The sequence below is a fragment of the Myotis daubentonii genome, chromosome 14 (assembly GCF_963259705.1).
Source record: "Myotis daubentonii chromosome 14, mMyoDau2.1, whole genome shotgun sequence".
Taxonomy (NCBI): domain Eukaryota; kingdom Metazoa; phylum Chordata; class Mammalia; order Chiroptera; family Vespertilionidae; genus Myotis; species Myotis daubentonii.
The window spans coordinates 53,749,314-53,890,301 of NC_081853.1; the positions used below are offsets into that span (position 1 = coordinate 53,749,314).

Below are 140,988 nucleotides of genomic sequence, written 5' to 3' on the forward strand. Positions count from 1 at the left end.
GTATCTTTTTTTATCCTCACCTGAGGATTTTTTTTTTTATTAATTTGAGAGAGAGAGAGAGGGAGAGGAGAAACATCCTTTAAAAATATTTTTAAATTGATTTTTAGAGAGAGAGGAAGGGAGAGGGACAGAGAGAAACATTGATGAGTTGCTTCCCGTATGCTCCCTGACTGGGGATTAAACCTGCAGCCTTAGGTATGTGCTCTGACCAGGAATCGGACCCACAACCTTTAGGTGTGTGCGGCCACGCTCCAACCAACTGAGCCACCGCGGCCAGGACTAGACTGTGTGAGCGTCTGTAAGCAGAATGTGACTCACAGAGAGAGCAGCATCCATTCAGACCCAGGTTCACGTCCTGGGCCAGTTCTTTCATCTCCCTGAGCCTCTTTGCTCTCCTGTGAGAAGCAGACAGTGGTCGTATTTATAGGTGGTGAACCCTAAATGAGGCCACGCATGTACCTGGCTGAGCCAAGCGCCAGGCCTGTAGCTCATTTCACAGCTACGGGAGTGCTGGCGGCCTGCACTTGGATATGGCACATGTCTCAGCACCGTCCACGCAGGCAGCAGCGGGCTCAGGCACGCAGCTGGAGGACGGCAAGAAAAAGAAGCGCCCGGCCGGAGAGCGGGAATCCCCAGCGCCCGTCTTACCTGAGTCGGGGTCCTTGGTGAGCAGTGCCTCAAGCAGGCATCGGGGTCCCGGAGTGTTTCCCATGATTCCAAGGGGCTCCTTTCCCTTGGGGCCCACCCACAACCTGCCGTGGCCTGGGGTTGTTCCTAAGATAAAGTGTTGAAAACCTTCTCCCATTGTATGTTCTGTGCTGAATGCTCATGGTCCTTAGAGCACGTCTCAGTTGTTTAACCCTTTGCGGTCGTATTAAATTTGGACATGGGTGTCGTACTGGTCGGAATTAATTTCCATTGAAAGAGCAGTGTTATGTACCATGCAAGATTATGAAGGATCAACAAGATTTATTAATTCTTTTTTGGAACTACGTCACTACTGGTAGAATCACGACAAACGTTACCACTTTCTATGTCAGAGTCAGTATTCAAGGTGCCAAAATAAAACTCTTCATCGTTACTTTCAGATTCGCAGTACACTTCTTTCGGTAACTTTCTTTTTGCCATTTTGGAGGATTATTTTGAAATATCTTAACAAGCGAGAATGCCTAATTACAGTTAAACGTAATTTGTAAAGCTTTATTTGAAATTCTGCGAAGTATCTCCGAAGCTTGTCGATTTCTTCACTCTCAAAAGGCGATGGACTCGCCACGGTGTTTTGCATGGCGAGTGTGGAACGACCGCGTTTGTTTATATTGGGTTTCGACATCTCCGATTTGTCGGGGCCATGTTTTGGTTCGTGACAAGGTCGCTTAGACACTTAAGAGCTTTCAGAGAAATTATGAACTGATACATGAATGAATAGAGTTAAGATTCGTACGGTTCCTTGCTGTGGTGGCTGAGAGCAGACATACGACCTGAACGGTAAAAAAGCTTTGGTGGCTGAGAGTAGACAAATGACCGCAAAGGGTTAAATATATATAATTTTATTGATTTCAGAGAGGAAGGGAGAAGGAGAGAGAATTAGAAACATCAATGATGAGAGAGAATCATTGATTGGCTGCCTCCTGCACGTTCCCTTTTGGGGATCGAGCCCGCAACCCGGGCATGTGCCCTTGACCGGAATTGAATCTGGAACCCTTCAGTCCGCAGGCTGACGCTCTAGCCACTGAGCCAAACCAGCTAGGGCGAGTCTCAGTAGTGTTGATTAGTCTCAGGCCTGCTTCCTGGGCCTGACAGGCCATCTGCGTTCATCATGTCCGCTTCAGCGAGCAACTTGACAACCAGGTGGCGGGACCCGCATTTTATAGAAGAGAGACATCTTGGAACCTGACCAAGAAGCTGCAGTCAGTAGGTGGTGGCTGAGCTGGGACTCAACCCAGGCCTGCCTGGTCCCCAGCGTTCGATCGAAATCATTTCTGCTGAGGCAGAAAGGGGGGCTGGGTGGGCTGTGGGCTGCCCTGGGCTGCCCTCTCCCGGGGTTTGGGGTGACACGGGGGCTCCTGAAGCATTCTGTGTCTGCAGAACCAAAGGCCACGGTGGGAGGCAAACTTCTGAGGTCCTTCCCTCCCGATTCCTGTCCCCTGGTTAACCAGTCAAGCACTGCTCTAGGGACGGCTACAAGGGACTTAAGATGGAATCAAGGTTATTGATTACGAGACTTGAAGATGGGGGATTATCTGGGATTATCTGAGTGTAAGCAGATGAGCCCTTAAAAGCAGAAAAGGAAGGCAGAAGAGGCGGCTGGAAAGCTGTGGCAGGAGGGAGGGTAGGTTCCAAGTGTAAGAAGGATTCAAGGCACAGGTGCTCCAAGATGTGGGGGCACAAGCAGGGACTGGAGAGGGGCCCCAGGAGCTCATGGAAAGTGTGGGAGGGAACATGGGCAGCCTCGGGGAACAAAGACCAGCTCTCCCCCCCCTACTGCCCCACCCCAAGGGAGATCTCAGTCCTGCAACCACAAGAAACCGATTGTTTGCAAACCAAACGGATTGTTTGTGCACATCCTGAATAAGCTTGCATACAGCCTGCTCACCTATAGGGCTGTGAATTGACCAGTGGGCGTGATTTCAAGCCACATGTGTGGCAATTTGTCACAGTAGCAATAGAGGGCTGATAGGATCTGGGTGAACAATACATTCTGTTTTGGAAACTTTTGCTGTAGTGGGACCTGTTTGCCCAGAATTGCTGAACTGTGGCAGGAAGTCACAGTCCATAGGTTTCTTGGATGCCTCTGTCCAGAGATAGGAACCCTTGAGCTCAGGCACCTCGCTGGCCAGGGAGGGCCACTCCCGCTTCCCCTTGTCCCCTGTGGGGCCTGCAGCCTGGAGCTGGGGTCTGGCTTTCTCCTCACGACCTCTGCGCTGGTCCCAGGAGAAGCTCCCTTTGTAGCCCGTGGGAAGGAGGTGATCTGTGTTCGGCTCTGTCTACGCAGTACCACTTCGCTCTCCTTCCTGCCGGAGTCGGTCGCCTGTGGGTGGGTGGGAGAGGGTTCCTGCTAACAGCAGCCGGGACATGGGAGAAGGGCTGACGCAGAAGGCCCCCCGCAGCTCTGCCTTCCCCGATTTTGGGGTGCCTGGCGTGGCTTCGCTGCAAGGCGGCTGGCTTGTTGATGAGACCTCGGAGGTCCCGAGGAGTGGCACCACCTCCCGTGTCACACGGTTCTTTGGGTGTGAGTTTAGTTTCCCAAGCCCCAGACATCCCATCCGGAGGGGTGGGGGGCTTGCACACGTGTGCTCTCAGCACAGTTGAATTCGGCGACGGACTAGAATCAGCCTGAGCAGCCTGCCCCGTCCTCTGACCACCGGGGGCTGGGGGTCATTAGCCAGGGGCTGGGAGAGTGAGGCCGGGATCCCAGGCCCTTCCCCCTTACCCCTCTCCCGCACCAGGCAGGATTCTCAGCTGAATGCAGAGTTGCCCCTGTGTGTACTTTCTCCCACCACTTTCCCGGCCCCTCTCTTTGCTGGGACACGGACCAGGTTGCAGAATTTCTCACTCCTCTGCTAGGAAACAGCCCTCCTGCCTGCGGGCTCCCCGGCAGAATTCAGCTTGTGGAACAGAGGTGCTTTCATTGCTCCAGCCGGCCACCCTCACATTGCTGGAGCCTCCTTTGTGTCATGCCTGGAAGGAGCATGGGCTTGGAGCGCCAGGGTTTGCTGGCGCCAGAGCGCACCGGGCCGCACACGGTGGCTTTGTTCCTGAGCCCCGCGTGGAGCCTCGGAAATGCCTGCGTGGGTGAGAGTGAGGGGAGGCAGGAAGCACGGCAGGCGGCCAGGTGCCCAGATGCCTTTTCCCATTGGGGTGTCACTTGGCTCAATCCAGGCCTGGATTCCCCCTTGTGCTGGCTGTGTGACCTTCAGAAAGTTACTCACCCTCTCTGCGCATTCTTTCCTCAGCTGTAACCGTGCCCAGCTGAGAGGGGGTGGTGGCAGCAGTTACAGCTCCCAAAGCACCGGACGGCTTTCTAGCCTCAGGGAGAGCCTCGTCGTCTTCGCACCAAACCCCTTGTTGCCTTCACGATGCTTATTCTGCAGATTCACTCGGTGCCTGCCAGGTGCCAGGACCAGCCCATGCTCCCAGGAGCTCATACACCACCTGTGAGAGCTGAGTGCTGCACAGGTGCTGAAGGAGGCGTGTGTGTGTGGGGAGAGGGGGTGTCAGATACCGAGGGGCTCTTCCAAGGCGCACCCCGAGAAATAAACGCCACTGGCTAGGTGTCTGCGGAGCAAGGTTTCCCGGCGAAGGAGGCTGGGAAATGCTGGCATAGGGATGTTACATTGGAACCAAGAGAGGGGCCAGACTCTGAGAATCTGGACTTGCTCACGTTGATGGCAGGGGTTGTTCTGAGGAGTTAATATGTACCTGGCACGGAGGTGAGTGCCTTCCGTGGATTCTCTCACTTTGCCATTCTTTGTAACTACTGCTGTCGATGGACATTTAGGTTGTTTCTCTCTTGATTTGGGGGGGCTGAGGGCTGGTCCTTTCACTTCAAGGGGGCTTCTCAGGACAGTGGACTATTACTCAGCCGTAAAAAGGAGTGGCGCTCTGACTCGTGCTGCCAGATGAAGGAACCCTGAGGACCTTCTGCCACGTGAAGTAAGCCAGTCACAGAAGGACAGATGCCATTCAATTCCATTCAAATGAGGCGCTGAGAGTGGTGGATTCATAGAGATAGGAAGTAGGCTGGCCCTCGCCGTTTTGGCTCAGTGGATAGAGTGTCGGCCCACAGACTGAAGGGTCCCAGGTTCGATTCCGGTCAAGGGCACGTACCTCGGTTGCAGGCTCGATCCCCGGCCCTGGTTGGGGTGTGTGCAGGAGGCAAGCAATCGATGTGTCTCTTTCACATCAATGTTTCTCTCTCTGTCTCTCCCCCCTCCCCCTTCCCTCTTCCTCCCTTCCACTCTCTCTAAAAATCAATGGAAAAATATCCTTGAGTGAGGATTAAAGAAAAAAAAAAAGTCAGCTGGTTGGTTGCGTGGGCCTGGCGGAGGGAGGAGGGGGAGTTGCTGAAAGGGGACCGAGTTTCAGTTCAGCAAGATGCAACGCCTTCTGGAGGTGTGAATGTACTTAACACTACCGAGCCGTACCCTTAATGATGCTTAAGACGGCACTTTTTAATGTTACGTTTCAAAAATCATAATAAAACAAAAATGCTACTTTGACAGAAGAAAGTCGTGTGAGAATTAAAACCCACAAATCATGCAGAATAAGGTCTGGAGTTGTCATCATATTCTTAAGGGACTCCCCCAGTTTCTCGCCGTTGCTTAAGGTGGGGGCATCCTTAAAGTTCCCGGAGCGTGGAGCAGGTACCGAAGTGGAAAGGGTTTAAGAGAAGCGTGGCGTTACACGTCAGTCAGTCCTTGAATAACACGTTTGTGCACCCTGTCGCGGTAGATCGATGCGTGTCTTCCACAGGCCGGGCACGCACAACCCAGGGGTCCCCGGTATCTTCCTGCCGGGGGAGGTGTCATCCCGTGAGCTGTGGCCGTGTGTTTATTTGCTCAGCGCCGCTTCCAGGCGGGTTTCAAGACAGGTAGCGAGTGAGACCGGGCGCTGCATCGACCCCTGGTCATTCGGATGGAGCTTCGCCGCAGTCCTGTTCCCGAAACGAGGCATTTGGTGGGCAGGACCCTGGCTCGCAGGACGCAGTGGTCAGAATTTGCAACCTGAATGCACATCATCTCAGGGCTCTTATTTCCTGAGGGTTTTGCCCCTTGTTTCAGACTCTGCGTAACCGTGCTCCTCTCTGCACTGTCCGTAGACGCCCCGTGAGGAAGCCCCGCTGGTGTGCCGGACCCACCGGGGGCCGTCCGCCCGACGGCGCCAGTCTCCGGCAGCGGGACCCCCGATGGCAGTGGGCACCTCCCCGTGAAACCTGCCAAGCTGGACGCCACAGCTTTGCACGCCGACGCTTTGGCCAACCCTGTGCCCTCTCCGGAGGCGTGCCAGCATGCGGTCCTAGCCTGCAGCCCGGGCCTCCCCGAGGAGCAGTATGTGAGCGAGGCTGCGGAAGATGCCCCCAGCTACAGAGGGTACCGGGATGCCTGCACCATCACAGGTAGGGCCCTTTTCCTGCCAGGAGGCAGGCAGGGAGGGGGGAGGACTGGGAAGGGGGCGACCACGGGACTGGGAGAGGAGCGTGGGGGTGGGGAGGGTGGGGAGGGAACCACTAGACTCTGAGCTTCGGGCTGGTGAGACGGGCCATCGGGAACCGGCCTGAGATGGAGACAGCCCTTCAAAGACTTGTCCACAGTGATGCTCGGTGCAGTGTGGCCGTGCCCATCACTGTACTAACCACAGTGCACACGGTGGGTGTCATGGGAAGGAGACACGGTGGCGCTGCCGGGTGCAGGCATGGGGACTGCACGCAGGGCCCTGTGTACACTGGCCAGATTTGCCCCCATCGGTTCTCCCGGGGGCCTGCCAGTCACGCCTTCCAGTGTCCCGGAAACAGGGTAACCCCTCCCCGTGCAGGCGGCGTCGCCGGTCGGCACCTCACGCCAGCGCCCCTAGGGAGGTGCTTGGAGCCCGTGCCCGGGGACCCCAGTGGCCGTGGTGCAGGCTGGTGTGTGGAGGGCAGCCAGGAGTGTAGTTAAGTTAAACCAGTCGCATGCGCACTGCAGTTTGCTTTGTTCCTCAGTTTTGTCTGCAGGGTTTGCTGTCACCCTCCTGTTTGAAATAAAGCCCAATGACAGTTTCACACAAGCAGGTCTGCCTCATTCTGACCGTAGCCTGGCAGCGTCTCAGTGACAGGTGCCCCCGGCCCTGTGACCCGGCTCCTCTGCGCCCGCCCCACTCCGGGCGCACTGGCCTCCTCGCTAGTCCTCGGACCCACGGAGCCTCCCTCCTCAGGGCGTCTGTTCTGGCAGCCCCCCGGCATCTGGGGCGCCCTACCCGTCGCCCCATGTCCCCATGATTCCCTCTTCACTTTCTCCGAACGGCATTTCGCTGGAAATGTGAGCACCCTGCAGAAAAAGCGGTCCCCCGACCTCTTCCCACCTCCCTTTCCACTTTGTCTTTCTCCCCAGACTTAGCCGGGAGCTGCACTCGCAGAATGTAAATAGACTATAAACTAACCTCAGGGCAAGGACCTGTGTGCTGCTGCAACAGTGCCTGCATGTGGCCGGTGCTCAGGAGACATGTTGGGTAGATAAATTGTCATTGAATTATTACTGCATCCCCGTGAAGGGGTGGGCGGGGGGCGTTGTCCCCTTTTTATAGGTAAAGACTAAATCACGAAAGGTTCGGCGTCCTGCCCAAGATCCCTGAGCTCTGAGGGGGTGGGACACGCATCCAGGTCACAACCCTGGGGCATGTGTCCTCTGTCATCCAGGAGTTTAGTCTAGTTGGAGTGGAAACTGGGTGTGCACTGTGGTTAGTACAGTGATGGGCACGGGCACACAGGAGGACACCAAGGAGGGTGCCTGGCCAAGCCTCAGAGGGGAAAAGTTAGAGGAAGACCAGGAGGGCTTCCTGGAGGAGGCGGTGTCCCAGCTGCATCTTCGTTTGCCCAAACATGTGAACTAATCCCTGGGATTCGTGCGGCGTCTGTGCCAGTGAAATCCAGGGAACGCCCAGCCTATTGGGCAGGTTCGCTTTCTCTGAACGTGACAAGCGAGGGCGAAGACATGGCCGAACGCAGAGCTGAAACCTCAAACCGTGCAGGGCATGGGGATGGGTGTGCCTCGCGGGACACCTGTGGCCAGCTCTGCTGTTATGTTTGGCGGCGGCTCGGTAAACAGGAGGGCAGACACGGGCAGTGTTACCTGTTGGAGGTGCGGGCAGCCAGACCCTGCAGATCACGCTCAGGTTCAAGTCTTAGTAGATGCTCGTTGAGAGAAAGACACGAAACGAAAGACATTCCGGGAGCCACGGAAGGATGCCGAGGGCTTGGCCACGGCCGGGCCGGGGAGACCACTTGGCATCTGGCCTCCGCTAAGGACACTCCGCCCCCTGTTCCCAGAGAGCGCTGAGCTGGACAGGAGACTTTTTGTTCCTCTTTGATTTTTCGGCAAAGCCCAGTGCCCATCACCCTTTTAACCCCTACCCGGGGATATCACATTTTCGGGTGCGTCATCTTCTGTGTGGGGCGGTTTTACAAGATGAGCCGATAAGGTGCCCGGGCCGCCGGGAGTTACGTAACCCATTGTGCGTCCGGGGCAGGTCCCGGGCTCAGGATTCGCCCCGACAGGCAGGCTGGGAAAAGCGCGGAGGAGGAGTGGGAGTGGCGGTGCCGAGGCTGCCCCGCTGGGCTCCCGTGGAGAAGAGCCCCTTCCCTCTCGGCATCGCCTGTGGAGCGTCTTTCTGCACATGGCCTTGGTGTTTCCGGACAGGCAGCCCGTGGGGGCCCGGCCTCGGCCAGGCCTGTGCCAGGGCGAGCCGGTGCGGACAGACTCTGGTGGTAAGTGTGTGTGTGTGTGTGTGTGTGTGTGTGTTTGCCTGTTGGGCCGCTGTTTTCGCTGTGATGTGGCCGGAAAGGAGAAAGGACCACAGGGGCCATCGCTTCTCTCCTGCTGTGTGCTGGCCAGGTTGTCCTCGAACATGTGACGGGGAAATGGCCAGGTTGAATCACGGACGTGCAGAGCAGAGGGACCTCAGTGGCTGCTCACCCTCGTCCTCTCATCCAGGCTCAGGAGGCAAGGGATGCGGGGCCAGGGGACCAGGTCTGAATTGGGACCAGGCCTGCCGGACTCCCACTCCGTTCCCTTGGCAGTCTTTGCAACGGCTGAACGGGGGCTCCGAGGTCCCCGCGATTTTCCTAAATCCTGTGTCTTTATCCTGGTTTCTTAGAGCTCTGGTTGGTGTCTGGGGCACCGAGGAAGTTTCCAAAAGGTGAAGAATAGCGTTAGACTGTGCCTTTCTCCTTCCCTCTTTTCCGCCCTCACCTTTAAAAAAAACCAAAAAAAAACACACTACATGTGCTTGGCCCTGGCCCTCTGACCCACCCACCCCCGGTGATGGAGAGCTTGCTAAGCAGTTCTGCTCTGGCTCGTCTCCCGGGGGTGGCGGTGGGGCTGGTGTTCCTCCTCGCCTCCTCGGAGCTGATCAGAGTCTGCTGCTGAGCCATCTGGCGTCCGTCCTGTCTAGATGCCGTCCCCCCAGGCTGTCTGGGCCGCAGAGCAGTGAATCCCCAGGAGGGTGAGCTCTTCTTGTCCCCGTGTAGTAGTTTTCGGTGTCAAGACCTACGAGACCTTGCATGAAAGAAGCTATGGAGATGTTGTGAGTGTGTGTGTGTGTGTGTGTGTGTGTACCCATGGCTTCGGGTGTTTTCTGTGATTCTGTTCAGCCAGCGTCTCTTCAAGGCCAGCTTTTTCTGGGGGCCACGGAGAACTGGTCGGGGTCCCGGAGCCCTGGAGGTGGGCACAGGTGGGAACGACCAGCTGTGACCCGTTGAGAATGGCTCCGAGTGCCTCTGGGGCCAGCCCTGCGTGGGTGTCCTCTTGTTCATGGGGCCACCGTTTAGGATTTGTTCCCTGTCTCTCCTACGTTAAGCCAGGGGTCCTCAAACTTTTTTTTTTTTTTTTTTTTTTTTTAAATATATTTTATTGATTTTTTACAGAGAGAAAGGGAGAGAGATAGAGAGTTAGAAACATCGATGAGAGAGAAACATCAATCAGCTGCCTCCTGCACATCTCCCACTGGGGATATGCCCGCAACCCAAGTACATGCCCTTGACCGGAATCGAACCTGGGACCCTTCAGTCCGCAGGCCGACGCTCTATCCACTGAGCCAAACCGGTTTCGGCGCCTCAAACTTTTTAAACAGGGGACCAGTTCACTGTCCCTCAGACCGTTGGAGGGCCGGACTATAGTTAAAAAAAAACTATGAACAAATTCCTATGCACACTGCACATATCTTATTTTGAAGTAAAAAAACAAAACGGGAACAAATACAATATTTGTATTTGCATGTGGCTTGCGGGCCGTAGTTTGAGGACCCCTGCGTTAAGCTGTCAAACTCGAGGATTTGTTGTCTGCCAACATGCGCAAATAAAATATCACGGACTTCTTTTAAGAGTTAAATTTAAGGTCTTGCTCATCAGTTCCTGTCTAGAACAAAATTCTTAATGTCTTTTCCATTGAAAATTTACCATCTAATTCAGTGGTTCTCAACCTTCTGGCCCTTCAAATACAGTTCCTCATGTTGTGACCCAACCATAAAATTACTTTCGTTGCTACTTCATAACTGTCATGTTGCTACTGTTATGGGTCGTCAAGTAAATATCTGATATGCAGGATGGTCTTAGGCGACCCCTGTGAAAGGGTCGTTCGACCGCCAAAGGGGTCGCGACCCACAGGTTGAGAACCACTGACCTAATTGCTACTTACTTGACTAAATCGGAACAGGAAAGAGTGGACCGTTGAAATGTCCCTTTTTTCACGGCGGGAGAAGATATGAATTAGAGTTTCGGGCGGAAAAACGTCATTCTACATTTGTAACTTAGAAATGTTGCAGATGTAACTGAGAAGTGTGTTTTGGCTGCTTCTCCCCATGGAATGACCCCTGCTTAACAGTTGATTCCTTTCTGCAGTGGCGATGCTGGAGTGGGGGCCCTATTATGTGGGTGTCTAGAGCTCATAATCTTTAGCAAAAACACAAAACACGTCTCTTTAAATGTGTTCTAACTGATTTTGGCATCTACCAGCTTTTTGCCTCCCCTCGGTTCCTCTTCATGAGGTAAGGGAGTGGGACTTTGCCACACTGGGTTTTTGACATAAAATGGAACATTTGGTGAAAATGTGTTAGTGAGATCCTTGACATTTGATGCGGGCGGGGGGCGGGGGTGTACGGGGGGGGGCTACATTTCCAGGTGTTGGATGAATTATCTTCCTCCTCATTGGTTTTTGTTCTGGGTTTGCAACAAGTCTTGAATGTATCTAATGTGTTGGTGTTAACCTTTGCTCCCTTCAAACCACTTTGGGAAGCTGACAACTAATACATTCTAATAGAACATCGAAGAGTAATCTTATTAAAGAACCAATCAGGAGCGCTCTGCAGGCCTTCAGAACATGGGCCCCAGCCACACATACTGGTAGCATTCCCGATGGTGTTCCTTAACATGCCAAGTTTCATAATGGATTGACGTTCATTTGATTTGCAAGTACAGGCGTGAGGGTTACCCCGGAAACACACACGCTGTGTCAAGGGCTCTGTCTCTTCTCAGTGTGACCAGATCGGGGTCCAGAGGCCGTTGCTGGGCAAGGGGCCAGGCACGGGCCCGGGCCTTTATTTAGCCCCCCTGTTCTTCCCACACAACCGAGTTCTGCGGGGCTTCCCGGGGATCCACCGAGGAGGGTGCAGGGGCGCCCCTGCTGGGATCAGGCCTCCCAGGTGGGCCTGGGTGGGCCCCTGGCCACACGGTTCACTGGTGACTCAGACCCATGGCCCCGTGAGGAACTTGGAGTCAGAAACTTGTCGGTGTTCTCTGAACCCTGCTCTCTCGTGTGAACACTGGCAAGTGGGCACGCCAAGCTGAACGGTCATGAACTGAAACTTTATAGCTGTAATTAGACCTGGAATGAATCAGATTTCATAAATCCTTTATTAGGGTTGTCCAGAGAAACAGAACCAACAAGATACACACACACACACACACACACACACATGCATGCACACACACACACGCGCACACTTTTATTATAAGGAATCGGCTCACCTGGTTATGGAGGCTGGCGTTTTGTAACTTCTTTATTAATCTGAAATTAATAGATCCCGAGCCCAGCTAAACACATACTTTCACAAGAACCAGTGCAATGCCTCACTGTGATGTAAAGGAGACGCTAAAGGAGGAGGCTGGAGCCTGGGTTTCCGTTGTAATTGCGAGGACCTGCCCAGGGCCTCATTGGGACGCATACGGAGCAGCCCCTGCAGGCAGAGTTGCTGTGAAGGTGGCAGCCGTCAAGGCAACTAGTTGTACTTGGCTGTTCAGGGTCCAAGAAGCGGCCACTGTTTCCGGCAGTCCCCGCTTGAAGGATGCTCTTAGTGTCTGCTGTTTGCTTGTTGGCAGTGCTCTAAGGCGGTGGTCGCCAACGGTGGTCCGCGGACCACTGGTGCTCCGTGCAGTCCAAAAGGTTGGCGATCGCTGCTCTAAGGGACATGCTTGCGCGTGTACCTCTTGGGTCACGTCTCCTGCGCGTCTGTAAGCTGACAGAGGGGTGGATGTGCATTTAGGATTTGGTGCACATACGTCACAACACGGCCCCGAGGGAGCCTGCCCGGGCGAGTGCCGAGCCCCCGCTGCGAGGCAATGGCAGTATCCGGCAATTTCTTGCCAAATCTGGGTATTATCAATCCTTTTCCTCTTGGTTAATCAGATAGTCACGAGAAATGGTATTTCATCTTATTTCCTACTTTTACATGACGAAGGCGCCTGTGCCTCCATTCTGTTGTGTTTCATTTTCTGCCAACAGCTTGTTTTTGTCTTTGCTCATTTTTTTTTTCTAGTGGGTTGTTGGCCTTTAAGAGGTAGAATTGCATTTCTGTTGTGTGTACAGAGGGTAGGGCGTTGTGCCAGCTTGAGATTCTTTTCTTTGTCAGAAGAGGGAACTGTCTTAAAAATAGTTACATAAATTTCTATTTAAACATGACTCCCTTTGATATTCATAGGAGAAGTGCAGAGTGCGAAGAGATTGTGTAAAGGGGATTTCTGACTTGGCATTTCCGAGGAGGCTTCTCTGGAAAAGCAGCATTTAAGCAGAAGTCCGAAGGACATGTAAGAGTTAGTGGGGTAGGGAGGGAGGGAAAGAGCGTTCGAAACAGTGGAAGCAGCATGAGCAAAGGCCCTGTGGTAGAGAGATACTACCATGATGATAATAGCTGACATTGATAGAGCACTGACTAGATATTGTCCTAAGTGCCTTTTATATGTCTCACTTTGTTTAATTCTCTTATCTTAGTCATCTATGGCTGTGCAACAAATTTCCCCCAAATTTGGCAGCTTTTAAAACAACGCTCGCCTTTGTGGAAAACAGTCTGGCAATTCCGCAAAGGTTACACATAGTTACTGTGTGACCTACCAGTTCTACTCCTTGTTATAGACGCAAGAAATGAAAACATAGGCTCACACCAAACCTTATATGCAAGTGTTCCAAGCAGACTAATTCCCACGAATTGCCAAAAGGTAGAAGCAGCCCGGGTGCCCATCAGTTGAGGAGTTGCTAAATGAAATGTGGAATACGCCTACCGTGGAATACTGACCTACCGTGGAATACTGACCTACCGTGGAATACTGACCTACCGTGGAATACTGACTACTGTGGAATACTGACCGGCAGTTTGCAAAGACAGCGGGCTGCAGGGGATGTCTGTTCCCCCACAGTTGAGCAAATATGTGATGAGCGCACTGTGCGAATTCCTCGCGTCAGGACTTGAGTGGTGATGGATGTTGCCAGAGAAGTCGTACTTTCTGTTTTGTTCAGAAAATGTGGGCGAGCGTCTGGGCCCGCACCCCGGGCGCCCTGGGCATTAGCAAACGTCTTGCTCTTCGCCGGCCGAGATGCAGAAAACAGCCTCGCGCCTGGTCTCTGGTGGGTAGTCCTCCCAGGGTGTGGAGGTTGAGCATCTTGTGGTGTTCCCTCGAGGAATTTTTTTTTGCTGTGACTTGAGATAAATGCCTCTTAATCGTTTCTATTTTTAGTTCATGGACTACTTACCTCCGTAACCCTAAATAAGATGATTACTATTTATACTTCAGTTACCAACTGTAGAGTGGGCTCATGATGGTGCCTCGCTGGATGGCTGCGAAGATTACATGAGTTCCTACTCGCAGAGTCCTCAGCCTGCTGTGGGCATGTAGTAAGTGCTCACTTATCAGTTTTCTTGGTCACTATTGTCTGTCTCTCTCATCAGTCTCTCATCAGTCTATCTGTCTGTCTACCTTCCTCCCTGTCATCTCTCTGCCAGCCTCTGTCTGTCATCCGTCTGGATGGCCTGCAGGGAAATGCTGGGATTCCTGCTGCTGGGCTGTGGGTGGAGGGGGTGGGGAGGGCTGGCCGAGGGGCGGGGACATAACGTCGCCCTTCAGTCTCCCTCCTCCCCACACTCCCCTGCTTCCCGGCCCTTCCCCGTGGGCTGTCTTTCTCATCTCTGAGCCTGGACCCAGGGCCCGCCTGCATGTTCTGGGCCCAGGCGCGTTCTGTTCTTTCTTCCGTCAACACTCCCCACCCGTGTCTCGGAAATGTGCTCACTTTTACTCACCGGTGACTCTTCTCTCCTTCCGCCTTCCCTGCCCATGGGGTTCGTTGGCCGTCCTCTTCATCCTCTTCCTCAGAGGCTGGCTCACCATTGTGAGATGCTGCAGCTCACCCTGGGCTTGGTGGGGCCGAGGCCGAGGGGTGTGGCCTCAAGGAGCACAGGCTGGCAGCTGCTGAACCTGCTGGGGAGGCACAGTTCGCTTCTCTGTTCGTCTAATGCAGCGGTTCTCAACCTTCCTAATGCCGCGACCCTGTAGTACAGTTCCTCATGTTGTGGTGGCCCCCAACCATACAGTTATTTTTGTTGCTACTTCATAAGTGTAATGTTGCTACTGTTATGAATCGTCATGTAAATATCTGATAGGCAGGATGTATTTTCATTGTTACAAGTTGAACATGATTAAAGCATAGTGATTCATCACAAAAACAATATGTAATTATATACGTGTTTTCCGATGGTCTTAGGCGACCCCTGTGAAAGGGTCGTTCGACCCCCCATAGGGGTTGCAACCCACAGGTTGAGAACCGCTGGTCTAATGGGAATCATGGGTTTATATGGGAGAGCAAGGGACCCATTGCCGTGAAAATACTTAGAAAAGCCTGAAGCGCTGTCAGAAGCCCAGCAGACCCTTCTGCAAGGGTGCAGCTCCTCTCGGGTAACACGCCGTCACAGCCTTGTAGCGCTTGTCTCGAAGTTCCCTGATGAACTCTGGCGGTTTGTGCTGGAACTGTTCTCTTTTCTCTAATGTATGCTTTTCGTTAGATGATGAGGCGTGTCGTGTGTGTGTGTGTGTGTGTGTGTCTGTGTTTGTGTGTGTCTCTCTGTGTGTCTGTGTGTGTGTCTGTGTGTGTGTGTCTCTGAGTGGGTGTCTCTGTGTGTGTGTGTCTGTGTTTGTGTGTGTCTCTGTGCGTGTGTGTCTGTGTGTGTCTGTGTGTGTCTCTGTGTCTGTGTGTGTGTCTCTGTGTCTCTGTGTGTCTGTGTGTGTGTGCGTGTGTGTCTGTGTGTGTGTGTGAGTGTGTGTGTGTCTTTTTTGCTTTCGCTTCTAGGAAGCTCGATTGCCTGAGGTTTTCATTGAGGAGCGGTTCTGGTAAAACTCTGTCCTTTGCCAGCTCCCTCCTCCCTCTCTTTCATAAACATACAGGTTGCTCTTTTGTGCTTGTTCTAAAGCAGTGATGGCGAACCTTTTGAGCTCTGCATGTCAGCATTTTGAAAAACCCTAACTTAACTCTGGCGCCGTGTCACATAGAGAAATTTCTTTGACATTTGCAACCATAGTAAAACAAAGACATATTTTTGATATCTATTTTATATATTTAAAGGCCATTTAACAAAGAAAAATCAACAAAAAAATGAGTTCGTGTGTCACCTCTGACACGCGTGTCATAGGTTCGCCATCACTGTTCTAAAGGCTCTGTTGAAATCCTGTTGAGCATGCGTGGGTTTAAGAGGAAATGAATGAATGGTGGCCCACTGCGGTTTCTCAAGGCGCCGTGGGCTTGCTCTTGTGGGCGGCTACCCTACCCCCATAGTTCGGCCCACACGGTCCTGGGCCCCCACGGTTGGGGCCTAGAATGTTGGCTTTGGGGCAGAGAGGTCAGGGCGTGACTCCGGCTGTGGCACTTACGGTGTGGCCTCGGGCAAGCCTTCCAGTCCCAGAACCTGTTTCTGCATCTCTAACATGGGGTGACAGCGGGGACCTGGGGCTGTCCTGGGTCCTCAGTGTGTTCATTCCTGCCGAGTGCCTGGTGCAGTGGGGTGTGGAGGGCGTTCCATCCTCTAAATAACCTTTCTTACTTAGTCTCAGCCTCCCTCCCAGTTTCTGCCGCGCTGCCTCCAGCAGCCAGTGTGTCTTCTTCCTCCCCTCACCGATTCCTTTCACTTCTCTCCTCCTTGGTACCTATTTCCCCTCTTCTTTCTCCCCCTCCTCTCTTCCCCTCTCCTCTCCCTCCACCTCCCCTCCCCCGCCTAATAAGAGAAATAATTTCTTTATCATTTAAAAAAAATATATATATATATATAATTTTTATTGATTTCAGGGAGAGGGAGAGAGAGAAACATCAATGATGAGAGAAAATCATTGATTGGCTACCTCCTGCACACACACAACACACACACACACCCCGCTGGGGATCGAGCCTGCAACCCGGGCATGTGCCCTTGACCGGAATCGAGCCCCAACGTCCTGGTTCATGGGTTGATGCTCAAAATCGGAACTTCAGATGCCCCCCCCCCCCGCCCCGACCACGACCCCCAGCCCCTGATCCCCTCCAGTTTGCCTCCCACAGTATTCAGCCGTCAGACCTCCCCTCGGCTTCCTTCCCCGTTCACTCATTCCCCGTTCACTCATTCCCCGTTCACTCATCTGCGAGCTCCCCCTCGCTGTCTGCTGACCCCTTTCTGGTCTTCCTGCCTCTGGCTCAACCCGTGTGTCCCGAATGGCATGCAGCCCCTCTGTCATCACAGGACGGGTGTCAGCGTGAGAGGGCCTGTCACCCACACACACGGGGAGCGGAGAGGCCCGTTTGCAAGGCCAGCTCCCACCGGCCCAGCTGAACATCCGCCCAGCGCGGCCTGACCCCTCCCGTCTTCACCTGGGGGTTCTGCTTGAATGTGGCAACGCTTCCGAGGTCTGTGCCAGCCTAGCTCTACCTTGGTGCCGACATTTTATTAAAAAGGAACGAGAGCCCAGCCAGTGCTGCTCAGTGTCACTTTGCCTCTGTCCCTAAAGACGTGGGGGTTTGTGGTGAGTAGAAATGGGGAGGGGCCAGCCTGAGTTGGAAGAAGGGCCTGCAAATCTGGTGCCAGCTCTTCCTTTGCCGGGACCAGGAGGGAGGGAGTGGGCTGCCCAGGTGCAGGTGCAGCACCACCTAGTGGGCCCGGGAAGCACTAGCAGCGGGAATGGCAGCCTTAACATTGAGACCCCATACCTGCAGGGTCCTGGCTTTGCCACTTTTGAAAGCGACTGAGAGATTGTCCAGAGAGCCCGACAGGTAAGGCAGGCAACTTGAGTTGTGTGGACGGAACAAAGAAACCCTCCCTTCCCCACCCAACCCCTTCTCCTGTTTGGATCCATCTACCTTTATTTTATTGGACCCTCACCTGCCTTTTGCTGGAGCTAATCCTGGTTGTTTCTAGGAGAGCATGTGACGAGAGCCGAGTGTGGCCATGTCTGTCTTGTGTAGACTTCTCTGGCGATCCCGATGGTGGTGTAATTTCAGTCCCGTGTGGTGAGCTCTATTCTTCTAGTTCTCAGTGATTGTGCCTTGTGTATCAGTCAGGTTTGCTGTAGAAATGCTGGGTAACAAACAGTCCCCAGATCCACCATGGCAACATTTATTCCCTGATCCTGGTTGTAGGTCCCCTGAGGAGGATGGCCTGGCCTTCGCTTCAGGTCTGCCCCACTTGTCACTCATTGGAGGCTTTGGGCTAAAGGGGCAGCAGCTGTGTGAGGCCACACTCTCCCGGCAGAGGACAGGAGCTCAAGGGGACGCGCTCAACCACACAGGCACAGTCAGAGCCTCTGGTTAGACATGCAGTCATTCTGTCCACTCACATGTCACTGGCCTGAGCAAGGTCTGTGGCCTGGCTCACAGTCACAGAGCTGCGAAATGGTATTCCATTCTCGGCGAACCACAGAAAGGCTGGGAGTGAAGGAAGGAAGGGTTGTGAGCAACGTGAACAGCTGGACTTTAGAAGATCCTCGGGTAACTACGGAGCGGCCTTGAATGGCGGAGGTGCACAGGTGGTCTTGAGGGAAGTCCCATGGCGCCAGCGACCTCCAGGCCCTTTGCTGATTCTTAGCTCTGCTGGGCCAGAGGACTGCGGTGGGCGTGGGGAGGGGAGGAGGGGCGTGGGCTCCTGTGGCCTGGAGCAGGGGTTGGCAGACTTTTCCGTGAAGGGCCAGAGTGTCATTATTTTACCAGTAAGTCTGTGGGTCCCCCGTGATCTCGGTCACAGCCATTCATCTCAGCACCTTTCGGGGCAGGTGTAACTGTGTTCCAGGGACATTTCATTTCTAAAAACAGGCAGGGGCTGGGGTCACGGTGGGCCATGCTTGACCTGTATGGGGGCATCAACTTAACAATAGGAGAGAAATAGCCCTTTGTGGTTGGGAAGCCAAAAAAAACCCCCAAGACAAAAGACTTCAAAGGACTGTGGGTGAGTCCAGTAGTGCCCCACCCACTCCGCACTGTTAAGCTGTAAATGGTTGCTCTATAGCAGTGGTTCTCAACCTTCCTAATGCCGAGACCCTTTAATACAGTTCCTCATACTGTGGCGACCCCCAACCATCAAATTATTTTCGTTGCTACTTCATAACTGTAATTTTGCTACTGTTATGAATCGTCATGTAAATATCTGATATGCAGGATGTCTTTTCATTGTTACACATTGAACATGATTAAAGCCTAGTGATTCATCACAAAAACAATATGTAACTGTAGATGTGTTTTCCGATGGTCTTAGGCGACCCCTGTGAAAGGGTCGTTCGATCCCCAAAGGGGTCGCGACCCACAGGTTGAGAACCGCCGCTCTATAGCATTGAATTCCCTCCACAGCCAACACTATTGTTCCTGAGCATGAAATCTCATTTCGCTTAACCCATTTTCAGTAGAAATGCCCGCAAAAGGCATTACGAGCTCCGTGGGCTCTCGGAGCAGTTGCTGTGGGAGGCAGTTTATCTTCCATGAGCAGTGTTTCTGTTTTTGGAGGAGTGGCCGTGGTATTCAGTGAAGTGGGTGCGCTCCGGGACCCTGCCTTCCATTCCTCTGGTCGTGTGAGTGCGTGCGCCTGCTTCCTGGAGATGTAATTCACACACCGTAGAATTCACCCCATAAAGTTTATCACTCGATGGTTTTTAGTATGTTCCTAGGGTTGTACAGTCATCACCACAGTCAATTTTGGAACATGTTCATCATCCCAAAAAGAAACTCTAGACCAGTGATGGCGAACCTTTTGAGCTCGGCGTGTCAGCATTTTGAAAAACCCTAACTTAACTCTGGTGCCGTGTCACATATAGAAATGTTTTTATATTTGCAACCATAGTAAAACAAAGACTTATATTTTTGATATTTATTTTATATATTTAAATACCATTTAACAAAGAAAAATCAACCAAAAAAATGAGTTCACGTGTCACCTCTGACACGCGTGTCATAGGTTTGCCATCACTGCTCTAGATTCTTTAGCTATCACCCCCCCTTGCCTCCATCTGCTTCAGGTCCCCCAGTGTGGCTGCATTTTGAAGTCAGCTCTTGGTTTCTGCTGCCCTTGTTTTCTTGACTCAAGGCTCTTGCGGACAGACCGAGGGACCTCCTTGAGTGACGGTCATGCTATTCAGGCGCACGCCTACAAGACACTCGCATTGCTTCTGACGTTTGTATATTGTAACTGTGTCCATGTCCCCTATATTATGGCTTTATGCTTTTCATTTGTATTCTTTGTTTGTTTGTTTTTGTTAGTCCTCACTCCAGGATATTTTTCCATTGATTTTTAGGGAGAGTGGAAGGCAGAGGGAGAGACAGAGAAAGAGAAACATCCATGTGAGAGACGCACATCATTTGGTTGCCTCCCACACTCGCCGGACCAGGGCCAGGTTTGAGCCTGCAACCGAGGTACGTGCCCTTGACCAGAAATGAGCCTGGGACCCTTCAGTCCACAGGCCGATGGCCACTCGGTCCACTGAGCCAAACCGCTAGGGCTCAGTTGTATTCTTTGTAGGAGGTTGTCCTCTGTAACTTTCCACGTTTTGAATTTAAGTCTGTGTGGCTGTGAAACCTGGCTCAAGTAACACGGACTGTTTCCCTGTCAGGTTTTCCTCGTCCCTGTTGTTTAACTGTTTATTGTCATCTCTCTGTAGTCATCTGGGGAGGATGAGTTTGAAGCCTTTTAATATCCAGATGATCTCACTGGATGTTTTGAAAAAGTAACCATTGTTCACGTATAAGCAGAATTTCCTGTTCAGGAAATCATTTCGATTAACAATAGGACAGCTGACTGCATTGAATGGTGGCGGCACAGTAGGTACTATGGTTGCACAAAATTTTGTTCTATTAATACAATTAAGTTCTCCTGATTGGGCACTTAACTCTTTGTCTCGGAGTTTACCCTTTGATGCTAACTGCCTTCCATTGTCCCCCAGTAAGGACTAACTTGGGGAGAAGAGGACAGATGGAGGGATGTGTGTCCTGAACCCGGCCAGGCAGCTGCTGAGGCCTTAGAGCAGCGGTTCTCAACCTGTGGGTCGTGCCCTTTTGGGGTCGAACGACCCTTTCACAGGGGTCACCTATGACCATCGGAAAACACATATATAATTACATATTGTTTTTGTGATTGATCACGATGCTTTAATGATGTTCAATTTGTAACAATGAAATTGGGGGTCACCACAACATGAGGAACTGTATTAAAGGGTCGCGGCATTGGGAAGGTGGAGAACCGCTGCTCTAGAGGGTCAACTCTGGATTTAGACACACGAACAGGAAAGAGGTGTCGGTGCAGTTCCAGCTGCATGTCTTACGCTTAAGGTCCATCTGCTCTGGACGGGAGCATCGGAGATTCCCACACCAGCCCCCGGGAGCCACCATTTCTGAAAGCCGCTGAACCTGGGGTTGACCGGTGGGGGCCTCCCTGGCAGGGCCCTCCTCCTGGGCGCGCCCCGCCTCTCCTCGCCCCTCCGTTGCACAACACACTGGCCTGCACCAGCGGACACGGCCTCGCCCCGTTGCATAAGCTTGCACTTTAGCCTCTCGCCGAGACCCTGTCGGGAAGGGGCCGCCGGCGGAGTGGCTCCGGGCTCCTGTCCGCTGCTTTCGGGGTGAGTATCCTTGGAGCTGGTGTCACGTGTGATGAGGCGATCGCCCAGAACCTGACACCCAGCCTCCGTGGCGTCGAGCCGGTGTCGTTGATCCGTTTTCTTAGAAAGAGGCGCTTCTGGTGGCAGGTAAGGCCACCGCGATCCCAGAGAGCACCCTGTGTCGGCCTCTGTGTCCGCCTCGGGGGTGCAGTGGGCCTTTGCTTTCCTGTTCGCGCCCTGCGGGTTTCTCTGCTTGGCCTCCCCTCTCCTGGGGGCACCCCCACCCCTTTGCTGCTCACAGCAAGTGACTGTGCCTGGCCCCTCGGGGCTGGGAGGTGGCACTGAGGATCTGAGGGGTGGACGTGGATCAGGAGAGTCGGGGGTCCTAGGTCTGTTTCTGCCGCTGCTTAGCCGCAAGGCTGCGCCCACGTCCCTGACCGCTCAGGCCTCAGTTTCCCCTTCTGTAAGGGGTGGAAGAGGACTGGCTGGACTGTGGGCTCTGTGGGGAGTCCGAGAAGCCTTGTGTGGAAGTCGGGAGAGGGCGGATGTGGGGGGCAGCTGGCCAGGAGACCACCTCACCCTTTCGAACTGTGTAATGTTGATCCACGTGCTTTTTACTTACTGATTTTTAAAAATTAAGCCAATTTAGTTAATTAAAACCTCAAAGGGCAAACTGGCAACTCTCGTGTCAGTGTGCAAGTGCCCCTCAGAGGCCGAATAGGAAAGCCAGTTCCGGTCCCACCACATAGACCAGGGGTGGGCAAACTTTTTGACTCGAGGGCCACAATGCGTTCTTAAACTGGACCGGAGGGCCGGAACAAAAGCATGGATGGAGTGTTTGTGTGAACTAATATAAATTCAAAGTAAACATCATTACATAAAAGGGTATGGTCTTCTTTTTTTTTTGGGTTTTATTCATTTCAAACGGGCCGGATCCGGTCCGCGGGCCGTAGTTTGCCCACGGCTGGCATAGACCCTGGGTCAGGGGTCAGGTGGAGCCACAGGAGCCATCGAAAGAGTGGAGAAGCCGGGGTTTGCACTGCGACGCCCGATGTCACCGTCACCCAGCCCCAATCCCAGCCCCGGAGGGTCCTCCGTTCTGCTGAAATCCCTACAGATTAACGGAGGGCGGAGAAATGCCTCCTGGCAGGTCCCTTCCCTACGCGGTCCCCCGAGGGGGCCAGGGATGGTGGGAGTGAGTCTGCGAGTTAGGGTTGAGAGGATGCGGCAGGTGTGGGGTCTGGCCCAGCCTCAGGTAATCTTCGGGGCCTTGGTTTCCTCGTTTGTGAGATGTGTCCCCAGTCCTCACCCTGCTCTGTTGGCCGGTTCGAGAGATGATGAAACGCAGGAACGGATCCCAGTGTTTGGCGTCGTTTTGCGAGTGTTTGTTGAGCGCTGACTGGGTACCGGGCAGGTGCGGGCTGAGCAGCGAGGAGCCCGTGTCGGGGTGGCCCTGCTGCTTCCCGAGGCCCCTCGGGTGGCGGGCTGAGCGGTGGGCTGAGCAGCGGGCTGCGCACCGGTCCTGGGTCTGCTGCTGGCTGCTCCGGGACCTGTGCCACCTCCCAGCCTCTCCGAGAGCAGTGTCCTCTTCCATCAGATGAGGTGGTTGGGCCAGAATTCTTAGCTCTAATGGTCCCTTTGTGGATTGTGAAACCACAGCTTTTCTAGGGGAGAGAGCATTTACACGGAGTTCCCTGGACATGCTTAGGTAAGACTCTAAACATGGGACTTTACGGTAGGGAGGAATTTTCCAGAAGGACGCCTGTCGGACAACAGTTACAAAGGACTAGAGGCCCGATGCACGAAATGTGTGCAAGGGGCTCGGCCCTCCCAGCTGTGGCTTCGTCCGGAAGGACATCTGGAAGGACACCCAGAAGGTCGTTCGGCTGTCCGGTCTAATTATCATATTTCGCGTTTATTATTATAGATCACTCGTGGCCCTGGCCAGGTGGCTCAGCTGGTTGGAGTGTCGTCCCGTACACCAAAAGGTTGTGGGTTCAGTCCCAGTCGGGGAGCTTGCAGGAGGCAACTGATCTATGTTTCTCTCTCACATCAATGTTTCTCTCTCTCTCTCTCCTGCTCCCTCTGAAATCAATAAAAACATATCCTTGGTGAGGGTTAAACAACAACAACACAACAACACAAAGTATCACGTGTGTTCCCAGCACCAGCGTGGTCTCTGTGTGAGTCTTTGTGCCCTCTCATCTTAATAATTTAATAAAAAAGGAATTGCTTCCAGGTCTGTACAAGGTGGCTGGTGTGTGGCCGAGTAGGAGACGGTTCTTGTCTTGTGAGATCTTGTCTTTAAACCCATGGGTTCGTGGTCACTGCCAAGTAAAGAAATGGGATCGGGTTGGGATGGGGAGGAAGAAAGAGGAGACGGTGGGCTTTGGGAATCTGGCCAGTTTCGATGAGTTAAGGTTTCTAGTGTTGTCCTTTGACTGTCACCTGTAACGGGGTCTAGAACATTCTCCTGAGGCCCAGAGTGAGACCCCAAGATGGGGGAGATCCCAGCATGCACACTGGAGCCCGCCTGTTTACTTCGGGCCTCAGATGTTTACAAAGTCCAGAACTCGTGTCCAACATTTAAAAGCCAGAGAATCTCGTGTAAGAATACAGACCCTGGCCTCTCGGGAGAAGGCACCCAGCTAGGGCCACAGGGCTTCTCGGTGGAGCAGGTGTGCCGAGTGGCGGCTGCCCCCAGACACAGCCCTGGTCTAGCCGCTCACAGACATTTGGGGTGGAAAGAGAGCTTTCCTGCAACCTGACCCTTTGTTCTACGATGAGGAAACTGAGTCCCAGGCAGACCAAGATGTGGCTTGCTGGGGTGACAGGGTGAAGTTGGGTCCCATTCTCCCAAGTCTTGGAGCAGTGCTCTTGCCGCACGCAGGCCTGGCACCTGCCAGCAGGCGGCAGTGTGGTGCTGCCTGGCCTCACACTGTCTCCTCCCTGACTTTCCTGTCTCCTTCTTTCCTGAGCCCTTCTGTTCTCTGTCTTCCTCTGATTTTGCCAGTTTTCTCTCACTAAGTTTTACTCTTAGCATGGCTCTCTCTTTCTCTCTCTTTTTAAAAAATATATTTTATTGATTTTTTACAGAGAGGATGGGCACAGAGGGCTCCTTTCCTCCAGGTTGGTCCTTCCACCTGGGACTCGAGGAAGCTCCCGGAGGGGATGGGGGGTCGGGGCGGGGGGGGGGGGGCGGGGAGCGGGGCTGTGCTGCTCAGGCCCCATCCTTCGTGGTCCTGCAGACACGGCACCTCAGTTCTTGGCTCTGGAAGGGAAATCGTCACGACACCCCCTCCGTCGTCCGTGTGTGGAACTGAACATCCTTACCGTATCCATGGAACTCGCATGTCTAGCAGAGAAACGTCCAGCTCCAAATACCCTGGGAACCCCCCGGCATTTCGGGTCGGCCCACCCAGGAGATGGGCAGCGGGTGGCAGAGGGGAGGACACAGCTTTTCATCTGACAGCTGAGGGTTCTCATACAGGACCTGTCCCCTGTTCAGCTATGTGACCTTGACCAGCAAGGTCCTCCACAGTGCCTGTGAATCCCAGCTTCCTCATCTATGGAGCAGCACAGACACCTGCGTCTCAAGCTGCAGGGAGGGAGGGAGAACGCTCTGTAGGCCCCTGGCCCGGTGTTTGGCGGGGAAAGCAGGATTCTGGAAGGCTTTCATCCCATGTTTACCCGACCTCAGGCTTCGGATGTGTCTTCTCCATGAGCCAATTGTGGCTTCCCCTCTGCAGGAGGTCCTGGTGTTGGCCCTGTGGCCAAGGCCAAGGGCAGCTCCAAGAGGGTCTCCATAACCCTCTCCTATGCCCTAGTTCTCTGGGCCTTCCAGGCAGCTGCAAACTTGCTGCTGTTTATGTGGCTGGTCACGTTATAGAAAAATAAAATATTCAGGGTTTTTAAAAAATATATACATATATATATTATTGATTTTTTTTATAGAGAGGAAGGGAGAGGGTTAGAGAGTTAGAAACATTGATGAGAGAGAAGCACCGATCAGCTGCCTCCTGCACACCCCCTACTAGGGATGTGCCTGCAACCAAGGTACATGCCCTTGACCGGAATCGAACCTGGGACCCTTCAGTCCACAGGCTGACGCTCTATCCACTGAGCCAAACCGGTCAGGGCTATTCAGGGTTTTTTAAAGGCATTTTGGCACAGCCTCACCTTTTGACACTTTATCTCACTGGTCATCATATGCTTTCAGGAAAGCGATATCCCATGGGCACGGGGACCCACACTGTAAATAGGTTGACCTTCAGCCCTGGAGACACGGAAGGGAAGGTCAAGTCTCGGTGTTTGAGCAGCTGCCAGCGTGCTCACAAGTGACATGTTATTCTTAGAAGGGATTGTATTTATTTATTTATTTATTTATTTTGGACACCGTTGCCTTCCCCACCAGCAAGTAGCAGTGACCGCAGAAGGTTCCAGTCTGGTGTGTGGGTGCGTCGTGCAGGAATGAGTGGGCCCGCTCCCCGTTCTAGGACGGACTGGCACCGCCTGCCGGGGAGCAGGTCCGTGTTTATCTCAGAGGTGCCGCCAGTTGGGCATCAGCCTCCCGTGCCCCCGAGTCCCCTCCGTCAGCTGGCAGCCGCCATCTAGCCACGAGGCCTCGCCCCGAGACGAGCTTCCTGGGAACTTTCCCAGGATTGTGAGAGGAAGAAACTAACTATGGGTCCATCTGGAACCTTGCAGATGGTGCTTGATGTTAGTGGGAGATGAGAAGTAGGAGATACCTTCTGTCTTGAGGTGGGGCTGTTGGCTGGGGCCGGGGGAGGACATGAACCTCGCCCAGGGGCAGAGTTGGCCAGGTGTGCCCGCTGTGACATTTCCCACGGGAGGCAGAGAACCCCAAGCGTCCAGCTGTTGTCTTCCTTCCAGGGGTGAAGAGCTTCCCGGAAGCTCCAGCTAAACCTCTGAATGTCTTCACTCTCTACGTCAAGCCCTTCTCCTGGGCTCTTGACAAATCACGGGCTTCCTTGGCTGAGTGTTCTGCAGTGAAGTGTTGCATGTGAATTGAGTGAGACGGTCGTGGGGCGGGGGAGAGCCAAAGGGAGACCATTGGTCTCTCCACCTGTGATCCCGTATATTTTTTGCCTGCTCTGTGGCTCTTTTTTTTTTAACTTAATATGTCTTTATTGATTTTTATTTGCGAGAAAGAGGAAGGGAGAGGGAGAGAGATAGAAGCACCAATGATGAGAGAGAATCATTGATCGGCTGCCTCCTGCACCCCCCCTACTGAGGATCGAGCCCTCAATCCTGGCATGCACCTTTACCAGGAATCGAACCACGACCTCCTGGTTCATAGGTTGATGCTCAACCACTGACCCACACCGGCCGGCTGTGCGGCTGTCTTATTGAACAGGAAAGAGATGGGGACTTGGGGAAGCCTTTGGATAGCTGTTCTTCTGGGCACAGGTGTCTCCACAGTCTACCTGAGCGTGAGCGGCCCTGCGGTCACTGCTCTGCTGCCTTCGTTGCCTGGGTTCGAGCCAGGAGAGGAGCACAGGGACTGGGCCTCCCTGCTGTGCTGCTGTGGTGCCAGGCCCTTCCTGCTCCCTCTCTCGGCTCCCTCGGCCTGGAGCTCCCAGGACTTACCCAGCCTTTGCGTGTCATTTCCTCCGTGCGTTTCCTTAGAGCTGGTCCTTTCTCCTTTAGTTTGATGCCAACGTCCATCTTTTAGCAATTCCCCATAATTTTGACCTCTTGTCGGCACCCCCTCTTTATTTTCCCCTGCTGTTGGGTTTTATTTCTCTCGAGAGTGTTTTTGTTTGTTTATTTGTTTTTGTTTTTCCCATCCTGTCATACAAGTTCAAGAGGAATGGGAGACTGAACTGGTCTCCACCCGGATCCACCACCTTCGATTTCTGCTTCAAGGCAGGAACTTGGCGCAACCACCTTCTTAAGAATTGACTCCGTTGTATGCTTCTCTTGTGAATGGTTTTTCTCACTGAAGGCTCGTTTCTAGCCCAGTTAGCCCATCTCTCTGGTCCAGCTGTGTGCACCGCGGGCGCCTTCATTTTTATGGGTTGACAGAACCACCGCTGCTCACATGAGTCATTTACCGTCATGGCTCCCAAATACTTCCTGTGAAATGGGCCGACACAGTGATTGATGCCAGAATCAGTTGATAGCTACCCATTAGCATTTATTTAATTCATTCCTCCTGGGGGTAGGAAGTCGTGTAGGGCTGGTCCTGGGAACATCTGGAGGTTCTTGCCCCATTTCTGATTTATTTAAATTTCTGCATTCATATGCTTTGTATGGATTGAACCACTGTCACAGGCAGTATCAGCCACTGAGCACAGTCTGGGCCAGGAAAGTGGGGTGGGTTGAGGACAACCCTGTATGGAGTGTGATGATGTGAGACGTTGTGTGTGATGGTGGTGCGATGAACGTGAGATGTTTGCCATCTCACAGGGAGATGAGTCAGATACTAAAATACCTAGAAGGAGGCAGAACCTCATAAGTGCAGTGATGGACGTTCTGACAAAACGCTGTGAATGCAGTGGTCCCTTGGTATCCATGGGAGATTGATTCCAGAACCCCCTCAGATACCAAAGCCCAGAGATGCTCACTTCCCTTATAGGAAATGGCGTAGTACTTGCAGATGACCTACGCACATCCTCCCTTATACTTTAAATCATCCCTAGATGACTTATAATACCTAATACAGTATAAATGCCATGAGATGTTTGTTATGCTCTGCTGTTTAGGGAATAATGACAAGGGGAAAAAGTCCACGCCTGTTCGGTACAGATGCAACCTTTGTCGGCCTAACCACAGAGTACACATCAGCAATAGTGTAACTACCCCCTCCCCCTCAAATAGTTTCCATTGTGGTTGGCCGAATCCACAGATGCAGAACCTGTGGCTGTGGAGGGCTGATTGTACAGAAGCGGGAAGACAGGTGAATTCTGCCCCGAGTGCTCCGAGCACCAGTGTGTCGGAGGGGAGGTGGCATTCGAGCCGTGCCTTGATGGAGAGCCACCTGGTGCTCTTCTGGTGGGAAGGCCGTGAGCACCCAAGCTTTGCAAGGCCAGGCCCATGGCTGTTGCACGTACCATGGTGTCTCCTGTGTCTCGTACCCAGGACATGTTTGGATGGATGCATGGAAGGAAATGTAGGTGAGTGAACAGATGAATGAATGAATGAAGTGAAAGCAAGACCCTATGTGGAAGGGACAGCTTGAATGGTCAGAGAGCGGCAGATAGAAGGTAGGCATCTTGGTGAAATTATAACTGGTTTGGCTTAAGCTAGGAGTGATGATGGAGGGAGAGTGGCCAATGGAAGGCTGGGAAAGAAAGACTTGGCCCAGACGCTGAAGGCACAGGATTTTGCCTTTTCTTCGCAGGAAGTGGGCAGCTAAGGGGCAGGAACTGTTGCAGGCAGTGCTTGGCACTAAGCGTGCATAATTCTAAGTCGTGAGAGTGGAATTGAGAGTTGATAAAGACCCTTGTCTGGCCACTCTGTGCTGGGGGGAAACAGCCAGAGACACCTGCCCTCAGCCACAAGGTTAGTTAAGTAGCAGCAGCGAGGACACCACCGGGTCTGGGCTCATTTCTCCGTCTTCCCTGCAGACGTGTGCAACAGCACCGACCTTCCGGAAGTCGAGATCATCAGCCTGCTGGAGGAGCAGCTGCCCCATTACAAGCTGAGAGCTGACACCATCTACGGCTATGACCACGACGACTGGCTCCACACCCCGCTCCTCTCTCCAGATGCCAACATTGACCTCACCACCGAGCAAATCGAAGAGACGCTGAAGTACTTCCGTAAGTCCATCTGCTCGCGGGGCACCGTGGCGACCAGTTCTTCTTAGCCAGCCTCACCTGAGGTCGTCCTGGTTACAAGGCCTGTGCCGGCCGGCCAGGAAAGGTGCTCAGGAAGCATGGCTGTGAGGTTTAGTAGCTTAAAAGGCCTGGGGTTTGAGTGTTCTGATGAGAAATTTTAGAGTCATGGAGGACAAGTACGAATTTCCTTTTTTTTTTTTTTTTTTTTTTTTTTTTTTTTTTAATCCTCATGCAAGGATATTTTTCAATTCATTTTTAGAGAGAGTGGTAGGGAGGGGGAGAGACAGAGAGAGAAAAACATGGATGTGAGAGAGACACATCAACTGGTTGCCTTCCGCATGTACCCTGACCTGGGTCGGGGAATGAGTCTGCGACTGAGGTGCTTGCCCTTGACTGGAATCGAACCCAGGACCCTTCAGTCTGTGGGCCCACGCTCTATCCACTGAGCCAAACCGGCCAGGGCCAAATTTCCATTTGAACTGACTTTCCCTTTTTTTTTCTTTTTTTAAAAATATATTTTATTGATTTTTTACAGAGAGGAAGGGAGAGAGATAGAGAGTTAGAAACATCGATGAGAGAGAAACATCGATCAGCCGCCTCCTGCACATCTCCTACTGGGGATGTGCCCGCAACCCAGGTACATGCCCTTGACCAGAATCGAACCTGGGACCTTTCAGTCCGCAGGCCGACGCTCTATCCACTGAGCCAAACCGGTTTTGGCATGAACTGACTTTCTCGTAACGGTACAGAAGAATTTGAAAATTCTCCTTTATCCCTCCAAACCAAAAGTACCCCGTGAGTTCTTACTGGGAAGGCATGTGTCAAAATTTAAACCCAGGATATGGGGAACATCCTGGCCACTCATTACTTATATGACATAGCAAGACCAAGGCGATGGTTTCTGTGTCAAAAGCTAGTCCTTTCAGGAGAGACCCACAATGGCCCTGGGGCAGCGAGCCAGGCCTGCGGGGGCCCCAGAGCCCCGCCTGGGAGGGTGGGCAGTACACTAGGTGGGTTTTCAGTGTGTTTGTGATAACAAGGGCGTGGAGCCTGACTTTGCGGGCTTGAAAAAAACGTAATGATTTAGAAACACCTACCAGTGCCCTTTCCGACGTTCATTCACGAGGTGCCTTTGTAGAAACATGCCACTCTGGAGAGAGTCGCGGCAGCCCTCTGACATTGCTAGCACAGACCAGTCTCCTTTCAAAGTGACATCATTACCTACCCGTGTGTCATTGTGTCACCTTAAAAAAGGAGCACGGCGATCCTGCGTCTACTTGGAGATAACTTGGTTCAGAACAGGCTTACCCGGCACCTGTAAAGTCTCCTGCCGTTTTCTCCATGGACGGGTCTTCCGTTTTCGTGAATTGTGAAATCATTTATCATCAAGTCAGAACGACCAGTTTCTCCATTAGTGTCTCCCGGGCTGTTTTCACATTCTCTCTATCAGAGGCTAATAGGAAAGGAGTTCTACTTAAACTGCCCTGTGTTTTCATATCAGCACACTCCCCACGGTCTGTCTGTGGGCGCCGCGGATCGTCAGTTTCAATGGGAATAAAAAGAGACAAGTCCACAGCCAGGCAGCTGGGAAGCGAGCTGGGCTTGTGCTCATGTTCAAGTTGGCGCGGTGGGCCTTCTGGTGTGTCTCGTAGATGCCGGCGTCTCTTTGCGAGTTACTCCCAGTGTCTGTGCTGACAGGGACCTGGGGGACGAGAGCAGCCTCCACGGTAGGCTCCGGGTTTGGTTCCTTCCGACTGCCTCACAGGAGAATTCACAGCAGGATTGTTTTTCTGCAGATTTCTGCGTGTTACTTTCTCTACCGTGAGATTCTGCCGGAGCCTCATGGCTGTGTCTGCCTCAGGAGGCTCCCGAGTCCCTCCTCAGACGTGCCGATCGGCCGTCGGGTTCATGGTGTCATTGGAGCACCGCCGTGCGCGCGATCTCACTGTTTCCGGAGAACTTTCCCCCGAATTGCCTGATGTCATCCTGTAAAGTGTCGACCGTTTGGGCGGGGCTGGTTTTATTCTAGGAGGGGGTGCAAGCATGGGGGACTGGCGGTATCTATCCACGCAGCTTCTAAAATCCCTGAGCAGCAGACTTGACCAGACCCTGTGGCTTATTTTGGGTTGGTTGGCTTTGCTTTTAGTTATCTATCTTTAAGAGAGAACAATAAAAGAAATCTTAATAGATTTGGAAGTGGGACAACACGGATTCTAGTAAAACCGGAGGAACCAGGATAAGCATTGAGCAGAGACTCTGAAAGTTCTTGGAGTATGGTTACACCCAAGTCTCACCTTCATCCTGCATTCTCCTCTGTGGTGCCCGTGGTTAGAGCAAAGGAGGGATGTTCTAGAATCTACTGATTACATGAGTGATCAGGTGTTACCTTAACCACGGCGTCCCCGAGAGCGAGGCTTTCGAAGCAAGTTCTGGGACCCTCAGAGGATCTAGAGAGACAGAGGAGGGGTTCTGCCAACTTGTAAAGGGAAAGGGTACATCTTTAGTCCCATTAGCTTCTAATTGAAAGGCAGTGTTTCCTTTCATTATGAACGTAGAAAACGGCACCAGGGTATGAGCAGAATCCGTGACTTTGCCGCCGATAGAAATCACGGATATTTTCACGTCGTGCTAAAGGAGAAGCTGATACATTGAACCGTCACCTTGCTCCTCATTGCTTCGACAGTATATCTGTTGTTAGATGTTGGTCTTTCTTGGGCTGACAGGGAAGCACTGCATTCACAGGCTTTCTTCCGGCCTCAGTGCCTGCCCACACGCAGCTGGTTTCCTTGCGGTCCTCGGCATTTCGTCTTCACACCTCTCTCCTGAGGAGTGGCCTGGGAGCCCTGCCAACCTGGCCGAGGGTCGCTGGAAGGCACAGGCTAGCCATGCTCTGTCTGTGGCGGCTGGGGTTTGTTTGTTTACACGTGTGTCACCCAGGAGATGCCGTGACCCACAGCCCTGTGACTCACAGGTGTGTTAAGTCATGGGTGGGGTGTGTGAGAAGATAGCAGCACCCTTCCTTCAATTTAGATTTTTTTCTGCACTGATTGGGGCAGGGGTTCTGTGTGGGGGGTGTGAGTGGGGATGAGGGGCCTCCCGTAGCTTCCCCAGGTCCGGACCACTGTTGAACAAGTCACCTATGCTGTTTCTACACAGATCAGAGCAGGGTGAAAACTCAACTCCCTTCCCTACCTGTCCTCCCCTAGAGAGGAGAAACGACGCGTTGCCTTTGAAATCTGGCCCTCACCTGGAGAAGAGAGAGGCAAGAAGCTTCGGGTGTACGCCTGACCACAGGGTAGAATGGCCTTTTTAGAAAAAATTTCAACACTTCCACAGTCAGGAGGATTTTTTGGCTCCTGGTGAGTCTGAGACACACAGAAGGTGAACATGACCCACAGCACCGTGTGCCCACAGAGATGGGGCGGTGAGGGTTAGATGGGCCAGCAGGAAGTAAGAAGAGTGAACGTTTAGTGCTTACTTGGGCCGGGCGCGGTTTTTAATGCTGTACGTGCCGCTCGTTTAACCCTCACAGCGACCTTGATTTTAATAGTCTCGCTGTCCCCATGCTACATATGGGGACACTGGGGCTCCTGCTCAGTCACACAGCAAGGTGGGTGCTGAGCTTCACACCTAGGCTGACTGGTTTGACTCCGTATCTTAACCACTCTCGAAGCAGCTAAAGGAGAAAAAAATTCTAGTTTAAGCATAGAGCTCATTTGGAAAAATTGGGAAAAAAAAACACCCTCAGTTTCTGAATATGTCAGTAGCTTCTTAATTTATGAAATATATATCCAACGTAGTCAACATTTATTTGTTAAGTATGTTTTTATTGATTTTTGAGATAGAGGGAGGGAGAGAGACAGAGAGAAACATCGATGAGAGAGAAACATCAATCGGCCCCTACTGGCGATCGAGGGCATGTGCCCTGGCCGGGAATCAAACCCGTGACCTCTTGGTTCATAGGTCAACGCTCAACCACTGAGCGGCACAGGCCGGGCCAAAATTTATTTATTTATTTATTTTTTAAAAAATATATTTTATTGATTTTTTACAGAGAGGAAGGGAGGGGGATAGAGAGTTAGAAACATCCATGAGAGGGAAACATCGATCAGCTGCCTCCTGCACACCCCCTACTGGGGATGTGCCCGCAACCAAGGTACATGCCCTTGACCGGACTCGAACCTGGGACTCTTCAGTCCACAGGCCGACACTCTAGCCACTGAGCCAAACTGGTCAGGGCCGAAATTTATTTTTTATTCAAGGTCACTGTTCCAAGGGGAGCTCGGCCTGATGTAGCTGGCATTCACGGGGTGGTTTCCTTCTTCCCTGTGAATTTTGCCACCTTCCTGTGGTCTGCAGGTCACGCTCCCCTGACCTCAGGTGGGCACGACACTGTGCTGTAGATCTCCGGACACGTAACATTCAGCAGACAGCAGACATGAAGGTCGCCGTGTTGATGTATAGGTGGCTGCGGCTCTTCTGGTTCCTCTTTCCATGGGCCGTGCTATGTAACTTTTGTTTGAGGAACATTGATCAAGAAAAGAAATTCCTCTGTGTCTCAGGTGTGTATGATCCGCTGGCCACTCACCTCTGAGGGCACCCAGACAGTTTCTTTCCCAAGGAGAGGAGAAGGTTGTGAAGCAAAGAAGGGTTTTGAGACATCATTGTGTTGTTTGCTTTTGCTGGAATGAATCAGCCAAGTATTTATCGAGTGCCTGGTATGCACCCGCAATCTTTTGTGAACTTGATTTGTTTGAGTTCCAGCTGAGGTTTTCTGGCGGAGGAAGCGAAATTGTCTCCTGGACTATTGACTTTCTTTTCTTTCCTAACCAGGGACTTTGCACTGGGTTGGGTCAATGCAGGCAGGTCTCCAGGCCCTTGGCTAGAAGTTTGTACCTTAGCACCACCTTCCTCCAATTCGCCCTCTCTGCCCTCTGCCTCTGATAACCATGGGTCTTATTTCTTTTTCTATGAGTTTGGATTTGGGTTTTAATTTTTCCCCCCCAAAATATAAATGAGATCATAGCAGTATTTGTCTTTCTCTCTCTGACTTATTTCACTTAGCGCAGTGGTCGGCAAACTGTGGCTCCTTGAGTGTGGCTCTTCCACAAAATACCACATGCGGGCGCGCACGTACAGTGCGATTGAAACTTCGTGGCCACACTCAAGGAGCCAAAGAGCCACGTGTGGCTCGCGACCACTGACTTAGCATAATGCCCTCAGGGTCCAGCTGTGTTGTTGGAAATGGTGGGACTGCATAATTTTTTATGGCTGAATAATATTCCATTACACACCACACACACAAAACACACACACACACACACACACACACACACACACACACACACACACACCTTCACGCATTCATCCGTCAGTGTCTGTTTCTGATTTTCAGAGTCAGAAACCGGGGTGTTTGGTCCTACTTTATGGATTTCTGGGGCCTACCCCATATCTCAGCCTTGGTGCTTGGCCTGTTAACGAACATGGTTTTTGAAAGAGTTAGGTTTTAAGAGGGCACCCCAAAGCCAGCACGCGCGGCTCAGAGTGCAGGCCTGGCCCAAGACCAGGCGGAAGGAGTGTTGTTGTTTTTTTTAATGAACTTTTCAGAGTTTCAAAGGTTTCTACTGGATCCCTTGTCAAGATGCACCCTTTCCGGGGAGAAGGGGACGCGAGCAGCTTCCCTCACGGTCATGTCTTGAAGAAACACGGCTGCTTCGTGGGGGCCCCAGCCTGTCCCTGTGTGGATGGGGGGCGCTTGGATTTTCCTGACTTAAACATTCAACCCCTGGGTGTAACAGGGCGTGGAAAGCTAAGTCAACACTGTGTAGCATTGGGGAAAACAGAGTTAGGTTTTAAAAATAACGTATCTTCTGGTCATAACAGCACACTAACTGTAGATAACTTGGAAAATAAAGACAAAAAGATGACTAATTTAGCAACCACAACTTACCTTTTTTTGAGATATTTTTTATTGCTTTTTCCTCTCTAACAAACATGTTACATGTTTGGGAACATAAGGCTTTTTTACCTAACGGTGCATTTTGGCCATTTTCCCATGGCATTTAAATTCTTGAAAATCCGTATCGCTTACTGCTCCATCGTTTATATCTAACCGTTTGGTCTGTTATAAGGAACCTCAGTTGCTTCTCATTTTTTGTCAGTAACACGTAAGTGAACATCCTCCTGCATATGCATTTGTCCACCCAACTCATGATGTCTTTAAGGCGTATTTCTAGAATTGGCTTACTGGGATTGAAGAGGTGACGATTTCTAAGTCTCTTTGATCTGTATTATTAATAAATAACTTATGCAGTGATCACCCACCCGGTACCATACGTAGTTATTACAATATTATTGACTGTGTCCCCAACGCTGTACTTGACATCCCCATGACATGAAATTAAACACAAATTGTCACCATGGCTATGACCTTGAAGGACAAGAACAAAGGGAGGGGAGCTGTTGAAGGGCCTGCTTCACTGAGGGCAACGAGACTAACAGAAATTTGAGAAGAGGCCACATCAGACATCAAGAAACTGCTGGTGAGCTGGACTGAAGACCAGTCATAGAAGTGCATCCCTCTTAGCACCAGCACCATCACAGCCAAAGCATACTGTCTGTGCGATGCTAGGGAAAGGGCTGGCCCGACTGCAGTGTTGAATTGACTGCTTTTAGCTGCACAGATGTCTGCAGAGCCGAAGGCGGGAGCAAAGAAGCCCTGACTGCACAGTCATTTCCCACATGGGAGCCACACGTGGTCACAGTGCCACATGTGGTCACGGTGCCTCATGAGGTCATGGTGCCACATGTGGCCCTGGTGCCTCACGTGGTCACGGTGCCACATGAGGTCATGGAGCCACATATAGTCATGATGCCACATGTGGTCATGATGCCTCATGAGGCCATGGTGCCTCATGTAGTCACGGTACCACCTATGGTCCTAGCGTCTCATGTGGTCATGGTGCCTCACGTGGTCATGGTGCCAGATTTATCCACCCACGTGGTCCCTAGGCTTCCTTCATCACCTGCCACCTGGCAGCTTTCATTCTTTCTCATCAAACCCGATTCCAACATTATTTTTTTCTCTTTCTTTTAAAAACAAAAATGCTTGGCAAGTGATTCCGTACAGATTGACCGTTTTCCTTTTCATGTTCATCCAGCATCTTTAAGACAAAGCTGGAACGGGCCCAGCTGGGAAATTGACATGACAGCTCAGCTTGCACCCCGTCCACTACTCCTGGGCACTGGGCTCAGGCCACGGCCGTTTTTAGAGTCACAGCAGGTGCACGATCGGGGACCCTTGGAGTTGGTGTTTGGAAGCCTGTGACATCTGCTCCGTGACCTGCGGGTCCCAGGAGTGAGGTGCCCAAGCGGCCCTCCCAGGCTGCAGGCGGCGGACTTGGGTGTGCGGCACGTCCGGACCCTGTTCCTTCTCTGCCCCTTCTCCGACACACAGCGATTTTAGCAATCACCCTGAGGCCAGGGGCGCTTGGCTGTGCGGTGCTCCACCGAATGCTCTGTCCCTGCTTTGGGGTGTCTTCTCTGAAAGCCAGGCTTTGTCCTCCCCAGCACCCCCTCCCCCCCCCGAGGTGGGACCAGTGCCTGAAATGAGGTGGAGACCGTTTGGGAGGGTGGTTGACAGCAAGCTGTTCGTTAGCAGCCTGCCTTCTGCCGCGGGAGCTCCGTGACTGGCAGCCGCAATGTTTTTAAAAATCAGAAGAATGCTGCACAAGCATCCTGTTAGGGAATCTTCTGTAGCGAGTGGAGGGAAGGCCTGCCTGGAAGGCCGTGTTTCATGAGGGCCCCGCCGCCCCCCTGGAACGGAGGGTCAGGGCCCTTTGGGGCTTCCCCTCTGCCTTCGGCTCCTGGCTGTCTGTCCTCTGCTGCGGACAGAAGACCAGCAGTACTGTTTCCTGGAGGGGGAAAGCTCTGGGGACTGGGAGCATGTTCCAGAGGGGGTTGCGGCCTGAGAGGCTCAGCTTCAAGCAGGAGGGAGAGGCCCAGGGAGCCGGCCTGGCACCACCCGCTGTTCACTGGGCAGCCAGGGCCTCGGTGTGGCCTGTGCTGATCACCAGGGGGCACGGAGGAAGTGGCCTGCGGCAGGATCTGTCGCGCCTGGGACCCTTTGGGGCAAACTCATAATTCAAAGCTTTGATCCTCAATTGGGCGCGTCTGCTCACCTTTCCGCTGTATTGAATAACGAACTATTGAAAATTGTCCCATGCAGACATACGAGTATATGTATAACATTGGACATACTTATATGACTTCAATGCAGATGCTTACACAACTAATCATTAGAAACTTGAAAAGTTTATTGAAGACTTTTAAACATTTAAATTCGATGACAAACGTATTTATTTAGTTAGATTCCCCTTACGATGGCAGACAGGCTCTATCAGAGTCTCTGACAAAAGGGAACATAGACTTTACCAGGCTGCACGGCAGGGCCAGGCCCTCCTCCTACCTGGTGTGGTTGTGACCACAGCGTCAGGCTCTCTGTTCTCTTACCTGCCTCCTCGTTCCCTACCCGGCAGCCTCCCCGGGCACAGAAATGCCAGACGGTGCTGTGTCAAACAGACACACGCCCACCCTCCCCTGCTTCTTAAAGTGGATTTAAAAATATCTTCTCTTCTATTCCCTTTCCCTCTCTATGTCACTTGCCCTTTCCGTTTTGATGTTCACTGACATTCGCGGCCTTTACAGACTCGGCTCGTTTCCTTTAACAATTATTAACTATTTTCTTTTCGATGTTCAAATTGTCACCACCTGGCCCTTGGCTGGCCTTGGAAGCTGGCTTCTGTGCTTCTCTCTTCTCCCCCAGGCCCGTGGGGAGCAAGCGGTCTTTGCCTCCTTGCCAGGCGGTGTTGCAGGCCCGCCTTGATTTTTCCCGCCCCGCCGTGAGCATGGCATCAACAGTAATCCGAGGACCCTGTTAAGGTTTAACTCAAAGCCCGGGCACTACAGTGTTGAGTGCAGTGATGGGGGGAGTGGCTTCCTTGTTGGGCTACTTTCTTGACGGAGCTGAAAGTCACATTTCTTTTTAAAACCACAAAGCCACATCGATATTTTCTTTTTTTAAAATGTGTTTTTATTTATTCAGACAGAGAAGGGAGAGGGAGAGAGACAGAAACATCTCTGAGAGAGAAACATCCTCAGCTGCCCCCTGCACGCTCCCTACTGGGGCGTGTGCCCGACCGGGAATCAACCAGTGACCTCCTGTCCCCTCTGTACTTATGCATACTCTCTCTGCTTTCCCTCTTTCTCTTTTTCTTAAAAAGTCAATGGGATCTGTGTAGTCGCTGGACTCGATGTAAGTTTTGTTCTGTAGCACATTACTGTTGAGAAAGGTCACCCCTCCCCACCCCACCGTCACTCCTGCTCGTCACTGTGAACTCAGGGCCTTTGAATTAATTATGCTGGGAAAATCTAATAAATGAGGTTTCTACTTCATTTCCCTAATTATAGCTTAGAAAATGGCACTCTCTCTTTAATAGCTCGCACTGGCTTGTTTCCTATTTGAAATAATTAGTGATGAAGATGATCGCAAACTCGCTCTGTCCCGGGCACTGTGCTAAACGCTGTGCCGCGCATTCATTCACGGGAGCCTCGCCCGGGTGCTGCGGGCACTGTGGCCACCCCATTCAGCAGACAAGACTCGGGGTCTAAGAAGGTCACAGGGAAGGTGAACGAGGAGCCTGGACCAAACAGGTCATCTCGACTCCAAAAGCCCACGCTCTTAACTATGACGTTAAATCGCCTGCCATTAGCCTGTCCATCTGTCCTTCAGTCAGTCCTTCCACCTGTCCGTCTGTCCATCTATCCATTATTTTTTGTTCTTATGGTGATACAGTATGACTAGAACATTTCCTTTTAACACACTTACACACACACTCACACACAATCACTATCGCTATCACTATATCCCTCCCTCTTCCTCTCCCACTCCCTCCCCCCTCCCCCCTCTCCCTTCTCCCCTCCCCCTCCCCATTCATTCAGCCTACCAGCCTTTGAAGAGCCTTGCCATTCACAGCAGGGCCTGGAGACCAGCAGCAGTGCCTTCCCGTGGGGCCTAGTTGGAATGCCCTAGCAGTGGTTCTCAACCTTCCGGCCCTTTAAATACAGCTCCTCATGGTGTGACCCAACCATAAAATTATTTTCGTTGCTACTTCATCACTGTCATGTTGCTACTGTTATGAATCGTCATGTAAATATCTGATATGCAGGATGGTCTTAGGCGACCCCTGTGAAAGGGTCTTTCGACCGCCAAAGGGGTCACGACCCAGAGGTTGAGAACCGCTGGCCTAGAGGGCTGTCTCTCCCTAGAAGTTTATTCCTCCAGGCGCTCAGTGCCTGGGGAAGAGCAGGGGGAGGTGGCCCATGGGTCGCTGTGGGAGAAAAGCACCCCTCCCGGGCGTGGTGTCGGGACCTGTCCTACGGCTCCTCTGCACGTTACACAGTCCGTAGCGGGGAGTTAAGAGGGAACCGGCACCAGGGCCACACCGCTGTCATGGGCCTCGGTACTTGGCCAACAGGCCACGGGGTCTGTGGCAGTTTTGCTTTAGAGCAACAGCTTTCAACCCGGACGCTTTCGCCCCGGGGGACGTTTGGCAGCAGCTGGAGACGTTTTGGGTGTCACATCTTTTTTTTTTTTTTTTTTAATATATTTTTTTATTGATGTTTTACAGAGAGGAAGGGAGAAGGAGAGGGATAGAGAGTTAGAAACATTGATGAGAGAGAAACATCGATTCAGCTGCCTCCTGCACACCCCCCACTGGGGATGTGCCCACAACCCAGGTACATGCCCTTGACCGGAATCGAACCCGGGACCCTTCAGTCTGCAGGCCGATGCTCTACCCACGGAGCAAAACCGGTCAGGGGGGGTGTCACATCTTGGAGGAGCAAGGATGGTGCTCCTTGGTATCTAAGTGGGTACAGCGGGGCTGCTGTTAAACACCCTACGATGCCCAGGACAGCGTCCTCGCACGCGTGCGCGCACACACACACACACACACACACACACCCGGGCACAGAACGATCCGACCCTAAACCTGAGTGGTGCTGAGCTTCAGAGATCCTGCTTCCGGGGGGATTTGACCTGCAGTGGCTCTGAGGTCTCTGTATCAGCAGCTCATTTTAATGAGATATTTCAAATATGCCAAACACCAAGAACTAATAACTGCTAACTCCATTTTTTTTAAAGGAAGTAAAACATTACAGGTGTGTTTATAAGGACAGTTTCAAAGCCCCATTCTCTCCCTCCCTCCCTCCCTGGGGGCAACCACCTTTCTGAAGGCGGACCATCCCCTCCGGGTGTGTGTTTCTGTATGAGTGCCTGTGACATCGGTACGACGGGCCCTTTCCGTGGCAGGCTGGGTTTCCTGAAGTTTGAGCAAAGGCGTGAGCAGAGAGCAGGACTGTGTCCAGATGAAAAGGCCTCCCTTTTCCAAGAGATTGACGTTTCCTCAGTGGCAGGCCAACATCTGGAGAGATGCTTCCCCTTTGAGTTCAGATCGAGGAAAGAAAGCGCGAAGGAACGGCCGCAGATTTTCGAAGGTGGCCTTTTGCAAACGCAGCCTCTGTGGTGGCCCAGAATCGAGCACCTAAACTTGTCCTGGCGTTGATGGCGGTGAAGCCCCGACCCCCACTCCCCCCCCCCCACCTCGCCTGTACCCTCCCTTCTCCCCGAGTGGCACTTCTCAGCATCCCAGCATCCTTGGGAGACATTGCCTCCATCTCGACACCATTTTTCAGAGCCGGCCAGTTTCTATGGCAACGGAGAGATGGAAAGATGAGCGGGCGCGAGCTGGAGTGAGCTCTCCGGGTGGTGGTGTGTGTCCCTGACGTCACCCTCCATGCGCCTGGATAGGATGACTCGGGCTGCTCCCATTCAGGGCTGCCGGCCGGGCTGCCAGGGTCTCGGCCAGCTCGGCACAGCTCCTCCGCCCCCCCTCCCCCGGAGTTCCCTTTCCCTCGCCCCTCTTCTGGAGGGGCTGCAGGCCGGCACTGAGCATGCACAGATTACCCCGGGCGCGTTCCCGGGCGCTCTCCCGCCCCGGGCTCTGGGAGGGCAGGGCGGCCGGGCAGCGCTCTCCTTGACGTGGATGGCGCGGTGAAGCCCACCCTTGTCTGGGCAAGAACCCCGACTATGCAGAAATTCATCGAAGCGGATTATTACGAGCTAGACTGGTACTATGAAGAATGCTCGGACGGTAATGCCGGCCCCTGCACAGCACAGCGCAGCAGGGATGTGGAGGGCATTGTCTCCCGGGAGGGGGGAGGGAGTCGGGCAGAGGGAGGGGGCCCTGGGAGCAGCGCCGCCAGCAGACATGCGTGGCTCTGACCGGTTCCCAGTGCCGTGGGGGATGGCAGGTGGGCAGGGCTCACGCCCCCGGGAGGCTCCTCTGCGGCGGCCGGTCTTGGCTCGGAAGGGGAGATGGTGTTGGGGAGCTGGGCTCGCGAGCACTGTAAGTTGCATTGGATCCTCTCCGGGGTGAGGTGTGAGTGTGGCATTGGTGCGTGTGTGCGCTGGCGGAGCTGTGTTTGCTGTGCTCGCGCTGTCGGAGGGGCGAGGGGACTGTGTGTGTGAGAGGTGGCTCTCTGGACCGGCAGCGGCAGCAGCAGGCCCGGAGGGACCGCCCTTTCCTGAGCTCAGACCTGCCGCCCGGGAGACCCGAGGGGGATGCGGCAGCAGCTCCCAGGTAGCAGGTGGTTCAGAGGAATTTGCTTATGGGATCCACAGAGATGGGTGGGGGAGGGGATGGTGTTGGGAGGGGCAGGGAGAGATCACATCCTTCCCCCAGGTCTCAGTTTGTGCCCAGAGGGCGTGGCACATTCCAGAGGACGCTGGGTGGAGCTTGTGTGGCCCCACCGGCCTCTGCAGGGTTCAGGCCACAGGGGAGGGATCCCCGTGGTGCCGGGGGAATAAAATCGTGTCTGTCAAAACTCATCCGTCGTCTTTAAAATGACCCTCAAACCACATGCCTTCACATGCACACGCAGCACACAGAAGCTCACGGTGAGGGTCTGTCTCCCAGGGAGGACCTGTTCCCAGCCCCACGTGAGTCCTGCATAGGTAAGGCGACGGCTGTTGAATGGAAGAGGGAGGTGCAGGTGGCTCGCACGATGGTACCTTCGGTTAACCTGGATGATGTAAGAGGCTGGGAGCTGGCCTCATTAGGGAGCTGAGCAGTTGCATAATTATCTCTGATCTGCGGATGTCTGCCCCGACCATGGGCTCAGAAGAGGGGCCCCGAGGCTCCCCTGGGTTGCTGGGGGGGATTGAAAGGTGCCGAGCAGCCTCCCCAGTTGAGCCCCACCGGCCCCCAGCATTCTACGAAGACAGTGTCGTGTCGAGTCTGTGTCTGTCTTTAAGTATCTTGAGTCATGATGGTGGTGGGCAGCTCTCGAGGTCTCGGGGGACAAGCTGACCGGCTTCGTGTTTTCTTTTGCGTCTATTATTCTGGAAGCCAGTTCCCATCCCGCCCCCTATAGGGTGCCTCTTTCCGGAAAGCATCGTTGAGCTCTTGTTTCCTTGGTGATTTGTGACTCAGTGAAGCCTCCATAACTTTTAAAAAAATATGTTTTTATTCATTTCAGAGAGGAAGAGAGAGGGAAAGGGAGAGAGAGAAGCATCAATGATGAGAGCGAATCATTGATCGGCTGCCTCCTGCACGCCCCCTACTGGGGATCGAGCCCACAACCTGGGCATGTGCCCGGACCGGGAATTGAACCGTGACCTCCTGGTTCATAGGTCGAGGCTCAGTCGCTGAACCACACTGGCGGGGCTCCATACCTCTTTGAAGTGTGGGCCGTTGGCTACAGCAGAGCACCTGTCCCTGGGCCTGTGGGTGAGCTGGGTGTGGCCATGGCTCATACCGATCCATCCTAGAAGCAGGGGAGGAAGGCTCCTTACAGTCTTGACCCAGTTGCTATGCCGTCCGGCTCTCTTTACACCCTCGTCTGCGGAGATAAGGCCGGTCCCCGGAGCCGGTCGATCTGGAGGGTGAGCGGAGGCTGCTTTATCTGCGCGGCTGTCAGAAGGATTTTCTTACCCAGTAGTTTCTCCATTGAGTCTTTTGGCCTCGAGGCAGCCGGGTCTCTCTTCTTGCAACAGGAAAGGAAAATGGAAGAAGAGGTGGCTCATCTGTTGACGGGTAACTACATGTTGCTTGTAGTGACCGTGTGGATGTGTGTTGAGCAAAATGCATGGCCTTTACCCTCACCCTCCGTTTGGATGAAGGGAGAGAGCCATGGGGACGGGATTTCCTGGGACAACTGGCATTTCCACAGTCCCGTTGTACAGAGAGTTAGCCCAGAGAGTTTGCTGGGCACCGAAGGGTTGCTGGGCACCGAAGGGTTGCTGGTTTGATTCTCGGTCAGGACACACGCCAGGGCTGTGGGCTTGATCTCTGGTAGGGGGTTTGCAGGAGGCAGGCGATTGCTGTTTCTCTCTCTCCCTCTCCCTTCGTCTCTCTCTAAGAATCAATTTTTAAAAAAATAGCAAATGGGGATGGAAGGAGAACAAAAGCCCAGAAATACGTAGTTCAGGAAACCCACCAAAAATGGGGTGGCTTTCAAGGACACACTAACGTTGTCATCGTTCCCATGGCTCTAACCCAGCGGTTCTCAACCTGTGGGTCGCGACCCCTTTGACGGTCGATCGACCCTTTCACAGGGGTCGCCTAAGACCATCCTGCATATCAGATATTTACATGACGATTCATAACAGTAGCAACATGACAGTTATGAAGTAGCAACGAAAATAATTATTCTATGGTTGGGTCACACCATGAGGAGCTGTATTTAAAGGGCCAGAAGGTTGAGAACCGCTGCTCTAGGGCAGGTTAGTCTGGAAATGCCGTTTGCCTCTGTATCTGTCGCTTCTTTGAAATTGCAGACCAGCCTTCACCTCCCAGTCCCGACCTTCCGGGGAGGCGGCCGGGGGTGGGAGCAGACACACAGTTTGGTGGAGCCTCCGGTGTCCTTTGGCATTGGAGTCCTTAACGAGGAAGACTTCTAGGGAACTTCCCATTCGAATACCAAAAGCTGAGTCAGATATGTAGAAAGAGATTCGAAATCATCGTCTGTGTCCCAGTTACTGACTGGTACTTACCTCGCAGGGTCAGCCCTGAAAAAGGTGGTGGTGGGACAGAGAACCGCAGGGCAGTTAGGGCCCCTCCTTGAACGGTGAAATGAGAAGTGGCTGCCGTTTTTTACCGCTGAGCTTTAGGGGAGATTTGCTCCGTGTGGGATGGCTGCAGGCTCCTCCCTGCCCAGTGTTGGCTGTGGCATCTTACGCCCCATCCCCCACCTGTCAAACACACAGGAAGACCCCAGAGGGACACGAAGGGCCGGGACTCAGGATTTTAAGAAATCGGAGGGGTTGGCTGCCCGGCACCTTAGGCGATTTTTAGAGATTTGAATTAGCCAGCCGTCACAGAATGTCCACTGTGTGCAGTGGACCTGTCTGGTGCCAAACAGGGTCATGGTTCTGGACACTGCACGTGCCCCATCTCTGTTGGCAGAACCTCGAAAGCCTGGCAGATCATGAAAAGCACCCGCGCATTAATACAGCAGGAGACCCACGCCAGAGCAGGAGAGGCTCTGAGAATTCTGAATTTTTAGCACCTGCTTTCGGGGATGCTGACATCCGGCGTGTGGAGGAAACTTGGGGCCGTTGTCAGTGGCGACCAGCCCCAGGCACGGGGGTCTGGAAATAATGCCTCAGGTCTGCTGCAGAATCTTATGTTGTTTCTTGGCTATGCTGGCCACTTAAAAAAAAAAAAGTATTCTTATAAAGAGGAGGGCTTTTTAATTTTTCGAAAAGGCTTGGGTTTAAGCATGTGCTCTTAAAGAAACAAGGCGTACTTCTGCCGCTATTTGAGAAAGAGATGGGATAGCAGAGCACTGGCCTGGCGTTTCATTTGAGGTGTGTTTTGTGCTCTCCGTGGCTGCAGGGAGCCTCTGTCAACCCGGATTCTCCGTCTGGAAACCGGGGATAAGAATTCTGTGGTTGTCGCGAAGAGGGTAAAGCGTGTCCATGAAGCAAGAGTTCTTTGTAAGCAGTGGCGTGCTGGGCCAGTGCGTCATGGTATTTCCTCAGAAATGTACTAGCTATTAAGTTCCTTTAAAAAATCCCTTTGAGCCCTAACCGGTTTGGCTCAGCGTCAGCCTGCGGACTCAAAGGTCCCAGGTTCGATTCCGGTCAAGGGCATGTACCTTGGTTGCGGGCACATCCCCATGGGGAGTGTGCAGGAGGCAGCTGGTCGATGTTTCTCTCTCATTGATGTTTCTGACTCTCTATCCCTCTCCCTTCCTCTCTGTAAAACATCAATAAAATACATTTTTAAAAAAATCCCTTTGAAAAGGTAAAGGGTCGATGGAACAAGGTATAGGATTTTGACTACCTGTTCCTTGCTGCAGTTATTTTAACCTTTTAAATGGATTTTTAGAGGAAGAGGAAGGGAGAGAGAGAGAAGCATTGATATGACAGAGAAAATGTGGTGGGCCGCCTCCTGCATGCCCCCCACCAGGGATCGAGCCTGCAGCCCGGGCACGTGCCCTGACCGGGACTCGAACAGCAACCTTTCGGGGCGCAGGACGATGTCCCACCCACTGAGCCACGCGGGCCGGGGGGCAGTTATTTTTGCCATCATCCAGCCTCCTTTCCTCCTTTTACATGTTATAGCTTTGAAGGTCGGGGCAGGGGATGGTGTAGCTAATAGCGATTTTCTAAATGGGGAGACTCAGATAGGTGGCTGGAGCTGGTCCTGTGACCTCTGGCTTTACGGTGAAACTCCACGGCAGTGCGCCAGGGCAGCCAGGCGTGCCGTTGCTCACTGGATGGCAGTGACCTCTAACACGCCACCCCAAGGTCAGGGTGGCTGGCGTGTGAGGGAAGCTTCGTCAGATGTATTGTCAGCGTGAATTGAGAAGCTGTTACGGGGTCTTTGAGATGATGTTTCTAATTTCCCTGCACTCTGTGACCAGCAGTGTCAGCAGGCCTCACCCCCTTTTTCCGTCTTGTGTGCCGTGGAGGTACCTTTGGAGGTAGGGGCTCATGTCTCCCTTCCCAGACAGCACTCTTCTGATGGCTGTTAAGGTAATTTTTTTTTTTTTTAAAAAAAGGGAATGAAATGTAACTGTAAAATGTGAGTTTTTCATCACTAGCTCTGCTAAAAGGGAAGGGGTGTTTTCCCACAGATGTAGAAACGGAGGGCTAGAGCAGGGGTGGGCAACCCCTGGCACGCGTGCCAAACATGGCACACCAGTAACTTTCTGGCACACGAAACCCTCTCTTATAATCTTCCATTTACAGTTTTTTTCTTAATATCGACTCTTTTATTTTTCAGATAAATTCAGTGTAGGTGCATCTTAGATGAGTAAATAATTTTACATAACAAGTTCTCTTAAAGACCATAGACATGGATTGACGAGAGAGGGGAAGAGCAATTTCTATGCCTTTGCCTTAACTCTCCCTGCCTTCCTAGATCCGACCAGTGTTTTGGTTTCATCCACATACGCTTGGGAATCTTTGTTCTCAGTGACGAATTTTGTTAAGTCTCGTAATAGGAGTAGCCTGACGGATGAAAGTAGTAGCTCGTGTATATCTCTGAAGGTCACGACATATAAACCTGATGTAAAATCTCTGTCATCAGTGATGCAGCAGCAAAAGTCCCACTGATAAATATCAAACGGAGTCATAAAGTTTTCTGTCGGACTATCAGTGTACATGTATACATTAAAAAATAAATGTATTTTTCATCATCATATACTGTGTTTTTGTCGCTCGGATGAATTTTATTATTCAAGGTTCTTCACATACGTATACCTTAAGCTATATCAGGTAGGCGTAACATGTTCTCCAAAAATTAGGGTTGGCACGCAGAAGGATTTTGAGTCAGAGATTTTGCTGGTTTTGGCACGCACTCACAAAAAGGTTGCCCACCCCTGGTCTAAAGTGAAGCCACAGTTTTAGAGCTGTGTTTCTGTAGAGGACAGGTGTGTGTGTGTGGGGGGGCGGGCGGTGTCAGGTGGGAGCAGAGGCCGAGGGGAGACCCAGGCAGGGAGGCCAAGGAGTGTAGACCTCACCTCCCGAGAGGAAGGGACCTCTTTGTGAAGATAGACAGTTCTCCCCTGTGCTGTTCAGAGTGGCTGTGGAGCGCTTGGAATGTAGCTGGTGTGGCTGCATTTTGAGTTTTATTTACATTGAAACACGAATGGCCCCAGTGGCTTATGGCCCCTCTTTGGTCAGTGCAGGGTGGAGGGGATCTGGAGAGGGACATGCACGGAGGGACATCCCTCTGCCCTGCAGGAGGCGGGTGGCACCTTCCTCCTGGGCCCTCCCCATGGGAGCCGGTCAGGAACTCACTCCCCGCCTCCCTGCTCTGGGCCCCAGGGCTGGTCCTCGCCTCTGGGGCAACAGTCACACCGGCTGCTGGACTCTCCCAGGGCTGGGCCGGGCCGGGCCACCCAGGCTCCCACGTCCTGTCCTGGTCTCTCCCTGGCACGGAGCCCCAGGCGTTCTCACTGGTCCTCAGGGGTCATGTTTGCCTTTGGCTTTCGGACAAACTGCTCCATCAGAGAGGACGCTCTCTGGCCCCTCCCTGCCTCTGACCGTGGAGTGAATGCAGTTAGAGATGCGGTTTGAGAGTTCCCTCACACCCCACAGGGAGCGGGGGAGGGGAGGAGGGGAGGTTTGGGTGGTGGGGGGGATGGATAGCCTGAAAAATGATGAAACCTAGAGAAATGGGGTGACGTGGAGAGTCTTGTGTTCAAAGTGCCACATCCCAAATGTGTTTTTTTTCTAAATGTGATATATTTAATCTATATTAAGTAATAATATATGGAGGCTTGGACACCATTTGTTCAGGGTAGCCTGGATTTCAGTTAAAGGGTAAATAAAACCAACTTGGTTATGACTAAAATCAGTTAACACCGATAGGAAACCAGCCCTTGTTTTCATTAACCCACAGGAGGCCCAGCCCAGTATCCTGTGCGTCTTACCGCCAGCCAGCGCGTGAATGAGTAATGCGCGCGGCGAAACCCTCCCTCCTCCCCTCCCAGGGCTCCAGCCCCACCCCTGTTGGAATTGATTGAATGAACAAGTCCAATCTGATAGCATTTATTGAGATGAAGGAGAGATCATTTTTCCTGAACGTGTATCTTTATAAACATTGTGCCTAAAACGTACACAGGTGTTTCCTAATGTGATGGCTGAATTTCCACTAAACCTCCTTTCTTTTCCCCACAAAGAATGTGTCTTCAGTGTGATAAAACGTAGCAGTTGTGTTCAGGTTCCAAAATATTAAGCGGGCGTGCCGCCGTCTCTGGGCTTTCATTTTTAAATAAAACCTGTCTTACGTTCTGGCTCTCCACGTAGAGGCCTCGTCTGTGGTCCCCCGTTCATTCGTATGGAGGCAGCGAGGCGATTTAGCAGGCGTGTTCAGCTGCCTGGGCAGGCTCCTGGGCCGCGAGGACTCCTGGGTGAGAGAGACCTAGTTGCTGAACTGGCGCAGAGAATTCCTCAGGGTGAGGGAGGTGAGTGGGCAGAGAGCCGGATAGGTGTCTCCGTGTGGCTGTCAGGAGCAGGGAGACCTGCCACCCTGCAGCCGGGAGGCGGCAGAAAGCCCCAAATCGCAGACTGTGCAGTGATGCTCTGAGACAGGAGCGCCCTTGGGCCGCGTTTTAGCGGGTTTGATGGAGGAACCTGCCATCCTCGCTGCCACAGACAAAGCCGAACGGTGCTGAGGAATCGGCAGTGAGATGCGCGCTTAAACTGCGGCTTCCTCTTGCAAGCCGATAGGCTATAGATTTTTGTTTTTGTTTTTCCTTATCCCAGCAATTAAAGCGCTGTGCATACACCAGTTGAGGGTGAGATTTATAGAAGGCACTTTAAAAAAGAGCACATGCAATGTATTATTACCAAAGGAAGACGGGGATGAATTACGCTTGGCACGGGCAGTGGTTTAAGTGCCGTTTCTTTTTCCTTCTGCCGGAATTCAGAAAGATCGCTTCCTTCTCCGTTCTGCACTGAGCCAGGTTTATGTCTGCTTCTGAAGCAGCCCTCGGGGAAGCCCTCATCCGAGCGCGTGGGGCAGTCCCCCACTGGCACCTCCTCGCCAGAGCCCCACTTGGTACGCGTGTACCCGCCTGCGGCCGGCGTGGTGTTGGCCTGAGCAGTTGCTCTGAGACTTCCTGGAGGCTGCTGTTGTTCCTGTGTCTGGCTGGGGAGGAGGGGGTGAGGATAAGCCTCAAGGCAGAGAGATTGCTCTGAGATCCTCACCTGCCTGCCCGCCTCCCCTCTGAAAACACAGCACCTGGCAGGGTCGCCCCAGGGCCCGGCAGGGCATTTCCATTCCAGGCAGGTGCTCTGCCCCACCCTGCCTCGCCCCTCCTCCCAGCGCAGGGGAGCCACCCCCTTCCGGGTCTGTCTCCAGCGATGCTGGGCCAAGGGCCCTGTGCACACCCTCCCCTCCAGCCGAGCCGGGGCACATCCCAGGCCCCGGCCAGGGCCCAGCGAGAGCCCCGGGGACCTGCCCCGGGGACCCGGATGGCCCAGCTGGGCGGGCAGCCAGGAGCTCCCTCAACCACAGCCCCTTAGGGCGATGTGTTGGCTTTGGGGCGACTTTGGCAATGTCCCTGAGAGACGAGGGAGGGGAAGAAGAATGTTTTGAGTATGACGGCCAAGATGAAGAGAGGGAGCTGGCCCCGGCGCAGCAGGACACCCTGGATCTGGCGGAAGAGGGTAAATTCTTGCTTTGCACCCATCGGGTGCTTTCGCTGTCAGTGTCGAGGTGGGCTGGCTGCTTCGCTGAGCTCACAGCGCTCTTTCCTTTTCTTATTGAGCTGTAACGTCAAGCACAGGGAGCTCCCGTGGAAAGGGGCTCAGTGACGCTCATGTGAAGCCACCATGGGAGACGCACATGCCTGGCCCCCGGGGAAGTCCCCTGGCTCACACCTGCCTCCTGGGAGACCATTCGCACTGGGTCACCTGAGGTTTGTTCTGCCAGTTTGGGGATCCATGTAAATGGAATCAGACCGTGTGTGTTACTTTATCAGGCTGCTGTGGCTTAACCAAGGTCTTTGAAATTCATACGTGTTGTTGCAAATCTCAGTGGTTGCCTCTCCCCCCTCCCCCCCCGCCCTTTGTGGCATTCCAATACTCCATTTTAAGAGTTTTAATTGTTTTCTTGGGACTGAATGAGTTTTCGTAAATTAATGGGCAAGAGACTGAGTCATTATAAATAAAGCATGTTTTTGTGCTGGTGTTATTTTAAAAAATTATTAATGACTGATTTGAAATAGGGATTAAAAAAAAATTTAGAAATATTTCAGATAGAAAAGTCCAAGGGCTGACACTGATGTCACCTGGGAGCCCACCACCAGGCTGTATTGGGGTGCTGTTCTGTATTAGGGTGCTGTGCTGTTCTGTATTGGGGTGCTGTGCTGTGCTATATTGGGGTGCTGCTTTTGGCGAAGAGGGAGGGTGTTAGTTAAATAAAGGCGTGCCCATGTGCTGGGTGTCAGTTTACTAATTGGGTTTGTGGGGCTTTAACCTACAGCCCAGAGAAAGGGATTTGGGGGGTAAAACAGGACATTGTAACAGTGACTGCATGGATGTTCTTTAGGTCTTGAGCAGAAACAGTTGGAATACCCTTTCAGAATTCTGCACCGTGGTGGCCTATTTTCATGTCTCAGCACAACTTTTACTTTTGAGATTATTTGTAATTGGCCACATACAAAAAGTATATATTTTGAAAATATTACTAATGCTTCAGGACAGTTAAACGGATTGAATTGGTAAAAGGGGGGGAAGTGGGGACAACAGCCAGAGGTGAGCAAGGGGGCTCCGTGCTGAGGGCTGGCACCCGGCCTGGCCTCTTCATGAAAGAGATGGAGACGGGGAAGGAGGGAGGGGTGACAGACTGAGGGGGACTGTGCATTTGCCGGGTTCCTGGAAGCGCTCAAGGGAAAGGCACCCATCTGCTCCTGCGGAACCAGGGCCAGCCGTGGCGCGGATCAGCTTCTGCCCCTCAAAGCTGCCTCACAGGCCGCCCGTGTACCCGCATCACCCGAGAGCTTGCTAGAAATGCAGACTCCCGGGCCCCACCCGGCCCCCTGCGTGTTAACAGGACCTTGAGCGGGTCCTTGTGTACGTGAAAGCATGAGATGATGCACAGTTGCCTTAAAATATAACTGAGATGATTTGTAAAACACCAGTCGTTGGACCTGACGGTCCTACACTGAAGGCTGTGGTTCTGAAGTGTTAATAATATTTTCAGCACAGTCACCTTTAAAAAAAAAGACACTTTGGTGCCAACCTGCTTAGCTTTCTTTGTAAAATGAAATTCGCCAGGCTTCCTCCTGGCCGGAGGGACGTGTGTGGCGTGGACCGGGAAGGTGGAGTTTGGTGTGGAAGGATCCGTTTCTGTGGCCAGTGTTCCTGGGAACCGGAGCAACCCGTTTTTCTCTGACACCGTCACACCCCCCTTGGTTGAGTTCACGGGAAGCAAGTCCCATGTGTGGGAGAGAAGTGCTCTGTGAACAGTGAAAACGTGTGTGGGGTGTGGACATGCCGTGTTTTCTACCCTAACTGGTTGAAAAGAGGTGCTTTTGGTTGAACACCAAAGAGCAAAATGAGTGTTTGGGTTGCTCTGATAGCTACGGGTTCAGGAGACACCCGTCCTCTCCCGGTCACCTTGTGGGGTGATAGGCACTATTTTTTTAAAAATATATTTTATTGATTTTTTACAGAGAGGAAGGGAGAAGGATAGAGAATTAGAAACATCGATGAGAGAGAAACATCGATCAGCTGCCTCCTATACACCTCCTACTGGGGATGTGCCCGCAACCAAGGTACATGCCCTTGACCGGAATCAAACCTGGGACCTTTCAGTCCGCAGGCCGACGCTCTATCCACTGAGCCAAACCGGTTAGGGCGATAGGCACTTTTTAATGTCAAAGCAACGGAGGTTTGGTAGGTCGTCCCTGTCTCGAGTCCCAGAGCTGCAGGCACAGAGCAGGCCCTCACCCTGCCTCCTGCCACCCCCAGGCCCTAGGCGAATGGAGTCCCTTTCCTGCCCACATCTCGGTCTTCAGGGAGAGAGAACATCCCGTCTCGTGTCTTCTCCGGAGACTAGCAGGTGCAGAACCGGAATTGACCTCAGGCGGGTTCCTGCGGAGTGGCGCCCAGGAGGGCGGCCTTTGCTTCGCTTCCCCAGGCCCCGGGCTCAGGGGAGCTCCAGCCGGGCGGCCGCTGGGAGTGAAACTGCAGGTCACACCCCTGGGTCCCAGCCCCACCCCTGGCGCCAGCAAAACACTGGCGGAGAGTGAATGTTGCCCTCAGTGCCTGTGGTTTGCGCGTGGCAGATTCCCAGGTCTTCCTTAAGGAAGTGCTTAAAGAAGCAGCTTGGTGATCTTTCCTCACCTGGACGCGTCTGAGGCTGCTACCCGGTGGCCAGAGCAGTCACTCGGTTCCTGGCAGGACTGGGGCAGAGCCCGCGGATGGTCTGCGTTTCCCAAGTGCCCCGATCGCAGGTTTAGGTTTTCTGAGCCGCTGGCTGCAGGAGGAGAGAGTGGGCCCGGCCCTTAGAGGTGACGGAGAACGGGGCAGGGTGGGCGGGGGGGGGGGGGGGGGGAATCAGCCCTTTGCACAAAGGGTAGCTCTCAGGTGTTGAGTACTAGCCAGTCATTGTCAAGAGAAGCAGAGATGAAAAAATGCCAGTTGGCACCCAGAGCCCGAGGGCGGGCCTCGGTCCAGGCCCACCAGCCTCTGTCCACAGCCGCACCTGCTGGGCCATCCACGTTCTCCAGTGGGTTCCAAGGCCAAGCCTGAGAATCGGCACACACGGAGCCCACGCTCCTGTTTGGAGGGCAGCCCTGGCCTCACTGATGGGGCTGCATGCCGGTGTGTTGAGTCCCAGAGGTGACGCCTCCGGGCCTGTGGAGTGGGAATCCACCCCAGAGAAAGGCCATCGGCCGCCCTGGTGGCTGTGTTGACAGTGTGGCCAGCGGCACATGCGGGTGCCCTGCAGGACTCTCTCCCCTGGGGCCACAGATGAGGAGAGAGCTGACCCCGCTTATCAGTTCTGCCCTCAGCACTGTTCCAAAGGTCTCTCTGCTGATGGTGTTTATCACCTGGGTCCAGCCTGGGGTTTCGTTGTTAGTATCCATGGCAACTCCACGCAGGGCATGGAAAATTGGAAAATGATGTCAGTTGCTCAGGGCGGTCCTCTTCCTGGAGTGCGGGTACCAGCGTTACCCCACGGCTGGCCATGAGCAAAGCTCACCCCAGGTCTGTGTATGCTGGTCCTCTTGCTGCTCTGCCCACGTCTGGCACCTGCCCCTGCCCCCCCCTCCCCCCATTCCCAGCTTTCTCTGAAACTGCCCTCACCATGCACTTCCTGCTGGTGCCTCTTAATTATGCTAATTTATGCATGTTTACCCTCTCAAGGAGGCCAAGAACTCCTTGAGGGTAGGATTCATTTATTTACTCAGCAGTTTAGAGCGTCACCTTGGGGGTCAGACAGATCAGGGCCCTTCCCTAACAGCTCTGTGACCTTGGGCACTTTCCTCAAGTCTCAAATGTGGACAATAGTAACACTTTCCTCCCAGGATGAATGTAAACAAGAGCCCTTTGTTATCATAGGCAGGCCCAGGCCGGCCCTCGTTACCTACCCTGGTGGTGAATGGCCACCTTAGATCAACACTGAGTGTTCCAGCCTGGGCGCGGAGACAGGATTGGGGGGCATCTAATAGACAAGGTTCAAGTCCATGGCTCTATCCTGCCTGGCCTTGGACAAGCCATTTGGCCTCCCTCTCTGTCTGGTGTGTTCAGTGGGGATCATATTTGTATAATGGGGTTGTCCTGGGTTTTAAGTAAAATAATATTTGTAAAATGCCCAGGGTGGCAGTTGGCATGTTGTAGATACGCAATAGTCATTTCGTTTCTTCTCCCTGCTTCTTCAAGGACTTGCTTTGGGGCCCTGGCACGCAGGCTGCCGTGGCCTCTGCTAGCGCCTGTGAATTATGCTAATTCTTGCATGTGTCTTACCTTCTCAATGAAATCCTCACACTGAGATTTCAGCCAATGCTGCTCATGAGCAGGAAAATGTAGCCAGGGCTGTATTGTCAGGTCGCTTCCTCTGGCATGTGAGGCCTCTCTCCTGCCTCCCAGGGCCCAGACCAGGCCCCGTGAGGGCCCAGCAGACTGCTGTTGGTAGTGGGCCGGCCTCGGGGCTGGCTCTGCCACCTGGGCATCCCAGAGGCTGCCGTGATAAACGGGCACCTGCCCTCGGCCTGTGGGCTTCCGGCTTCAGACCACAGGTGCGCATCCGTTGATGCCTTTCTCGTTGATGCAGCTTCTTTCTCTCTTTCTTTTTTTATTGATTAAGTTATTACATATGTGTCCTTATCCCCACATTACCCCCTATCCCCCCCACTCATGCCCTCACCCCCCTGTTGTCTGTGACCATTGGTTGCAGCGTCTTTCTTAGCAACTGTCTCCCCGTCTCTCCGTGTCACCTTGGACCTGAGGTTGCCCCTTGGTTTTTTTCTCAGGACTGTCCTGGACACGTGCTTATCTCGGGGTGATAAGAAACACACCCCTCTCGGGGGTTGGTTGGAAGTGAGCCTTTCCTTGCAAAAACTGGTCTGAGAGCAAAACAAAATCTTCCCCCCTTTTTTGAAGTATCAGGTGGGAAGGGACACGGGACACTAGTTATATTTTGTTTGTTTTCTAAACCAAATAACGTAGTTTTTATGGGTCTTAGTAGGTTACTTGGGCTATTGGGTCAAGCCTACATTATTTTGATATGGGAGGACAACAGCTAAGCGAGGGATCGGCTGAACCTCCCAGGGGTGGCCCTGACTTGGGAGAAGGCAGGAGAGTGTTGTGCCTGAGAAGAGAGTCCAAAGTCAGACTCTTCTCAAAAACCGGAGAGAGTCGGCCCTTGGTTTCCTTCTGGATCTGAAATTGTTCTGCCATCTGAGCACATTTTGATGACAGTTGTCTAATTAACAATAGCCCGGTGTCTGTGGGGCAGACCAGTAACTTATGTGTGTCTCATTGGGTGATTGGCTATTCCTAGCAGTTACCTGCGAACACCGCTGAGGAGGGCTCGGTCGGGCTTGAGATAATAAAGAACGCTTTCACACTGTTGTGTAATAGGGAAGGGGTTGGGATATGCAGCTCAGGGTGGCTTGTTTGTGTATTATTTGATAACTTAAAATATCGAGGCACATGCCCTAACTGGTTTGGCTCAGTGGATAGAGCATCAGCCTGCAGACTCAAGGGTCCCAGGTTCGATTCCGGTCAAGGGCATGTACCTGGTTGCAGGCACATCCCCAGTGGGGGGTGTGCAGGAGGCAGCTGATCGATGTTTCTCTCTCATCGATGTTTCTAACTCTCTATTCCTCTCCCTTCCTCTCTGTAAAATATCAATAAAATATATATATTTTTAAATTGAGGCACAATGTACATACCATAAAAGTCACCCATTTTGAAGGGGACAGGTTGATGATTTTTAATAAATTCACTGAGTTGTGCCACCATCACCACTTTATTCCGTTTTAGGGCATTTGTTTCCCCCTCCTCCTAGCACAGTGATGGCGAACCTTTTGAGCTCGGCGTGTCAGCATTTTGAAAAACCCTAACTTCACTCTGGTGCCGTGTCACATATAGAAATTTTTTGATATTTGCAACCATAGTAAAACAAAGACTTATATTTTTTATATGTATTTTATATATTTAAATGCCATTTAACAAAGAAAAATCAACCAAAAAAAATGAGTTCGTGTGTCACCTCTGACACGCGTGTCATAGGTTCGCCATCACTGTCCTATGAGATCCCTCGTGCCTGTTTATAGTCCATCCCGTTCCCACCCCCAATCTAGGCAACCATGGATCCTCCTTCTGTCCCTCTAATTTGCCTGGACTGGCTACCTTATGCAACATACAGTCCTTTGTGTCTGGCTTACGAGCAGGAGGTATCTGAGGTTCCCCCAAACTGTCGTGTGTATGGGCACCTCATCCTTTTTGTGGCCGAGTACTATTCCACTGTGTGGATATACCGGATTTGTTTATTCACTCAGCGCTTGGGGGTCATGTGGGTGGGTTCCACTTTCTGGCTATAATGAGTCATGCTGCTGTGACATTCGTGTGCGGGTTTTTGTGTGGACATGTTTTTGTTTCTCTAGGGTAGGCGCCCAGGAGACTTCTAAAATTTTTGGAACCTTAGGTGAGTCATCTGACCTCTTAGAGCCCGAGTTTCCCTGCCATCAAGGGTGGGAGACACATGTCCCACCCACCAGCACGGGTCTGGCGGGATACGCAGGCCTGGCTGCTGTGCGGTTGGGTGATGGCCCCTCCAAAGCACTTTGCCAGTTCGGCCCCGCCCAGATGTCTGCAGATGGCTCCCAAGGGCCCAAGGGGCCTGTAAACGGCACGGGTTTCACCATAGTGGACCCCAGAGGTGAGACTAGGATAGGGGTCGGCTACCCTCTTCCTGCTGGGCCGTGGGGAAGGGCAGGAAGTCCCCGGATGGAGACGTGGGAGAAAGTCCCCACAGAAGGAAATAGCAGTGCCAGACCAGACACCTGAGTGGCATCATGGGGGGTAGATGAGCTGGGGTGGAAAATGGGCACAGGTGGCCAGTGAGGAGGCGAGAAGGCTAGACCGGGGCCAGGGAAGGGTGGTCCCCGTGTCTTGGGCGTTGAGGCTGCCGCTTGTAGGCGGCGGCAGAGCCGGAGAAGGTCTGTAAGCGGAGCATTGACACATGCGGTTCAAGAGCGTGGAGGCAGCTTTGAAGGACAGCTCGTAACGCCCGGAAACTTGGCATCGGGGCGGGCTCATGGAGAATTTATGGGCAGCTCTCTAGCTGTGGCTCTCGGGTTGGGAGCCTTCCACCCCTTGTTCCTTTGAACAGGGCAGACGGGTTTTACGAGGTGCGTTTCCTGCGGGATCAGGGGCCACATTTAGGGGAGCTTTTTCTCCTGACACCTGCTGCTGCTGGTCAGAGTGAGAAGGGATAGGTCACTGATCTGTGGACCCTGCTTTGCTCTGACACCCAGGTCCCAGCTCCTGTCTCGAGCAGACTCGTCAGAATTTCTAGGGCAGTGGTTCTCAACCTTCCTAATGGCACAACCCTTTAATACAGTTCCTCATGTTGTGGTGACCCCCAATTTCATTGTTACAAATTGAACATAATGAAAGCATAGTGATTCATCACAAAAACAATATGTAATTATATATGTGTTTTCCGATGGTCTTAGGTGACCCCTGTGAAAGGGTCGTTCGACCCCCAAAGGGGTCGCGACCCACAGGTTGAGAACCGCTGTTCTAGGGGGTACACGACTATTTTGAAAGTTATTCAACATGGCTATACTCTTTTTTTTACAACAAAGAGTGTAGAAAATAAAATGTACTTTAAAAACAAAACAAAACACGGATGCTGAGGCACAGAAGATAGGCCGAGAAATAATTGGGGAGGGGAAACTGGAGGTCGGGTTCTAAAAAGTGGAAAAACAATGTTCTAATCAATATAAAATGACCTATCCGTAAAGTAGGGGCTGCTGAGTTGTGGGGATCAGTCGAGAAAGCACCTTAAATTCCAGGGCCGTCAGGGACTTCATAAATGATGTCTCTGCCCCTGCTGGGAGGCCCTTCTTATGTTGAAATTCACCATTTGCTAGCTGTGTGGCTTTGGATGCGTTGTTTAACCTCTCTGGGCCTTTGGTGACTGCTGTGGTCCGTTCGCATGCTGCTGCCCACCGCCAGCTGGCTGGAGGGCTCCGTGTACCTTATCTGCTCCGGGCAGAGCATGGCAGCCCTACATCTTGAAAATTAACCATTGTCGGCGGCCTAGGAGTCCTCACTTGAAGATTTCTCAGGACCTCAAACTGATGAACTTTTTACAGCAGTTTGAGCTGGACTCCACCTCCATCAAGTTCAGTTCTGGTTTAAACCAACCCTTACGCATTCTCCTTGCCTTTTCCAACCTGGCAGCTCCAAGGGAGGTGAGGGGAAGGAAAGGGCCTGAGGCCGGGGGTGCGGGGGGAGAGGCTGCGTGGGGGACAGACGGGGAAGGGGAGCCCCCGCCCCTGGCTGCCAGGGCTCTGTGTTGCTTGGGTTTCAGATTTGGAACCAGATTTTAGGTCACCTTCTGAAAGCTGGAAAATCATGCCAGCGGGTCAGATTTCTCTGAGCACCTTCCCTGAGATGATCTCTACTTGGGTTTAATAAAATATTTAGAGGCCGATTGCATTTCACTTGCAGCTGCTCCTGAGGTTGGCAGGTCGTACAGTCCCCAGATGCCTCGCGTGGGCTGTCACAAAGCCGAACTCTCTAGCATCTTAGTTGAGAAGCGTTAACGAAGAAGTTATTATTTAGCCCGAAAGAGGCAGGTTTCAAAAGAGCTCATACTTTGGCCTAAATCCGTTTGCGTTCACTCCTTCCTCCACCGACTAAAACCCACGCTACCTTCTTGGTGTTTGTCGAACTGCAAATCAGTTCCTTGCCATGGACTTAAAATAGAACAACCCTGAGATTTTTCATCAGAATAAAGTCCTCTTTCATTGCATGAGCCTTTTTCTCCAGTGGAAGGGAGAACAAAGCCACACCGTCCCAAAGTGGCCTGCACGGAGCCTCCTATGAGCCCAGTAAATTATACATGTTAGGAAACATTGCTCTGTGTGTGTGTGTGTGTGTGTGTGTGTGTGTGTGTGTGTGTGTGTGTGTGAGAGAGAGATTCTGATTCAAGGATCATGTGCCTGGCCTTTCATAAAGGCCAATATTCACAACATCAGAGTTTGGAGTTAGGAAAAGTTTGTTGATCAAGAAGGCTCCAGCTTGAGAAGATGGGAGGGAGTTGCCGTAAAGTGTCTGCAAATCCATCTTAAGAGAGCCCAGGATTCAGGCTTCTTTTATGTCAAGGGAAGGGAGCATGGGCAGGGCAAGAGTGTGTGACACCTTAGCACCAACAGGGATCCTGGGAAGAGTGTGAAATTTGTAAATCTCCTAGTTCCCTGGTCCCTTGACCCCTGTTGATCTGTGTCTCCTCTTGAGTCTCCTGCAAATCTTTGCCGAAAGCTCAGCCTCAAGCAGAATTCCTCTGTAATTAGCACATCCATAGCAGGAGCTTCTTCCCCTGAAGGCCCTGGGAGAAATGCAGGCTGGAATTAAGATGGAAGCAGCGAGAGGGAGCCTTTCACTCGGTTACATGTGCCGCAGTAATAGTAGAGGTCTTTGGGGCGTGGATTAAAAACCTGTCACCCTAGTTTTCATGGTATGGAAACTGGTTGCAAAGCCTTAGAATTTAGGCCATTTGGGGAGGGGGAGGGCTGTGCCATCATGAAATGACCAGCTAAGACTGTTGCTTAATGATTGTACCAATAGCTGCTTTCTGAAGGGTCCCTCTCTGTCCCCGGGGTTGGGTCTCTATGGTTTGTGAGGTCTAGATTCCTCTTGGTCTTGGTGATCATTTTGGTGGCTGTGCTGCTGACCCATTTTAGTTTGCTCCGTTTGCAGGAGGCCAGATCCCTGTCCACCTAGTGCCGTATCCCCAGCACCACCTCTCAGTATATCACACACCATGTCAAGGCCTTGCAGAAATTTGAGGCCACCCCCACACCCTCACCCCCTTAGAGCTTCGGGCTCTTCCCTGGAACTGGGAACTGAAACCGGGTGGTACTGAGTGCTGAGTGGGTTGAACTTGGCAAAACCAACATCCCTTTGTGCCTGATATACAGGCACAGTTTGAAACTGCTTTTTTTAGATGGGTCCTTGGTAGTTTTCATGGTCATTTGTTTTCTTTTTAAAAATTAAATGTAGCCGTACCCGGTTTGGCTCAGTGGATAGAGCATCGGCCTGCAGACTGAAAGGTCCCAGGTTTGATTCCGGTCAAGGGCATGTACCTTGGTTGCGGGCACATCCCCAGTAGGGGGTGTGCAGGAGGCAGCTGATTGATGTTTTTCTCTCATCGATGTTTCTAACTCTCTATCCCTCTCCCTTCCTCTCTGTAAAAAAAATAAATAAAATATATATTTTTAAAAATTAAATGTATTGGGGTAACTTTGGTCAATAACATTATATAAATTTCAGGTGAACAGCTTTATAACACAATGTCTGTATATTCCATTATGTGCTCATCACCCGAAGTCCAGTCTCATGTCGCTATGTATTTGACCCCCTTCACGCTCTGCACCCTCCCCTCACTCCCTTTCCCCTCTGGTAGCCACCATTCTGTTGTCTGTATCTGTGAGTTTGTTTGTTCATTTGTTGCTTTTTGTTTTGTATTTCACATGAGAGTGAAATCATATGGTTCTTGTCCTTTTCTGTCTGACTTAATCCACTTCGAGTGACACTCCGAAGATCCACCCATCCTGTCACCAGTGGCGGCATTTCATCTTTTCCCTGGCCGAGTCGTATTCCATTGTGTATCTGTACCACAGCTTCTTTATCCAATCATCTGTCAAAGGACATTTAGGGGTTTTTTTTTGCCATGTCTTGGCTACTGTACATAATGAACAGAGGGTACATATATCTTTACAAAGAAGTGTTATCAGATATTTCAGGGAGATGATACTCAGAAGAGGGATTGCTAAGTCATATGGTAACTGGAGTCTTCATTCTTTAAGGAACCTGCATTTCTGTCATGGCTGCACCAACTTACATTCCCACCCGGGTTCCCTTTTCTTGACATCCTCACGAACACTTGTTATTTCTTGTCTGACCGTTGTCCTTTTTATTTCTTGCAGTTTTATGTGCTGAAAGAGTTGGCCAGATGACTAAGACATATAATGACATCGATGCTGTCACTCGGCTTCTTGAGGAGGTAAGTGTTTCGGGGGAAGGGAAAGGGTCGCTCAGAATTGACCGATTGTAGCCGAACCGGTTTGGCTCAGTGGATAGAGCGTCGGCCTGCAGACTCAAGGGTCCCGGGTTCGATTCCGGTCAAGGGCGTGTACCTTGGTTGCGGGCACATCCCCAGTAGGGGGCGTGCAGGAGGCAGCTGATCGATCTCTCTCATCGATGTTTCTAACTCTCTATCCCTCTCCCTTCTTCTCTGTAAAAAATCAATAAAATATATTTTTTAAAAAGCCAGTAAATACTGTGGATCAAATTAAAAAAAAAAAAAAAAAGAATTGACCAATTGTAATTTGTATTGATTAAAGCATGCATTACCGTGCGTCTCAGGGGATCACTTAGTGCAGCGGTTCTCAACCTGTGGGTTGCGACCCCTTTGGCTGTCGAACGACCCTTTCACAGGGGTCGCCTAAGACCATCCTGCATATCAGATATTTACATGATGACTCATAACAGTAGCAACATTACAGTTATGAAGTAGCAACGAAAATAATTTTATGCATGGGTCACAACATGAGGAACTGTATTTAAGGGCCAGAAGGTTGAGAACCACTGACTTAATGGCTTAATTTTTTGTACCGATAGCTTTGTAGTTCTTTGTAGTGGTAAGTTTGTTTATGGTATTTTAGGTTTTACAATGAATGTATGAATGATACAGAATTGGGTAAGCACGGAAAGACTTGATAGAATACCCAGTTTCAAGATTTTTAAAAACCCTTAAAATATATTCCCACAATATATTTTCAGTGCATCCAAAAGATATCAGAAAAAAATATATCATTACCCATATCTTTGCAATGTATTCTTTTTTGCTTACAGCAGGTTAAGGGGATTTTATTATGTAGTGTCACGTGGAGACAACCAAAATAAGCACAGCAGGAAGAACTTAGGAAACTTGCGTAGGTTCCCATGTTAGAGACATGGTCTTGTCAGTTTCTTCTCGGCATTCTGTTGGCATTCGAGAATTGTGGAGCCATGAAGGGATGCCTCTAGAAACAGATGAGTATAATGTGTGTATTCCCATGCCTAGAGCAGCCCAGAACATGGCAGGTTCTTAGAATGTATTTGTTGAATAAGCGCCAGTCTTTAAACATTATCATCCCAACCCCCAACCCCAAATCAGGCCTTTAAGGCACTTGTAGATCCTTGTTTCTGCTCTGGAATCAAGAATGAGTTGGGGTCACGTGACCGTTCATTAGCCCTTCTCCAGGAAAAGAATAGAAGGATGTGGGAGACACAGGAGTCTTCGTTGGCATTTTCAACCACTAGCAGGACAGGGTTGAGACACAAGACCAAGTGGCAATAGTGAGAACCAGAGTTGGTTTTTTTTTTTTTTAGGGGAGGCATCTTTTTACCCCAGTTTTTGTCTCTCCTTTCCTGTGTTTTTCCCTTCTGCACATCCAGCAACTCCTATCTGCTCTGAGGGTCTGAGATTGATTCCCTCTGGGTTCCTGGGGGCTCACCTGCCCTGCGACCCTCCCCCCCATTTTCCTGAGGGCCACCCACTAACAGGCCCCGGTGAGTGGTGGGGGCAGGAGCTGAGACCCGCTTGACCACCTGCACGGCAGAGAAGATCCAAACTCAGCCCCAAATGAGTGATACTAGGTGTTTTGGCTTTGACAGGGCTGGCGGTGGGGCATTGTAGGGGACAGGCCTACTGGGGGCGCTCCAGTCACTGCCATCTTGGTGGCCGGTGTTGGCCAAGTGGGAGGCTAGGGTGGCACCACTACCGACTTTGGAAAATGGTTTGTTCCGGACGCCTCTCTGCTGTGTCCATTTCCCCAAGAATGCCAGCACCCTGGGGTCCTCTCCAGGTCCGGGGTGTTTCCAGCCACTGCTCCTCGCCCCATTCCCGGTGAGTTCCCAAGTCTGTTCAGTTAGGAACCTGCCTCTGAGGGAGCAGAGGTGCCCTGGCTGGCACGGCTGCTTTCCTGCCCAGGCCCCTCGCTGCAGGGGGGGTGGGGGGGGGGGCGCGTGACTCTGTTGCTTTGGCCATCAGGTTCAATGCTCTGCGGATTTAGTTTTGGGGAACATGGTTCGTTGAATGTCACTGGAACATTTTTACTTTAAAAGCGGGAGCCGAGGAGTGTGTTTTAGGGGGTGCCCCCGCCCGCATGCTTGGCTCTGGCGGAGTTTGAGCTGGCAGTGCTGGGGCCTCCATAGGCCACACGCGCTCCGCTCTGACCAGTGACCAGAGAGGATCTCTTCCCAAGGACCTGGGGCTCCAGCCCTTTATGCAGATGCTGGTTAGAAATAGTCCACTTCCCCCTGCGAATTTCCTGTGTGCCAGCGCATAAGGAGCACGCTGTTGTCCTAACAACCGAGGCACTGGAGAGAGCACCGTGGGGCCGTTTGCAGGTGGCTGTGTGGTGCCGCATTGGTTTACTAGTCATTGCCAGTGGCTCTTCGCCCACGGACGTGTGTATCGGGGTGTTTGGTCTCTGCCACTCTTCCCCTTGTCCTGATAAGAATCACAGCTGAGTCGCTGCCTTTCTTTGGAAGAAGCCAGTTTCCTGGTGAACGCCTCACTGCTCCAGGCGTGTGACCTTGTACTGCGTGTGCTTGTCTTGGCTTTGGTTCCGTTCCCTCCCACCGTGATCGTTTGCTTTGGTTTGCACGCCTGCCGCATGCAGATGGGGTGCTGGGAGGTGGGGGGGGGGGCAGGGGAGGGCGCACAGGGCCCCAAAGCACGGCCAGTGTGGAGGTTTGGGTCTGGGTGTGCGGGGACAGGATTCGCAGCTTGCCCTAGCTCAGTGCTGCTCCGAATTTACCTCTGGGCAAGGCTTGCCTCCTCCCCGGTTACCGAGAGGGTATTCCGAGGGCTCGCTAGTCACGCTTTTTATCCTAAAATTGGTGAATGGGATGAGTTAGCTGCCTGTGTGGGCGACAGGGTGCTCTCCAGCTCCAGGTTGTGTTCTTTGGTTAAAGGGGCTGAGCCGCAAGTCACCCTGTGTTTTAAACAAAGCCTGTCTGGGAAGAGGGAGTGAGCAGTGAGAATGAGTCCACCCAGCTACCTTTCCCGGGCACTAAAAGAACCCATTCTTTAATGGCCTATCTCCAAGGGCCTAAGTTATTTAGTTGTCGTCTTGTCTTCTCGCCATATTTGAATCCAGTGGTCCTTTCCTAGCTGCTTCCCTGCATTCAGAAGTAAACGTTGTTGGCTGGTGGTAAGAAATGGGAGTTTTTTCGTTCTTATAATTCTCCAAGAGACACTCGGCCAGCCTGCCACCTTAGAAAAGAGAAGCCAGAGACACTACCTACAGGAACGTTTTTGTGGTTGTTTTCATTTCATCCGTAACTATTTATACTAGAATGTCTTGCCCTTTTATTCCCCCCCCCCCCCCAGCAGAGTTTTCTTTATGTTCCTATAAGGATTAGGTTTTTGGTGCCGAGGAGGTGAGAGCTCGGGTCAGTGGGGCAGGGCCGGGTGGGGACGGGGTGCAGTGAGGAGGGCGAAGGGCGTGGTTGCTGAGCTCCCGCCCACTCGCTCTTCTTCCCCTTCCTGTTTCCTGGTCCTCCTGGGCTCTGGCCTCCCCCTGCTCTCGCACTGCCTTTCCCAGCCGGTCTTCCTTGTTATCGTTTCTGCTTGACTTGTTTGCGTGGAATGTGTGTACAAAATGTGGCTGAGGCTTAGCCAGTGTGGCTGAGGCTGTGCTTGTTGGAACTGCAGCTCGGAGGTGTGGAGAAGGCACAAACTTTCCTCCACCCTCAGGGTTCTTCTGGCTGGCCTAGTAACCAAGTAGACGTGAGACCAATCAGCAAGAGAAATAACCCAAGCGAATACCGACATATGCATGGGAACCCCACATACACGAGAGAGTCCAGGACCCCACCTGCAGGAGAGTACGGGAGACAGGAAGGGACCATGGACATACAAGACAGCCTGAGCTAGGACGAGCCTGGGTGCTTCAAAGGGTCAGTGTCGGATGAGAAGAGCAGGTGCTTGGTAAATAGAAGTTTGTCCCGCACTTAGTTATGTCAAAAGAGGCTACCTCTCATAATCTTTTCCTGTGGGCAATGCCCCTAATGTAAGTTCTAGATAGTTAAGGGAGGGGCAGGAGTTGCCTTTAGCGCAAAACAATCTGCATACTGCAAAGGCACGTCTTGGGGTGACTCGTTCTGAACCCCTACGGTTGCATGCTGGAGATGCAGAACAGTGAGGCAGCGAGACAATGGGCATGAAGCCCCTGTTGGGTACACGTCTGAGGACTTGCTCTAGTAGTGAAATCGAGTAGACTTGAGTGGACTTGGTGGAGACCACACTTCTAAGGGACATGGACTTGGTGTTGCAGTTTTAGCTGAGTGTCCTCCGGCGGAAACCACTTGGACTACAGCCTCTAGACAGGCAGGCGTGCAAGTTCCCTCACACAATCCTTTTGGGTCCTTTCCTCCAGGTGCCAAACAGGCACCACTGTTGAGTCTGAGAAGTGATCCAGGGCCGTTGAGCGAGGACCCTCCTTGGTAGACACTGTAACTGGCGTGGATGCCTACACAGAGATGAGCATCTCGGCTGAGTGGGCAGACTCACTGGCCACCTTTGTCCCATGGGAGGGAGTGCTGGAGAGACACAAATTGTGGGAATGAGCTGGGGTATTTACTGCTCACTTCACGTGACACCCAGCTGGCTACTGGGACAGTGGAGACAGCAGTTACGGGCCTTAGCACCGTCGAGGACCTGGGGCAGGGGTGCAAATCCCTATCAATCCAGAGTCTTCCAAAATTACACTCTGACCTCCAGTCATTCCGTGGAACGCCTGTGATAAGCCAAGGGAAGGCGTGCTGCTGTTGCACGGAGGAGTTCAGTGGATGTGTAAGCAGTTAGAAATAAAAGCTACTGATTTTTACTTATTTACTAGAGGCCCGGTGCACGGATTCATGTACCAGTGGGTCCCTTGGCCTGGCCTGCAGGGATCAGGCTGAAACCGGCTGTCCAACATCCCCCAAGGGGTCCCGGATTGTGAGAGGGCGCAGGCCAGGCTGAGGGACCCCACTGGTACATGAATCCGTGCACCGGGCCTCTAGTATTCATATAAGATCTTTGGTTACTCTCTTCCCACCCTCCTCTCTACCCTCTTCCCCGCTTTCCTCTGAGATTCATCAGTCTGTTCCATGTTTCCATGCCTGTGGTTTCCGCTCCTGCGTTGAGCGTCTGCCCCCTGGTGGTCAGTGTGCATCATAGCTACCGGCCAGTCAGCCGGTCACTTAGGCTTTTATATAGAGAGATTTTTTTAATGATACAAGTCAATGAATCATTAAGCTGGAAGATTTTTTTCAAGGGTATCTCAGCTAGTCTGCCCCTCTGCCCTCCTCCATCTGACAGACAACCAGGCCCAGGGATGTTCCATCAGAGCCCGAACTCTCACAGTTTCAGAGTTGAACAGTTCACCTGCAGCAGGTAAACTGTGGACCTGTACCCGCTGTAAGAAATGCACCTTAGGTTGTGGCCCAGGACTCACATAAGTACATACATGACAAGCAAAAGCTTATGTGTGAAATCGTACCCTTATTATGTGGAAGGCACTTTGGTATTTCATTTCTGCGCTGTTGAATTTCTCTAAACCGAATCGTCAGCTGCCACTACTACAGTGATTCTCAACCTGCTCAAGGGTTATTGCCTGTCTTTGGAGAAAGCTAACCTGGAGTGTGCCTGATCCTCACGGAGCGGGGACCTTGACCTGAGGCCGCGTAGTTAGTTAATAGCCGATCAGAAGCTACGACCGACTCCTGCCCAGCTTTTTTTTTTTTTTTTTTTCCTGATCTTAACTACATGAACCTAAAAATAAAAGGCTTTTCAAAGTGAGAGGCAACAAGCATTTATTTGAGATTTTAAAAAACAGACAAAGCAGAATAGCTATTCAGGAAGCACTGATTTAGGCAGAAACCGAAATTATGTTCCAGTTTAGGGGTAGTTATGAGAAATGGGGACAGTTCCATCAGTAGAAGGAAGACACTCTTATTGGTGCAGAAAAGCTCACATGGGGATGTTTATTCTAAAGAAGGGTTTGAGTTTCCAGTCCAGTCGTCCGTCAGTCCTGTTGTCATAATATCTGCTTGCTTGTTATCCTGTAAACAGTTCTTTGGGACACGAGGTTACCTAGGCTCATTCTAAAGGGGATTTTGCCCTGTTTTAACGTCTCAGAGGTTTGAGGCACGAGACGTGCAAGGCAGTGCCCCTGGAGCTCGGGCTCCATTTTAGAGTGGCTCCGTTTACCTTGTGTTTCTTAACAACTACCCGCTCCCATTCCTCTGCCCTTCACGCCAGGTGAGCAGAATAATTAGCACAGGCTTCTGAAATCATTTCGTTCCCAGAGGTCTCCTCCCCTTGCCAACTGCCACCTAAACGTGAGCAAGTTGAGTCTGACCCCGTGGCCAACAGCCCCTCTGGCGGGCTCAGGGAGTCTGCTTCTGGCGATGGCGGCCACCCACTGTCTCCACTGTCGGGACCTTTGACAGGCCCCGCAAGGCTTTCCTCGGCGTCCTGCTCTGAGAGATGTCACCAGCTGAACCAACAGATACTTCTGTGTCAGGACACACCTCTGATTCTGAAGTAGGGCAACTTTTATGCCTTGTTGCTCCAATTGGAAAGTATTTTAGAAAAATAAAGCCTCGCCCGGCCAGCGTGGCTCAGTGGTGGTTGAGCATCGACCTGTGATTCAGGAAGTCATGGTTCAATACTCGGGTTTCCGGCTCCATCCCCAGTAGATGTGCAGGAGGCAGCCGATCAGTGATTGTCTCTCATCGTTGATGTTTCTCTCTCTCTCTCCCTCTCCCTTCCTCTCTGAAATTATATATATTTAAAAATAAATAAGTAAAACAAAGCCTAAGTAGATTCCCATTATGTAAAAGAAACATGTTGCTGCATTTCAGAGTATCCAGGAACATTTTTGTTTCATAGGAGGCAAGTACAAGGAACCGGGTCAATTCCAGCTTAACGTGTGTCGAAGAGGCTGCCTCCCTGCTTCCTTCTATACTTGGCTTTCTCACAGAAACAGTCTGGAATGTCTGGGTCCATTCATTCATCCAGCAGCTGGCCACTGGGTGTTTCCATGTGCTGGTACCTGGCAGTACAGGTAGCCCAGCCGCAGGCCTACCGGAGAGATGGCTATCAGATGACTACACGAATACCAAAAGCAGCTGCAGAGAAACGTTCTGGAAGCAGGTTTTTCCTGCTGGAACAGAGACTTGTTTTCATCCGATGTCAAGGTTTCCTTCCAGGGCCAGGGCCTGCGTAGCTCCTGCAGGTTACGTGGGCAGAGTGGACACCCCTTTGAACGGGTGTCCGGTGCTGGTGAATGGATGGGGAATTATTAATCCCTTTGTCATTTCTAAATGCCCTTGTTTTCCTCCATGGGCTCCTTCAGGATGTCTGAGTTTTTTGTTTTTTTTTAAATCTCTGCTCTCCCTCTGCCTTTCACAGAAAGAGCGGGATTTAGAGTTGGCTGCTCGGATTGGCCAGTCGTTGTTGAAGAAGAACAAGACGCTCACCGAGAGGAACGAGCTGCTGGAGGAGCAGGTGGAGCACATCCGGGAGGAGGTGAGGAGCCGGCGCCGGGGCCACAGGCGCGGTCCAGGGTGAGGGAAAGGGTCCCATTCGGAGAGGCCCCCGAGGGCTCGCCCCAGCCCTGAGCCCAGAGCCGCCTGCTCTCGCCTGGCCACCTGGACACAGCACGCTGCCTGCCTGCAGCTCCTGTTCACTGTGTCTCCTGCCCACAGTGGGGCCTCGTCTCCCATTTGGTAAGATGACCCATGTCTCTGGGCATTTGCCCAGCTACTGACTGGCTAAGCTATCTGCCCCCAGACATCATTCTAGAAACTTCTAGTCCCCTCTCACCTCTTCTCCATACCAAAGTAAAAATTGTAAATTGAGGCAGAGGGATTTTTTGGGCGAAGAGTCATTCATTGTATTTTTCTCAAAGAGGATGAAACGTAACTGTTTGTTTTCTTTGAATAGAACAAAAATCATTTAAAGGCCTTCACTTTTAAGGAGGATCAATGTATTATTTTTTTTATTATTGATTTCAGAGAGGAAAGGAGAGGGAGAGAGAGATAGAAACATCAATAATGAGGGAGAATCATTGATGGGCTGCCTCCGGCACGGCCTCTACTGGGGATCGAGCCCGCAACCCGGGCATGTGCCCTGACCAGGAATCAAACCGTGACCTTCTGGTTCAGGTCTACGCTCAACCACTGAGCCACGCCGGCAAGGCTAAGGAGGAATTTTTAAAACGCTGTCACTGAGCAGCAGGTGTTTGAGCACGAGTGGGGACGTGGTCCTGTGTGGGGCGTGAACGACGGCCCGGCTGTTTGTGCAGGTGTCTCAACTCCGGCATGAGCTGTCCATGAAGGATGAGCTACTCCAGTTCTACACCAGCGCCGCGGAGGAGAGCGAGCCCGAGTCCGTGTGCTCAACCCCGTGAGTCCCTGGGGCCCGGGGTCACAGCACAGGCTGGCTGCCGCCCATGTCCTTGGAGCTGCCTGGGCAGGGTCGGTCCCCTTCTCCAGCAACAGGTCAGCCGCTCCGGCCTCCTCCGACCAGGCACCTCCCAGTGCCTGGCACAGACCGTGTCACCATTTCAGTGGGACGTGGAGGGACAGGTTTTTTGTTTTCCTCTGACTGGGCCTTCTTGTTCATTTGTCAGTTCAGACTGACATGGCCTGGCATGTTGGTAGGTGACAGGGTGGGCTCTGCTATTAGGGTTCTGAAGCCTGAGGTGCTGTGGGGGGATCTGGGGAACAGGAGGTGTGGGGGCTTCTCTGAGAGTCTGCAGAGCCTCATGTTAGCGGCATGGACTCAAAGGCCGGATGGTCTGAGTTCAGTTCTTGACGCTGTGGCTTCTTAGCTGTGTGTTCTTGGCTAAGTTACTTAACCTCTCTGTGCTTGTTTCCTTATTTGTAAAATGGGGATAATAAGACTAGCACTTAGTTCATAGGGTTATGCGCATTAAGTGACTTAATACCTGTATTTGAAACAGCAGTTGGCACCCAGAAGTGCATTATACATATTAAACTCCCAGGCATTCAGAATTGTGTGGGCTTCAGATAGAGCCAGTTTCCCTGAATTCTGAGGCAACGTGACAACTGCGAATTGTGGGCAAGGGTTGGGTTGTAAGTCTGAAGTGGGAGCGAGCCTGTGTGTCCTGGGGGTGCGGGAGCAGCCGGATGGGCCATTGTCACGCCTGCACGTGTCCTGACGCCCCTGGAGACGGGCTGTGTGCCTCCCCGTGGTGCACCGGGCGGCGGGGGGAGTGTGTCTCTCCCTAGAACGCGATCTTACCTTCTCCCCAGGTTGAAGAGGAATGAGTCATCGTCCTCAGTCCAGAATTACTTCCATCTGGATTCGCTTCAGAAGAAGCTGAAGGACCTGGAAGAGGAGAACGTTGTACTTCGATCCGAGGTGGCGCCCGCACCCTGCTCTTGTCCGCTCGGGGGGGGGGGGGGGGGGGGGTGGCGGCCCTGTTCCCCTTATCTGCCCTTCGCAAAGGTTCTCTGTCAGAACCACCTGAACCTTGGCTCATTCCTGTGCTGGGTGTTGCCTCCCAGGGCTGGGGCGGACCCGCTGGTGAATTATGCAGCGTGTGGAGGGGCAGGGGTGGGTGGCAACCCGCCCGCCTTTGCAGGGTAGAAGGGGATCTTTCCAGGGTGTTCTCCAGCTCTACGGGCATGACGTGGAGGCCTAGTGGGAAGGCCTCGTTTTCCTGTCCCCCCAGGTGACACCAAACAGTACCCGAGGAAATAGTGCCTGAGAACTCAGAGACACATTTCTTAGTTGAGACTGAGCAGACACACACTGGGAACTCCTGCTTCTGAGGGTCCCTAATTGGCTGGGTTTTGTGCTCGGTACTTTGCCTGCATTATTTTTTACTTTATTTATTTGTTTTTAAAAATATTTTTAATTGATTTTTTTTTTAGACAGAGAGGAAGGGAGAGGGAGAGAGAGAAACATCGATGTGAGAGCAAAACATTGATTGGCTGCCTTCTGCACGCCCCCTGCCAGGGATAGAGCCTAAAACCCCCTGGGCATGTGCCCTGTTCGGGAATGGGACTGGCAACCGTTCCGGGCACGAGACAGTGCCCAGCCAGCTGAACCACGCTGGCCAGAGCTGCCTTGCTTTTTTAAAATCTCCACAGCAAGGCTGGGAGCTGGTGACTTTGAGTCTCATTTTCGTTGGGAAGGCAGGACCCCGGCTGCCGGGAGTTTTGATTTCCCAAGGCCGTGCAAGTCAGTGGATGACAGGCCCCGGATTTGCAAGTCTCCGTGACTCCAGACCCCACACTGCTTCCCCTCACCCCCCCCCACCCCCCCGTCTCTATCTAGAAACGCTGCAAATTCAGTACTTTTTGTCTTAAGTATCAGTGCGTCTTTGCTCTCTAGCCAGAGGGGTGGTGCAGCCTGTCCATCAGGCCCTTGTTTGTCAAGTCGGGGCTGATTCCCACCTGAGCTGGCTCAGCCCTCTCCCCACCCCACCCCCAAAGCTCATCCAATAGGGCAGACCACCCGTCACCTTGAACTTGCCCACACGTTGGAAACAACCTCATGTCTGGGTTGAACAGGACACTGAGGCATGAGGAAAGGGTCACGCTGTCTCAGAAGTCACCTCTTCCAGCCCCTCGTTTACTCAGCGGTTGTCTTAACCCTCTGCCAGCCAGTGGCCCAGCCAAGACTCACCCAGTGCTCCCCATTCTGAGTCTGGTGCTGCCCCTCCCAGTGTCATCTGCCCCAGGTAGACACTCTAGTCCTGGGCACACAGCAATGGCCCCTCCGTCAGAGTCTTCACCTAAAGCAGTGGTTCTCAACCTTCTGGCCCTTTAAATACAGTTCCTCATGTTGTGACCCAACCATAAAATTATTTTCGTTGCTACTTCATAACTGTAATGTTGCTACTGTTATGAATCGTAATGTAAATATCTGATATGCAAGATGGCCTTAGGCAACCCCTGTGAAAGGGTTGTTCGACCGCCAAAGGGGTCGCGACCCACAGGTTGAGAAACGCTGACCTAAAGCAACCAGGGAACCTGATCCCAGCCAGAGTCCGCTGCCCCTCCTCGGCTTTCAGGAGGGTGGTGTCTCTGTGGGGACAGGACCTTCTGTCTAACTGGCGTGTCCAGATCTCTAGCCTCCCACCTTGTTAGCCGGGAGCAAGCTACACAGAGTCCTGGGGTAGCTCCTGGGCCTCTGCTTTCATCTCGTACCTTGTTTTTGCTCAGCAGAATGCAAGAGCTTTAACTCCAACTTAGTAGAACCTCATAGGACAGTGCCCAGCACATAGTAGGTGAATGTGTTAGCCATTCTCCTTGTGGCTAGCCTTAGAACGCCCATGGTAGGCAGAGCTGTGTCCTAGGCACTTTTTGAGTCACAAAGGGGTTCAGGCTGTGAGCCAGGACAGACACAAATGAATAGACAGACAGACTGGACCCAAGGATGGCTCGTAGAGTTTTGGTGGAAGCGGGTGTACAGCTCCTGTGCGCATGGCTTTGGGGGGCACCCTCTCGTGGTACGTTTTCCAGCTTTGAGAATCTGAGATGCACTCACTAAGGAGGGGATTCAGATGGACTTTCTGTATTTGAGGGTGCAGCAGGTGACAGGTGGGGAAATGCCGAAGGGTGACTTCCCAGACCCAGGTGAGCCCTTGCTCCAGGGCCCAACCTCGCCTGCCCCAGCCGTGCAGGTGTGAATATGGGGCCTCTCACCTGAGCCTTGTCCACACACAGGCCTGCCAGCTGAAGACGGAGACCATCACCTACGAAGAGAAGGAGCAGCAGCTGGTCAACGACTGCGTGAAGGAGCTGAGTATGTCCCTGGCCCTCGCCCCACTCCTGTTCCCTCTTTTTTCTTTCTGCACCTGCCCGTGTTATGAGCACACAGGTTCACATCCCCTGACCAAGTCCCGTCTCCCTGCCAGCTGGGGCTCAGTGGTGTTTTCCTTAAAATTAGAGGTCCCCCAGATCTTCTGTGGCACCCTCAGGAGTCACCCTACTTGTGAGAAATTGGGGGCTAGGTTGTCAGTCATACGTTGTCTTAATTTCTCGCTGGTATTTAATTTTGTTTTCTACTGGAATTATTTTATTGGTCAGTTAGGTATAGCTTCAGAGTCCTATGTTGGAGATATGGAAAAACTGCTTTCTAGTCATCTGATTTGTGAAAGTTGAGGCGAGAGTTCTTTTCACCCTCCCCATAGTGAGTTAAAATTAGAACGGTAAACAGAATATTTTGAGTTTCGGCAGCATACTAAGTAAATGAAACACACCCTCTGTTCAAACCGAGTAAAATGAGTTCTGGCTCTGATGGTGGGCGGAAAACACCCCAGGGGTTGCGTTGGGCACGTATTTCCTTTCCAGAGCAGGGTTGACGGGAGTTCCTGGGAATATAGGGACTTGTTCACGGGTGGAGAGTGAGTTTTGGCCAGACACACCTGGGTATGGGTGTGGCACCTCCTGGCTGGCTCCAGGAGCCACCTGATTTCCCCTGGGGAGGCAGCCTTGGTCAGCGGGTCAGGCCCTCACGGTGAGCCCGGGAGCCACAGCTGGGAGCCAGGCTCCCCCTCATGGTGGAAGGAGCCAGGGGGAGCCGCTCTGCGCTGCTTCACCATCGAGCAAAACGGGCACTCTCAGTCCCTTCTTCATATGCCCTCTTTGTTCCCCACCTCCCCCGCCCCACCCCCATCTCAGAATAGAGGGGCTTTCCCTTGTACAAGCCACCAAGCAACCATTCTCTCTCGGTCTGCACGTGGGGTTTTCTGACTTCACCTTGTGCTGGTTGCTTCTGGGTCGAAGGGGACGCCAACGTGCAGATCGCCAGCATCTCGGAGGAATTGGCCAAGAAGACGGAAGACGCCGCCCGCCAGCAGGAGGAGATCACGCACCTGCTGTCTCAGATCGTGGACCTGCAGAAGAAGGCCAAAGCGGTAAGCCGCCGCTCCTCTGGCCGGCTCCGGGGCCGCTGGCCCGGAGGCAGTGCCCTTCCTTTCATCTCTTAGGAGTGGCTGCCTTTTGGAGAAAGAGCTTAGCGCATCGGTTCTCACCCTGTGGGTCGCGAGCCCTTTGGGGGTCGAACGACCCTTTCACAGGGGTCGCTGAAGACCATCGGCAAACACATATATAATTACATAGTGTTTACAGTAGCAAAATTACAGTTATGCAGTAGCAACGAAAATAATTTTATGGTTGGGGGTCACCACAACATGAGGAACTGTATTAAAGGGTCGCGGCATGAGGAAGGTTGAGAACCACTGGCTTAGCGGCTTCAGTAGCATACTCCTCATCACCACTTTCCTCCTCGAATATCTTCAAATTGATAGGATCCACCACGAAAGCTGCTGTAGATACGGCGTTTGGGAATCGAATCATCTAGTCTCGTAGTTGTTGTTCCACCCGCACCAGTGTGCTCTGCAGCAGCCAGTGTCCCCTTAGGTTGGAGATGAAGCAGCCAGAAGGCAGTCTGGTTTCCTGTGTTTGGCCTTTGCTGGACGCGTGGGGTGAAGCGCTTCCGGAGAACAGCTGTCTGTGGGGGAGGGGTGGGGAGGGGCAGGAGTGGGGTGGGCCGCAGAGAATGAGCGTGCATGTAGGAAAGACGGCCTTCAAAGTGGTAACAGATGGCATGTCCTCGGTGTAAGATGAGGGTCCCTGTGGGAGGGCCCAGGTCCTAACGGAGCGGGTTGCTGGGGGAGCGGGACGTTTCGGAGCCGCCTGCGGGAGCCGCCTGCGGGACAGGAGCGGCTGACTGCCTGTGCGTTTCAGTGCGCAGTGGAAAATGAAGAGCTCGTGCAGCACCTGGGAGCCGCCAAGGATGCCCAGCGGCAGCTCACGGCCGAGGTAAGCCGCTCCCCCTCATTTCATCGGGGCCCCCGGTGCCAGGTCGGGGGCATCACCCTCTCCCCCTGACGGGCTGGGGGTTGTGTTCCCCTCAACAACCATTTTTATATTCAATGGAAGGTTGTTTTGACTCCTAAGCTGATTCCCGCTGAGGCACTTACCAGTTGCGAGCGTCTGCGAGGCCAGGCTCTATACCTGCTCGCTCAACCGTCCAGTAAGAGCCGACACAGAGCACCCCCGTGAAGGGAGCCCATTCAAAGGCACCCTTGAGACCGGGGTGTCTCGATGAGCTCTCCCATTCGGATGTGGATGTTGCTCATCTCAGTTGCCCCTGGTTAGAGGTTTAGGAGATTTCGGAGCCGGAAAGCGTGCTCCCCGTGAGGACTCGGGCGTTTGGCTTCCGGGGCCTCCCCGAGTGCACGTGTCTGGCTGGCTGTGCATGTCTGGCTGGCTGTGCCGGTGGGCAGGCAGGTGCCCGGTGCTCACGAGCTGCCTCCCTCGTCCCCCGCAGCTGCGTGAACTGGAGGACAAGTACGCCGAGTGCATGGAGATGCTCCACGAGGCGCAGGAGGAGCTCAAGAACCTCCGGAACAAGACGGTGCCCAACACCACGTCCCGGCGCTACCACTCGCTGGGCCTGTTCCCCATGGTACGCGCCTCTGTGCCTCCGCGCTGCTGCCGGGACACCCCGGGCCCACCCAGAGGCGGGCTGGGGTGGAGCCTGGGGGGGCGGCCTCTCACTTTGCAGCGTGGGTCGGGTTCGAGCTGCGGGCTCCTGAGCCCAGCCGGCGGCCTCTTAGCCACGTAAGACAGACGGGGTCTTCCCTTTCCATCCCTCTCACGCTCACCCTTTCTCCGCCTGCTTTGACGAGAGAGATTTTAGTAGGAACTAGATGGAGTAGGAACCTCGGCTGTTGGGAAGGTGTTATTTATCCATGATTTTTTCTGATCTGATGAGGGTATGGGCTACTTCGGCTGCGCCAGTGCATCCCAGAATTCCCGCGTGGTGCTGCTGGCTCTCTGTCGGCCGGTTAATCGTTATGCCGGTGGCATCAGTATCTGTAATCTAAAAAGATCTTTCTCTCAGTTCCGGGGGGGTGGAGGGGGGGGTCATGTTGTCCATATTTCCCCGCCGTCTCATTGTTCAGCCCTGGCCTGACTTGTTCGCTGTTGGCCTGTAGGGAGCAGGGCTGGGAAGGGGCTGGCAGGAGGTCAGCTCTCCCTCTGGTGCTGGGGCAGTCGCCCTGGCTGGTCACGTCCCTGTGACATGTGGTGAGCGCCCTCACTCTGTCCCCTCTCCGCCGCGGCCCTGGGAGGCGAGCAGCTTGTCTCTTTGCCGTTTCCCTCCTCCCCTCTCTCTACCACCCTGCACCTAGAGCTGCAGGTGCTTAATAGATTCGGGTGGTGGGCGGACAGACTGGAGAACAGCGGCCCAGAACCTTTGTATCTGGGCTCCGTTTCCATGGTTTGATGAAATACCCGGTTCCGAGGAGAGAACGTCTGAGAGAAACTCCCCTGAACGGGGTGGGAGTGGACGGCCGGCCGTGGAAGTGCTTGTGGAACTCGGTCCTTTCTGAGTTTTCCTTGGGGCTCTTTCCCTTCACCCACCCCTTGTTGTCTGGTCCACTCTTCCTAAATCAGGGGCGGGGAACCTTTTTCCTGCCAAGGGCCACTTGGATATTTATAACTCATTCGCTTAATATCATTCACTTAATATAAACTTATGTTGCTGTGGAAAAAAAGAAAAAAAGCTCCTAAATTTATTGAATTTCAAGCCCTGCTTGCAGTTGCCTGGGCAGGGCCAGACCAAATGATTTCGAGGGCCTTCTACGGCCCGCAGGCCGGACAGTCCCCACCCCTGTCCGAGATCATGACCTCTTTTTCCTTGTTGCTCTCATACATCCAAGTCAGGCTAGAGCTCTCTCTTTCTCTTCTTCTCTCGACCTGATTGAAATCTACTGCGACCAGAAAGGCACACAACGTGGTCAGCTCCCCAAGGAGCAGGCCGGCCGGCGATCCAGGATTCCAGGGATCCCCGTGAAGAGCGTTCTGTCCCCCAGTTCCTCAACTAGAGCTGACCACACCGGCTCCCAGACTCGCCTGTGTAGCTTTACGCACTTCTCGCCTCGGTTTCCCTCCTTCCTGGCTTCTCACCGGGGCACAGTGGTCTCCAGGCCCTAGGACTCTCCCCATTGCATTCCCCACCCTCCGGGACAGACCTGTGTTTTTTCAGATCGAAACCATTGCCCGAGGAAAGTGGGGTTGGAAATCTGTGGCCGGGTTTCCTCTGCAGAGAGCCTCAGCGTTCCTGTTCGCTGAGATGAAGCTTTTGTTTGTCTCTTTCTGTAGCTGATGGCACAGCTCTGTGCTTGAAGATGTCTGTCTTTAAAGTGCATGATGCATTAAAGGTACTTAAATCAAACTAACGCCAATCCATTGGAGTTAAATGCAATCAAGAATTCAGTTCCTCAGGCACAGGGGCCCCATTGCCAGGGCTCAGCAGCCCCGGGGGGCTGGTGGCCCCTCGCTGGACAGAAAGGGAGCATTCCCGGCATCGCGGGGACGCTGGTGGTCAGCGCGGCTTTAGCCCTTACGTTGACCACCTCTGAGGCCTTCGCAGGTGCTTTTCTGCCTGCACCTGGTTCTGTGGGTGTCTCCCTGTATCCGTGTGTGGGATTGTCCGTAGGGCTCTACCTCACACAGTGAGAAGTGAGCGGCTCAGAACCTGTGTGAGCTGAGCAGTTACCAGCCCCCAGACGGGGCGGGCAATAGCTTAGTGCAGCCCCTGTGGGCATGACCTCACCTGGCTGCTCAGAAGCGGGGCGGTCCATGGGAACTTGCCCATCAGTGTCATTCGGAACAGGCCTCTCTCCCTCCCTAAGTTCCCCGCCTCTCCTGTGGCCACAGTTGGGGTTCCGTGGTTTGGCCAAGGGAGCGTGGGATTTGCTTTCAGACCCTCAGCCGCATGGAAGCAAAGGGGCTTTCGTACACTCGGTGCCGTTCGGTGCCTGCCGTGTTCAGAACCCGCCTGGGGATGGCTCAGCCGGGGCCTCTGACCATGGCAAATGCTCTCAGCCTTGCATTGTGGGACGTTTGTGGTCTCTGAGGCCTCAGTTTACCCTTCTGTGGCCAGCCCGAGCATGAGCCTCTTTTAGAGATAGAGTGTTGGAGTTGCAGCTCACACGGGTGTCTTCTGTCTTTTCCCAGGACTCCCTGGCAGCCGAGATCGAGGGGACGATGCGGAAGGAGCTGCAGTTGGAAGAGCCCGAGTCACCAGACATCGCGTAAGGCCTTACCTCTGAGCTTCCCTAAGGGACCACCTGGCGCCCGGTGATGGTCAAAACGAGCCATGTTTGGGCCTCAGGCACCAACAGTGATCACTGCGGTCCCTCCACAGACTAAGGGAAATGAGAGGACACAGCTGACATCCCCCCCAGCTATTAAAGATAGATTATGATCTTCCAGGAGGTTGGGACCGGAGAGATGTACTTAACATCTCCACACAAGTGCCGTCTTGACACCTCCACTCATTTTCATCTTCCCTCTCAGTGAAAACCATTATTTTTAAAATGTTAACATCTTTTAGGAAGAGGAAAAGCAGGATGCGAGATACGCCTTCAGGGGGGTGAGCAAGGCGTCCACTCCTTCTGGATCCGTTTAGGGGTGTGGGCCTCCGCCGTCTCTCTCCCTAACTCGCGACCTCGTGCTGAGGTGCGAGGAGGAACCCGTGGGTCCGATTTCATCGTGTTTTCTCTGTACCGAAACCCCAGAGGCAGAACCGCAAAAGGATGATGGGTCCTGAGCGTGGCTCGTATCCAGAGCCTCGGCCCCATCCCAGAAAGATGCGTCCGTTATGGAAACGTGCCCTTTTCTCCTTAAAAGGGAACAAATGGGCATCAAAATGTGTGGCTCTGCTCTTAGAAATAGTTTCTAAAAACAGACTGATCTGATGGTCATCATCTCAGAAGTTTGACTGACTTGAAGTCTTGCTTTTTTTATACAGTCACGTGCCACCTAATAATGACTTTCAGTCCATGACGGACCACACATACGACGGGGCCCCCATACGGTTAAAAAGGAGCTGAAAACTCCTGCCACCTAGTGACACCAAAGCTGTCACAGCGTCACAACACAACGCGTCACGATCGTGGCGGTGCTGGTGTAAACAGACCGACGGCGCTGCCACGCGTATAAAAGCATCACATACAGTTGTGCACAGTATTGAATGCTGGACAATGACAATAGAGGACTCGGTTACGGGTTTATGGATTTATTATACTTTTTATCATTTTTAGAGGGTACCCTCTCTACTTAAAAAAAGTAAGTTTGCTGTTAGTGTGCCGTGTGACGCCGGCAGCAGCCTCACATACCCCCGTTTCACCGCGTCTCTTGATTGCATTGTTCGCTTGTGTTTGCTTTAATCTCCGGTGGTTTTGCACAGCAGCAGGCGGGACAGGTTTGCGGCCTCGGGGCCCTGGGCTCCGCCACCTAGGCGTGTGCCAGTGCCCGCCGCGGCGTTCGCGCAGCGACCAAACTGCGTAACGAAGCATTTCTCAAACCGTGGCCCTGTCATGGAGCGGCACGTGACCGTGTGTGAATGGTCAGGACGTGCTCCTTCTACAGATCCTTGCTGGGCCCTGTTAGGTGCAGAGCAGTACACACGGCCTCCTGGGGTTTGCCTTCGGGCGACGCTCATGAAGAAGGAGAACTAGCCGGGAGACAGCGCGACTTGAGTATTTTTATTTGGAGGCCAAGCCGGAGGGGGGCGGGAAGCAGGATCGCTCCTGCCAGCATCCCCGTTAGGACACAAGCACGTGTGAGAGCCCCGACGTCAGTGGGTGTCACGTGAGTCTCCTGCACTCCAGCCAGCGCCCTGAGAAACACGCGCAAGGCCCAGGAGGGCAGGTTGTTGGGCGCTCACGTGGGCCGGCTGCCTTCCTGGCTTCCCCGCGGATCCTTTCGGGAGGGTTTAGCGCCAGGGTCGCTCCTACACTTGCTCACTCGCGGGTGGTGTTGTGCATCCTCCCCAGTCACCAGAAGCGAGTCTTCGAGACCGTGAGGAACATCAACCAGGTGGTCAAGCAGAGGTCCCTGACGCCCTCCCCCATGAACATCCCCGGCTCCAACCAGTCCTCGGCCATGAACTCCCTCCTGTCCAGCTGCGTCAGCACCCCCCGGTCCAGCTTCTACGGCAGCGACGTCAGCAACGTCGTCCTGGACAACAAGACCAACAGCATCATCCTGGAGGCAGAGGCGGCCAGCCTGGGGTGAGCGGCGGGCGCTGGTGCTTTTGTGTGCGGGAGACGGATGGGTGTGGAGTGAACGCGGGGTCAGTCCTCAGAGGAGGGAGATGGATAGGAATCGCCTGGAAGATACAGGCCCTTCAGTTCTCAGATGCGTTTCGCCGACCCGCTGAGCCCAGGCTTAGCCCTGACGCCGATCTTGTCACCGGTCGGAAGGGTGTGACAGGACGCGGCGGGGAGTCTGCCGCTCTGTGAAGTGCTGAGGGGCGGGATACGTGAACGTGTGTCTGTTCATCTTCTTGGTGACGGCTACAGTGTAGACGTTTGTTTCACGGACCCTTTTGGTGGCTGGGGTGTTCGGGAGGTTGAGGAGCACCCAGGCTCTATCTCATGAATCTGGTTTGCTTCGGAAGGTGGGGTGCGGGGCGCCCCACGAGTGCCCGCCACACCGAGTGTCCCCGGGTGGCCCTTCCTCCACAGGGGTCGCCCCTCTCCAGCCTGAAGCCCTGCAGAACCCCGCCCCCCGCACACTGTCTACTGCGTGCACACGAATCCTGTGACTGCTTAACATTGTTTTTTCTGACCAGTTGGGTCAGACCGTTGGGAAACTGCTTGGTCAGAACAGCTTGGAGCTTTCAGCTCCCTAAATTTAAGAAGAAAGAGGGGAGTTCCTTGAGCCTGCGGCCCTTCCTCTAACTAGGAGCCGCAGCTGAGAAGGCCTCTTCCCCAGGGAGGTGTTGAGAGGACTGGATTTTACGTCGTGTGTGCAAGTTTTCATTCTGCCCGAGCGCCTTCTTCCTCCGTTCTCCCTAACCACCCCCCAAAAAAACCAATAGAGCAGTGGTTCTCAACCTTCCTAATGCCGCGACCCTTTAATACAGTTCCTCATGTTGTGGTGACCCCCAATTTCATTGTGACAAATGGAACATAATTAAAGCGTAGTGATTCATCACAAAAACAATATGTAATTATATATGTGTTTTCCGATGGTCTTAGGCGACCCCTGTGAAAGGGTCGTTCGACCCCCAAAGGGGTCGCGACCCACAGGTTGAGAACCGCTGCAATAGAGGGAATTAGTTCTTCAGGTTAAGCATCGTTTCTCTTTTTTTGGGTTAATCCTCACCAGAGAATCTTTTTTCCGTTGCCAGAGAGTGGAAGGGAGGGAGTGGGGGGAGAGAGAGAAACATCTGTGTGAGAGAGAGACACTGATTGGTTGCCTCCTGCTCGTGCCCGGTAGGGGCTGGGGAACCAACCCGCAATCCAGGTACGTGCCCTTGACTGGGAATCGAACCCAAGATCCTTCCGTTCCCAGGCCGACGCTCTAACCACTGAGCACACCGGCCAGGGCTGTTTCCCCATTTTTGCCTCCATCTCAGCAGCCTGCTGTGGCTTCCTTAGAATACCCAGTCACCCTTGCACATTCAGCAGGAAGGCCTCATTGTGTGTGGTGCAGCGCCCCCTGCTGGGCGTGCCACGCTCACCCGTCTCCCCCTCCTTCCAGAAACGACGAGCAGAGCAAGAAGCCGGGGACACCGGGCACCCCAGGCTCCCACGACCTGGAGACCGCGCTGAGGCGGCTGTCCCTCCGCCGGGAGAACTACCTGTCGGAGAGGAGGTTCTTCGAGGAGGAGCAGGAGAGGAAGCTCCGGGAGCTGGCGGAGAAGGGCGAGCTGCTCAGCGGCTCCCTCACGCCCACCGAGAGCATCATGTCCCTGGGCACGCACTCCCGCTTCTCCGAGTTCACCGGCTTCTCGGGCATGTCCTTCAGCAGCCGCTCCTACCTGCCCGAGAAACTCCAGATCGTCAAGCCGCTGGAAGGTGATCACCCGGGCCCCCGGCCCCTCTCTGTCCTGCTCGGGGACTCCCTGTGGTCTCTGATCCACCACCGGCCCGCGGGGAGCGTCTGTCACGCCTACTCCTTCTTCTTCCGGGACAGCCACCCGCGCTGCTGGTTTGAGTTCCTCTGAGGGACCCTGGCCCAGGCCCCCAGCTCTGTCAATCCCGTGCGGGTTGGGGTAAACACACACAGGCGCCCGCGTCTAACCTCGGCCAGGAAGCCAGCGAAAAGGACATGCCCATGTTGGCTCTCTAGTTCTCTTCGCTTTTGCATTTAGATCCTTAGCGATACAGATATTTTGCATTTAGATCCTTAGCAACACAGATACTGTTGAGAGCCAGAGGCACTGCTCATGGGCCTGCCCGCCAGGTCTGAGCAGCGTAGAGAATTCATGCTTTGGCTTCTCAGAAATGTTGCTGTCAGGGAGGGGGTGCAAAGCTAACGCCCTCAGTTTTCTCAGTAACCACAGGAAAGCGATTTGCAGTTTGTCTTTGCAGTTTGTCGGCTCCTGTTCCGCTTCGACCTTCGAACAGGGTGGCTTTCTTCCTGTGCCCTGTTCTGAGCAAGGCCCCCAGACCACCACTGTCTGGGGGCCAGGACGGGGTGGCTGTGGAGGCCTGTGAGTTCCGTGCCTTCTTGACCCTGCCTTTTCCTGGGGCAATTCCCTTTTTTGCTACCAGGGACACCCCAGGTGATTAAACTCCTGGAAAAACGCACCTGTTTTTCTTTTTCCTCTAAGCATTATAAAACGTCTGCCCTTTCCCCACCACTACCCGGCCACATCTTTGTATTTCTCATTTTTTACCCCTGTAGTTTGGGAACCCAGGTGAGTTTGAGAAGGTGTCTTAGAATTCTGGATTACATTTCTGGTGAAAAGCCAAATCAGAATTTCTGTGAGGCAGTATTTCTCAACTTTTAAAAAAATTCCCCCCTTTAAGGAGCTGATTTAGATATCTATTTCCCCGGAAAATGTAATACCACACGTATACTGTTCATGTACTGTATGTATATCTGGGCTCTGTGCCTAAGAAGAGTAGCTACTTTTCACCCCACAAGAACCCATTTTCAGCCCCTTGAGGATAGTATCTTCCCTGTTGGGAATTCCTGCCATAAGATGAGGTTCTGCTTATTAAAGACCCAAGACAACTGGGGTTCCATATTCTCCAAAGGAAGGAGGAGCGTGGGTTATGTTCTTCTTTTCATGATTATTTTTTAATTGTATAAGTGAGGTCCTTCTTAGATTTCAAAAAAGGGACGGCTTTTTCTTTTTTCTTTTCATGTTTATTCAGTTGTAAGCTTGGTGATTGTTTTCTGATCCACGATTATGTCTGTTTTTCTTTCAATAAAATCTTCCATTTCTGCAATTTTGCTTTCTGCCTATCTTTTATTTATTTTTTTCTCTTTTGTCTCTCAAAGATCATTGGCGTTTATCATCTCTATCTTGTCTGCTTTCTATATTTGACTTTGTGTTTCATTAGTTCATCGAAGAATATGTTTTTGGATCCATTTTCCAAGCATTATTGCAGGAAGAGATTTTTTTTTTAAATGCATTTTGACCAATGCGTCTTTTTTTTTTTTTTCTTTTAGTCTTGTGACTTAGGCAGCAGTATTTTTGTGATAAGTTAAAGGAATAAGAGGAAATCCCTTTAGACTTGCAAGATAAGTTTCATCTATAGTACCCTGCTTACCCGAACGCTAAAACCACTACCATTAAGAAGTCATCTCTTATCGCTATGGCCTGTAACACATCCGCACGATAGAAGTCCCTCTGGCTCCATTTGGTAGCTCTCGGTCTTTTTTGTTGTTGTTTAAAATACAACCAATATTTTATTTCTTCCTCCCCTCCACAATTATTTTTTGTGTTACTAAGCTTACTTTGCTCAGGTGTACGGCTGGCATGGGAATCTGCCCGACCCTGAATTCAGCGCCGCTGTAACCGTGACCTTGGATAAGCCACCTCACCTTTCTGAGCCCCCTTCCCCTTATCTGTGAAGTAGGGCTCCCGTCTCCCACACGATATTGTAATGAAGAGTAAGTGTGATGTGTTTTGTATTACGCTCAGCACCCTAATTGGTGCTAATGAAAACTTAGGCTCCCCAAACTTAGCCCTGTTCGAGCAGCTCAGGTCTAACGGTGGCCTTACCGGTGTTGAGACCTGGACCTGCGTCGTGTTGGGTCCGTGCTCTTACATCACCTCTTTCCACTGGCCCACTAAGAAGCTGGTAGGATTCCCGTCCCCTCCAGTGACCCCGGTAACTGTACCTGCGGTGAGGCCCCTGGAGATGGGTGGCTGGGATCACAGCAGATAGCCAATCTGCATCTTCCATCGGCATCTCCCTGCCTGCTTCATCAATCTTGCCGTCTGCTTGTTGGAGCCGGCCAAGATCGCCGGCTCGGTGTTGAAGCCCGCGGGCACTCTTGTTTCCTCCGCTGACCTTACGTGTGTTAAGCAGGTGACAGACAAAACAATCAGACTAGGAGAGATCTGTGTTACACAGGTGAGTCGGGCAGTGTATTTCCCTCCCTGGATTTTGCTCTTCCTTTCGGATTAGTTATAACCAAGATAGCATTTCCAAATAAACAAGATAATATGTAATTAGGGGAAAGCGCACACTTGTAAGCTGTACGTTACCCAGCAGGTTTAGTTCTAACTTTTAGGCCCTGGGTGCTCCTCTGACATAAATGGATTTGCTTTTTTCTTCTTCGAGGACGTGAATACTTTTTAGTTTGGACAGTGGGGTATGAAAGGAAGGCGAACAGGGGAAGGGGCGGTGACCATATCTGTGTTCTCTGTACTGCCCATGCCCGTGTTTCATAGAATTGCACCTTGGTGCCAACTAGAAGCACGACGGTTCCTCTCTCCACCTGCCCCGTTGTCTGACCGCAGCCTCATTCTCATGGGGCAGGAGGAGGAGGTAGTGGTGGGAAGCAGCTGATAGTGCAGTCAGTCCTCACTTCACGTCCTCCGTAGTTTCTTGGGATTGCCGTGCCGGTGTGTCGTTGACCTGACTCCCGAGACTCGCCTCTGGGAGGCCGAGAGGCAGTCTGTGTGGTTCAGAGGGTGGGCCCTGGAGCCAGCCTGGGTTTGAATCCCAGATTGGCCATTGGCCAGCTCTGCAGCCTCTGGCAAGTTACTTTACCTCCCTGTGCTCGGTTTCCTCCTCTGTAAACGGGACAACAGGGTTATCGTGACGATGAAGTGAGCTCATAAATGTAGACCTCTAAGGAGAGCGCCTGGCACTTCGTACAAGTTAGCTGCTTGATGAGTAAGGGAGGCCTGAGTCTTGGGGTACAAATCCAAGGCCATGATCATCTTGCAGCATAATCTTTGATTTGTCATCTCACTACCTTTCCTTGGTTGTGCGTTGTCGGGGAATGCAGATAACCCCCCGCACTTCCGTAGCCTCTTTAACGCCCAAAGCAGACCCGTTGCAGCCTCATTTCCCTCGGTAGCCCTTACAGAGGGGGGAGATGGGGGCAGTCTGTTGAAATGGAAGATCGAGGCCCATGGACTCTGGGCCCATCCTCCAGCCTCACCGAGTTCTTCCCCAGAACATTGCAAACGTCTCAAGCCCCTTCCTTGACACAGTGTCGACTTGCCCGTTTTTCCACTTCCAGAAGTAGAGGTGACACAGCCACGCTGCTCCTGGGGGCTTCTCATCATCCTTCTAAGACCCATACGTGCAGTCCGAGCTGGAGGCCATATTCCCCATGTGCTTTTGCTGCAGGAAAGTGTCTGTGCCTCCAGCAAACACATAAGCAGGGGACCATTGTGGGTGATGAATGGGGGTCCTGGGGTGGGTGGGGCATGAGAAATCCCATCAGCAGAAGTGTGTGTGTCTCCTGGCGGGCACTTGGGTACCCACCTGGCAGTTTTACTGCCCACCATGCATGCTTCTCCCTGGCTGGAGCGCTGATGTCCTTGCTTGTTTGCAGACCTGTGGATTGGGGTATTGGGGGAGGGGGCAGAGATTGCTGAAAGAACCTGGCCTTGAGCACTGAACCCTAGCTGTGCCACCCCTGGTTCAGTGACTTGGCAAAGTCACGTCACTTCCTTGAGCCTCAGTGGGTAATAATACTCACCTCGTAGGGCAGGGCAGCTTTGAGGAGTGAGTTGATGTAACACCTCTAAAGCTAGCTGTCACACAGGCGTGCCTCAGGACAGGGGAGCTCTTTGTAAATGTGCTGCTGCGGCCCCTGGGACTCAGGATCCCACCAACGGTCTCAGCGGGTGTGCAAAGCCCTGGCCGTGTGCACACAGCGGCGCTTCTAGGTGAGATGCCTTTGGGGAGAGGGTTCATGGCTCCCTCCAGGGTCCCAAAGGATCTGAGAATAAGGGCCACGGGCCGAGGCCAGGGTTCCCCATCGGCACTGCTGGCGTTGGGGGCCAGGTCATCCTTTGTCGCGGGGGCTGTCCTGCGTGTGTGCGATGGACATCAGCGTCCCCGGCTTTGCCCACTGGATGCCATGAGCATGTTCCTCCACGGTTGCGGCAACAACAGTGCCTCCGGACAGTTCCAGATGTCCCCGTGGAGAACCACTGCTCTAAGGGAGAGAACAGCTGTGTGGTGCCCTGGGTCACGCTAGGCATCTCTTTCTTACGATACTACTTCTCGTTTTTGCATTTGGAATATTTTCTACTTAGGACCAATAGATGCCGGGTAAGTAGGCTGCTGCTGTTCTTATGCAAATGAGGCAGACCTCAAAGCGGGGTCCAGGGAGTCTCCTAAACATGTGCAGGCTGTGCGGGCCAGTTTTTCCCTCTCTTAACGTGGATCTGAAATGGCCCATTGACGAAATTCTTTAACGGCTCCTTGGCTAAGATTGCCCCCCCCCCCCCGGGAAGTTACTTTCCAGCTGTGATGAGAGATGGGGCCCTCACTGAGCACCCCGCCCCCAGATCTGGAGCTCCTGATCGATGAGCTAGGGTTCTCTGCTTTTTGGTCACATTCCTGGTTGGCTTTCTGACCTCACCGCCCGCCTGTCCCTTCTGTTCCATCCTGACTTCCTGAGCTGCTGGCTCCTGCGTCCTCCGCTCCCCTTCCTGACCAGGCAGCCTGGTGGCCTGGAGGGGTTCTTGCCCACCCAACAGAGGACACCATTGGTGACCCAGCAGTGACCGTTTCGGAGGCCATGTGCGCAGACGGCTCTTGCTTACCCGGGCCCGAGACCCTCTCACAGTCTGCCTGGCGCGTAGAACATGTATTTGTGTGGTTAACTTCATCAGGAGAACGGGGCTGGACCGCCCAGCCTCCCGGGCCGTGCACCCGGCGTACCAGGGCCACACCAGGTGTAGCACGTGTTCCCAGGGGGGCAGAATCGCGGCCCAGAGCAACGTACGAAAGGTTCTGGGATGAGCCTCCGTAGATGCACACCTGGTCTTGGCACGCTTCTCCCTGTGAGCACCTGTGACGCCGCCAGGTCCTTAGGGACACGCGCTGGTGTCATTACAGACCGTGCACGGTGTCATCTGAGTCCCAGGCTCCGGTGTCACTGAGGAGATCGGCTCCTCGGCCTCAGGCCTCGGTGAGGACTGGCCAAGGGCTTCCATCACAACCCCTTAGGCCGGACCCCATCCCTAAACCGGAGGTCGCTGGCAGACACAGAACAACTAAGTAAAGGAGGCCATGGCGGTGTCCTCCACCCCCCATTGTGCGCCGCTTCCGTTTCTTTCTGCCTCCCTCTCCTTGGGTTTGTCCCAAACACAGTATGGCATGAGTTTCACTTAAAAAAAATTTTTTTTTAATTCCTTAAATCGGTGCCCCTTCCGGGCGTGGTGGGTCTTAGCTACTGTTACAGAGGGAGGGGGAGGCAGCGCCCCCGTGTCCCTCCCAGGGCCCACCTGCTGCGGGGCTCGCGTCCTGCTGGGGCTCCGAGGGTGGCGAGCGGCCGTCGGCTTAGACTTGCATCCTAACCCTCTCTTCTCCCTGCCTCTGTTGTCTGTCTTCTCTCCTGCAAGGTTCTGCCACCCTTCACCACTGGCAGCAGTTGGCCCAGCCTCACCTCGGGGGCATCCTGGACCCCCGGCCGGGTGTGGTCACCAAGGGCTTCCGGACGCTGGACGTAGACGTGGACGAAGTGTACTGCCTTAACGACTTTGAAGAAGATGACACAGGTGACCACATTTCCCCCCGGGGCCTAGCTACCTCCACGCCAGTGCAGCACCCAGAGACCTCAGGTGAGAGGTCCCGAGCGCACGTGACTGTCGCAGGCGGCAGAAGCTCCCCGAGCCGGCCTCAGGCTTTCCCAGAAGAGATGCAGGAGCCAGCGGCCGCAGAGGAGCAGGAGGAGGAGGAGGAGGGGTCTGGTGAGGGCACCGAGATAAGTCCTGTACACCCGGCACCTTCACCGGAGGCAGAGTTCTGGGCCATTCTCACCTCTGTTCCGAGCTCCATCCGTAGTGGCTCTCTGTCTGTAGCTTCCGCGCGTCCGTGTGGGTGATGATGGAAGCATTCCCATTGCGCAGCTCTGTTTCTAACACACAGTCTGATGCCTCCTTTCGTAACACGTGGGCACAGCTCCCTGCCCATCTTGGAGGCACACTCCCAGCGGGGCTCTGGACACGGGAGCAGGAAAGGCTGCTAAAAAGAAGTGGATTCTTGTCCCCACCCACCCTCCCCAGAACACCACTCCTCTCGCCCTGCTATGGGTCTCTCCCTGTGTCTGAGGGACAGATCCTGAGTCTCCTGGCCATTTCCACACTGAGCTGAGCTGAGCTGGGCAGTTTCAGGGGAAATGAGTTCCGGATCGTTCCGAAGGTGAATGAGGCCCCGTTACCTGCATGCTGCATTGGAGCAGGAGAGAGCCCAGAAAGTGTGCGGGATTTTAGACGCCCCTCGGCCAGCCTTTGTCCTTTTCTAACTTGGATGCAGGTATCTGTGCCCCTGCCCGGCGTGTTTGTTCGGAGTGGGTTTTTAAGAAGTGTTGTAGCCATGCTCCCGAACCACACCAAGACCGAATGACGGCAGGAAGCTGTCCCAGAGAGAGGCGCAGGATGAATCTGGAAAGCTCATGGCTCGTCTCCCCTCTAATCCGCCCCCACACTGTCCCAACAAGCATGAACGCCATGGCCGAGAGTTGATAGAACTGCCCACGTCCCAGGCGCACTGGCTTGAAAAGCTTCGTGCCCGGGGCCTGGGACCCAGGGGCCATGGGGTTAGGATTTGCCAGACCTCCAGGACCGCCTGGCTGCTTGGCTAGGAAGGCAGGGAAGCTTGTATGGGATAAGGGGAGAGGCCCAGAAAAGGAAGGATCAGCCAATGTCTTCCTCCGCATGACAGCCCCGGGAGACCAAGCCTGAAAAGAGGATGTTCGCTCATCTTGGTGGGTCTTGACTTTCATTCGTGAAGGCCGCCACATCCCCTGTGCAGTGCAGGCGGACAGGGCCGGGGTTCCTGGCGGCATCTGCCAGCCCCTGGCTGAGTTCAGAGGCCTACGGCCAAGGGACGTTAGGGGGGCCAACTTTTTTTTTCTCTCTAACATAAACTTTAGAGGCCTCATCGAGTTCAAAGGATTTGTTTAGCAAACAGGTTTATTTGTGGTTTATTTTCTTTTCCGTAGCAATTAAGTTACCAGATTAAGCTTGGAGGGGATGACCATGCTTGTTGTGTAGTATCTTCACACCTAAGAGGGGGAACCCAGCGCTGTTGGTACCTCCCTTTGTTAGGGGCACCAGGAAGGCAGACAACAGTTCAGGAAACAGCGTCGGCTGATCCTTGTGGCTGACGTGGGAGGGAATCCTGTCGCGTGTGAGGGCCGCTCCCTGCAGCCCTACACCTGGAACGGGTGTGTCTGGAAGTGGAAAGAAGCACCTTTAAGTTGTACAGAAGGAGTACAGCTCAACAATTCAGCTGAGAACTGCTCTCGGAAGGTGGAGGGGAGAGAGGGGCCAAGGAGGAGGGCCTGAGTCCTGACTGCTTTTCTTACTGAAACGGAGGCGTAGTTCTTGCTTCCTTCCTCCAAACTCAAACCCAGCAGCAGATCCACCCCAGCCCCTCAGGGCGGTTGGAAGTGAGCGTCCAACAGAAGTGTGTGGATTGCTGAAGGGGATTTAGGAAAGGTCTGATTGTTTAGACCAGAGTTTTCAGGGCTTGTTTTCTGGGTGAGCCCCGTGAAAAGCTCAGTGCAGAAAGGAAAGGCACAGACAATGGTTTGGCTCTTTGTTTTTTCCTATTATCGGGAAGGACAAGACCCTTTCAATTCCTGGAATGAAAGAAGGACTTCACTCTGAATACTGACCCCAGAGGCCCCGAGCGGCACTAGGCACACAGTCTTGGAGTCAAGGGTGGGCACTGAGCATCAGCAGGAAGGCCTGGGCATCTTCCATCTTGGCGTTTGTATCCAGGCTGGTCTGGTCCCCACCCTAGTCCACCCTCCATGCTCCGGCCCTTGTGTCCCAGGAGATGCCACCTGCCTGGGAAGACTGAGTAGGGAGAAACTTAGAAGTGATTCACCTTTTTTTCTTGCAACTGATGATGGAAGGAAATTGGGAAATCTTTACATCAGGCACTTTTGTCTAGAGTCTGCTGTCTCATGGAGAAAAAGTTTTGAGTGCATATTGAAAAAAAAAATTAACATATTTTCATGTATTATTTTTATATCATTATTTGCTGTTTTTTTTTATAATCCCATGTCTTGAAAACGATGAGTCCTTGTTTTCATATTTGTAAACAATTTAGATAATTAAAGTGGATTGTTTAAAACAATTTTAGATTATAGTTTTACTTTATTTCAGTGACATTTTATGATTTAATTCATCTAGAAAGGGCACTTTATCAGAAGAAGGAGTTTGCTTGTCTTGTTTGTGCTCTGAATTTTATGTAGTCATGAGCAGGGAAGAGCCTGTGAGTGGTAAAGGATTAGATCAGGGTTTTTAAAATACGCAGCTATGATGGTAGATGTTTGGACAGACAATTTAGTTGAATTTTCTTGGATGCCTTGATCTTTAAAGGGGAGAAGGAGGTGAGATAGAAGAAAGTGAAGATCAGTTTATTTTAATACTCAGACATGTGGAGCCCATTTCAAGGGGAAGGGGGTATCCTAAAATAGGCTCCTACAGGTATACAGATCACGGCAGCCTTCGGACAGCGGTCGTAGGGGGCTGTGCCTCATCTCTGGTTGCATTTTCTATCTGGCAGCTGTGTGGGCTCACGTGAGGGGTCCTTTAAGGACCAGATGCCACAGTGGACTTTAGAGAGGAAAGTTTCTGCTGTCCCAGCACCTTACCAGCCTGTCCTCCCTGTGGGTGAGGGAGGACGGGCACCATTCAAAAGGACTGATGTGCATGAGCCGGTGTGTACACATCTGACCTCGTGGCTGGCCAGACTGAAGAGTTCCAGGCGTCCTCAGTTCCCCACCAGAGTGTACTTGGCTTGTCCCGTCTTCCTCTTCTCACCATTAGTGCCATGGGCCATGGGGAGAAGGTGGGCTTTCCTGCCCGTGCCCCCTGGAAGCCCGAGTTCCATCAGCAGCATCACCAGGTCTCTGCGTTAGTCACCAGGTCTACGTAGCAATCATCGAATCCATAGCAATCACCAGGTCTACGTAGCAATCACCGAGTCTATAGCAATCACCAGGTCTACTAGAAACCACCAGGTCTAGTAGCAATCACCAGGTCTAGTAGAAACCACCAGGTCTACTAGAAACCACCAGGTCTACTAGAAACCACCAGGTCTAGCAGCAATCACCAGGTCTACTAGCAATCAGCAGGTCTAGTAGAAACCACCGGGTCTACTAGAAACCACCGGGTCTACTAGAAACCACCAGGTCTACTAGAAACCACCGGGTCTACTAGAAACCACCGGGTCTAGCAGCAATCACCAGATCTACTAGCAATCAGCAGGTCTACTAGCAATCACCGAGTCTATAGCAATCACCAGGTTTACTAGAAACCACCAGGTCTACTAGAAACCACCAGGTCTAGCAGCAATCACCAGGTCTACCAGCAATCAGCAGGTCTAGTAGAAACCACCGGGTCTACTAGAAACCACCGGGTCTACTAGAAACCACCGGGTCTACTAGAAACCACCAGGTCTAGCAGCAATCACCAGGTCTACTAGCAATCAGCAGGTTCAGTAGAAACCACCAGGTCTACTAGCAATCACCAGGTCTACTAGCAATCACCAGGTCTAGCAGCAATCACCAGGTCTAGCAGCAATCACCAGGTCTAGCAGCAATCGCCAGGTCTAGTAGCAATCGCCAGGTCTAGTAGCAATCGCCAGGTCTACTAGCAATCGCCAGGTCTACTAGCAATCGCCAGGTCTAGCAGCAATCGCCAGGTCTACTAGCAATCACCAGGTCTACTAGCAATCGCCAGGTCTACTAGCAATCGCCAGGTCTAGCAGCAATCGCCAGGTCTACTAGCAATCGCCAGGTCTAGCAGCAATCGCCAGGTCTACTAGCAATCGCCAGGTCTACTAGCAATCGCCAGGTCTAGCAGCAATCGCCAGGTCTACTAGCAATCACCGAGTCTATAGCAATCACCAGGTTTACTAGAAACCACCAGGTCTACTAGAAACCACCAGGTCTACTAGAAACCACCAGGTCTAGCAGCAATCACCAGGTCTACTAGCAATCGCCAGGTCTAGTAGCAATCACCAGGTCTAGCAGCAATCGCCAGGTCTAGCAGCAATCACCAGGTCTACTAGCAATCGCCAGGTCTACTAGCAATCGCCAGGTCTAGCAGCAATCGCCAGGTCTACTAGCAATCGCCAGGTCTAGCAGCAATAGCCAGGTCTAGCAGCAATCACCAGGTCTACTAGCAATCGCCAGGTCTAACAGCAATCACCAGGTCTACTAGCAATCGCCAGGTCTAGCAGCAATCGCCAGGTCTATTAGCAATCGCCAGGTCTACTAGCAGTCGCCAGGTCTAGCAGCAATCACCAGGTCTATTAGCAATCGCCAGGTCTAGCAGCAATCGCCAGGTCTAGCAGCAATCGCCAGGTCTATTAGCAATCGCCAGGTCTACTAGCAATCGCCAGGTCTACTAGCAATCACCAGGTCTACTAGCAATCACCAGGTCTACTAGCAATCACCAGGTCTACTAGCAATCACCAGGTCTACGTAGTGTACTTGCAGATAACCTCCAGCACAGTCTGCAGGGGCCTCTGGGCCATCGCTGGAGATGGGATGGGGTAGGGTGCCAGGCACCCCCATGACTGGTGCAGCAGCAGGATCCCAAGCACCCAGTTTTCCAGTTGGTACCAGGTTTCACAGGCCCCCAGAGGAGTCTAGCACTCCGAACCCTTTCCCTAGTGCACCTCTCCAGGCAGAAAGAGACACGTTGGATGGATCAGAGAGTGGTGAGCAGGGTGCCTGTCGCCCGTACAAGCCCTCCAGCGCCCACTGCAGCTGCCTGAAGGGCATGTGCTTGCGCGTGCCAGGCTTTCAGAACAGAAATCTGCACACGCACCACTGGTAGGTAGTTCACCAGGGTAGACCTTGAATGATCCAGTTCTCATTAAGTGTAAAGGTGATCTCCGATCGATGAGGATTTTGTGCCAGTGTCAGGACCTGGGGAAGGAGGAACACACCAAACTAATGGAGGACTAGGGCGTTTACTGGGCAGTGTCCCTTCCTTCCTGAATAAAATCCCGATGAAGCCGGTTTACTCTCTCCGCACAGCTCTGAGGAAAAGTCAGGCTGAGAAGAAGAAGGAGGGCTTAAGTAGGAAGTCCGAGCACTGAGCCCAAGAACCCGTGTCCTCGGAACCCCGAGTGAGCAGCACCGCGGGCAGGGCCCCGTGCGGTGGGGACAGGGGACTTCAGCAGTGAGCCGCCCTGCCCCTGCCCTGTGTCTTTCCTACGAGGACAGCTCTCTCCTGCTCGCAGGGTGGTAGGAACCGACCCGGAGCTGTTCCGTGGCTGCACCAGGAGCCCTGGGCGACTCACTCACTGTCCCTGTGTTGTGTCCCAAGGAAGGGAGGTGCTGCAGCGGCCGGGCAGGCGGTGGTGACACATGCGGAGAGAGCTGACGGGCCCCGGTGTCCCAGCGGTATTTCCAAGGGGTCGAACCTCTGGCTTTGGCACTTTTGATGCGGGTTGATCTTCCTTGGTCTTCTCAAGCCATCTCTTACTTCTGGGGGACAATGACTTCCGAATTTTAGCAGCCTTTTCCTCTCCGCAAAATCCATTTGCATTCGATGGGTTTTGCTTCTGCTGATGCAACTGTGTCTCTGAAATGTCCATCTTATACCCGCTGTTGCAATCGAAGGTCCAGATGTGATGGGGGAGGAGGAACTGGGCATCGAGTCCCTTTGATTTGGTGTTCTGGCCATGCGTTTAAATGGGGCGCGCTTCTGGTTTCAAATCCAGCCTTGCTTTTGTTTGCCATCTTTTTCAAATGTTATCTGTCTCTCACTTCTTTCGTCTTAGTAACTTCCGTGTACCGCCTTTTCCTCCCCTCCCTCCCGCCTGGATAACCCCTTGCGTTATTTGGGTGCCTTTCTCAGCTGTTCTGTTGCTTTTGTTTCTAGACCTTGTGGCAGGCAAAGACTCGTGATTGTTCGGTTGCCTTTTTCCGTAGCTTATTCCATTTTTGTTTTGCTCGCAGCAGTTTCTCGGTTATCCGAGTCCCTAAGCCATTCCATCTATTGGTTGAGCAGCACAGATTCACAAAGGCTATTTTTATGTGCCTCCCCCCTCGCCCCCCACCTTGGCCTGGAGCTCCCTGTGGTTGAGATTTTGCTTCCGTGGCCGTGGCGCTGGCTGCCACGCCAGGGGCCACGGAAGCCTCCCTTGACCCAGAGAGGTGGGTCGGACCATAATAATCAGGACGAACCAGTCCCGTGTTGCTCCTTGAGTCACCACCGCCATTTTTGTGCTCTGGCTCTGTCCTGCCTGCCTTCAATTTGCGTGTCTCCAACATTTTTTGTTTATTTGTTTCATCGGGTTTCCAGTTGGGGTTTTTTTGTTTTTGTTTTCGTGTTTGTGTTTTTAAAGACACAATCACTCGTGTGGATCTGGGTCTGGAGCACCAATTTCTTCTGTTTTGGACAAATCCAAGAGAAAACTTGCCATAAAGAGCTGGAAGATTCTCATTCGCTGCCTTTTGAATCTTCAGGGTGCTCATGGCCTCTGATACTCGAATCCGTTTTCTCCCAGGAGGTCTCTGGGGGCTGAGCTGCTGCAGGGGGTGGGGGGCGGGGCGGGCAGGGGGTCCCTCGGTCCTTCATCATGCATGCTAGTTGGAGCAGCATTTTTTCCTTTTTTATTTTATTATTTTTAATGTTTGAGTTATGAACGAGGATGACCTCTACAATCATGATGTCTCCTGTAGACCTCACTACCCATCACTCACCAGCCTGCTGCTGCATGGTCCCTTCGCTTCTGTGATCCACTCTGCTCCAGCTCACAGCCTCCAGCCGCCTTAGCAATAACTCTGGGGACCTTCAAAAGGAAGTCCATGGGAGGAAGCTTGTGGCCGTCTCATTTTCGTTAAAATCAGGCATCCTGGAGACGCAGGAAAGCGGCCCGGGGTGGGGCTGGTGCTGCCGGCATCGCCATGTCAGGCAGCACCGCACGCGGCCCCCGGGCTGGTCTCAGCCGCGTTGTTGCTGAGGCAGCTGAGCTCTCATGTCCCCGCTGCAGACCACACACAGGCAGTAGTGGAACCAGCCTGCCCAGGCCGCGCCCCTTTTGTGTCAGCAGAAAAGGGAGCCCCGTGAGCCTTGCCCTATTTCCAGGGGGCAAGCGCCTCTCCCCACCCACCCCGCGCCCCTCCCCTCCGTTTGGCAGAGTTTGGCACCCGTTTGCCAGTGGAAAGCAAAGCAAAGCCACAAAGACAGAAGCCGATTCTGACCTCTGAAGAGGGAAACCAAATTGACCCCCGCGGGCCTCTTAGCCCCTCGCACTGGATCCACTACTGACCCGAGGACGCGATGCGCGGCCCTGTCCGGACTGGGTCGGGAGCTGGGGTCCAGTGCCCCGCACGCCAGTGCTCAGAAGTGTGGCTGCTTTTGAGGGACCACCTTCGAGCCAGAACATTTGCGTTGCACCTTCCTGGCCCAGATCCGGTTACCAAGGTAGCGCATCGCTTCTTGCACCTGTTGAGGGCCGAGCTGGAGCTCTCCTTTTCTCCTGGGTGTACTTGGATGCGAGAAATATGTTTTGTCCCTCCCCCCTCCTCCAATCTAGCACACCACCCTGGGAAGTGCATGTCGCAGACCAACTCCACCTTCACCTTCACCACCTGTCGCATCCTGCATCCTTCAGACGAGCTCACGCGAGTCACGCCAAGGTAAGGGACCCCAGGCCTGGGGGGGAGCGGGGGTGGGGTGAGGTGGGGGCTCTCCCTGCGAGACGTAATGCCGAGGAAAGCCCAAGTAGAGAGGCTCATTCAACACTGCCTTGTCCAGCTGGCGCCATCTCGTAAGTTCCTGCAGGCTCCTGTTTGGGGTCCCGTGTTTCCGTTTGTCCTGAGGTCCCTGTTAATTCAGATCCAGGCAGATAGAGGCTGGACCACCTTCTGTTGCCCTTTTCGTTGGTCATGGAGGATTCCCAGGCCCGAAGCCCACATCTACTGGCATTTTACCCCAAAGTTTGCCGGTAGAACCCGCAGTTTCTTCCCTGAGCCCCCCAAACCCTTGTGCCCCTGCAGTAGACCACAGGAACCATGCCCACAGCTCCACTGATGGAAATGATCACATTTAAAGACTGGACCACGTGCCCAGCATGGTCCATTTCCCTCTGGTGCCTCTGAGAAGCAGTAGAAATTGGCACCTTCTGGCAAGGGGACTTGTATGGCACGGGGTGGTCTGCGTGGCTTGATTTCAGGCCTTCCACAGCTTCCAGTGAAAGGGAGTGACCCATTTTCTCTGTGGTGCAAGATGCCAGGGGGGTGAAGGTAAAGCCGAGAAGGAGGGAGGCGAGCAGGGCCAGCGTGGAGGGAGCAGCCGCCCCGAGGCGCACCCTCAACTCTGAATAACTCTCCGCAGGTCATGTGAGGAGGACGGCGAAGCAGCCCCATGCCCCGTTGAGCTGAGAGGAGATGTAGGGCAGACAGTGAGCCCACGGGCGAGGCAGGGGGTGAGCACACGCCAGCCGTGCCTGCCCCGGCAGGGCCACGTGGAAAGGGCTGTGTGTGCACGCGTGGCCGCCACTAACCCGGGACTTAGGCGTGGGTGTGCCTCTGTGGTTGCGCCTGGCTAACTCGGCTTTGACGGTGGATACCCCTAACCATCTAAACCCCCCAGTCGAGCCGAGCGCCAGCACTAATACAGGCCTAACCGAAGTTCTCACCGGAAGGGATCTCCACATGGTAGCTTATCTTCCCCATCTCCCTTCCTTGCCTCCGGACAACCTGGCTTTCCCCATCCTCTTAGGATGGGATTGTGTTTCAAACCGTGGGACAGGGCTTCCTCCGGGGGGAGGCTGGCACCTGGCCTGCACGCCGGCCTGCATCCCCAGGGCCTGGGGACTCAGGAGCAAGAGAAGGCTCCTGCCTGGGTTTGAAAGAATGGCAGCTCAGCACAGAAGGAGACACCCCCTAGGAATGGCCCTGGAAACAAGATGTCCGGTCCAGAGCCTCTTCGCCCTCCGTTGCTTGCAGATCAGTATTTTGTAGAATCCCACCTGCACCCTTTGAAGAGGCCACCGTTTAACCTTAGGAATCGCTGTGGTTTCTAATCTCATGTCCCCGAGTGCTGCCCGACCACCAGCATCCTTATCTGAGCTTGGGGGGGGGGGGGGGGGCGGGGGGCAGCTCGGTGTGCCTCTCCCTGTGCTGACCAGTCAGCAGCGAGGTCACCTGAGTGAGGAGCCGGATGATGCTGCAGCTTGGACCTGCCTGTGATGGTGCTGCCCGAGGGGGCGCCCCCCCCCCCCCCAGCTGTGGTCATTCCGGGAACCGGCTCCGGAGCGTGTCCCCTTCCTTCCCTTTCCCTACGTTGGTGCTTTGCCCAAGGTATCTGGTCCTTCCCCCGTCGGGCTGAGGAGAGAGGGCCCTGCCCCCAGCTCCCAGGCCACCCAGCTGGCCTGCTCCCCGGGGGCACCTGCAGTCACAGCCACATGCGTGGGCAGCACCGGGAAGGTCTCGTGAGACTGTTGGGGTGCTGCTTGGCCCCTTGGCTGTTCCTGTAGCAGCCGCACACGGCTCCCGTGCCCGAGTGGCCTCACCCCTCCGTCGCAGCTGCTAGAGGAGGCCCCTCCTGTCCTGGAAGCAGGCAGCTAGGCCTCCCTCTGCTGGGCCTCTACACTGTCCTCATTCCTGGCCCCAGCTTCTGGAACATGGTGGGTCCTTAGTCAGCATGACACGAGTGGACGTAGGAACCTCTGCTGTCCTTCAGTAATAGGTCTAGACACCCACTGGGCCTTTGTCTCTGTGGCTCCATAGATGCAGATCTGCTAACATAGCATGGCTTCCCCCGACCCCGTCACTTCTCTCGTCGAGTTATGGATTTGGGCGACCGCGGGGAGGACTAGGTGCCGCTCCGTGCAGAGGAAAGAGCACTGTCCTGGGAGTCAAGGGGCGGGGTCTGCCGCTGACTTGATATGCACCTTTGGCCTCTGTCTCCCGTCGCCCAGGGGCCCCCTACCTGGATGTCCCGCCTGCTCTGGCCATTCCGAGATAAACTCATAGCCCGTAGTCTTGGGTAACTTCTGCCCTCAGGGCAGTGGGTAGTGGGAAGGAACTCTGGAGTTTGAGTCAATTTGGGGGGGAAAGAAAACCTCTCTGTCAAAGAGCTTCCTCCCCCATTTGAGGGTCACGATACTTGGGTTCCATCCAGGGCCTTCCCCTTCCTAGCTGAGTGACCTTGAGTGAGCCACCCGACCTTGAGCCTGTTTCCTCACCGGCAAAGGGGACAGTTATGTGCACCCTGTGCAGCTTCCTGTGAACTGAAACTGTGCCCCGCCCCCCGCCACACACACACACACAGGGGAATCCGAGCCCTCTGGGTGAGCGGGGTGCAGACATGGAAGGAAAGGGCCATCCAGGAGCCTGGACTGGGCGGGGGGGGAGGGGGGCATCCTCTCATCATGTCCTAGGCCCGCCCTGCGCCCCTGCAGGAAACTGCCCCTTTCCCTGGAGCTCGCGGCATTTTCTGATGGATGACCGCTTGTCTCTTCCTATCAGCCTTAACTCAGCCCCGACTCCAGCTTCTGGCAGCGCCAGCCACTTAAAGTCCACGCCGGTGGCCACGCCCTGCACACCCAGGAGACTGAGCCTGGCCGAGTCCTTCACCAACGCCCGCGAGTCCACGACCACCATGAGCACGTCGCTGGGGCTGGTGTGGCTGCTGAAGGAGCGGGGCATCTCGGCGGCCGTGTACGATCCCCAGAGCTGGGACCGGGCCGGGCGGGGCTCCCTCCTGCACGCCTACACCCCCAGGATGGCCGTGATCCCCTCCACCCCGCCCAACTCGCCCCTGCAGACGCCCACGTCTTCCCCACCCTCTTTTGAGTTCAAGTGCACGAGCCCGCCCTACGACAACTTCCTGGCTTCCAAGCCGGCCAGCTCCATCCTGCGGGAGGTGAGGGAGAAGAAGCCAGTCCGGAGCAGCGAGAGTCAGACGGACGTGTCTGTCTCCAACCTCAACCTCGTGGACAAAGTCAGGAGGTTTGGCGTGGCCAAGGTGGTGAACTCGGGGCGAGCCCACGTCCCCATCTTGACTGAGGACCAGGGGCCTCTCCTCTGTGGGCCTCCGGGCCCCGCACAGGCCCTTGTCCCTGGAGGCCTGGGACCCGAGGGCTTGCCTCTCGGATGCTCCACCGTCACGAGTGCCATCGGCGGGCTGCAGCTCAGCGGTGGCATCCGGCGGAACCGCAGCTTCCCCGCCATGGTGGGGTCCAGCATGCAGATGAAGGCCCCCGGGACCCTCACCTCGGGCATCTTGATGGGTGCTAAGCTCCCCAAACAAACCAGCTTGCGGTGAGGGTGGCAGCGGGGCCCTTCCTCGGAGGAGGCCAATCTTGCCCTTCCTCCCTCGCTCTCCCCGCCCCCCTGCACTGCGCTCTCTCCCTCTTCCCTCCTTGCCCATCCCCTCCTGAGCTTGACAAATCAACCTCGTGCCTAATGGGGGAAGAGTGGAGACTTTGTAAAATGTGTACATAGGACTTGGAGACCAGTATCCGACCTGCCCTTCCTTCAGATCCCGCGGCCAGTGCCCCTGCACTGTCATTGCTCTCGTGAGGACTTCACCTGTGCTGGCCTGGGGGCTGGGCAGGCCCGTGTCTTTTCCTCCTTCTGTCCTTGAGAAGCACTGAAACTCCCCAGGGCATTCTTATCCCATGGATAGGAAACCAGGGAACTCGGGGCTGGCTGCCAGTGTGCCCGTCATGAGCTGTCACACGGCACAGGGCACAGTGGGCCTGCCCCGCCCACCCCCCCACCCCGTGTCGTTGGGCGCCTGCCCCGCTCACCCTGTAAGAGCGTAAGGAACCTCCGTCCACAGCCACATGCAGCTGGCGTGGCTTTCAGGACCGGAGGGAGAGCTGTTCTTTCTTTTCTGGGTGATCCAGCTCCTTCGAGACCTTCATACTCTGCCTCAGTGGACGGCCGCTTCCTTTTTGAGGTGTGACTTTTGCTTTCCACGCCTTCAACCTGAAGTCATCCTTCAATGTCTTGTGATCAGCTGTCAGGCCAGACACCTGACCCGAAAGAGAATGTGTTTACACTCCGCTGTGCGTGTCCGGTTCCATTTTTCTACGCTTTATAGGCAGGGACGGCGTGGTCCCAGGTGGGAAGTCCCAGGGTACGTTCTCTCTGTGGCTCTGTGACACCGAAGCACAAGTGGCGGACGCACCAAGCCGCTCAGGAGATAGCTTCTTTCTGGGACCCAAGTGCACAACCCAATTGAGTAAGACCAGACCCAAGACAACCTCAACGATAGCATGACAGGGAAAGGGGACGGGGAAAAGGTTATGAATGAAATACGTCAGCGAAGGGAAAAGAACCAGAAGCAAACGTCATACCAGACTGGTTCACGGGAGAAACGAGGCTTCGGCCTGGGGCTCGGTCCGCTCCTTACTCTGAAACCCGAGTCTGGTCCGGGCGCATACCCTTCCGTGGTCTTTTGTGGCAGCCATTCGAGGCCCACACATTCTGCCCCCCGAAAGCCCTCTGTCTCCCGGTGCCACTTTTTATCCTTAGGAAAAGATAAAGGTGCTCCTGACACAAACATAAGCGAGCAAGGGGGCCCCGTCCCGCTGCTGTCGCCGACTGGGTCTTGAACTCGTATTTATTATTTATGTGTGCTGTGTTTTAGACAAGTGCCCCCTCTCCTGCTCCAGTCACAGAGTGTCTGGCACTCTCGTCTAAGCAGGTCATTTATTTATTCTGATCTGAAGACTACAGTGTACCTCATGTTGTCCCGTGGCCATTTGTCCCTGACATTTATGCAAGGGTAACGTCACATGCAAATGAAATTGCCATTTTGCACCCCCCCCCACTCCCCTCCCCACTTGGCAAAGGATGTGTCGTTCAATTGAAGGAGTGTAACCTTATGTCCACCGGAGATACTGTAAGGAAGTCCCCAGGAGCAGCAAACCCCAGTCCCACGATTTCAGACTATTTATTCTGTGAACACGAAGGTGTTGGTCAGTTGTTTTCAACACTCCTCGTGGCTGTATGCGTGCACTCAATGCAAGGAACGTATATCTTTTTATCTGAATGTATTTTAAAGCAGTAGGTAGATTAACAAAGGAACATGAAAACCATGGATTGAATGGACCACTTTATGTATTCAGAGAGAGGAACCACCCATCATCACAAAGGAAAAATCAGCAATTCAGAGGTTGCAGTATTTAGTGTAGTAAATAAAGGATCAACATCGGGCAACCACTCTCAAAAAGTGTGTTGTAATGCATCAAAAATAAATAATAAAATTTTATTTGCTAAATGAATATCAATAAAATAAGTTCAAATGATGGAAACCACAATGGTATTTTGATTTGCATTTTTTGATCTTTCTCATTGGTAGATGATGACCTCTTTATGTAAGACTTGAAGTTTTTCAGCTGTTTGGGGAAATTAAAAGCCATGCAGTTCTTTACATACTATTATACCTGCCCTTTATCTATATATATATAAAAGCTCAGTGACCAAATGGCAGAATGACCAGTCAACCAGTTGCTACACAGGAGCTGCCCCCTGGTGGTCAGTGTGCTCCCACAGTGGGAGAGCCGCTTGGCTGACTGGGATGAGCGGTGCTCCCACAGCAGGCTGGTCCCCGCAGGCCACAACCCCCCACCAGGGCATGAATCCATGCACCGGGCCTCTAGTTTTAACATAATACAATATCTTAAACTTTCCAATCAGAACCTGAAGCTCTTCCCTACTTTTCAGGGCTGCATACTAGTACACCGTGTGCACATACCCAATATGACCAGTATAGACCAGTATTCTATGGCTGGGCATTGAGTTAACTTTGCTACCACAGCACTATCATGAAAAAAACCTTGCATATACGTAATTTTACACATATGTGAGCACATCTGCAAGATAAATTCCTTGATATTACCAAATTGCTGTAGAGTTGTGTTAAGAGACTTTTAAAAACCTAACACCATGGAGGATCACCAAATGGAGAATTGTGAGACAAGGATAAAATAGAACTTATTCTGCCACCTCCAAGTTGGCAAGCAGTGAAATTATGCCAGCAGACAGTGGGTGGCGGCAGTGTGGATTTTATGCCAGGTGCACCCATTTAGTAGTGGTGTGGCCTTGGACAAGCCACTTCTTTGGGCCCTCCATTTGTTAACCTGGAAAATGGGCACAGGAATCCTTAGGATGAATTGGCCGAGTAAGAACATTTTGAACATCTACCATGTGCCAGGTTGTTGGTCGGGGGATCTGGTGATAATCCAGCGAGCGGCTTCTCTCGTGGAGTGTGCCTGCCATCAGGTCACGGGAGAGAGGCAGCACTAGACACGGAAGCGTGGCATGATGAGGGCGAGCAGGGAATGACAATAGGGTGGTGTGAGGGAGTGGGTGGCTACCTTGGGATATCAGGGAAGGCCTCTTAGGGAGGTGGCATTTGGGCCAACCCTGTGAGACCTAGCACAAGAGTATTTGCGCAGAGAACAGTTGGTGCCAAGGCGCAAAGGTAGGAAAGCCCTTGGTGTGTTTGGAAAGCAGAGAGAAGGGCGCCGGTAGAGAAATGAATCACGGTTGTGGCTGGGAAAACATGGTGTTCACCCAACGGGCCATCTGGTCTACATGTTTCCCAGCCATGCAGTGGGCAAGGGTACATGAGTGTTCTGGCCAGTGGGCTGTGAGCAGAGAAGAATCCATGCCGCTTCCTGCCCCTGAAGCCACGTGTTGAAATGGTGGTGACACAAGTTGGCGGAGACCCATCATCCTGGGTCGACTCCCTGCCAAGCCGCATTTGACGTGATCTGAAGGAGAAACAAGCAAGTGCGGGCCCTGGGACGTAGATGCCACCTGGGGAGAAGTTGGTGGCAGTGGGAAGTTATTCTGAATTATCTGAATGGACTGGCTGCTCATAAGAGGGATTCAGTCAAGATTTAGAAAAATATAAAAGTCATGTTTTGCACATTTGGGCTCATGATGCTGGAAAACATCATATCCTGGGAGAATGTCTTTTCTGTGGCCAGTAGAGGGCGCTTGGAGACAGCAGAAAACTGGAAGGAATGGCCCTGAGCATCCAAGCCGGCAGTCAGGTGTGTTGGCTTTTCCCTGGGAAGCAATTCGGGCAGGTGGCTGTGCCTAACCGAGGCGCTGAGGGAAGTCATGAGGCCTGAGCCAAGTTTGCCTTGATGAAGGCACTCCAGGCCAAGGGGCAGCATACGCACAGGCTTGGGGTATAAGTGAAGAAATTGAGCACAAAATGGGGAGGAAACAGAGGAAAGCAAAACATAGTTTACAAAACATATTCTATACGAGGGTGTCCTCCCCTTCGGAAATCAATCCACCCCATCTTAATGCCTCTTCCTTGCAAAAATAACTTTCCTCTTTGCTTTTCCCAGAGACATTTGAAAGTGGGTTGTAGACAGCATGGCGCCTCACTCTTTAATACTTTAGCCCGTACTCCCAAGCTCCACACGGCCGCAGCACACTGAGGGAGCCCAGGGTCATGGGTACTTAGCCAGTCACCCTAAGAAATACCCAAGGTTTTGGCTAACCCTGCTCTGAAGTCTCAGGGGAAATTAGCGAGGCAATGTTTTTTCTCTCTTTTGGCTTGACTTCTGGTTTACTTATCTTCAGGACTAGCAATAATTTGAAGATGCTGATAAAAAGCACCAATATGCTAATGGGGCTCAATCTGGAAATCTAGCTAAGAGGTCAAGATTCTTTCCTTTATCGCTTAAACCCCGAGACAAGAAAAACAATGGTGTTTCTGTGTTGCTGTTTGTTAAAAGGATAAACACAGATTTCTCCCACCCTCCCTTCCCTTTTGCCTGTGACTGACAACCTGAGCACAAAGGTTCTGCTGGGGGCCAGATGTTGGGGTGCATTGTGTAAAGATCCCCTCGCTTTAGTGTTACAGTCGGGTTAGGAAAAAGCAAGTCTTGGGAAAGAGTTCTGTCTTCCCTCTGGCTGCTGACCACGTTGAGACTTGTGTGGTCACCGGTCAGGGCAGGCTGGGCCTCCCAGAGCTGAGGTTCAGAGCCATCCACAGGTGCAGGGACCACCGGCAACTGTATGCCTCAGCCAGGCAGGAGCTGACTCCCCAGAGGGCTGCAGGCTCCATCTTCAATGCATTGCGTGGTCTTAGGCAAGTTTGTTCCCTATAACACAGGAGTGGGGGTAGGGAAAGGGTGTGATAGCTGTTGTTTTTTTCAACTTGTACATCTCAGTGGGTCAGCAAAAAGGAGCCCGCAGAGCTGCCCTAATGGGCAGAGCTGGGGGTGCAAAGGGCCAGAACAGCTGGAGGAGGAGTGGCCTGGGGTGGAGGCCCTGCCAGCTGGAGGGATTCAAGTGGGGCAGCTGGCAGAGGGGGTGGGGGGAGAGGAGTGAGCCGGTAAGGGTGGGAGAGAGGAGGAAGAGGGGGAGGCAGGGGAATCGTGGGGGTCCCCAGGCTCCCTGAAAGCAGAGCTCACGAGCTGCTGTGAGACTCACTAGCTTAGCTGCAGAACTGCGACCAGAATCCTGAGACAAGGCCGAGGGAGAGCCAGGCCACATGCCCCGGTTCCTGGCAGAGACCAGAGCAAGGCGGGGCAGTTAGGAGGGGCCGTCCTGAATTCCCCGGGTGGCGTTGAGTGAGGGTTAGGGGACCAGGGCTTCAGGCTCCCTTCCCCCCCTGCCCAGTAAGCTCCACCAGGTCCCCTCAAAGCCACCTCAAATTCCACATACGCTACTGTGGCTCCGCTTCCAGCTGCCACTCTGGGCTCTACCCAGACATGTGGGGGCTCGATCCAAGAAGGGAGGGTTGTCTGTCTGCAGTGGTGCCCAGTTGGGGCCCAGGAACCAGGGTGCAGCTGTCACACATGTCCTTACACACACACACACACACACACACACACACACACACACACACGTCCTCCCACCCCCCACCTGCAGCATTGAAGTCAGCTCTCTGCCCTCCCCCCAACCCCCTCATTTCTCTTGCCCTGCCTGGGACCATCTGCAGCAGGACTTCATCCCTGGGCACGGGAATCAGGCTTCTCTTTTCCCACCTTCTGGGGGGCCCTCTGCCCTCGGGAGACACGGGTGCAAGGGCACAGAATGAAATCACTTTAATAGCATAGCGACATGGGGAGGGAGACATTCGCCTTCCCGTTTGTACGATTCTGCTGAGGTGCGTGGCTGCGCCAGACAATCTCTACAGGGTTTTCACATTGAGAACTTAATAATAGGCATTTAAAATGCCAGACTTCAGAGACAATGAGCTGTGAGTGTGAGTGTTTTGTTATTCTGCCTCCTGGGGGCCAGGAGGGAGCTCCCGGTGGCCCTGGCGAGGGCTGGGGCCCTAGGAGGGGTACTCGTACTCCTCAGCGCTGCGCCGGCCGAAGTCCATCCAGCCCATGTAGTCCCGGTCACTGATCCGGTGGCTGGGATCCCGGCTCTGCAGGTTCTTGATCATGGACATGCGGCCAGAGGGAGCTATAGGGGCAGGGAGGGAGGAAACAGGACCGTTACACCTAGAACATCGCTAGTTCCGTTTGCAAAGGAGAACAATGGAGTGAGCCCGGCAACAGGCGTGTGCACCCTCTTAAAGGTATCAAAGAGCTGTGGGGGGCGGGGCGGGGGGAGGATCGCTGGGCTAGAATCTACGAGAAGAGAAGGACCCAGGTCTGTGTAACTGGATGGAGGGCAGAATGTACTAGTCGTGGGCGAGGTTGGCCCTGCAGCTGGCCCTCAGCAGAGGCCCACCGAGCCTCCCCCAGTCCCCCCCCCCCCATGTCTGTCCTTCACTCCTTTCTATCCCTGAGCACCCCTGGCTCTTGTCAAGGTAAAGCGCTGACAGTATTTTGTTGTTGGAATGGTGAGAAAGAAGGGAGTCAGGTCCTGTTGCTAGATAAAGACTGTTTAAAAATCATTCATTTGAAAGCTTCCTTCTTTTTTAAAAAAAGAGCTATTAAGAAAAAGGCACCGTCAGACCTCAGAACTCAGCACATCAGTAGCATCGGAGGAGGGTGGGCAGAGAGAGAGGCAATAAAGAGGTGATTTAATTCAGCCATTTTGACCAAAATGCAATCACTGAGTCTGAAATGGGCCCTTTGGGATGGCAAGTAAGTCCTTAGGAACAGAACGAGTCTCTGTGTGTCTCAGCGCAGCGAGGGAGCGGGGACGTGAAGAGGTGCTTTCTTCGGGTGCGTGTGACACAGACCCAGCCCAGAGATCACACACAGGGCCTCCTGGGAGGAAATCAGCACAAAGCTTCCTCTTGTGCAAACTCAGGGGCCTCCATGGGCAAAGCCAAGGTGGCTTCAAGGGTAGACGGACAAAGGCCCACTCAGTGGTCCCACTGTACTGGGAACACTGTCCCCACTCTTTGTAGCACCGGGGCCTTGCTGGGCTTGGGGCAGGTGTCCGTTACACCCCTCATTCCCCAAGGGACCCGCTTCTCCTCAGGACTTTGAAACCTCCGCAGACAAGTCCTAACGCCAAACTTCTCAGTGCTGCCCAAAGAGTGCATTCCCTCTTTAGACTCTTTAAGCATAACATATCCCACAGTTGAGTAAAAAATCTGCTTCGATCTCAAAATATGTCAAATCATCCAAGAAACGGTATAGTATTTATGTTAGTAAATATTTGTTCTTTGTTCATATTCTTCAGGTAGAAGAGCATGACTCCAGGCTAAGATGTGTGGGGGAAAGTCAAGGTCAGTTCTAGGGAAGTGGTTTGGTGACTAACTCCCTTCCCAGAACTGTTTCTTGGGCATCTTTCCTGCAAGTGGGGAGGAGAGTCCAGATTATGGCTCAGTGAAAAGCCAAGGACATACCAGACTGGCCCGGCTGAAATGCAACCCACATCTAAGGACAGATAGTTCAATACCTTTCAGACAGACAATCACTAGGCGCCTCAAAAGTTTTCAGGCTTTCTGACTGCTGATTGGTAGTCCACCTCCTTCAATTTAATTAGCAGGGAAGTAAAACAGAAGATGGTTGTTGGGCCCAGCCGGTGTGGCTCAGTGGTTGAGTGTCGACCCATGAACCAAGAGGTCCCTGGTTCAATTCCCAGTCGGGGCACATGCCCCATCTGTAGGCTCATCCTTAGTAGGGGGCATGCAGGAGGCAGCCAATCAGTGACGTTTCTCTAGCCTTGATGTTTCTATCACTCTCTCCCTCTCCGTTCTTCTCCCTCTAAAAATCAATAAAAACATATATATATATTTTTAAAAAAAGAAGATGGTAGTTGAGACAATTTGCCAAAGAGAGGAAGAAATATAACAAATCATCTGTTCCTTCCTTCTGAAATCGCCTGCTCTAAAAGGTCCTGGTCTCACCTTCGCAGGAAACCATAGGAGACTCTGGAGAGAGAAGCCCTCAGGAGACCGGAGTGAGGGTTCAAACCGAGGCCCGGCACACCAGTAGGGTAAGTGAGCCTCCTGAGAAGGAGCCACCCTGTCCCTCCCAGCAGTGTCTGCCGTGGTTTTATTGTCCAGACCGCCCCACCCATCGCTGTGTTCACCATCCGCGTGGATAAAGTTGATAGAAAAAACCTGCCTCAATCGCAGTCACGATCCCTTAGGAGCCTAGATGTGGACAAGCTTCCCTCTGAAACACACCCAAAGTGGCTCTCTCACCTCCTCCCTCTTTAAAGATGAGACGGGTCCAGGAAACGGACGGGTTGCGGGTTGCGGGTGGGTTGGCGGGGAGGGAGGAGGGTCCTGTAAGCCACTCAGCTGGGGAGCCCCTGGGCCACCTTATTCCTGGAGAAGGACTTTGCTGAGGCTGCACTTGGGGACATCGCTCCAAAGCAAAATCACAAGCGGGGATCTTGTTGGGCAATGATGCTACATCACTGCCAAGAGCTCAAACCTGCTACTGGCCCTCTCCTCCAGTTACAGACGTTGGCGGAAACGGACACATTGTCACTCCTTTCTGCAGTGGGCACTCAAGTGTGCGTAGCAAGGACCACTTCCTGCTAGAGGGTTTCGGAGTGCCAGGAGCTGGGCGCCGGTCCCTCTGCACTTACAGAAGAGGCTATTGGATGGATCTGCGAGCCCTTTGCGGGGAAGCCGTTTGCTCAGGAATTCTCTTTTCATGTCTCCAGAATATGGTGCAGCACTGTATCAGCAACACCATGCCAAACATTAGTTTAAAGAAAGCTCTTTAAAAAAAGTTTCCCAAATTACTAATAACTCTCCGTTTGCTGCAAAGGGCGTCCAGGAAACTGCACTGCCGGGCACAGTTTACCGAGAGAGAGAGAGAGAGAGAGAGAGAGAGAGAGAGAGAGAGAGAGAGAGAGAGAGAGAGACCTTTCCTCTGGAAGGTTTGCCCGCCTCGATCAGGCAGCCGCTAGAGAGGAGGGTCCGCATGGGGAGTCCCGCAGGGGCGCAGGTGAGGAGGGCAGGGGAGGCAGCCTACCTTTCCGGGCATGTTGGATGTATCTGGCCAGCAGCGCGCCCAGGTGCGCTGGGGGCTCGCCGTCCACCCTCTGCACCGCCCTCAGCTGTCTCCGGGGCGCCTCCTCGTCCCGCTGCGCCCCAGGGCCCTCGGGGTCCGGGGGAGGCACGGGCTGCGCCAGGGTGCCCGCCGCCAGCGCCGCCACCAGCACGCACAGACACACGCCGCTTTTCATGGTTGCAGAGCAAAGGGGAGCTGTGAACGAAGAGAGGAGGCGGCTTGTGCTTTCGCGGAGGGTCGGGGCACCCCGGGAACGGAGAAGAGGGCTCAGTCCACAGACTCGCGGGCGGGTACCAGCACCAGGGCTCCCCGAGCGCACGGAGCCCAGCGGCCCCGGGACGCGCGTTGGGGCGCATGCGGCTTATCTTTTGGGTGAACGACACCGCCGTCTGGGGGCGGACAGAGACCCTGCCGTCTGCCCTGTTTAGCAGAAGGAACCTCCTGTTGTCTTTAACTTTGGGGACGTGTTTGCAGCGGTCTCTCTTCTAACGGCCAAAGCAAGAGATGAAAGACAGCGGGCCGGGGGGGGGGGGGGAACCTCCTACAGGGAAGCCGGGATGGGAGATCCCGGACCCCGGAAGAAGGTAGCACCTTCCCAGGCAGCTAAGAAGCCTTAGGTAGGGGAGTACATGGTGGGGGGGAAGAGAAGCACCGTTTAAAATGTGGGGGTGATAAGTAAAAGCCATCTTTACAAAGTTTCTTCAAGGTGGACTAGGGGACGGGCACAGGCAGGGTTTGAACAAGAGTCAGGACCATGGGCTCGGTTCCGGTGGCTGGCGAGGCTCCGCTGTGTGTTAGATCCGCGGGCAAATAGAACACACGCCTCCCCCGAGGAACCGCGCCGCAATGTTCAGCGAGATGAACTTCGGTCTTAGGCGCTCTCCGCGGTGTGTCCGAAAAAGACTGTAACCACTGCTCCATCCAGCAAACCAGCCCCAAGGCGCCCGCTAATCCCAGCAGACAGACGTCCCCGCGCCTGGCCCGCATAAGGACGCAGCGGCTCAAACCCCCACCCCCACTCCCCCGACCCCCCTACAGCCCTCACTGTCAGACCCGTCTTTCCAGATGCAGGAGAGACGGCACAGAAACAGGAACATAGAACGGAAGGGGCTCTTCGGGGGCTCGCCACTCGGCTCCCCTGGGAGAGGGGAGCGGGGACCTACCTGCTGAGCAGGAGTCGCCGGCTTCGCGGTTCTGCGCGGGAGCGGCGGGCAGCGGCCAAGTTCAGGGGCCGAGCGCGGCGGCCGCTTAAATAGCCCCGCCCGGCGCCGCCGGCCAGTCAGCTCCGCGCCCAGCGCTGACGCAGCCCCGCGGCGGCACGTGCTCGGGGGCGGCTGCTGGGGCGACAGCCCGGGGAAGTGGCTCCTGCCAGAGAGGGGGCCGTGGCCCCGTGAAATCGGGTGAACCCCTCCCCGCGGGTGTCCGGTGCCCAGCCCCCGCGCTGCCTCCCCCGGCTGGGTCCTGCTCCCTCTCCCCTGCCCCGTCCAGCAACCGGGCGCTCCAAGGTGGGGAGCCGAAGACTCGGATCTCCTCCCGGATGAGAAGCTGCCCGCGTTTAGACGCGAGGGGCCGGACAGGAAAGTGGGGGGGACACTGGCCAGGGCTGGTGTCAGCCAAGTGCAACGCTGAGCGCGAGGGGGTGTCGGCCCCTCTGAGCAGCCCAGGCTGCGGCTGGTCTCTGGACCAAGGAACTGCCTCCTGGGGGCAGGGAGGAAGGTCTTTACTTTCTTCTCAGCCCTAGGAAAGACCCTCGCAGGCCTCCAAGGCCCTGAGAGTGCGCACGCTGGGTCAGTGGGCCGGGCCATCTGGTCGATCCCGCTCCGCCACCCGGGCCTCTGGTTCCCGCAGTTGTAGAAGGAGGGCGCGCCTTCGGGCTTTGCTCAGAGTTGGGGAAAGGGCTGGGTTCTCTTCGGGACCCAGGTACCTCCTGGCCTGGGGCGCCCGCAGCGCTCGCGGCTTCTGGTCGCCAAGCGGCGCCAGCGAGCGTCCCGGAGAGCCCCCCTCTCCCGGTCTCCCGCTGCCGTCGGCATCTACCCTGCCCTTCTTCCCCAGGACCCGAGCACTCGCACCCGGCCCAGGCTCGCCAGACTCAGGTTGCTCCGCTTTGAGATGAGACCTCACCCGTCCTCACTGGCCCGGCCCCCAATGGGAAGGGGAGACCCCCAGGCACTGGTGTGACCTTCCCTGCGCATCGCGCCCCTGGCTCGGAAGCGGGCGATCCCAGCCAGCCAGCCGAGGGGGCCCACACCCATCTCCCCTTTGACATCTGCTACCTGGTGCCAGAGTTCAGCGACCCTGCAAGGGCTCTGCCAACCCCATTTCTCCAGTGGCACACAGTCCCAGCCTGGGACCTGAGGGTCGCTACCCATCCGCAATCCATCCGATCCATCAGGGGCCCTCAGCTCCTTCCTGCCCTTCCTTTGCCTCCTGGAGAAAGATTTAGAGAATTTCTTTCAAAATGGGAATCTGTATTCAGCCTCGGGTCGGGTCCGGCATGGAGGGACTGTGGGGATGCTCTCCTGGGGTCTTGGGGTGGGGGTGGGGGGCAGAAGCTTGGTGGGGAGAAGGTGGAGCAGGGAAAGGGTCTGGGAGCCTGGGCATGGGGTTGGCATGAACCCATGCCAGCCCCTGCCAGAGGCCCCCGTTAGGCTGTTTGCTATGTAGACCTCACTACTAAGAAAAATGAGTTTGCTTTTCAGTGCAAATGAAGACAAGGGGAGTTACCAAGGGCTTTTACCTGGCTTGGAGGTTTTGTATGTCACCAAGTGTGAGATGGTAATTCAGTTTTACCCTACGCCATCCTCTTGTCTCAGAAAAAGGACTAGTGAGTCGTGCTGGCTGGGGCCCTGATGTGGAGGGTCCCTGCCTTCACCCAGGGGGCTGTCAACATGGGAACCATGTCCACATGCGGCATTTGAGAGACAGTAGCAGTGAGAGGAAACTTGTGACTGTTGACTGGCTTTGGAATCTAGAAATTTCCATCTGATTGTGGGTGAAAAGAACTCCCCATTTGTTGAAAACTGAGTGGAATTTCCAGAGCCTCCTAATTTATTATTCATAGGATTTAAACTTGTTACAAGTGATCCCCATTTAAAGGAGGTCAGGAGACTGTTTGCTGTCATTAGAGACGTGTTAGTTTGAGAACTTCTATTTTGGGTCTGGAGTTTTTTTCTCTTGGACACGTATTAGAAATGCCATTATTTGTCTTAGAAGTTTTCGAAGGCCCACGTAGCCAGTGCCATCTGCCAATATAGGGAACGATCGACGGAAAGAAAGCAGTCACTGTGGTTGTCGTGAACAGCATTTCCTTTTCGCAAGGATGAGTTCCTTTAGCGTCTCTTGTCTTAGTTTGTGTGCTCACAAAAGCAGGGCTGAGACGGGCATGTGGCTGCAGGAACTGCCTTTGGGAGTGATGTCATGGAGCAGGGGCGAGGGTGCAGGGGAGAGAGGAGACAACCAAGTGCATGTTGGTGGCAGGTCACTGCTGTGGCCTCAATCCCATGGGGACTCTGTGAGGCACCTCTTGGAATTTGCCCCATAACAAGCCCACCTGAGGCCGGTAGAGAGCCTGGGGCATCTACCCACCAACTCCCATGCACGTTGACTGGCTGACTGGCTGCTGCGAAAGGGGTGTTAGCTCTCCCTTCACTTCCAGATATGCCCCCCTGTTCCTGCGGTGCCACAAAAAGCCCCGACCAAGATGGGAGGAGGGGTGCACAGTCAGGTCCTGGTGAGATCTCTCTTCCTGGCTTACAGATGCCTGTCTTCTCGCTGTGTCCTCACATGGTGGAGAGAGAAAGCAAGCTCCTTGCTTTTCTTCTTACAAGAGCTCTGGTTCCATCACCAGGACCCCACCCTCCTGGATCTTAGCCAACCCTAGTTACCAGCCAAAGGTCACACCTCCTTTGGGGTTAGGGCTTCAGCATATGAATTTTGGGAGGTCATGAACATTTAGTCCATGACAGACTGCACCCTGCCTGGGTTTGGAAGAGCGCCTCATTCTTTCACTGGTGTTTCTATAAGGTGGGTGGACTCAAGGAATCTTAAATCTGGGGAGGACCTTGGAGACTGTCATTCCAGGGTCACAAATCCCAACGCCACCAGGAGGAGTGAAGCAGGCTGGCTTAAGAAAGGCAATAGCAACATCACAATGACAAATGTCCAGTGACACGGGTGGGTGGTACTTAATCCCACTGGGGAACACACGGGGCCGGTGTGGAACATATTCGTCAGAGTTATGTCACCTTCAGGGCCAAGGGAGCTGAGGCATGTGTACATCAGCTCCGGTCCATGGCTGATTGAGGGCAGTTCCGGGGAGGGGTCATTAATTCCCTAGCACCTCAGGCCTGCTGCTAATGCTTTGTAGGTACTCAGTGTTAGAGCTACCATATTTTACCTTCATTTCCTTGGTACATAGCAGTTGCCCAATAAATATTTGTTGACTGAACCCTTCAGTTATATGAACATATCTGCCAATGTGGCAGATGACAGGCACTGTGACTTATTCACTCGGGGCAAGGATTATGCTGGACACATGTTTGAAAAATAGTAGTATTAATAATATAAACCATAATAATGATAAACAACTCCTGGTTCAGTTGACTGCATTGACAAGGCATCCAGTGGTGAATAAAAAGCCATTTGCTGGCCTTCCTCTGGGTCACTGACTCCCAAAGAGCCACCCAGTAAATTGTTTTTAGCACCATTTCTTACAGCCAGGGATGTAAGAGCCATCAGAAATGAGAAGTCCCCTTATGAATAGGTGACAGGAGTGGGAAGAGGTCAGCTCCCAGCCAATCGATCTCCATGCAGAACGAGCCTTCGCTTTTCAAACTAATGCTGGAAAGCCCTCCAACGGTGGTTGCCAGGGTAACGGGCAGCCAGAGTCCGCAGACCCGTTTTCTGGCTCACTTTCCTTGGTAGAAGTTTTAGGGGAAGCCCCCTGGTCGTACTTGGGGAAAGAGAATGGAGAGGGTGCAATTCCTTGAGGGGCAGTCTGGGTATTTGTGGCCTGTGGTTGCAGCTTCTCCTGAGAGCTGACTCCTTGCAGCAGGGGACAGGGGTGTGTTGCTGCCCTGCGCCAGCTGCCAGCAGAGACACGTCCCACCTACCTGCCCACCGGGTGCTGGATGGCCGCCATTTCCTCTCCTTTGCGTTAAGGCTTGAGGACACAACTGTTCCAAGACAGCCTTATCAGGAAGACTCTTTGTCTTCACAATGAACTTAAAATGGCTTGAATTGGTAGTAAATGCAAATAATTCAAAATTTAAAGGGTAGGAATGGTATAGAGTGAAAACTAAGTCTCCCTCTCATCCCTGCCCTTCCACCATCCAGTTTCTCCTCCCTCGAGGCCAGGGGTGCCTCTAGTTTCTGGTAAATTCTTCCAAAGAGAGTCCATGCACATACAAGCAAATCAAAGAAGTCTCTCTCTCTCTCTCTCTCTCTCTCTCACACACACACACACACACACACACACACACACACACACACATACCATATATAATCTCCACATGGAAGCACAGAACACGTGGTCTCTGCTTTGCTTTTTTCACTTAAAATATGCAATTGAGGTCATCCTGCATTATTGGCATCACTCTGCCTCAATATCTGTAGAATACTCCATTGACTGGATGTGCCTTCATTCATCTAGCCATTTGCCTATTGATAAAAATTGAAATCGTTTCCAATACTTTTCAATAATAACGAAGGCTCTTTGACTATCCATCATTCTGCACAAGCACAGTTTACCTATGGGATGAATTCCTAGAAGTGGACTTGCTTGGTTGAAGGGTGGGAACATTTAGAATGTTGGTAACTGTTGCCATGCTGCCCTCGGAGGCAGCTGTTCCCAGCTGTCAAGGTCAGCATGTTTATCCTTTCTTACTTTTAATGCTTCAGCTCCAGCACCTTGGCCAGCTCCTCGGCCAAGCTCAAGGCTGGAGAGCATTAGCTCTGGGGTTGGAGAGCTGGCCTCACTGAGCCGCTGGGGTTTCACCTTTGAGCCACAGTTCTGTTTTCCAAGACTTACCCATGGTATTTTAGGCCAGTAAAGTAAGAATGCGAAACATCTCTCATCCAAAGCAGGCGTTGAATCAGATGGTCTTGGGGATCCAGCCTGAAGAGCATGGACATTTCAGGCCTCATCCTTCTCTACCTGTTTCTTGCTATCCTGGCTCAATCCAGGAGAGCTGGAGGCAAAAGCTGGGAGCAGGGCTTGAAGGCAGGGGCTCCAGAATGCGGTGGAGTGTGTGTGCGCGGAGGGAAGGGGGCAGCATGTGGGGCCCAGAGATAGAAGTGGTGCAGAGTATCAGGGAGCTGCCATGCCTTCTTCACCACACTGCTGACCGCCCGCCTGGCCACACCATCGGGGCCGCACTGGCTTCCCCTGGCCAAGCCCGAGACCCGAGTGAGCGGGGACAGGGACCTCCCCGTGGTGCCCGGAACCTACTGAGCTTCTCCAGAGGTTGGGGATTTCCGAGCAGCCAGTTTGGGGCTCCCTCGCATGGGGGTAATGCTGAGCAACGCCCAAAGGGCATGCTGGTGGGAAGGTAGCCAGAAGAAAAGAGAAAGCCATTGCGTGCCGAAAGGCAGTAGTATCCGGACGGCAGGGACTTTACCGTGAAAGTAAAAGTTCTGTTTAGATTTTCATGACTTCTGTTCCTTCAGGAATAGCACAAACCTGCAGCAAGCGCAATGAAGTGCTAAAAACCGGCAGCCTGGAAACGAGGGATCTGGGCACATATTTTCCCAGCCCCCGGGATGATGAGCGAGGGAAGGCGCTTGTTTACCAGCTGCCCAGACTTCCCCGGAGATGGCCAGGGAGCTGCCAGCTGGGCCCAGGGGCTGCGGGGACTTGCAGAGGAGTGAGGATATGGTCATATCCGCCAGCTTGCGTTGCTTATGTAAGTTTCTGGAGTGTGGAGAGGGGAGGAACAAGAGACTCAGTCTTGAAGCAAGAATATTGCTTCTAGTTGTCTTAGCTATTTGTCCCTGTCTTAGCTTGGGTCCCCCCCAAAACAGACCCTGAGACAAAAACCTGGATGCAGGAGGTGCTTGGGGAGGGGCCTCTCAGAGAGCTGAACTGAGAAGGTAGGAAGTAGGGGAGAGAAACGCCGATGCCGTGTGTGGGGGTCCATAAACAGGCCACTGCAGCCGGGGGGCACCTGGGGCTCGGTCTTGCTGGGGCCTGTCTGGGAAGCTGGGAACACCTCGAATTGTCCCACTGGAGCGTTTACCCATGACTCCTCCGTGTTACTGTGGGAGGGTCCCTGTGGCAGGTGGAGAAGGGGAGCAGGTGCTTGGTGCGGGCAGCCCTGGCCATGAACAGGAACCGCCCCGGCAGCTGCAGGTGGATTCAGGTGGGCTGAGGGGACATCGTGAAGGAGCCACAGTGACTCACCCACTCGACGTGGGAACCTCAGGAAAGCTCCCATTACATCACAAACTGCCGGAACATGCATCACCCTAATTTGTTCTTGTTCTGGGGGCAGACATGTAAACCAGGGAGTGCACATACTTTGACGTGGAGAAATGTTCAGACACACGTCCTTTTCTCAAGCGGGGCACGTTTCTCTTTCTCCTCTGGCCCTGGGAAGCCCATCGTGAAAACGGTGCTCGCTTTAAGTCCTAGGCTTCCTCCCACCCACGGGATGAGCAGGCCGCTCTGGTTTCCTGGCCGTGCCTGGCTGCCAAACGAAGGGGTAGGTGGGGGGTGTGCATGTCCTGGAATGCGGTCAGCTGTCAGAAGGGAAACCTTCCCCGTGTGCGGTGAGGCCCCGGGGACAAGGACACCTGCATTGTCAGCGCCTTCCCACATTCAGCTCCTCTCGGCACAGAAAGACTGAGCTCAGGATGAGAGGCTGAGGAGAGAGGCACCTTGGGATGCTCATTACTCGGCTCCGTGCCAGGGCTCCCCAGGGTCACCCCTCCCTCCCTCCTCTGGGAACAGTGGCTCCATTGAAGTCAAGCTGGAGGAAGAAAAGCCCTAAAAGTTCAAGTCTACGAAAACCGTCCAGTTTTAGGAGGTCTCTCCTGGGCTCCCCGTGGACGACCCCTTGTATAACAAGAAGCTAATTTTAAAGTGAAATCCTGGGTGCAGGAACGGGCGTGAAAGTGAGGCAACCCTAATCCCCCGCAGGCGTTGCCAGGCTGCTAAAGGCCTGCGCCTGTGCTGTACACACAGCTGGGAAGATGAGAAGCGAGGAGCTGGGTTTGTTTCCAGCCAGGATCCTGGCGCTCACCACGCAATCTGCTTCCCTTGGGAGATCCAGATGGACTCGTCTGGGGACATGCTGCTGGTTTCGGGGCTGTGGTTGCGGTTTTCTTTTCCTCCACCCATAGCGGTTTTCTTTCTAGCTGTAAAGAGGATCAGGCAGTGGGCCTGGGGTGGGAAGGAACGTGCCTTCCCGGAGGAGGCCCTCGCAGAGCCGAGATGCTCCATCAGGGGCCAGGGGGGCCTCGCCTGCATCTACTCAGCACCCACCTTCCTGACTTGCAGCTCCCAGCCCCTGAGACTCTTGGTGGAGTGTCCTTTCTGGGAGGGGGAGCCTGCTGCCAGTTCTGTGAGTGAATGCCCGGCCCTGGGAGCACAGCCCCACTCTCTCACCCTGAGCTGTGTCCCACGCTGGCTTCCATGGCTCCCCGGAAGGGGTCTGCCCCCATGGCCCTTGGTGACACCATGCTCAGGAAGACTACCAGTTCAAGAACAGGGTCCTTTCCCTTCATTCTTGGGACGGAGACATCACAGGAATCACCAACCCTGAGAAGGCAACCCGCAGCTGAAGTCAGCGGCAGTCCCTGCAGCAGAGTTGCTTTGGGATGATTTATACTCTCCCAGCCGGGGTAGGGGGCGGGTGAGAGCGAGGGGTGTCCTTCAGCGTGCTCACACTGTAATCACTTTCAAATCCTGCACAGTGTCCTTAAATTGTAGTCCAGTTTGCAAAACTAGGCCAGCGAACAGGTCAATGGCAATGCAACTCTGAAGTGCACTTGACGTTGTCCACATGGGAACAGCATTTAGGAGGCCTTTTGTGAGCAAAGCATTTCCGGTACGGTTTTGTCATCCAGGTGTGTGTATGTGCATGTGTACATGTAATTTATGGCACCATATATTATCCGTTCTAAGATGTGGCTATTTTTCACATTGGGAAACAGGCCATGTGTTACACTCGATGGCATCTGACCGTCGCGGCAGGGCTATGGTTGTCACTGCGCACCGATGCATGCATTTGGCCTTGGTAATGCACACGGATGTCACTTCAACTAAGTAATGAGGATCGTTGCTTGTTGACTTTATTTTATTTTTTCTTTTTTTAAAAAATTATTTTATTGATTTTTTACAGAGAGGAAGGGAGAGAGATAGAGAGCCAGAAACATCGATGAGAGAAACATCGATCGGCTGCCTCTTGCACATCTCCCACTGGGGATGTGCTCACAACCCAGGTACATGCCCTTGACCGGAATCGAACCTGGGACCCTTCAGTCCGCAGGCTGACGCTCCATCCACTGAGCCAAACCGGTTTCGGCTGCTTGTTGACTTTAAACGCTATTTAAAATGTCTTTGGGGCGGTTACACCACAATTCGGCATCGTGTGCATAAAAGGACCCAGAAACTTCGGTGACACCTAGAGATACTGTCAGTAGAGCAGATACTCATTGTTGGAGAAATAATTGCAATTCTATATTTTCTCAACAAACAACAGTCAAGAACTTGATATAGGTCACAAAAGGGAAGAGGAAGCTGGAGTGTATTTTGCATCAAGATACTTGCAAAGGATTGCTCAGTGCCCCCAGGCCATGCAACCAAGGCAGGAGGGATGGTCAAGCTTCTTAGGACAGACGAAAGAAACGCAAAGCAACAAGAGGCAGGTGTGACTGGTACACGCAGCATGCAGGATGATTATGAAGGAATGGTGTTTAATCAACAGCATGTTTTTGCTTCGGTGTTTTTAAAATAGCAGCGCATCTTCCAATCGAAGAGCCTTAGAGTCCCTGAGAAATGGTATATTGGAAACAACCTACCCAGTTCATTAGCAGCAAATGTTGATGCTACCCAGAAAATATGTTCAGTATATTACAACGCTTAGCAAATTATAGGCACTCCCCTCACCCCCAAGAAAAACCCCACAACATACATCCTTTGTTTGAACCCTCCTGTAAGTAATTCTAAAACTATGAGGCAGCTGGTTTTAGCACAAGATAGCAAGCAGTGCAAGATTTTGATTCTTGAGAGAAGAAAAACTGGCATTTGAGTTTGGGATTCTGTTTGTGGACTGTCACCTCTCACTCATGGGCTTAGACTATAATCTGACAAACAGTAGATTCAGGTACCTTACTGTTGTATGGATTGAACCAGGAAAAGTAAAAACAATGACCAAATGCCCATGGAAAATTTGTCCAGAGGGTTTAAATTTGTTCCACTTCTCATTTTCCTCCATGGGGAGAGATGAGGGTAGGGATTAGTGGGAAGTGGTCGTGAGAGAAAAGAAGGAAAAACCCACTAACAAAATCTGAGTCTACCCCTTTGGTTAGTTTTAAATTAAAAAACACTTAAAATCAGCTTCCATGTGTGTGGACTTACTATTTAAACTATCGATCCAAATGCTTCTCTCTCTTTCCAGGTGTCCGGGCCTGTGGCTATTATTTTTTTCCAGGTGAACGTTTCAATTTCACTGACATCCTTATCTTGTGACCTTGGGTGACAGGGAAGTTCCTTGAAATTAAAGTTGGTCCCATTGTTTATGCTATTCATCACTTGAAGATGTAACCTGAGACTGTGCTCTGGCTTTAGGCTGAATAAAAACAATATTAGGCCACCTTATCACACCTTAATAAAATTACTGACCGTTGAGCCAGGCAGAAATATTAGTTTACTGGAGCAACAGTGGTGATGTAGTATTTCTCAACCGAGGGGGAGGTTTGCCAATGGGAATAATGAAATAAACTGTGCAGGTAGGTGTGGAGGTGCCATTGTCCTAAAACGTCTGCTTAACTTCCACCAACTCTGTGCAGCTTTCCTAATCACCCCAGCCTATCATGCACTTATCCTGGTTTTCTCTTTAGCGATCTTTTCATGTATGGCTATTGTATGTCTTTTAAAATGAAGGCACTGTCTGTCCAGCTGCTGAGAGTAGGGACCATGTTCTATGTCCTTTTCTATTCCAGCATCTAAGTGCCTGACATCCAAACATTAGCGCTACCGATGAGCTTAATCTCTTTATGAATATTATCATTATTAAGTCTAATTACTGTTATTTATTCACGATATGAATGTGAGAGATCACCTGCAAAGAGACTTATTATGGCAATTTAGATGTTCAACTGAGTAATTTTATAAATAATTAAGAAGTTCATCTTTGTTTAGGTGGTTATAGAAGAACAACCATATTTTTTCAAAGCAAGAAAGGGGCGATTGTGATGGCGTGGCTCCAGCATCCACTTTGGAGTCAGACAGATGGGGTCTGACCTTCGGAGGTCAACACTTGGCTGTGCTTCTTAGGTTTGTGATCTTGGAGGAATCTGTTCCCTCTTTTGCAGACGTGTACTTCCTCTCCAAAGAGTAATAGATAAAATGTGAAGAGTGCACACTAAAAATAGCTTCAATTAAAAACAAAATCTACATATCCATGGACTGGGGCTAAGGGTTCAGCCCTGATGTCCCCAGGTGCAGAGACAAACAACAGCAAAAGGGACTGGAGGTTCAAAGTGTGTCATGCAAGAGGCAAGGCACCCGATCCAGGCTCCCCAGTGGGAGCCACAGCCTGGGCTGGGGTTCCCTCACCCCAAAAAGGTAAAGAAAAACATTCACATCCTACCACTTCCTGGAGCCAAGGCTTGCTCAATCTACAGAGCTTCCTAGGCAGGAGTGGCCAAGCCTACGTAAACCAATATGTGACATCTCATATCATCAGCGAGCTGGGTGTCCTGGGAGGCTGAGTGGGGCTACAGAAAAGCAGTTCATAGGCAGTCAAGCACTTAAGGGGTGGAGAGAGAAGGAGAAAGGAGAAAGGACCCAGCAATTCAAGGTAAGCTGACAGATCAATTTGAAAACACATGAGGAAAAGCGAATTCTAAGAAAGGCAGCCAGTAAAATTAACAATCAAGAGATGAGTTCATACCAGATAAAATGAAAATAATAGAGAAATCTTAAAAAACACTTTAGGCTAAGAATTCTTAGGAGATGAAGAAATAGTCATTAAAAAAATGAGAAATATCTGAATAAAAACAAACCAAAACAAAACAAGGCCAGTTAGATAGGCGAAGGAGCCAATTAGAAATCTTAGACATAAAAAAATAATTTATGATCATTGAAGTAAAAGCTCAATAGACAAGACAAACTCTAGTATTAATATATGGGAAGTGTGTCATACAGGACGAACCCAGAAGGTGGCCCAGAAAGAGGGAAGAATAAAACTCAAGGAGAGGCCAGGCCAGTGTGGCTCAATGGTTGAGCATCAACCTATGAACCAGGAGGTCACCATTTAATTCCTGGTCAGGTCACATGGCTGGGTTGTGGGCTCAATCCCCAGTGTGGGACATGCAGGAGGCAGCCTATCAATGATTCTCTTATTATTGATGTTTCTCTCTCTCTCTCTCTCTCTCTCTCTCTCTCTCTGAAATCAATGAAAATATATTAAAAACACCCACCCACAAGAAGAGAGGTTAGATTGAGGGTCTTTAATGAACACCTGAAAGGACTCCTAGAAGAAGTGAACTAGGAAGGGGAAGAAGATGCTGAGGATTTTCTAGAATTAAAGAAAATCTTAAGCCATTGGACTGACAGTAGGTACCAAAAACCATGCAGGATAAAGATAAAGTCACATGTAGACACAGTTGAGGAGAACTTCAGAATATTAAGGGTAAGGAGAGGATCCTTATTAATGAATTCCAGGAAACAATGGGTTACTCTCTTCAAGGTGCGGAGGAAGAATAAGTGTCAGCATAGAATTCTATCTATAGCTGAGTCCCTGATCCTAACAAAGCTCTCCAGGGAAGGGTCAAGCCACCCCCCCACTCCCCAGTCCACACCAAGCAAACATCCAAAGATACAGCTGTGGGTCTAGGGACCCCCTCACCCCAGCCCAAGAAAAGATATCTGCCTCTGCCTAAGCCCAGGGTGGTAGAGCCCCCTCCCCGATCTTGTCGAGAGAGAGAGAGAGAGAGAGAGAGAGAGAGAGAGAGAGAGAGAGAGAGAGATGATCCTGGTGCTAGCACCACGGAGGGGAGAGAGGGCTTCTCAAGTTCAGTGCTCACCCTGCCCTCAAACACCAAAGCTTGGGATCCACCAGTAAAACCAGTTCACGGCCATCTTTCCAGAACTCTTTCCACTTTAAGTTCTTCTCACGTGTGATTTCTTCCAACGTTGGCCCCTGTGACTGCTGACCTGTAGAAATACAAGTAGGATAACCAACTTGCCCCGTTAAACCCTTTGAGACTGTGGTCTGTTTCCTGCTGGGACCTGGTGGATCTTCTCCAAGCCAAGGAGAAGGTGGGAATGGGCCTCGACTGAAGCGGGAGCCTGGATACCACCAGGCCTCGGTCTTGGCCGGCGCCTGTTTCCACCTCATACATCTCATTCAAACGGATCGTTTAAACTGGCTTCCTTTGGCCGGCTCCCCAACCAGAAAGGCTGTTGTCTGAGGGAAAAAGCCCCTCCCACTCGCTGCCACCTGGAGGGTCACAGAGCTTGCCTTCTCTCAGGTGAACCTCTGTGGTCCTCCTACGTCTGGGGTGACAGAGTCTGCAGTTCTGGTGGGAAGGCGAACGCCCTGCCTCTCTGCCTGTGCTATCTCCCCGCTGCAGCCGGAGGAACGGCCACTGGACCGCCCACCCCATTCGCAGGAAAACAGCGATGCCAGCTTGTAATTTATTCAGAGCAGAGAGAAACTCGACCTTCACAGAGAAGAAAATAACTCTGAGGGGAAAAGTGTTGATGAATGAAATGTCATCGTTATTGGCCTTGACCTGTAAGACTTAGCCATATCGTGATAGACATTCATAGACGAAAGGGGCACCTATACACCTCCTGTTATCTGCCTAAGGTTTAAATTCTCAGAAAGTCCACAAGTGCGGATTCCTTCTCCCCCTCCCTTATTCAGTGCTAGTCCACCAAAGGGAAAGGAAATTTTAGCTGATATGTTTGTTGATGCAAAAGCAAGTTTGGCTGGTGCTAACACGTCTGCTTTTACCATGGAGCCCCGTTTGCCTGCTCCCTGCTCTGCCATTTATTGGGTACGTGGCCACGGGCAAGAATTTTAATCTCTCTGACTCTTCTCTCAGGGGCAGGTGGTAATAATGATCACTTTGTAGAAAAACACACCCTAAAATGTTCCCAGGAAGAAGTAGTTTTCTCTTAGGGTAAAAAGAACGTTTGTGACTAGAATCAAAGACCCACACGCCTCCTCGGAAAAAGCATGTGGGTACCTGTGTTCATCATCTCTCTTCCGTCTCACCTGGGAGACAATGCAATTGGTGCATTTACTCTGGAAGGTTCTGGAGTTGTTCTCCACGCCCAGCGTTCTCACCATCTCCCTTCACTGCTCCCCCGTGAAGGGGATGGGGACAAAGGGCTGATGGGGACTGATTTGGAATAAAGAATCTTAGATTCCCTTTCCTTCAAAACAGCTGGGATGCTGCTGAGGACACACGGGGTGAATCCCAATGCTCCCCAACAATCCCATTCAGAATGGAAAGGGCTCAGTCATGGCCTGGAGGAGGTCTTGGTGGGGGTGGGGGTCCACATCCACAAAGTTGAATGTCCTCTTCTGAATACTCATCCATGAAATGGCCATTGTGCTGAGCGGGGCCCGCCTCTGCAGTGTCACAGAGCGGCCCACGCCTGGCTGAACTGCAAGCACCGCGCTCTTGGCAGGAACAAGTTGCAATCGAGCTAATTTCCGAGCCTCATTGACAATGAAGTGGTTACATGATTACAGGGAACTAAGGCCAACTTACAAAGCAGGGCTTCTGTTAGGATGTTCTGCTCTGGATTCCAGCTCTGCGCCTAGGAGATAAGAGACCGGCTTTGCAAATTTTAAACCAAGGCTTCTGAGATTACCCTGGGTCTGAAAGAAGCTGACCTGACAGCTAATAAGAATTTATTAAATAACTTTATTGAGGTATCAAGTACAATAAACAACACTTAGTGTGTACAATCTGATCCCTTTTGACCGATGTATACACCCTTGTAGCCATCACCACAGTCGAGATAACAAACATTTCCTTCTCCCCCAAACTTTCCTGGTGCGCCTCCCCAATCTCCTCTCCATTCCCACGTCACCACTGATCTGGTCTGGTCCCCACAGATTTGTTCCCATTTTCTAAAATTGTTAATAAGAGTTTGAAAGTGACCTGAAAACCATGTCCAGATAAGACAGAGCTGCCTTCTTAAAACAGGTGGGGTAGCTTCCTGAAACAGCCCAGGTGGGAGCGGAGGCCCCGGGCCCAGCAATACGTTCCTGGAAGTTGCTTCTCGCTGTCCTTGGAGAAACGAGCCATATGCTAGCCCAGGCGGTGGCGTGTGCCTTCGAAACTTTGCAGTAAGAGTTTGCCAAGTGAAGCCAAGGGTTTCAGGTGGACAGAGTCGAGGATGAGGGTGGCGAGACGGCCAAGGCACTGATCCTGATGGCCAAGGGCGTTCATCTTTGCCAAGATTAGAACCGAAAGGCATGAAGTTTCAACTGAAGCACAAGGAATGTGGAAGGAGGCCCTTACATGCCAATGTCTCTAAACAATGGAGCAGATTGTAGCAGAAAGAGTGAAATAGCTCCTTAGGGCACTTATTATGATCACTGACTTTTAAAATAATATTCTTATCTTTATGAGGTGAAATAGCCACGGACCAGCCTAAAGGCAGAGGAATCGACTAAAGACACTCTAAATCAGTGATGGCGGACCTATGACACGGTGTCAGAGGTGACACTCGAATTCTTTTTTTTGGTTGATTTTTGTTGTTGTTGTTAAATGGCATTTAAATACATAAAATAAATATCAAAAATGTAAATCTTTGTTTTACTATGGTTGCAAATATCAAAAAATTTCTATATGTGACATGGCACCAGAGTTAAGTTAGGGTTTTTCAAACTGCTGACACGCCGAGCTCAAAAGGTTCGCCATCACTGCTCTAAATTCTCATCCAGGTCGGTTCAGTCATAAATAAAGTTTTCAAGTGTTTTCTATAGAAACACGCTTTGAAGAGTAGCCTACCACATGGGCATTTAAAAGGGTTTGAGCCTAACTTGACAAGCTCCACTTTGAGACTATGGGCAGGAAGTCTCTTGTCAAGAAGGGTCGGCAATGCGCAGGTCCTCTGACGTAGGCTGTGAGTCTGCTACCCCGGGGACATAAGAAGGCATAATTAAAAACTGATGTGATTTACATCAACAAATAAATCAAATCATGCCCATTTCCCCCACCCCCACTCCCACCCCAAACATCCTCGCTCAAGCCATTAATACTTAATGGATACAATTCTATCGTTGAACAAATATCATCTCCCGTATCCTCGGACCTTTCAATGATCCAGGGCTACAGGTGATCAATATGTGCTACCGGAAAAATCATTTTGTTTCTCTTCTATAAAACCACATTACAATTACATTGGGAATGAATGTCAAATGAGTGGGAAATCAATGCTCAGACATAAGGGCATCCTTTGTGGCCATCTCTATTGGGGCCAATAGAAAGCCAGGGGACCCGTATAAAGACCCTGGGACTCTGTAGTCCCGCCTAGCCAGGTCTTGCCCTGTTGGCCTCTTGTCTCCTTCCTGGCCTCTCCTCCCACTGTGTTAGGCCACCTCGTAGCCTGTCGCCTCTTGCTGAGTGAGCTTTGCCAGCTTCTCCTCCGTTACTCAAGCCATCTCCTCATTTCTCCAGCGTGCTCCCCAGGGCTGGCGTTCATTCAGGCCAGTTGGTAGGTCCCTCTGCTGACATTTCTAGCCCCCAGGTCTCCCTTTCTTCTACCAGCCCTCCCCCCTCCCTCTCTTCCTGGGCGTTCTCCTTCAAGGGTGTGGTGGTTCCACATGGAAAATCCCAGGTTGCCCTCTGGCGGAGGTCTACCTTAGCCTGGCCTTTGTTTCCTGAGATGCTGGAAAGGTAGCCATGGAGACACAGCTGTGGGAAGCCCAGGCCGGGGACCTGCTGCCTCTCCCCTAGGCCATAGAGCCTTCCATCTGCTGGAAGAGGAGGCACTACCTCCTTTTCCAAAACAGTCTCCACTTTCATTTGAGTAGCATGTCTTCTGGGAGCAGAGGACAGTCTTTGGATTCCCTCAAGCTCAGTCTGTTGGTTCCTGGCTATTTCACGGGTGAGAAAACTTAACCCCAAGCTCCCTGGATGAGGGGCATGGAGAGGATGATGACTGACTGGTCTCCTTCCTCTCTGGCCAAAGGTGTGAGCAGGGCCCCGGTTCGCACACAGGGCAATATTTTAAAAGGCGCCCCTTCTGGGCAGACTTATTGCTAAAAGCGCTCCCTTTGACAGTGGAATGACACAAAGGAGCCCCTCAGGAGACAGAGCACAGTGGGATTTCCGCCCACTCACCCCTCAGGGTCTGGTGCACAGTGGGATTTCCACCCACTCACCCCTCAGGGTCCGGTGCACAGTGCAGAAACCGAGGGGTGAAAGGTGGGTGGATGTGGACAGGGTCCCAGATTCATGCAAGCACACTTTGAAAGGGAAAGATGGCTTCAGCATTGCTCCTCTGCAGGGGGAGGCTGGAGGGAAGCAGAGGAATGTCTCTGGAGACGCAGAGAAGGCTGCCAGGGGGTGGATGGTACTTATGCTGAATTTTTTCTTTATTGTCTAAAGTTTTACATATGTCTCCTTTCCCCCCAACTGACTCCCCCCCACAGCCATTCCCACCCCCGGCAAGCCCCCACCGCCCCAGTGTCTCTGTCCACTGGTTATGCTAATACGCATGCATACAAGTCCTTTGGTTGTTCTCTAACTTAAGCTGAATTTTAAAGTACATTTGGATGCATCTAGATAAAGGCAGGGAAAGAGAAAGTCATAGGCCTTTTAGACAGAAAGAATACCACCTGTTAATAACACAAGGAGGATGAGGCAGCCTGGCTTTCCTGAAGTCTGAAGGCAGGTTTGGTATCACTCACTAAAGCCAACGATGCTTATGAAAAGTGGCAGGAGGTGAGGTAGGGAAGTCTAGATCCTGGGTGAGTGTGGGGCCAACCCCAAGAGTTCCTGAGGCAGCAAGAGGGCATGGGAGGTGTGTGGGCAGGAGAGTGACGTGGGGAGCTGTAGAAAAATCACCCCGGATGCAGAGATGGGGAGCAAGACGGAAGTGAAGGAGGTCACTTGGGAAGCAAGTATAGCCATCCAGCCACAAGGGGATGGGGACCCGAACGGAGGCAGGGACAAGGAAATGGCCAAGATGGGACAGGCCAGAGGTGTCAAGCAGGTCGAGTCTACAAATGTCAGTGACCAATTGATGTTTCAAGTGATGAAAACGGAAGGGTCTAAAACATTCCTGGAATGATTGACTGGGTTGAAGGGTAATTTGTGGTCATTCGCTACCACACCCCTGTGAAACTAGCACAAAGGTGAATTAAAACTTGGACTGCTTGTTCCTGGGGTGTGAGTTATTTATGGCTGTATAACAGATGACCCTTCTTCTCCATGCTAGTCTTTAGCAGCATGTCACTAAGTTCACCCACGCTCAGAGAGGAGAGGATTGAGACTCTACCCTTTATAAGAACAAGTTTTGAAGAATTTGGGAACATATTGTAAACATTATTGCGCTGAGGTAATGGAGCTCCTCGCAGAGGTGCCCAGGACTTGGGCTCTACGGGCCTGAAGCTCTGCAAACTGGCTGGGCTGCAGAATCGACTGGAGACCCGAGTGAGGACAGGAGAGGTTTGGAAGGACAGGAGGCTGCAGTCTGAGATTTTAAGGCTTTGGAGCTCAAGCACAGGCTATGCCAAGTTCTAGGGTGCAGACAGGATGTTGCTTCTAAAGCGGGAGGTTGGACCATATGAAACAACTGACTGTCGGGAGCAGTAGAATATCAGGAGTTTCGTATGGTTCAACCTCCATGATCATGAATGACAGTCACTGACGTCTGAGTTTCTGAACTGGACTTCAGGCTAAAGAATCTTGCTTTATGGTCTCTGTCCGAAGGACTAGCTGGTTTTCTCTTTGCATCTTTTGTGTCCCCTCGGCTGCATGCTCACTGCCTTCAGAAAACCGCTGTCACACGGGGAAATGCGGACCCGCGCCTTAGTCGCTGAAAACCTGCTTCGAGCTTTCCTCGTCTGGACTGCGTCAAACGGCCCCATGTGATATGGCGTTATTACTCCTAAACGGAGTCAGAAATAACATTTTAAAGCCATTTCCTTAACAAGCCTTTAAATGGCAGCCAATGCATCCCAAGTTAGTGCCTGTGCTCCTGTGAGCTCCCGCTAAGCTCACGGTCCCTTTGCCGCAATATCGCCCTAACAGGAAGAGAAGCTTCTCATAGACCAGACACGAAATGAAAATCACCCGAAACGATTACCATAATATCCTTTAGGTCGCATAACGTTATGGACTGACGCAAGCCGCTTCGTCCGTGCCCATCAAAGGCTTTCTAAACGGCACGCGACAGAAGCACCCTGTGGCCGGCATCTATTAACAGGATGAGCAGCCTGGGCTGCTGCCTCATCACTCCCACTGGCTCCCCGAGGCATAATTAGGGTTGAATTTTTCATGAACATAAACATCTTCTTCTTTGTCCGCGGAGCTGTGCTTTGTGCTCGACTATTTCCAGCACGCAACTCAGGAAAACAGGAAAGGGGAGAAGCGAGGCACAGGCTCTGTGAATGCAGGCGATTCTGGGGCTGCTGTAAGCGCCCCCTAAGCACCGACCATGTTGTGGGTAAACCTCCTTCAACCAGGCCCCCTGAGCAGGTTGGGTGAGGTCCTGTCCCCGGCACTGTCCCCGGAACTGAATCTTTCCTCTCAGGTTTGGAAGTAGAAATAAATAGAAAAAGTCCTCCATGTTTAATGCTAAATAGATCTGCTTACTACTCCCTAAGTCTGAGTGGCAAGGCAGCAATATTTTTTCTGCGCCCAACTTGTTCTTCCTCCTGGCGTATCCAGTTGCGTGGTGTCTGGTTTGATCGGCAGTCATGCTTGAAATGCTTTGTCCATGGGATTCATCAGCCATGTCCCCGGATGAGCCTGACTAAAATATACGTCTAACCAGGCCATCCCCCTTCTTAAAACCGTTCAGTGGTTTCCTGCACCTACAGAAGGAAGTCCAAGCTCCCTGGCCCAGCCTCAAGGGTCTTTGTGATCTGCCCTGAATGGCCTCCATCTGCATTTCCTGTCTTTCCCATAACAGGCAACCTACACTCCTGACACAATTCTTTTCAATTGCTGACTGTTCTCTAAATCTACCCTTCTTTTACATAATCCCCCAACACAATTTCCCCCCATTCTCCAGCTGGCTGAAAGAATACTTCAGAAGTGAGGTCAAGCACTCACTACTAATGAGCCTGCTGTCAGCTGTTGCCGGCATGATTGACGGACAGTAGAGGACCTGAGCCCCCTGGCTGCTCCTCCTGCGTATCCCAGCCGGAACCCTTCAGGTCTCTTTACCCGCTGCCCCCACTGGAGCTCCCTCTATGATAATCCTTCCTTTTCCAGTTCTCTCCTTCGCATGTTGTGGGGTTGGGTGTCCTCCTTCCTTCCTGACCATTTTTCACCAATGGCATCCTCCCTTACTTTCCTATTGTTAGGAACTTTTTAAAATACATTTTCTTAAATGTATAGGGATTTGTGTGGGGAGACTACAGTGGATGCATATGGTCCTCCTGATCCAGGAGATGTCGTTTTTAAAAAGTGTAACCAGACAATTAGGCAGCGTTGACAAGGACGTCCTTGGGTTCCCAGAGCAGAGCTATGGAAACTACAAAATTCGCATCTAGCCTATTTCCCATGAACATCTTAGGGCTCCAGAGAAGGCCTCTAGGGAAGGGTTGTGCTCTTGAATCCTACTCCTGTCAAGGGTTCACCATTGTGGTGACAGTGACTTGATCATTTGGTGATGCTACCATTGGCTGGAACGCATTCAGATTCATAGCGCTGAGAAGCTAAATCAATACCATTGATTGTAAGATGATAAATGATCCTGCGGCACAAGCCCTGGACCTGATAATTGCCACTTTATCAAAGGAAGATATCTTTAAACAAGCTTTAATAAGGCTGTTAAATGTTTCGCAGGTAAGAGCTTGAAGTAGTCACCATTACGGAAAGAGGTTGAATTTATTTGCAAACTGATAGGGAGTTGTGTGATACCAGAGAAATTGCCCATGAAAAACAGTACAGATAACAAGAGTACCCACACAGTTCTTACTCTGCCTTCCCTGGTTCCTCTCAGAGGGAGCAATGGACAGCACCTCCCACCATCCACGGGCTCCACCTGGCTGGTTCCTGACCCTATAGAAGGTCACAGTGGCAAGGGTTCCTACGTTTTTCAGAGCTAAGGTACCCATTCGAAGCTATCTGAAAGTAAGGACCAAGGTGGTCTATTTGATCTCCCATTATCTTTGATATCTAAGATGGTGTCTCGGTGTCCTCTTGGCTAAGGACCTTACATCCTCCTGCAAAGACAGTGGAAACAGCATGGATGAAGACCCAGTTCCCATCATGGCACCAAAAGCCATCTGTGACCTGGCCCTTGCCTATAGGCCTGAGATTGTCTGCCTGCTTGTCATTCAAGGAAATACCCTACATCCATTCACTTGGAAGTCTACAGGCTGTGAGTCTGTTGTCAGGATTCAGGAGAGAGACGATGAAGGTCTTAACCATCAGTGGTCATCAGATTGAAGAATCAATAGATTCTAGAGGTGTTCAGGAGTCAGAATCAACTGAGCATGGGGACAACAACGGTATTCATTGTTTTATTTTCACTACGTACTCATTAGGGCCAGAGTGATGACACCAGCTTCTGAGCTGGCCAGTTCCCAAGTCAGGTAGCAATTTTGAAGGAAAATAAATTCGACATTAGAAATGTTTGAGAACCCAAGAGTAGAGATGTCTAGCAGACCAATGAAATACAGACCTAGAACGTGGGGAAGCTATTTGGTCCTGGGAAGTGGATTGAGAAGTATAAGCATATGCAAATTGAAATGACAGGTCCCCTCATGGGTAAGGAATGACCTGGTGGGCCTTTAGGTCTGCATTTTCCATATGTTTAAGTGACTAGCGCTCACTTTTTATCTTCAGGATCTTGAGCTGAGTTAACTGCTCAATTGTGTATAATTTTTTTTTTTTTAAGGAAAAATACATGGCTGCAGAGTTTAAGTTTTTCTCCAAAACGACTCTTAAAATTTAAGCTGCCAAAGAAGTTCAAAGTCCAGAACCTGAACAGAGCAAAGCAAGGAAGTGGAAATGAGGAAAATTCTGTTTCTAGGCACTGCTCTCTGCAGTTTTGATATTCACAAGTGGCAAACGATGTGCGGCGTCAGAGGGAGGGAGTGATGGTTTATCCAGTGTGCCTGGCCTTAGGCCAGGTGTGTGCTATCAAGCAATCTTCCCAGTAACATGGCTCTACGTGGACCATCAACTGATCTGTCAATCAAGCAATCAATCAACAAAAACTTTTTGAACTCTGAGGTCCAGTGCTTGGCCGTATAGAGCAAGACCATCCAAGACTACAGGAGTAGACCAAGTCCCACTAGAACTGGAGGAAGCAGCAACCATGGTTGGCTGCTTCTGTTTCTCTTCTAAGCCCTGAAATTTGCAAGAGCAGGTCAATTATTCCAGAAGTTTCCTGACCCCCAAGAAAAACTCACAGGAGGTTCCCAGAATTACACAGCCTCTGGGAATTTTACCATCCCCTCTCCCATCTCACCCATAACTGCCATGAGCCCATCACCAAGCCATTCCAGATAAATCATCTAAGTAAAAAGAGTTCCCTTTTTATGCAAACGTATTTCCAGGAGTCCCTTAGTGACCCTTTCTCCAGGCCAATCCAATTGCTGCCCTCTTCCCCATCCACCCCCAGTCAGCTCAGGGAGGAATCCTGCAGCCACAACAGTGAACCATAAATAATCAGCAAGTTGGGATCATTTAATGCTGATTTTATTGTTCATTTCTACTTTTTACTATGGAGATTTTTGAACACATACAAAAGTAGAGAAACCTGTATAACAAGTATAACAAATTCTCATTTTTACCCTTTATTTGCATCCATGCTTTGCCTTTTTTTTTTTTTAAGAATTTTTTAAAATTGATTCTTTTTAGAGAGAGAGGAAGGGAGAGGGAGAGAGAGAGAGAGAGAGAAACAACATCGCTGTGAGAGGAAAACATCAATCAGCTGACCACTGCACGTCTCCTACCGGAGATAGAGCCCGCAACCCAGGTGTGTGCCCAGACCAGGAATCAAACCTGCAAGCTTTCGGTGCACTGGACGATGCCCAGCCAACTGAGCCATAGGCCATCCTTTACTTTTAAGCAAATTTCAGAGCAGTTATCACTTTACTAGTAAATCATTCAATATATGTGTCTAAAATACAATGGCTCCTTTATTCGAAGCTTAACCATAATGCTATTATCAACACCAAAAAATTCTCAATAATGATCTCATATCCTCAAGTTTTATCTGTTTCTTTTAGCAAGTGGCACTTTTCTACAAAAACAAGCACTGCATTTCCATCTACTTTCTCTTCCCTCTCCTGGCCCAGAAGCAGCCCCCTAGGCTCAGGTAAACCACCTCCGCCCCAGCTGGGGGCCGTGTCCTCATTTACATCCTTCCCTCCCAGGGACAGTCCTCTGTTCCCTTACTTGAGGCTGTTTAGTACATTTAAGGGAAATTCTGAGCTGCTCCCATAGCTCTCCAGCTGGACAGAAAGTAATTATAACAAATCTGACATTCCAGCTCTGGCTTCAAGATCCCTCCAGGGTATTCATTAGTTTATTTTCATTGTGGACGCTAAACATTGGGTCCTTTACTTAAAAGACATCCTTGGGTTTTGTTTTTACCAACAGCCCAGCAAGCAAGCCCAAATGCTGCAATGCAAATGATTCAGAAGGGCTTGTTAGCAAAAGCCTCCTGTGATCAGGCTGGGAAGCCACTTAAAAAGCAAACTCTACCCAGTTGCCTCATCCGCTCAGCAGAGACATTAATGGGGCACCACGGACATGCATAGCAGCCATTGCAGAAGGGTTGTGAGCACAGTGCTCCCAGAGACGGGCCATTCTGGTGGAGAGGTAAGGTGTTTGCACAAATCGGATGACTAGCACTCGCCAGTCCTCGGGGGCTCACGGGACAGCTCCCAGTCAGGCCTGAGCTTGTTCCTGAAGTCGGTGGGTGGGACTCGCGCCTGGAAGTCTGGGGCCAGCTCTGAAGGGAGAAGTGGTGGGTTTTGGGCTCCAAGCTGTGGGTGGGTTATAATGGAGGGCAGAGCTGTCAGGCAGGGAAGCTGTTCTGAAGGTCAGATGCTATCTTCTGAACGTGGGGCCAGGTCAAGGAGGGAAGAGAGTCCTCAGGAGAGCCAGGTCGGGGTGCAAGACAAGCTGGCCTCCCCCTTCCCCAGACAGAAACGCCTGCCTGTGACAGGTGTTCCTGTCATTGAATCCGCACTGTTGCAAAATCAGCCTCGTGTTATAGGGCGATGTGTGACTACGATGTGGGTGCCTAGCCCTGCTCAGCCCTGGGTGAGGAGTGGGCTCCACAGAGATTTTCTCAAGACCCAGCACACCTGTGTGCGGAGTTGGGCACCTCTTACCCACACAGGTTTATGTAGCTGAGAAAGTTCTGGAAGACACGTTCCAAAGTAGAGTTGGATTGAAAACCAAGCAAACCCTACTATGAAAACAGGCTGCCCATCTTGCTAGAGAAATCGGGATATTTTTAGTTGTGAGAGAAGCTCAAATTAAAATGTATTAAACAAAACAAAGGCATTCATTGGTTCACATAACCAGGAAGTCCAGAGAGAATACGGCTCCGGGCCTGGCTGAATCAGGGGCTCAGATAACATCTGCAGGAAATTTTCTCTTTCTTTCCTCTTGGTGTTGGCTTCATTCAGAAAGAGGCAAATTTGACCATGAGCAATTTCAAGGTTTTGTTCTGCCAACAACATCAGAGGAGAGAGAGAAACTCTACTATTTTCTAGTTTTTGTTTTTGGTAAGAACTTTCTTGATATACAATTCACATCTTAAACAGTTCACCACCGTAAAGTTCATCCACTTGTGTAGGCCAGTGGTTTTTTATGCAACCATCATCCCAGTCAATCTGAAACATTTTCATCATCCAAAACCCTGCATCCTTTAGCAGTCATTCCCCATTTCCCCCCAACTCTCACCCGCAGCCTTAGACAATCACCAATCTACTTCCTGTTTCTACTGATTTGCTTATTTGGGACATTTCATATAAATGAAATCATACAGTATATGGTCTTTTGTGACTGTCTTCTTCCACTTAACATAAGGTTTTCCAGAATCATCCATACAGTGGCATCTATCAGTATTTTATGTCTCTTGATTGACTAATAATATTTGCTATTATTTAGGATATTTCCAATATTTTAAACATGGATATATGACATGTTATTTGTCCATTCATTAGTCAGGGGACATTTGAGTTGTTTCTGGTTTTGGCTGTTGTGAATACTGTTGCTGTAAACATTTGCATACGAGTTTTTGTGTGGACCTGTGTTTTCATTTCTCTTGGGTAGGTCCCTAGGAGTGAAGTTTCTGGGTCAGATGGTGAGTCTATGTTTAACCTTCTGAGGAACTGCTGGACTGTTTTCCATCGTGGGCGCATCAATTTACATTCCCATCAGCACTGCATGAGCGTTTCCGGTTTTCCACATCCTCACCCACACTTGTTATTATCTGTCATTTTGATTCCCGCCACCCTAGGGGCCGTTCAGTGGTAGCCCCGTGTGGTTTTCATATTCATTCCCTTGGGAAGGGAAAGGGGTAGGAATAATCCTTTGAGAGGTGAGCATCATTTCAGAGAGGAAGTTTGAACTCAGCATTAGCTGAATATTTATGCAAAAGGGACATTCAAACTAGAAGAGATAGAATTGTCTTTTGATTAGTGAATGTAAAAGTTTTCTCCTCAGAGGGAAATGACTTTAAAATCAGAGGTGGTTGTATATTATCCCATATACATATCAATTGTACACACACATTCACACACACATGCATAAGCACACACACATACATATATGCATGCTCAGAAAATTGCAGACAGGCCTGGATCTTCCCATTGCTTCACCAGGACTCTCCCCACCACACCACACGCCCATCCTCTGAATCCCTGGGTGGACGCTGGCTGGTATGATGAGCTGGATTTGATTCATTTCTAACTGTGAAGCTCTGAAAGGTAGAAAATTGCATAGGAATAAAAGCCTTGGACGATGACAAAGAGCAAGTGATGATAAATGCTAACTCTTACAGGAGAGAATGTTCCTTGTTTTTCCTGTACGGATCATCGGCTCCCACCGGCCACCGCATGAGTGTGCACTTCGGGTGTCCAGCCTCGGGCATTATGGATGAAGATGTCATGTGCACACTGCAGGGACTGTGGCTCCTCCAAAGCAAAATCAATGCTCAGCTCAACCACCACCTACTAACAGCTGCTGTCCGGTGCCTGCAAGACAGTAAAAACGAAGCTGTGATAAGAGGCAGGCTTATCTTCAGGTCCACGGGCGAGGCTGAAGGCAGGAACTCCACCTGGGTTATCACCTGATATTCTACAGTCCCCTGGGTTTCTTAGCAAAAATTAAAAGCAGCTGTGGAAGCAGCCATCCCCCAGGAGGCGAGGAGCCCCACTCAACCCTGCCTGGTGTTGACCCGGTACAAGTGCGCACTCAACTCTTGCCTAGAACTGCCCCTCCCTTCCCTGCACACTTTCCTGCCACACTGTGGAGAGGATGACTTGAGGATCCCAAGGACTCTTCATGGATAAGCCATCTCTGAAGCCTTCCCAAGTGAAGGGAAGACTGGGAATTCCTGGCTGAGACCCTCAGACTAGGACTGAGGGAACTCATGGGGTCCCAGACGTGCAAGATATGGGCAGATCCAGGCCGGGAGGGTGAGGATCTATAGCCAGGACAGCGCCTCAGGGTTGTTCCAAGCAGAAAAATCCCAGGACTCCAATTAGCTTTTTTGCTGCTTCTACTGGATGTTTAGCGTTAAGATCTTAACTTGAGCATGTCACTAATTATTCTCGTGTTTGTGTTTCAAGAGTTTATTCCCTTTTCCCCTTTGTTTTTAGAAAAACTCTTTAAAATGTCAGTCTGCCCCACTTGTGCTAAAGGGAAAACCTGTTTCTATTGACTGCAGTGTCTGGAGGCCAAGGAGCAAGCCTGGAGCCTGGGGCTGGGGGAGCTGGGGAGACAGTTGACCATTTCCTGTCATTTCCTGAGCCGGGGATGATGCTGGGGGCAGATGCTGGGGGCAGAGGCCTGAACGAGTGAGGTTCCATGGCACCAAGTGGTTGAGCGTCAACCCATGAACCTGGAGCATAATCTTGAGAAGAAATCTGAGATGTAGCCGATTAGGAAGCCAGGGTAGCCACACCTGTCAGCCATTGCGTAATTCCCTGGCTCCTCCCACTCCGAGGACTCTGTAACAGAGATGGCTGATGGAAGTCAGGCCGACATCGTGCCCTGAAGTGGTAAGGGTCTTCCACTCCACAGCACCGTGGAGACATGGTCTTGTCAATGGGTGTGGGGACAGCTGAGGTGTCCGTTCTGCCTAGTTCTCCATCACCACCCACTAGCGGGCCTCTCGCCAAAGGTCCTGGGGCACTCAGGCCCCCTCTGCTCTGTCGGGCTCAGATGAACACTGTCGGGGACAAGGGTGTCTAGCCCTGGTGGCCCCCACTCTGGCACCATGTTTATCCACCACAATTTGACTTCTCCCCCGTTGTGCAGGGAGGGCCCTTTCCCAAGTCTCTGTCCCGTGTGTTCTGAAATGTCCGTCTCCTGATCTAAAGGCACCGAGTGAATCTGCCCGCAGAGGGAAGAGAGGCGTCCCTGACTCCAGCTCCTGAGAGGCCCGGGCGGCTTCCCGCAGAGCAGGGACCTGAACTCCCCGTCCTCTGGGGAGCCAGCTGCACAAGAGCCTATAATTACAGCCACCGGGCGGGGAGACTTGAAGTGATGATTAAGACATGAATGCAGAAGCAAAAGGTCTCATTGTCTTTGTGCTCATTCCGCCTCTTTTTGATGACTATACCAAAAAGCTCTGTTCAGACAATTAGCTTAATTAGCAGATTAGAGAAATTAATGGTTTTCTAGTTTCATTCCAGGCCCCAAGCCGTGTGCCCAGCGGTTGGTCATAGCTCAGCAAGGGTACACTTATCCGGCCTGCTTCCTCCTCCCACGGCCCCCTCTTCCGGGAACACTGGCACCCAAGACTGGTCGCGGCAGACAGAGACCGCTGTTCTTCCAACGTTTCTGGGTACGTTAATTTTTTTAATAACGAAAAGTTGGAAATGCAGTTGTAAAAAGCAAGCACTAACCCCACACGCTCAGTAGGAGAAACCAGAGAGCCCCAGGTGCTGAGGGAAGCTTGCTTCATGGAGGAAGGCCAGCTAACGGGTCTAGGCGGACTGCAGGCAGAACATGCCGTTTCGCCAGCACCATGAAAGCAGTCGACTCGGGCAGAGATTATTCATCATCGCTGCTGCGTCAGATGAACGGTTGATGGGGAACTCAGGGTTCATGCAGTGCCGTAGGGCCATCCCACAGATCATTTCCGGTGGGACATTCAGACCACCATCACCTTCCCTCCACAGTCCAGCTCCACCGTGGGTCATGGTGGCCTTGGATGTGCCCACAGCGGCGAAGGCTTGAGCCACGGCCAATCTGGTCTGGGCAGAACGTCCTGTGACCCTGTCAGCACACAGGATGGGAGGTGGTGAGAAGTTGCCGCGAGGCCATCTCCCACTCGCCTCCTATCTCCTCTGGGAGGTGGTCACAGAAAAGTTTCTCGCACCTTCCAGGCTCTGATAAGGGGCTGGGCCTTCTGCTCCACCCCCGTGGCCCCTGGACTCAGACCACAGCTGCGGAATATACCACCGCTCAGCTGCAGCCGGCACGGGCTCCTCAGCCGGGAGCCCACAGTTTGCCTGGCAGGCATCCGGCCCCTTCTGTGTCACTGTGGTCTTTTCTGGCATGTGAGACGGGGTCATGGGAGCTGGCACCTTCAGCACACTTCCTTCCCCTGTCTGCGCAAGGGACATTGCTAGGCTCTAAAGTGGCTTGTATCTTTACTGACCAAACCAGGCAGATCTCAGTCTTGGCCTTGCCCTCTCTGAATTATACCCACTAGACCACCAGGGAGCCTTGGCCTGGCCTTATCTGGTAGGCGAGACCGTGAACGAAAGGGCCAATTGGACAATACGGTCTCCCAAAGTGATGTCCTACGGAGCACACAGCATCACCTATGGCAGTGGTTCTCAACCTTGGCTGCACATTAGAATCACCTGGGAATCTTTTTAAAATTCTGATTTCTGGGTCTCATCCTCCAGAAATTCTGTTTCTTTGTTGTGGGGTGTCGTCCAGAAAACCTCCCGGGACTGGGGAGGAGGGCCGAGTCTGGAGCAGGGTGGGAGCACAGCCAGGCGAAGGAGGGGCAGGGAGCAGCTGAGCCGTCCAGTATGAATAGCGAGTAAGGTGCCCGCAGGGAGCCCTTCCGTCCAGGCAGGGTATGGAGGGCATTCTTGATGCAGAATTACTAGGGCTCGGCTGGCCTCCAGGATGGGAGCCGCTGAATGTCCTGGGACGTGTGCGCCTGTTCTGTCCTGGGTCCTGCCAGGCACAGCGCTCAGGACAGGGTGAGCTTACAGCGCTCCTGTCTCTAATCTAAAAAGGAGCAGTGTCTTTATTACAGAAGTCACAGATATAAAAGGCCCCTGCAGTCCCCGGTGAGGGCTAAGAGGTAGGCACTGTTCTCACCTCCACTTAACAGACGAGGAAACGGAGGCCCAGAAAAGGCGCCCCATCTGCGCGGAGTCACTCATTAGCCAAGGAGAGAGCCCGTATTCCAACCGGGCAGCCTGGCGTCCAGAGCTGAACCACGAGGAACCTTTCGGTTTGTAGGGGCTGCAGTTTCCGCGTCTGTGCTGGGAGCCCCAGGGCACTGCATTGGACTCACAGGGGTGCTTAACAAATAGCCCATGATTAGGTAGATATTTTTTCCAAATTTCTCCCTTTTTATAAATAATGCTGGATAAATATCTTTGCAAATAAAGACACCATATTGCTTGGCCAAGAGATGCGTATGTGTTTATACACGTCTGTGGCACAATTGCTCTCCGGTAAGGTCTTCTCTAACCTCGTTCCATGCCCTAGCTGGTTTGGCTCAGTGGATAGAGCATCGGTCTGCGGACCGAAGGGTCCCTCCCGGGTTCAATTCTGGTCAAAGGCAGGTACCTCGGTTGCAGGCTCCTCCCCAGCCAGGCTCTGGTCAGGGCATATGCAGGAGGCAACCAATCGATGTGTTTCTCTCCCATCACTATTTCTCTCTGTCTTTACCTCTCTCTCTAAAAATCAAGGGAAAAATATCCTGGGGTGAGGATTAGCAAAAATAATAATAACTTTATTCCAACTAACAGTGTATAAAAATAGCATTTACTGCACATTTGTTCATCTTATATATTGTCCTTTAAAAATACTCACCCTTAGATTTAAAAAATGCGTTCTCATTATGGTTTTTATGTATTTCCTCAGTTGCTAATAAGTTTGGGAATTTTTTTTTTTCATTTGTTTATTGGCCATTTGTGGTTCTTTTGTGAATTGCCTATTCATGATCTTTGCTCATTTTTCTCTTGGAATGTTCTCCTATTCCTTATTGATTTGCAAGAGCCTCCCTTCAATTTTAATGAGAAGTTTAAATCCCCGGCACAGCTGTCGCCATGCTGATGGCTGCAGTTCTTGCAGATCTAATTGTTTCAATAAGTCCCACTGGTGACTCAGAGGCTAATGAAGGTGTAGGTCTGATTGATGCAGCTCAGAAAAACGACGTAATTAGAAGTTTCCTCTCCCAATCAGAAGAGCCAACTATATTTATCAGTTCAACTTCCTACTTTCCCCCCTATTTTGAAAAATACATTTAAATATATCCCGCTGGTCTTGGCAGGGTGGTGGGGAGGACGTGAGAACCGTGTCTGGCTGTTATATAAGCCTCCAATTAATGTAGGGTCTCATTTCCTCTTTTAGGCTTCATATTTTTGTCTTTAAAGGGGAAGCTTCAGATCTCTTCGGCTCATCTCTGCCTCTGCTGCTTCCAGAACCAGGCGGGAGGACATCACCTAGCAACCAGGGCTCTGCTTATAGACACAGAGGCTCCAGGAGAGAAAAATCAGGAGTTGGAATGAAAAGTGCTGGCTTTGAACTAGAGAGCTGTCCCCTAGTGAGATGCAATAGCCAAGAGGTCCTCCCAGAGGAAGTCAGGGTCCGGAGCCGGGATGCAGAGTTAGGGGTGGGGGGTGCTCAGGTACAGCCTCATCTGGAAGCTTCACTCCCCACCCTGAAGAGTGACAGGAAGCTGAATGCTTTCAACTTGGGTGTAGAAACGTTTCAACTCCTCTTCCCCTCCACCCCAGAGTGATCTGAGACAGACAGCTTAGGCTCTTGGAATCCCTGCTGCTCCCCAGTTGTCAATAGCGGGGGGCGGGGGGCCCACAGGGCCCAAGCTATCACTTCGAACTTTGGGCACGAAGGCTGCAACCTGGGGCTTCAGTCTGATGTTTGGATCTGAGCAGGAATGTGCAAGACCACTCGTTGTGAGGCGAGGGGGCAATACTGACATCTCCAGGGTGCTCTACATCCATCCTTAGGAGATTCGTGGCCAGAGGTGGGGAAAGCCCGAGTCGCTGAGGTTCTGAGGAGGGTGGGGGCTCTGGCTGGTGCTGAATCCTACTGGCAAACTGTCCCCCTTTAGTAGTTACAGTATCTTTTCTTGAAATAACCCCCCCCCCCCAACACACACACACACACATACATTCCTCATGAATTCCCACCCTCTTGTTTTTCCTTTTGTTTCTCCATGGGACTTGCTCTGGCCAATGGAATATTACTGAACAGGACAGAAGCAGAGGCCTTAAAAGTTCTTCTGTGGTTTAACTTGCTCTTCTGCCTTCTGTTACGAAACAATAAGCCCCAGGGAGCCACTGGTCCGAGGAGAATTGAGGAGACATGTATCATACACCTGAACTTGGTGTAGCTTAAACTAGGACCATCCCAGCCAACCCCCAGCCCCACGGACAAGGACAAAGAAAAGGTTGGTTGTTGTCACCAAGAGTCGAGGACTATTTGTCAAGCAGCTTTATTGTAGCAATAGCTGCATAATGCACTGTTCATGACTCCCTACCGCTCTTTCCTTCTAGATGTCTTGTAGTTTCTGAAGTCTGGTTGGGCAGCCCCTCCCTCAATTCTGTGAGCTTTATCATATCCTAA

General features: G+C 52.4%; 2 protein-coding genes across 9 annotated transcripts; one reads left to right on the forward strand and one right to left on the reverse strand.

Annotated features, from left to right (window-relative positions):
* Nucleotides 1-5,912: 5,912 nt before the first annotated feature.
* On the forward strand, nucleotides 5,913-101,478 carry TRAK1 (trafficking kinesin protein 1). Of its 8 annotated transcripts, XM_059664487.1 has the most exons (17): nucleotides 8,302-8,458; nucleotides 28,636-28,830; nucleotides 60,607-60,683; nucleotides 68,133-68,249; nucleotides 69,028-69,128; nucleotides 70,001-70,109; nucleotides 72,425-72,503; nucleotides 73,487-73,617; nucleotides 74,450-74,524; nucleotides 75,036-75,173; nucleotides 77,732-77,808; nucleotides 79,555-79,791; nucleotides 81,269-81,585; nucleotides 87,564-87,782; nucleotides 95,737-95,839; nucleotides 96,537-96,627; nucleotides 98,675-98,812. In XM_059664487.1, exons 1-17 carry the CDS (start codon nucleotides 8,368-8,370, stop codon nucleotides 98,678-98,680), a joined length of 2,163 nt encoding a protein of 720 aa, XP_059520470.1. In that variant the 5' UTR covers nucleotides 8,302-8,367; the 3' UTR covers nucleotides 98,681-98,812. The 8 variants fall into 8 exon arrangements, with proteins under 8 accessions (XP_059520468.1, XP_059520471.1, XP_059520463.1 ...); XM_059664485.1 differs by lacking the exons at nucleotides 8,302-8,458; nucleotides 96,537-96,627 and adding an exon at nucleotides 5,913-6,115 and having other exon boundaries at nucleotides 87,564-87,911; nucleotides 98,675-101,478; XM_059664480.1 differs by lacking the exon at nucleotides 96,537-96,627 and having other exon boundaries at nucleotides 8,296-8,458; nucleotides 87,564-87,911; nucleotides 98,675-101,478.
* Nucleotides 101,479-105,258: 3,780 nt separating this feature from the next.
* On the reverse strand, nucleotides 105,259-109,850 carry CCK (cholecystokinin). Its single transcript, XM_059662933.1, has 3 exons — nucleotides 109,737-109,850; nucleotides 108,535-108,768; nucleotides 105,259-105,604 (listed from the first exon to the last, which is right to left on the reverse strand). Exons 2-3 carry the CDS (start codon nucleotides 108,746-108,748, stop codon nucleotides 105,471-105,473), a joined length of 348 nt encoding a protein of 115 aa, XP_059518916.1. The 5' UTR covers nucleotides 108,749-108,768; nucleotides 109,737-109,850; the 3' UTR covers nucleotides 105,259-105,470.
* Nucleotides 109,851-140,988: the final 31,138 nt, after the last annotated feature.

Excerpts from the sequence above, each read along its gene's own strand:
- CCK (XM_059662933.1), bottom strand. The coding sequence starts at position 108,748 with ATGAAAAGCGGCGTGTGTCTGTGCGTGCTGGTGGCGGCGCTGGCGGCG. Across the intron at positions 105,605-108,534 it reads CATCCAACATGCCCGGAAAG|CTCCCTCTGGCCGCATGTCC; the intron begins GTAGGCTGCCTC and ends CTGCCCCTATAG.
- TRAK1 (XM_059664480.1), top strand. The coding sequence starts at position 8,368 with ATGGCCTTGGTGTTTCCGGACAGGCAGCCCGTGGGGGCCCGGCCTCGG. Across the intron at positions 8,459-28,635 it reads GGTGCGGACAGACTCTGGTG|ACGTGTGCAACAGCACCGAC; the intron begins GTAAGTGTGTGT and ends TCTTCCCTGCAG. Across the intron at positions 81,586-87,563 it reads GATCGTCAAGCCGCTGGAAG|GTTCTGCCACCCTTCACCAC; the intron begins GTGATCACCCGG and ends CTCTCCTGCAAG.